Here is a 144179-nt window from a genome sequence, read left to right as displayed (position 1 = left end):
AAAACTCGCCTCCCTGCGGACCTGGCATCCTTTCACTCCCTCCTCTCTACATTCTCCTCTTCTGTCTCTGCTGCTAAAGCCAATTTCTACCACTCTAAATTCCAAGCATCTGCCTCTAACCCTAGGAAGCTCTTTGCCACCTTCTCCTCCCTCCTGAATCCTCCTCCCCCTCCTCCCCCCTCCTCCCTCTCTGCTGATGACTTCGTCAACCATTTTGAAAAGAAGGTCGACGACATCCGATCCTCGTTTGCTAAGTCAAACGACACCGCTGGTTCTGCTCACACTGCCCTACCCTGTGCTTTGACCTCTTTCTCCCCTCTCTCTCCAGATGAAATCTCGCGTCTTGTGACGGCCGGCCGCCCAACAACCTGCCCGCTTGACCCTATCCCCTCCTCTCTTCTCCAGACCATTTCCGGAGACCTTCTCCCTTACCTCACCTCGCTCATCAACTCATCCTTGACCGCTGGCTACGTCCCTTCCGTCTTCAAGAGAGCGAGAGTTGCACCCCTTCTGAAAAAACCTACACTCGATCCCTCCGATGTCAACAACTACAGACCAGTATCCCTTCTTTCTTTTCTCTCCAAAACTCTTGAACGTGCCGTCCTTGGCCAGCTCTCCTGCTATCTCTCTCAGAATGACCTTCTTGATCCAAATCAGTCAGGTTTCAAGACTAGTCATTCAACTGAGACTGCTCTTCTCTGTGTCACGGAGGCGCTCCGCACTGCTAAAGCTAACTCTCTCTCCTCTGCTCTCATCCTTCTAGACCTATCGGCTGCCTTTGATACTGTGAACCATCAGATCCTCCTCTCCACCCTCTCCGAGCTGGGCATCTCCGGCGCGGCCCACGCTTGGATTGCGTCCTACCTGACAGGTCGCTCCTACCAGGTGGCGTGGCGAGAATCTGTCTCCGCACCACGTGCTCTCACCACTGGTGTCCCCCAGGGCTCTGTTCTAGGCCCTCTCCTATTCTCGCTATACACCAAGTCACTTGGCTCTGTCATATCCTCACATGGTCTCTCCTATCATTGCTATGCAGACGACACACAATTAATCTTCTCCTTTCCCCCCTCTGATAACCAGGTGGTGAATCGCATCTCTGCATGTCTGGCAGACATATCAGTGTGGATGACGGATCACCACCTCAAGCTGAACCTCGGCAAGACGGAGCTGCTCTTCCTCCCGGGGAAGGACTGCCCGTTCCATGATCTCGCCATCACGGTTGACAACTCCATTGTGTCCTCCTCCCAGAGTGCTAAGAACCTTGGCGTGATCCTGGACAACACCCTGTCGTTCTCAACTAACATCAAGGCGGTGACCCGTTCCTGTAGGTTCATGCTCTACAACATTCGCAGAGTACGACCCTGCCTCACGCAGGAAGCGGCGCAGGTCCTAATCCAGGCACTTGTCATCTCCCGTCTGGATTACTGCAACTCGCTGTTGGCTGGGCTCCCTGCCTGTGCCATTAAACCCCTACAACTCATCCAGAACGCCGCAGCCCGTCTGGTGTTCAACTTTCCCAAGTTCTCTCACGTCACCCCGCTCCTCCGCTCTCTCCACTGGCTTCCAGTTGAAGCTCGCATCCGCTACAAGACCATGGTGCTTGCCTACGGAGCTGTGAGGGGAACGGCACCTCCGTACCTTCAGGCTCTGATCAGGCCCTACACCCAAACAAGGGCACTGCGTTCATCCACCTCTGGCCTGCTCGCCTCCCTACCTCTGAGGAAGTACAGTTCCCGCTCAGCCCAGTCAAAACTGTTCGCTGCTCTGGCACCCCAATGGTGGAACAAACTCCCTCACGACGCCAGGTCAGCGGAGTCAATCACCACCTTCCGGAGACACCTGAAACCCCACCTCTTTAAGGAATACCTAGGATAGGATAAAGTAATCCTTCTAACCCCCCCCCCTTAAAAGAGTTAGATGCACTATTGTAAAGTGGTTGTTCCACTGGATATCATAAGGTGAATGCACCAATTTGTAAGTCGCTCTGGATAAGAGCGTCTGCTAAATGACTTAAATGTAAATGTAAATGTAACTCTGAACCTGCGGAATGGGGCATGTTTGTTTACTATTTGGCAGTTTCCACATCAGGAATGAGCTCAATGTTGCTCCAGTCAAAATAAAACAAATCATGAAAGAAAGCTTGCTCATTAAAACTTTCTCTTACGAATAAAGCGTGGGTTTGTTTTAGGAACCTTAGTATTTCTAACAGCAACAACTGTACAATGGTCACTTAAATCATAACAAAAAACACCAAATGCATAATATTCATGTGGAACATTTGTCAATATCAAATCAATCAGGGTAGATTTCTCTGGACATTTGAGATTTGGGCAGGTGGGTGAGTTAATCAACTGGGTAAGATTCATAGAATTACAAAACATTTTAAAATGATCAGACACTGGCTTTAACCAACACCAGTTGATTAACTCATAGTTAGTTTTGCATACTAAGTCTTGCATAGTTTGTTTTGGTATGTTGCATTGAAAATGGCTAGTATTGCGTTGATTCAATCACAATTCCCATAGTAAAGGGAAACGTTGATAGTGTTAACTAAGGGGGAAAACTGAGTATTCACAGAATATTGAGTGAAGTTCAACCTCGTGTTTCTCTACGCGGGCTGACATTTCTTCTGTGCGGCAGTTCTGGGGGAGCTGCGTGCCCAAGCACAGCTCTCTGGTAACAGCTGTGGTGGACATTCCTGCAGTCAGCATGCCAATTGCACTCTCCCTCAAAACATGAGACATCTGTGGCATTGTGTTGTGTGACAAAACTGCACATTTTAGAGTGGCCTTTTATTGTCCCCAGCACAAGGTGCACCTGTGGGATGAACATGCTGTTCAATCAGCTTCTTGATTTGACACACCTGTCAGGTGGATGGATTTTCTTGGCAAAGGAGAATTGCTCACTAACAGGGATGTAAACATTTTATTTTAGCTCATGAAACATGGGACCAACACTGTAAATGTTGCATTTATATTTTTATAAGTGTAGTAAGAAAGTAGTAACTACATTTTTTATTTTTTTATGAATAAATAAGAATGTAGTAACTATCCCAACTTTGAACATTCACATACACCTCCAGGAAGAATATCACACCTTAAAAAAACAAAAAACAATTGAGCACTTTTTTTTCAAGTTTTCATACATTCATAGAATTTTTGGGAAGGACGTAGAGTAAGGCATTTGTGAAAATTCCATAGCAATATAGAATGAGAACGTGGCCGTGCGTTTGGACAAATAATAGACACTGCAGTAAATAAAACCTAATAAAAACATCTGTCTTGTCCAGGACCAGACTCTACACAGACATATATCCATTCAGAGCTACAGTAGGCCTATATGCAAATAAGCCATTTGCCACACAGGGCCTGCCATTATTCACTTTGAACTGGACTGTGTGTTTACATACAGTAGCAATAGAGCGACTTTAGATCATTAGAAAGCATTCACCAAAAGCCACAATATACAATTGAATGAATTTCTGCAAATATGTAAATACCACTGGAGTCCTCTTAGATTTCGGAACTTTACAGTCCTATTGATCAAACAACCAAGGTAGGCTATATCAGGTAGGCTATATCTCTGTTTCCGATGCATATCAACAACAACAAGATCAACAACTAAAGTTAACACAAGTGAGATGAGCTAAAATCTAACGAGAGAACAGTAGATAAACCCTCTCAAACCTTTTCAGCTTACAGTTGACCATAAAAATTGCACTGATAAACGATGGAAACTTGCCTGCCTGCCCACCTGCCTGCCCACCCATCTTGCCAGCTAACAAAATGACACCTGCATCTCTAGCTGTAGCCACAAAAAAATAAGGTGGGAAAAAAATTTTCCACTCACCCATTCTTCCAATGACATGACATCCTCCCAGCAGCATCCTGCCTGTAAACACACAGCTAACGTTATGCTACGTGTTTTTAGCTTGCTAAACATATAGTTACATAAATAGATAAGCTAGCCAGTTAGCCCCATTATGACTGACTTGTGATCATTGCCCTTGCTAGTTTGATTGTGTAGACATTCCCAGCCTTCGTTAAATTTTGTCCGTTTTTGTTCAAAATATTGAGCAATTGAAACTGAAACAGTGCATCCTGAATGGCTGGAGAAAGCAAACAATGTACCAGGTCAGCTGTGACTTACGACCTGATAGCAATATGTGTTGGACTACTAACAAATGTATTGGTGAATTATATTAATCATGCATTGAACTGCATCCATCTATTCTGTCAACAATACCTTACTCTACGCCATGGAATTTTGAGTCAAATATAACCTATTTTTAAAGTTGGTTTTGTAGCATGACAATTTTATATTTTAGACTGATATTATAATTGTCTGTTTGTTGAATATATCTGCAAAGTAATTAATGCTGTCAGTTTCACTTTAACATGCCAATACAACAGAACAGATGAACAGGAATGTACTCTAACTGTAGGCCATGCCCCTGTGTTACCGATACAAGTATTCTGTGTGTATCCTGTGTGTATTTTTGTTCTCCTTCTCCCCTACTCACAGGTGACAATCATCATTCCCCAATCAGTCGCTAATCGGAAGACACCTGCTCCTTTTCTCCTACCCAATCACAGTCCCTTTCCCTTGGTTTAAAAACCCTGTCAGTTGTGTTCTCTACAGCTCAATCTCTGTAAATGCCATATGTCTGTAGATCCATTGTGTGGTTTTGCATCTACATGTCACTTTGTGAGTATTGTTTTTGGTTATGGTGTTTGAGTGTTTGTTTGATGGTGGGAAAAAGGGGGTAACCAGACAGTTCGCCCATGGGCATACACTACCCGTAGGTAAACTTTGTTAAAAACACTAGTTAGAACTGGGCGGACCACCCACTGTATTTTTGGTTAGTTAGCTGTTGGTGAAGTACGCTAGTCTAACTTAGGGGTATTTTTGAATAATTATTATTTCTTTCCTTGCGTCCAGCTCAGCCCTTTTCCTGCCCCCCTTTACTGTGTGTTTAGAAATAAACCCTGAGTGTTTGACGGTAATTAAGTTGTCTGTGTTATTTCATTCTCACCGTTACTTTGTCACTGTTATAATTTGTGTGAGTTGTGTTACGGGTCCCATTACCATCCCCCCCTAGATTGTCGGGCCAAAGGGATTCGTAACACCCTGCTAAGCCATGCCTCGAGTCCAGGGTTCCGCCCTTTGCTACATTGAAACATTAAATGTTACTCCAGGAAACCCACAGCTAACCAAAGGTACAAATATGAACCATTGACTAGCAATGGTTCCAATGGTTCCTTGAGGAATTCTTCACTATTAATCAGGGTAACTTCACTCCGGGAACAGTACAGGACATTGGACTTGATTTGACTTTGTTCATATGGTGGGATTCAAATTACGGGTTTGTCTGTGGGGGTAAACACTCTCCATCTGTCCTGTCAGGAAGGGGAGCTTCTCTGTGCTGCTCCAGAACAGGCAGAGGATGTATGTATCCCTTGGCTGGTCTCTGTGTGTGTGCGTGTGTAAGAGTGAATGTATGTGCTTGCGTGGGTTTGTGTGTGAAAAGAACATTCAAGAGGGAGCTGCACTATATGAAAAAGATCTGCACCGTGCCGCAGAGGACAAGCGGCAGCTACGCAAGAAGAGACAACACCAGGAAGGCCCAACCACCAACCACACCCACCCCTGTCCACACAGCACCAAACTATGTGGCTCCCACCTCCGGCCTCTACAGCCATCTGAAGACCCACAACTAGAAGACCGAATGGGGGACAATCATATTCGACTCGGGTGATCGCTGATGGTGTGTGTGATGGTAATATGATTTCTCTCTACCCTGAGGAAGAACAACTCCTACATGTGGTGATTATTGCTGGGTTATGCCAATTACATAGCAGTGTTGGGAAACACTGATCACTCACATACTGCACATACAGTACATATAGTCCAATACAGCTACTTTATTCATTATACAGCACAGAAGTGGCTATATGCTGACTACCATAGCCTATTACCACCTAGGTTTAGCACCCTAAGCACATATAATACAGTGCACTGGGGCAATGCTGCATATAAAAGGTGCAGAGTCTTTCCACTCCGTCATTGGGTGTGCAGTGTTGTTGTCCTTAGAGAACCTATAGTATGGTATTTGATATAAATCTATATTGGATTATTATTTTATTTGTTTAATCACAGTATACCAATGTTCATTATTTATGGATTTGGGTTTGAATCCCCTCTTCAAACTGAAAGGAGATGAGTCTTCTTGCTGTAAGGTACAAATGTCTCTATGAATGATTAAAACGGCATTCTATTCTGCATTGAAAACTGAACACTGACAAGGGCATCTTTCTTGTTAAAGCCTTTTGTTTCACTGCAGACCAAACACTGACTCTAATGATATGACTGTGTTTGCACCTTGCCTCAGCGACAAGGCAGAGATCAGCGGAAAATCCCTGGCAGTGAGAGCAGACAGACAGACCGACTGACCTACCGACTGACGGAGATGACTCACCTGCTGAGTGCCTCATTAAGATCAGACACAGACGAGGCAGATGAGACAAACCAGAGTGGCTCCTCTGATATAATAGAAACACTAGCTGCTCTCTCTCAGCCTGTACTGTGGCTGGCTGCTGATAAGCTCCATCACAGATCACAGTGTGACGTATACACAGCCATTTCATCATACAAACAGGCAGAATGTCAAAAGACTAAGCTTCCCTTTATAAATGTCCCTCCTTGCAGAGGATCAGAAGTGCTGATATTACCAACTGTATGTTGTAAAAAATTTTGTCAACAAACACACTATTGAAGATGATGGTGTGTGTGTGCGTTCAATAATGCGTAGAATGTAGCAGATTGCATACCAACTCCTTGAACCAAACGACAGACAGTGCCACAGTATGCTACCTATTAAAAATGTAACTTGTTCAAAGAGAGATATTGAATCTGACAGGCCTCTCCTCAGCTGGCACTCCCTCAACACACTCCCACTTGAAAAGACAGCATAACAAGAACCCAATAACAACATCCAGTCCAAACCCCTGTTCTTAGATCACTGCTGAGATTTCTCAGACTTGGGCAGGAATAAGCCTGAATCCAATTGGCACCTAGTAATGTTGTTGTGCCACAACGCTTACACCAATTTCAATACAATTCAATCCAGGACAGTTCAGGTTTAAAATGAATTTAGTTTTTATCAATCCTCTTATATCCACTGCAATATAGTTGGTTACAGTGGTGTTTAACCACTGGCATTCCTTACAGTTCACCTGAAACTAGCATTAGTCATTGTTCATGATGTCTTCTGAATGTTCCATATTTTGTGAATGTAAATGCTTTCTGTTTCCTGTTTGAATTCTCTGTGTTTGTGTGCAGCCATGTGCAATATGTATCAACTCCAAAATGGTTCAGACAGGGTTTATGTGAATGCGGTTTTATTTTGTACCGTGTGTCTCCTGAGCTTCACTCTGTAATAGTGGAGAGTGAGAGGGAAAATAACATTGACTGATTTCATGGCTATCATTTGTCATTATGTTGCATATTAGACATAACTGAGAAATGAGTTTCCCATGATTGTTAGTTCTTGTCCTACATGTGGGTTGAAGATGTTGATTTGTTTGCTCGGTCCACATTAACATGCCTCTCTTGACTATTTGGTGAATATAGATTTGAGTTATGCAACGATACCGTAAAGCACATTTTTATCATGCATTCAATCTGAATGAAGTTGGTGGTGTCCTGTAAGATAATAGTACGGATAGAATGTAGTCTAGGAGGAGAGAGGGTTGCAACTGAATGGTTAGAGAGTATAAGGGAGGGGGGGGGGGGGGGGTGAGAAGTAGATCTGTCCTCTAAGGAGGAGGAAGGGGAAGGTGGTGCAGGAGGAGGGTGAGGTGGATGGGATGAAAAGGAGGTGACAGTTTTGGAATAATCCAGCTGGTCTCTTATTTGATTGAAACTCTTTATTGTGATGAAGTGTGTCTATTGAGAGAGAAAACAAAAAAGCAATCACCTAAGTGTGCTTCAGGGTAGTACTCTGCTGTCAATAAGAACATATGGATTATGTGTTTTTGACACGCTAAGGTGTGGTAGAGAGAAAGAGTCCAACAGAATTAACCATCACTGTTTTTAAGGTCATTCGACAAGATGCATTTTGTTAAGACTTTAGAGACACATTATGGAGACACGACGCATCTTAACAACATAGTGTGTCTCGCTCAGACAATGAACTCAAAATGGGATTAACAATGCGCTGAACTTGAGTCTTCATAAATGTTCTAACTTTCATACCCAAGGTGGCCCACTATGCTGTACGCAGAAGAGAAACAGACACATATCAACCTCACTGACATCATCTCTCCTTATATACTGCACATCCATCGTCATCTTTATGGACTATTACATGTGCAAATCAGAAATCCTCTGAACTTTAAGGTACATTTCTAGCAATAGTGGCTGCGGTAGCCACCATTGTATATAATCTGTATGCATGAGTTATTTCAGTATTTGAAGTGTGGATGACAACAGAAAATAAATTACCAGTGCTAATTGAAAAGATTGTTATGCAAAAGAAAGAAAACAACAAAGTCAAACAGCATCCAAATGTGTAACATTTCATAATCTCTGCTCTCCTAGTGGCCAGGCATGTGTTGGTCGACTCACATAGCACACATGTTAGGGAAAACTCTAATGGGTTCTTCAGGATGGGTGAAACGCTCATTAGTTTGACATAGAATGAGTCATGACAATGCTGTCTTCCATCTAGGCAAGTTGTGGGGCGGGGAGAGTTTGATGGTTAAAAAAAAGCACACAGATGCAATGTCTACTCTTCTTCTAGGCCATTATATTTCCCACAACACTGGGGGATGGGGCACTGTGTCCTTTACTAATGTCCATAAATAATTTGACCATCTTGTCCCCCATGCTGGGAACAGTGACACATCACCTAGTCCTCCTAGGTGTATGTTTTCCTCAACAGCAACGTTGACTGATGCTTCCTCCTGATAACTTTCAATATGACATTCCAAGTCTGAATAATCCACAGAACGGAGTTAACCAATTTGTTCCCACATTTTTCCCAGACATCCAACAATGCAAATCTTATGCCATTAGTAACCCTAACATGTAATCCATATTTCTTAAAAAATTAAGTAAAAGTGTGTCAAAAAATATGTTTTAATCTAAGTCACAATAAAATGAAGAGACATTTACCCCTACTCCCCAGCCCCTAAACCCAATTACCCACCCACCCTACCCGTTACCCCCATGCCTAACCCTAAATAGGCCGTCATCACTATCAATTGCACAATTAAACATCAGACATACAGGGATTCAGTCCACAGGAGGAAACGTTCAGCAGGAGGGAAAACTGTGGAAGTGCTCATCAGGATGGGGAAAGCATGTTTCTGACCACACAGCGTTCTGGGGTCATAGACTAACTGAAACTGAAGTCCGGGGAATCAAAGCCACTGATAGGCTGAAGGAGATGTGGGGATAAGTATTTGGCATTCCCTTGACCAATATAACACTAACAAAAGTGGGTGTCCTCTGAATTGGAGACTAAACTGCCTTACTAGAACTAACCAGAAGGGATGGCTAGAATCAGCTGACTGAAGCTGGCCATTTTAACAAATCAACAACAAAGGGCAGCAAGGGCAGACAGTCACTGAGAGGAATGACGTGAATACGTGTGACAAACGGGCGACTGGTCCAACAGAAGGCCTGTCTTGTGGTGCACCTGGCCACCCCGTCACAAAGGTGCTTGAGGTCACCAGACAAGGGCGAGTGACACTATGGGGTCCAGTGCTGGTTGTGAAGCAGTTCTGGAAGAGGGGAGCCAACAAGATGTGGTGGTGGCTCCGGTGGAGGCTGCCCCCTCCGCCTAGGAACAGGCAACAGGAGTACCTCAACAGTGACAGCTTGTAAGCCCCAGGAGAGGAGCAGGAGTCATATTGACCCCTGGTACGGTGTCAGCTGAGGACACCAGTACCTGGAGACCACAGAGCCACAGCGGCAGAGCTCGACAAGGGTCTCAGGACTGGAGACTGCAGGGCTGCAGCAGAGCTCGACGAAGACCCTGGGACTGGATATTTAGGTGGCTAGAGCCACGAAGCAGCAACAGGCGGTGGCCGTAGGGACAGAGGAACCAGGTTAGGGCCCTGGTTCAGGAGGTCGGGCTGCAACAGCAGCGCTCAATGATGGTCTCAGCACGGTAGACGGCGGAGATTCGGCCGCAGGTCTCGACGGAGCGCTCAGGACTAGAGACCACAGGTCTGCAGCAGCAGAGCTCAATGAGTGTCTCCGGACTGCAGATGGCGAGGGCGCCCCATCAGCGACAGGAAAGGCCCCAGGGACAGGAGTTGGGGTCGGCTGGATCTCCACAGCAGCGACGGGTGGAGATCTCAGGTAAGTAGACAGCCGGACCACCACGTCAGCAAAAGGAGAGGGCTCTGTGACAGGAGCTGAGATTAGCTGGATCCCCACAGCAACAACAGACAAAGATCTCAGAACAGGAAACAACTGCACACCTGAAAGAGAGAGAGAAAAAGACCCAAAGGCGGGAGAGAGCTGGTGAAACTGACTGAGTGCCCAGAGCTGTTGACTTGGTACATGACAGAGCTAGTGAGATGGGGCCTGACTGGGCTACAGACTGTGAGCTAGGGGATGTTAGATCTATCAGGACAGAAAGCTCTGGGCCTACTGGGATAAGAAATGTGGACCCAACTTAGCAGGAAACTGTGAAGCCACTAGGTGATCATGGATCTCATGGATAAGATACTCTGTACCTACTTGGGCTATAGACTGAGGTGTCTCCTACAACAGAACACTGAACACCTCGGTCAGGAGGGTCCCCCACGGGGATGTCAGAAGAGTCACCCAAGGCTGGAGCAAGTGGGAAACAGTTTGGAGGGGCTAGCAAGAACCCCAGGGCTGAGACCGGCAGGTTCCACCAGGCAGAGACTGACAGGGCCTGAACAGCAGACACAGACCGAGCTACTGCAGCAGAGACTGGAGGGAGCTCCCAGGGATGAGCATGGAGACTTCTTTGGACAGCAGTAGGCTGGAAGTTGAAGGTAGGATTTGTGGTAGGGCTGGACTTGGCGCCTTCAGCAGCTACAGACAGGGGCCCGCATTATGTACCAACTGACATTCAGAGGTGTCAGCTAGAGTAGGAGTAGGGTTCTCCCTCAAGGTAAACTCTGGCATCTCCTCCGTCCCTGGAGAAGGCTGTAGGTTTTCCTGCTCGCGAACAGGCAGGGAGGTAAGGATTCATATTGGGTCCAGAACAGGGGTCGGCAGAACCTCTGTCACTGGAGACGGCAATGGCACAAATGTGGGAACCAGTTGAGATTCTGTGACAGGAGCTGGTTGAAGCACATCTGTGGGAGTGGCGAGCTGAAGCTCCATGGCAGGAGCCAGTATAATAGGCCCCACTACTAACTTGAGCTCCACTGTCGGAACAGACTGGATCTGCACGGCTGGGGTCGGCTGGAGCACAGTGGTAGGGTGCTTCGCCAGGATGAGCTTTGGTGTGTCCTCTAGCGCAGGAGAAAAATGTAGCACCGCTGTGAGGGACTCCACAGCAGGGGTCGGATCCGAGACCGGGGATAATGGTGAAGCTGATGTGGAACGGCGCTGCGTCTCAAGCATCTTCTGACGTCTGGGTAGAGAAACGAAGGACCATGAATGTAATAAGAAACCTTAGGTGCTGGCTTAAGGCCGGTAGAAACAACTACAGAATGTTGTGGTTTAGATGCACACACAATTAAATATCAGACATACAGGGATTCAGACCACAGGAAGAAAAGGAGGGAAAAATGTTGAAATTCTCATCAGGACGGGGAAGCATGTTTCTGACCACACAGCGTGCTGGGATCATAGACTAACTGAAACTGAAGTCCCGGGAATCAAAGCCACTGATAGGCTGAAGGAGATGTGGGGATAAGTATTTGGCATGACCTTGACAGATAAGACACTAACAAAAGTGGGGGTTCTCTGAATGGGAGACTAAGCTGTCCGACTAGAACTAACCAGAAGGGATGGCCAGATTTTAAGGGCTCCCGAGTGGCGCAGCGTTCTAAGGCACTGCATCTCAGTGCTAGAGGCGTCACTACAGACCCTGGTTCAATTCCCGGCTTTATCACAACTGGCCGTGATTGGGAGTCCCATAGGAGGGTGCACAATTAGCCCAGCACCGTTACGGTTTGGTCGGGGTAGGCCGTCATTGTAAATAAGAATTTGTTCTTAACTGACTTTCCTTGTTAAATAAATAGATATATTCAGTGGCCAAAACTTTTGAGAATGACACAAATATTAATTTCCACAAAGTTTGCTGCTTCAGTGTCTTTAGATATTTTTGTTAGATGTTACTATGTAATACTGAAGTATAATTACAAGCATTTCATAAGTGTCAAAGGCTTTTATTGACAATTACATGAAGTTGATGCAAAAAGTCAATATTTGCAGAGTTGACCCTTCTTTTTCAAGACCTCTGCAATCCGCCTTGGCATGCTGTCAATTAACTTCTGGGCCACATCCTGACTGATGGCAGCCCATTCTTGCATAATCGATGCTTGGAGTCTGTCAGCATTTGTGGGTTTTTGTTTGTCCACCCGCCTCTTGAGGATTGACCACAAGTTCTCAATGGGATTAAGGTCTGGGGAGTTTCCTGGCCATGGACCCAAAATATCGATGTTTTGTTCCCCGAGCCACTTAGTTATCACTTTTGCCTTATGGCAAGGTGCTCCATCATGCTGGAAAAGGCATTGTTCGTCACCAAACTGTTCCTGGATGGTTGGGAGAAGTTGCTCTCGGAGGATGTGTTGGTACCATTCTTTATTCACGGCTGTGTTCTTAGGCAAAATTGTGAGTGAGCCCACTCCCTTGGCTGAGAAGCAACCCCACACATTAATGGTCTCAGGATGCTTTACTGTTGGCATGACACAGGACTGATGGTAGCGCTCACGATGCCCCAAACAATCGGAAAGGGGATTCATCAGAGAAAATGACTTTACCCCAGTCCTCAGCAGTCCAATCCCTGTACCTTTTGCAGAATATCAGTCTGTCCCTGATGTTTTTCCTGAAGAGAAGTGGCTTCTTGACACCAGGCCATCCTCCAAAAGTCTTCGCGTCACTGTGCGTGCAGATGCACTCACACCTGCCTGCTGCCATTCCTGAGCAAGCTCTGTACTGGTGGTGCCCCGATCCCGCAGCTGAATCAACTTTAGGAGACGGTCCTGGCGCTTGCTGGACTTTCTTGGGTGCCCTGAAGCCTTCTTCACAACAATTGAACTGCTCTCCTTGAAGTTCTTGATGATCTGATAAATGGTTGATTTAGGTGCAATCTAACTGGCAGCAATATCCTTGCCTGTGAAGCCCTTTTTGTACAAAGCAATGAGGACGGCACGTGTTTCCTTGCAGGTAACCATGGTTGACAAAGGAAGAACAATGATTCCAAGCGCCACCCTCCTTTTGAAACTTCCAGTCTGTTATTCGAACTCAATCAGCATGACAGAGTGATCTTCAGCCTTGTCCTCGTCAACACTCACACCTGTGTTAACGAGAGAATCACTGACATGATGTCAGCTGGTCCTTTTGTGGCAGGACTGAAATGCAGTGGAAATGTTTTTTGGGGATTCAGTTCATTTGCATGGCAAAGAGGGACTTTGCAATTAATTGAAATGCATCTGATCACTCTTCATAACATTCTGGAGTAAATGCAAATTGACATCATACAAACTGAGGCAGCAGACTTTGTGAAAATTAATATTTGGGTCATTCTCAAAACTTTTGGCCACGACTGTAGAATCAGCTGACTGGAGCTGGTGGTTTAAACAGTGAGTGAATTAAAGCAGATGGTGTTAACAAACTATTAGCCTTTCTTGTATGCCTATTTGGTTTCAGTCAAAGCATATATACTGCCTAGTGGTACAAAATGTTGAGTTTTGGCCGCATGAGTAAAATAATGTAACTATTCAGTTTCCAGTAAGAAATGACTGAGGATGTGTTTTTGTTATAGAATATTATAGGCCTACTATGCTACAGTGTATGCTATTATATTTGGTTCTGTTATCTAAAATACGAATTAATCATATGATCTTGTGAGACATTGATTCGGCTATGATTTAACTTTTCTAAATGAGCACCATTGTGAGAAGTGATAATCTTCTATTTGTAATAATAATAATAATAATAATAATAAGTGATTAGTAGGACTATAAGGTGTAGGCAACAGAACTTGATGAAGGTTATTTTAAGCGATTTGAGCGCTCTTCGAATCATGGTGTTGAAAGGACAGCACCGTAACCAAGCAGCCACATATTATTCTGGGTTCCACTGCACAAGAGGGGTTCCGTGGAGATTTATGAACATCAAGGCAGACTTTGGATCCTAGATCACATTGGTGTGATGATAAGGTTCATGCAGTGGATCAGTTTGTCTGCATAAGCAATAGAAGTGGTACGTTTCTGTATTAAGCTAAGCACTTGAACAGTAGAGCGAGTTCAAGTGCATTGTACATGAGCCCCAATTCCATGACAAACTGTTTTGAAGACATTTTTTGCAACCCCTGGTACGTCTGTCTTGGGGTGTTCTTGTTTAATCGGATTTCGCATGCTCAAAGTGGTTATGCTGTCAAGTTGTGTGAAGGATCGGGAGACAGGCGCAGGAATGAATGCCTAATAGGGTTTTTTACTTTGTCCCCGTGTCATGTAAAGGCACGGGGACAAAGACCAAACAAACACGTATACAAAACACATGGTTGAACCCAAACAAAAGAGCGTACCTCGAATAAATACACAGGGCCAAAACACAGCACAGGCACAATGGACATTGGAACAATAATCGACAGGACCAGCAGCAGGACGACACCGGCCTCGAAGACGATCACAGGAACGCAGTGCGAGTCGATCTGGACCCGTTGCAGCTGCCAAAGTTGTGTCGTTGTCGGACGGGCCAGTTGTGACTGCGTCGGACAGGCCAGCGGCAGCTGCTGAAGTTGCGGCGCCGTCGGACGGACCAGTTGTGGCGGCGTCAGATGGGCAAGTTACAGATGCTGAAGTTGCGGCGCCGCCGGACGGACCAGTTGTGGCGGCGTCAGATGGGCCAGTTACAGATGCTGAAGTTGCGGCGCCGCCGGACGGACCAGTTGTGGCGGCGTCAGATGGGCCAGTTACAGATGCTGAAGTTGCGGCGCCGCCGGACGGACCAGTTGTGGCGGTGTCAGATGGGCCAGTTACAGATGCTGAAGTTGCGGCGCCGCCGGACGGACCAGTTGTGGCGGCGTCAGATGGGCCAGTTACAGATGCTGAAGTTGCGGCGCCGCCGGACGGACCAGTTGCAGCATCATCGGACGGGCCATTCCCGCTGTCTCCCTTGGGCAGTTGATTATTCTGTAACGTTGTGTGAAGGATCGGGAGACAGGCGCGTAATTACAGCGTGCCATGTAAAGGCACCGGGACGAAGACGAAACAAAGACATATACAAAACACAGGGTTGAACGCAAACAAAAGAGCGAGGAGTACCTTGAATAAATACACGGGGCGAGACCCGTAATACATACACAGGACGAGACTCGTAATACATACACGGGACGAGACCCGAAAACACAAGACCCGAAAACACAAGCGCACAATAATACACCACGGGACGAGATCCGTAATAATATATGCACATCCAAACGGCACGAAAGCTAAAACAACACAGCAAAGGTACTCACAGGCACAACGGACATTGGAACAATAATCAACAGCCCAATGGTGAAACAAAGGGCACATTTATACAAATACAATAAGTTCGGAATTGGAACCAGGTGTGCGTAATGACAGTTCAGTGTCTAGAGGCCGGTGACGTAGACCTCTGAATGAGCAACAGTACAGAAGGGATCCGTGACACTTTCCTTCAACCTACGGGCCTCTGCACACACGCCTACAGTATGCAACAACAACAAAAAATATGCAAAAAAATGTATATTGTACGCAAAAAAAAAAGTGCTATACTATTTTATACTAATACTAAGAACATTAGTATATATTTTTTCTCAAAAAGGTGAGGGTCAAAATAATTGACCCCCTAAAGATTCTTAGAAATAAAGTAGTCAAAGTTTAGTATTAAGTCCCATGTTCCTAGCACGCAATGACTACATCAAGCTTGTGACTCCACATTTGCAGATTATTTTGTGCCCATAGAAATTAACTGTAAATAATGTATTGTGCCATTTTGGAGTCACTTTTATTGTAAAGAAGAATATAATATGTTTCTAAACACTTCTACATGAATGTGATGCTACCATGATAACGGATAATCCTAAATGAATCATGAATAATGATGAAAGTTACAGTGGGTCAAAGATCATGTCCCTAAGACATACTAACCTTTCACCATTACCAATAACAGGGGAGGTTAGCATGTCTTGGGGGTATGATCTTTGACCCTCTAACTTCTCACTCAACATTATTCACGATTCATTCAGGATTATCCGTAATCATGGTAGCATCCACATTAACCTCTGAAGGATCTGACCTTTTTTCCCCCCAATTTCCACCTAAAAATTTCCCCCCGATCTAACTGCCTGTAGCTCAGGACCTGAAGCAAGGATATTAATATTCTTGATACCATTTGAAAGGAAACACTTTGAAGTTTGTGGAAATGTGAAATTAATGTAGGAGAATATAACACATTAGATCTGGTAAAAGATAATACAAACAAAAAAACTTGATTTCTTTTTTTTGTTCAATCATCTTTGAGACAGCAGGGGTTCAAACTGTAGAACTCAGTTCCTACATTTGAATATAAAATTGGATTTTATCAAACAAAACTATACTATGTTTTATCTTTGGGACCCTCAGGATGACAAATCAGAGGAAAATTACTGAATGTAAGTACATTATTTACCTTCAGAGGGGAATGTATCAAACCAGTTACCGTGATAAAAGTGTTTTGTTGTTGTGCACTCTCCTCATACAATAGTATGGTATTTTTTCACTGTAATAGCAGCTGTAAATTGGACACGGCAGCTTTCTGCCCATATAAGACATGTTCATGTCTTGGAAAGTTGGCTGTTACTTACAACTTATTACTTGTTAAACAACTGTATTAGTATAAAATTATATAATTTCAGCATACAATAAAGCTCAGTATTTTAATTCTTTATTTTAAAGTCATTATTGCTCATTTTTTCAAGGGTGTCAATATATTCGGACCCCACTGTATGTTAGCCTTTGTTTTGAATCGATGGGCACCACAGAGACAGGCAATCGACAGACATAAAAAAAGCCTTTTCAGTATCATTTAACACACTTGAATTCTCATGGGACATGCACGGCATTCGTGGAAACACTATTACCCAAGACCGAAATTGTATGTTAAAAACAAACAATGCAAAGAAATGAAAGAATAACAGGCCCTCTAATGTAGACCCTTCAATCAGGGCAATGTGCCAAAGGAAATTTAGCCGGATGATATGTTGTCTCTGGCTCCAGATATTTAATCAGACAAACCAACCAGTTAAATTCAGCAGCGGAAGGTTGATTGCCTTTGACATTTTCGATTCCCTTGAAACTCAGTGGTTTTCCACCTTCCTATTTTTCCTGCCTGAGACTGATGATAAAAGCAAGTCATATGTCATTTTAATCATCTGCATTGAAAATGAATGTATATTGTCAAGGCCCCCGGCCAATTAAGATATTAGTCCTGGCCCCCTTGTATCCTTTGTGAGCAACATGTTTGATCCAGTCTATGTGCTGAGGGCAGGAACATCTATCTATCCCTCTGAGGATGAATCATCACGTAGGCATAGCATGTTTGACCCCCCCTCTTCTCTAGTGTGTGTTTAGGAAGGTGTCCTTGTCTCCATATGTCCTTGTATGCAGCCTAGGACACCAAACTGCTGTCCTAATGATTGACAAAGAAAGAAAGAGAAAGAGCACCCATCCTTCCACCTCGATCACACCTAAAGGGTCATTGTGCAAAATGTTACGCAGCATCATCTGGATATGTGTGCAACAAAAGTTAAACATTCACCTTCTGCTATCATTTCTGTCAAGCTGTCTCTGCATACAATTTTAAGCATATAAATCCAACATATGCACCACACAGAACACACTGCAACTGCCTCTGCAACAATGCTGCAAGGCAAATGGAAATGAATGTCCAGGACCAGTCAAAAGTTTAGACACACCTACGTATTCCAGGGTTTTTCTTTATTTTTTACTATTTTCTACATTGTAGAATAATAGTGAAGACATCAAAACTATGAAATAACACATATGGAATCATGTAGTAACCAAACAAGTGTTAAACAAACCAAAATATATTTTAGATTCTTCAAACTAGCCACCCTTTGCCTTAATGACAGCTTTGCACCCTCTTGGCATTCTCTCAACCAGCTTCATGAGGTAGTCCCCTGGAATGCATTTCAATTAACAGGTGTGCCTTGTTAAAAGTGAATTTGTGGAATTGTTTCCTTTCTTAATGCGTTTGAGCTAATCAGTTGTGTTGTGACAAGTTAGGGGAGTGGTATACATTAGATTTTGTATTTATTTAACCTTTATTTAACTAGGCAAGTCTGTTAAGAACACATTCTTAATTACAATGACGGCCTACCGGGGAAGAGTGGGTTAACTGCATCGTTCAGGGGCAAAACCACAGATTTTTACCTTGTCAGCTCGGGGATTAGATCCAACAACCTTTCGGTTACCGGCCCAACGCTCTAACCACTAGACTACCTGCCGCCCTATTTGGTAAAAGACCAAGTCCATGTTATGGCAAGAATAGCTCAAATAAGCAAATATAAACGACAGTCCACCATTACTTTCAGACACGAAGGTTAGTCAATCCAGAAAATTTCAAGAACTTTGAAAGTGTTATCGCAAAAACCATCAAGCGCTATGGTGAAACTGGCTCTCCTGAGGACCGTCACAGGAAAGGAAGACCCAGAGGTAACTACCTCTGCTGCAGAGGATAAGTTCATTAGAGTTACCAGCATCAGAAATTGCAGCCCAAATAAATTCTTCTCAACATCAACTCTTGAGTCTCCTCTGGAGACTGTGTGAATCAGGCCTTCATGGTCGAATTGCTGCAAAAAAACACTACTAAATACACAAATAACAGGAAGAGACTTGCTTCGGCCAAGAAACACAAGCAATGGACATTAGACGAGTGGAAATCTGTCCTTTAGTCTGATGAGTCCAAATGTGAGATTTTTGTTTCCAACTACCGTGTCTTTGTGAGACGCAGAGTAGGTGAATGGATGATCTCCGCATGTGTGGTTCCCACCGTGAATTATGGAGGAGGAGGTGTGATGGTGTGGGGGTGCTTTGCTGGTGACACTGTTGGTGATTTATTTCGAATTCAAGGCACACTTAACCAGCATGGCTACCACAGCATTCTGCAGCGATACGCCATCCCATCTGGTTTGTGCTTAGTGGGACTATCATTTGTTTTTCAACAGGACAATGACCCAACACACCTCCAGGCTGTGTAAGGGCTATTTGACCAAGAAGAAGATTGATGGAGATGCATCAGATGACCTGGCCTCCACAATCCCCCGACCTCAACCAAATTGAGATGGTTTGGGATGAGTTGGACCACAGAGTGAAGGAAAAGTAGCCAACAAGTGCTCAGCATATGTGCGATCTCCTTCAAAACTGTTGGAAAAGCATTCTAGGTGAAGCTGGTTGAGAGAATGCCAAGATTGTAAAAAGTTGTCATCAAGGCCAAGGGTGGCTACTTTGAAGAATCTAAAATCTAAAATCTATTTATTGATTTGTTTAACACTTTTTTGATGTCTTCACTATTATTCTACAATGTAGAAAATTATAAAAAATAAAGAAAAACCCTTGAATAAGTAGGTGTGTCCCAAACTTTTGACTGGTACTGTACTTCTGGTGTACCAAAATGCAATGACGCTGTGGGTGTGATTGAAGCGTTCCTTTAAGACAGAGTGGTGCTTCCAAACTGACAGCAATAATGGAGATTTGGAGACAATCTGGGGAAACGTCATTAAGAGGCTGGCCAGCTTTTAGCTTCATCTCTGTTTATAGAGTTTGGCCAAAGGCTAGGAGGACTGCATCATGCAAACGGCCTGGCTAAATCTAATCACTGTACTGCCTTTGTATATTCAGAATTATAAATAAACTGGAAATAACACAGCAATTAGTCATGGTGAAACATAAACAGACACATCTACAGTTGTTGTTATTCATTTGACATTCATTTAGGGACAGTTCACATATAATATAATTTTGGGACTGTTTTGTATAGTTATTCATATCCTTTTTCCATGAGCCAGAGAGACAGTGCTGGGTGGTTGTGGTAAAATGGATCTGTGACTGTGGCCTATAGAGAATCAAGTGTCCTCGGAAAATGATAGTCCTCGGAAAATGACATTTCTGTTCTGTTATCTTGAAATTCAATGCTCCATCACTATGCTAATGCACTTTAATAGAACAGCACATCTCTCATCTATAGATGGAAAATAGAATTCACATTTTTCATACAGTAGTTTGAGGTGTCATCTGCTGTACAAATAACTGAGGACAAAAGGATGACAGCCAGAGATGTTTTTCAGTTGTTTACTATGGAGGGCCTTGTAGCAGTTTAAAGAGATGATTAATGTTCCAGTTAGACTGTACGGAAGTGTGAACCTTTACAGTTAATTTGTCTCCATATGTTTTCAATAATATACGCTACGCTCTAGCAAAGAATCCTTTTCCATTAGTACATGTCAAATATCATTTCTGTCAACAATCTCCTTTGAATATTACTGTTGATCGTGTTTGTAAAAAAATGTCACCTGGCAAGACATCTGGAACATGGAAGCTGCTTTTCCTTTCTCCATTATATTCATATAATAGGATCTAATACAAACACTCAGTAACTGCCCTCAAGTTGTATTAACAGCAGGTAAGCTATTTATCTATGTTAAATACGTCCAGTTCAATTGCCATTTGCTTTAACAATACATTACTCACAGCCTCCTTATCAGTCAAATACAAAGCATATAATAAGACCAGAATTGTTGACATAACCTCATCATTGTTGATTGCTGATCTGCTGTAAACAGTTAGAGTCATGAACTAGATATCGCGTGAGGACAAATGTAGTACTGTCTGTACTTTTCTGCACACAGGTTGCAAGGAAAGAGAGGAGTTTGGTAAGGACGGCAGAATGCTTTTAAGCTGTGAAAACACATTTGGCCGGCACAGTATGACTTGTTTTGGAGTGAAAGTCGACTTTCATCAGCTGTCTCATCAGAATGTGTTGCTGGGATGTGAAGCTGACAACAAGTGTGATAGCTATCATCAGCACTATCAGAGTACCTCCAGTACCTCTAGTACATCTAGTTTGACTGTCATCCAATGACTGTTCTACTGACAAATGAGAGGAGTGTAATATCAACATAAACTGTTATTCCTTTCCACACTGAACAGTAGGGTTGCTTGGTGGGACATTGCATTGAAGTGAAGTGAAGGTTTATTGGGGAAAATGTGTGCTCACAGTCTAGACCTGCATTGCCTCTCCAAATTGCCTGTGTCTTAGAGAGCTCAATGATTTAGTAGTAGCCATCTGGGGGAATGACAAAATGTAGTTATTATTTCACGATGAAGGCATTTCACTCAGGCAGCACCCTGGCAGTGGGAAAGGGTACTGTAAAACATTCTCATCCATTACAAATCTTCTGGAAAGTGAAAAAAGTGATACTGTACACTCACCACGGCCACCGTACTGAATCTAATTTCAATGGCAGGGTTGCTGGTAAAGCTACTTTGACCATGTCCATTTGTACTTCATCCAAGATTGCTTGTCTCTTTATCAATTTAAATAGGCCTGTTGGATAGTAGCAGTGCTGTCAAGGTGGAGCCTTGAGTAAGTGTGTTAGTATGGAATACCCATTTTCCATCCTCATATTTCTTGACTGGAATCATGGTTAGGATTAAGGGGGATGAATTGTTTGGGTCTGATTGTGTTAATCAGTGACATGTGTATGTGAGGTCTACACTCTTGGGTTTTGGTTACAAAATCATTGCACCTCAGAGACATACTGTATATGGTACAATTTACTGAATTCAAATCTGTTTCCAGATTATTTTGTTTATTTGTGTTTACTGTATGTTTATCTTAGTTCCCCTCTAGAAGCAAAAATATTTTGATATAGTGACATTTTTTTATATTTTTGGTGTTAAATTTAATTAAATGAATAATATAAATTAATTTGTTGTAAAACTAGATTAACCCAATTCAGTTTGCTGCCATGCAAAAGTTCAGTGAAAAGGTTCAACCACAAAGCTAATGAGGACGAGCAAATAAACAAGTACACAAATGGAATGATTAATACTTTTAAACTGTGAAAACACACTCCATAATTCCCGTTTTATCAGCTCTCAACCAACCATGCTATTTTGTTTGTTTTTTTGCGTTGTTCGTAACTTGTTTTGTACATAATGTTGGTGTCTCTTATGACCGAAAAGAGCTTCTGGACATCAGAACTGCAATTGCTCACCTCAAACTGGACGAAGAGTTCTTCTTCAATGAGTCGGATGGGAGGGAAATACTACCACAGACACCCAACCAGGCCCATATTCCCGTGATTCGTGGAGAAGGAAACTGAGATTTAGTGGAAAAAGATCAGGGTGCCTTGCGAGGATCAGGTGACGAGTGGAAAATCTGCTCTTGCCTTACGTCCTGCTAGCTAATGTTCAATCGCTGGAAAATAAATGGGACGAGCTGTAAGCACGTATAGCCTACCAAAAGGACATTAAAAACTGTAATATCTTATGTTTCACCGAGTCGTGGCTGAACGACGACATTAAGAACATATAGGTGGTGGGTTATACACTCCATCGGCAGGACAGAACAGCAGTATCTGGTAAGACACAGGGCGGGGGCCTATGCATATATGTGAACAACAGGTGCACAATATCTAAGGAAGTCTCGAGGTTTTGCTCGCCTGAGGTAGAGTATTTAATGATAAGCTGTAGACCACACTATCTACCTAGAGAGTTTTCATATGTATTTTTTGTAGCTTTCTACATACCACCACAGAACGATGCTGGCAATAAAACCCGCACTCAATGAGCTGTATACTGCCATAAGCAAACAGGAAAACACTCATCCAGAGGAGGCGTTCCTAGTGAACGGGCACTTTAATGTAGGGAAACTTAAATCGGTTAAACCTAATTTCTATGTCAAATGTGGAACCAGAGGAAAAATAAATCTAGACCACCTTTACTCCACACACAGAGACGCGTACAAAGCTCTCCATTTGGCAAATCTGACCATAATTAAATCCTCCTGATTCCCGCTTACAAGAAAAATTAAAGCAGGAAGCACCAGTCTCGGTCTATAAGCAGATGTTAAACTACAGGACTCCTTTGCTAGCACAGACTGGAATATGTTCAGAGATTCTTCCGATGGCATTGAGGAGTACACCACATCAGTCACTGGCTTTATCAATAAGTACATTGAGGACGTCGTCCCCATAGTGGCTGTACGTACATACCCCAACTAGAAGCCATGGATTACAGGCAACATTCGCACTGAGCTAAAAGATAGAGCTGCCGCTTTCAAGGAGCGGGACACTAACCCGGGAGCTTATAAGAAATCCCACTATGCCATCCGACAAACCATCAAACAGGCAAAGCATCAATACAGGACTAAGATCTAATCGTATTACACTGGCTCCGATGCTTGTCGGATGTGGCAGGGCTTGCTAAATATTACAGACTACAAAGGGAAGCACAGCCAAGAGCTGCCGAGTGACACGAGTCTACCAGACGAGCTAAATAACTTCTATGCAAGTAACACTGAAACATGCATGAGAGCACCAGCTGTTCCAGATGACTGTGTGATCACGCTATCCGCAGCCGATGTGAGTAAGACTTACAAACAGGTTAACATTCACAAGAATTTCCAACCTCTCCCTGTCTGAGTATGTAATACCAACATGTTTCAAGCAGACCACCATAGTCCCTGTGCCCAAGACCACTAAGCTAGCCTGCCTAAATGATTACCGACTTCTAGCACTCACATCTGTAGCCATGAAATGCTTTGAAAGGCTGGTAATGGCTCACATCAACACCATTATCCCAAAAACCCTAGACCCACTCCCACTTTTCATACCGCACCAACAGATCCACAGATGATGCAATCTCTATTGCACTCCACACTGCACTCTCACACCTGGACAAAAGGAACACCTATGTGAGAATGCTATTCATTGACTACAGCTCAGCGTTCAACACTACAGTGCCCTCAAAGCTCATCACTAAGCTAAGGACCCTGGGACTAAACACCTCCCTCTGCAACTGGATCCTGGACTTCCTGACGGGCCGCCCCCAGGTGGTATGGGTAGGTAACAACATATCCTCCACGCTGATCCTCAACATGGGGGCCCCTCAGGGTGCGTGCTCAGCCCCCTCCTGTACTCCCTGTTCACTCATGACTGCATGGCCAGGCACGACTCCAACATCATCATTATGTTTTCTGATGACACAACAGTGGTAGGCTTGATCACCGGCAACGACGAGACAGCCTATAGAGAGGTCAGAGACCTGACCGTGTGGTGCAAGGACAACAACCTCTCCCTCAACGTGATCAAGACAAAGGAGATGATTGTGGATTACAGGAAAAGGAGGACCGAGCACGTCCCCATTCTCATCGACGGGGCTGTAGTGGAGCAGGTTGAGAGCTTCAAGTTCCTTGGCGCCCACACCACAAACTAACATGGTCCAAGCACACAAAGACAGTCATGAAGAGAGCACGACAAAACCTATTCCCCCTTAAAAGACTGAAAAGATTTGGCATGGGTCCTCAGATCCTCAAAAGGTTTAACAGCTGCACCATCGAGAGCATTCTGACGGGTTGCAACACTGCCTGGTTTGGCCATCTGCTCGGTCTCCGACCGCAAGGCACTACAGAGGGTAGTGCGTACGGCCCAGTACATCACCGGGACCAAGCTTCCTGCCATCCAGGATCTCTATACCAGGCTGTCAGAGGAAGGCCCTAAAAATTGTCAAAGACTCCAGCCACCCTAGTCATAGACTGTTCACTCTGCTACCGCACGGCAAGCGGTCCCAGAGTGCCAAGTCTAGGTCCAAGAGGCTCCTAAATAGCTTCTACCCCCAAGCCATAAGACTCCTGAACATCTAATCAAATGGCTCCCCAGACTATTTGCATTTTTTGGGGGTATTTTCTTAAAACTGCATTGTTGGTTAAGGTCTTGTAAGTAAGCATTTCACTGTAAGGTTGTATTCGGCGCATGTGAATGAATTGTGAACTTCATCGTGGTTTATGGGCATTCTTAAATGCCTTGGCAGCTTCCACATGCTGTATAGTGGAGATACTGTGAGGGACTTTACAGAATTAATGCAATTATGCTTTGGGCATAAGACATGGATTGAACTCAATGAACTGGCAATCACATGCAGAGAGAGCATGGAGGTACCGCCCTTCTCAAAGATAAAGAGTTACCTAAATGTTACGTTTCTCACCAGCAAACAGTCAACAACAAAAACATCCCAGGGATATACCCAGCCGTACGATGCACACTGTCACCCAAAATGAATCCAAAGCTATTGCCAGTTATTATTCTAGTGCAGCTGCTTTGGAATCTAAAGAATGAACGGATGACGTGCTGATGAATGACTGAATGAATTAATGACGAACTAGGACTGAGGCAGGTTATCTACTCCACTATTCTGTTTAAGTGTATTAAACTGTGAATCTAATTACGCACAGAGTTTTTGGATTGAGTATGAATGGCATTGGCTCTCGTTTCTCTATGTGACAGCTTGTGTTTGTTCTGGGTAAACACACATCTGATGTCTGAAGACCATACATGCAAATGTGTTATTATCATCATACCATGGCCTGTAATTACAAATGGGATCCTGCAACATGCTAGCTCCTAATAAATCAGGCCATTCTCTCCAGCACAAAGCTATTCATGTGCCAAAATTAAAGCTAGTAGACTAACACACAATAAACCATGGGGAGGCTACATGTCAGGAGCATTAGAAAGGACATAGAATAGAATTACGAATTAGAATACTAGAATGGACATGAACCTTTTTATGATGGGATAAACCATTTAGGTCATGGAGTTGGTCAACCAGGGTTTGCCAGTGCTGTGATCATTTATTTACACAATATCTTCATTTGAAGAATTGATCTGCACTGTATGTTTGTTAGCTAGCTAGCCAGACAGTTTTAGAGGAATGATTCCCATAAAAAAAATGTATTAATTAAGTGATAATGCCCGAGAAGCCAGTGTTTGGAGGATATATTGACATGCATGTTGTTACCGTGCCAATATATCCTTCAAACCACGGTTTCGAAAGCATTACCACTTTTATACAACAGGTTACCAACATCTTCAAATAATGATTGACATATTTTCGTTAAAAAAGTTATTTTGAGGAATTTACTCATACTATTTCATCCTTCCACAAGATATAGTCCCGATAAAAATCTAAGGTTCCTACCCAAGCTGGCTGGTCATTCGTTCTATTGGTTCGGTTGACCCAGTCATTCAGTCTTTTTGTTCTGCTTCTATGGACGCAACCCAGTCGTTCGTTCTATATGTTCCATTGCCATACATCCTGGCAACGTTCTTATCCCTTGCTTGCTAGCTAGACAACTACGGCTAATTTACAGTCACATCAAACAGTACAGCCAGAATAACAGCAAAGTAGCTGCATTTGCATTTGTTTAAGCTGTTTGCTTGTGACATTTATTTGGATACATCCATAACAATGAGCTAATGATACGCTATTTCACCTGGCGTAGAAAATGTGCTCTCTCGTCAGGACACTTGTTCAGAGGAGCTAGCCAACAACACAGCCACATCCATTCAAACTGAAGCTGAAAAGACAGCAAACTAGTTGCACTTTGTTTCACTTGGCCTGTTTTCTATTGATAGTTCTTTGTATATATCCATAAAAATTCATTATTTCGACTGACTGAAAAAAGCTGCCTGCCTGTCTGTCTCATCCAGATACGATCATTACTATGGGACATCTAGAGATCGAATTTGAATATTGAAAAAATGCAAGGTTTATACAATCACCGCTGTTTCAATATTCAAATTAGTCTAAAAGAAATGTGAGATAATGTCTAGATGCTTTTTATAGTGGAGATCAAATTTACAAAGTGACTGGCTGGGCTGATGAGACAGTGGATTATGCAGACAGATGGAACAGAGTAAATAGGCATTTTAACATCATAGATTTAGCCGGTGGTCATTTGTGGAATATACACTGGCTGGAATGTGGTTTTAACCAATCAGCATTCAGGATTAGACCCACCCATTGTATAACTGCCAATATGCCAACATTCCATTCAAACAATGCAGTGAATCCACAGCCATACACTGGCTGAAATCATTTGATGATAGGATTTAGACAAGTTGTAAATGCAACAAGTACTGATATTGTATAACATAATAGCATATTTTAGAGGCTATTTATACAAAAAATGTGTATAAAACCTGTATAAATTGTATTTAAAATTATGACAATATTTTAGGCTGACAATAATTATATTACACAATTTCTGATATATCGCTTTACTTTTATTTTCCTGCATAAGTAAAATCAGGGGCTGAATCCCAAATCACCCACTTTCCCTTCCCCTCGCAAGCTGTGGGAGTGAAAATTATTGAGGGTGTAGGGGCTAATTAGACCTTCAGACAGCCACTTCGATCGAGCCAGCAAGGCTGCAGGCTTCAGAGCGAAGTGATATTCAGACATGCACTACTATATGAGTTTGTGCAATTTCAGAGACGTGAGTAATTACAGTGGCAAGAAAACGTATGTGAACCCTTTGGAATTACCTGGAGTTCTGCATAAATTGGTAATAAAATGTAATCTGATCTTCATCTAAGTCACAACAATAGACAAACACAGTCAATACCCAATAATAACAAAGCAAAAACTGTTTTTTTGGAATTTTTTGCAAATGTATATAAAAAAATAAATAATTAAATACCACACATAAGTATTCAGACCCTTTACTCAGTACTTTGTTGAAGCTCCTTTGGCAGCGATTACAGTTTTGAGTCTTCTTGGGTATGATGCTACAAGCTTGTCACACATGTATTTGCGGAGTTTCTCCCATTCTTCTCTGCAGATCCTCTCAAGCTCTGTCAGGTTATTTTCAGGTCTCTCCAGAGATGTTTGATCGGGTTCAAGTCCGGGCTCTATCTGGGCCACTCAAGGACATTCAGAGACCTGTCCCAAAGCCACTCATGCGTTGTCTTGGCTGTGTGCTTAGGGTCGTTGTCCTGTTGGAAGGTGAACCTTCACCCCAATCTGAGGTCCTGAGCGCTCTGGAGCAGGTTTACATCAAGGATCTCTCTGTACTTTGCTCTGTTCATCTTTCCCTCGATTCTGACTAGTCTCCCAGTCCCTGCTGCTGAAAAATATCCCCACAGAATGATGCTGCCACCACCATGCTTCACCGTAGGGATGGTGCCAGGTTTCCTCCAGACGTGACGCTTGGCATTCAGGCCAAAGAGTTCAATCTTGGTTTCATCAGACCAGAGAATCTTGTTTCTCATGGTCTGAGAGTCCTTTATGTGCCTCTTGGCAAACCAATATGGCTGCCATTTTTATTCTGAAACTTTTAAGGCTTGTATGAATTAGCCCCTTTAGTAATTTAATAGGATCTCTATGGGACAGAGGAGGCTTACCTTCCATTCTGGTAATGTACAATTTCTGAAGCAAACCATACGAACATAAACCTTCTGTATATCAAGTATTTGGATGACAAGCACTTTACAGATAAGTAACCATGCACGAAGTCAAGACAAGTACAGACAGGAGCAGTGGTCAAACCAATAGCAAATTTTCTCTGTCTAATGACTGTGGTATAAAATAACGGGCCAAAGGTTTGTGAGCTACTCTGCCCAACCGGTACATATATGTGTGCGCATTGGTCACGAAGAGCAAACCGAGACAGGAACTGACATGATCCTACAGGAAGAGTGCATTTGGTATGAAAATACATCTGCGCGGAATTATACAATGAAACATAGCTAGTAGCCCCAGTTTCTTTCTAAATTCGTTCTTTTAACCACTGTTTATAGAGAACTATCATCATGGCCAATTTTACTGAAGCGGATTTACCACCAAATCTGACTTGCCTCAAAGTAAGTGCTAGTTCAAAACTCCCACATTGACAAGCTAACGTCGACGTCAGCGAACTACAGTCTAGCTACTTACAATAACTATTTTCGCAAAATAGCCCAAACTCCATGATAACAAGCTACCGTTAGTTAGTACAGAATATTTGTCAGACAGCAAGTTAGCTAACTAACTTGCTTTTATTGTTTTGCCTTTTTAAACATGATGCATAATAGCCAGCTAGCTAACCCAGTAGTGTGAACAACAATGTAAATGTGATGCACACCATGTATCATACTAGTCTACAGTACCTGCCACTATTCTTTCTGTATGCAGAATGTTGATACCCTTCTCCGATGTCCCATTTGTTTTGAGTTCCTGAGTATCGCAGTGATGACAAAATGCTCTCACAACTGTAAGTTAACCGGATATTGTCGCCAGACAAACTATCCAGCATTAGTTTTCAAGACCATGTTATAGCTATAGCCTGGTGTGTAGAAGATGGCACCACTTGTCTCTTAACAATAGTGTATAATCACACCTGATTATGTACATTTCTATTTACAGTCTGCTCTTTGTGCATAAGAAAATGTATGTCCTACAAGTTGCAATGTCCAGTGTGTAATTCAGTAAGTATGATCCCTGGTGGTACTGAATGCATTGCATCGTTGTGACAATGAAGCTGTCTTTTTAATTGAATCTGTTTACGCTTTCCATATGTCAAAATCAGGCAGGCATGTATTTTTCTCTATTTTAGCCTACAACAGAACAGGACCTAAGAAACAACCGGATACTGGATGACCTGGTCACAAACTTTCAAACTGCAAGGTACCTATATTGTGTATGAAATAATTACATGATATGCTGGTAGATGAATGTAAACATACTGTATCTAGCCTATTTCTCGTTCTTAGAATATATAGAGGCATCTCCTCAGACAACTAGACCCCCTACAGCACAACTGTGCCTACCTATATGATAGATGAACTACCAATTCATGATAGAGAAACTGCAAAAATTTATATTTTGAAAAAGCCACCAAGCTCAGTGTTTGATGGCTGAGGGTATGCCTGATACCATAAGCCCAGCTGGCAGGTTCCTTTCTTTGTAGAAAAATGATAAGCAAAGGTTTGAAAGTGCATGTTATTTGCAAATACATGTGTATTACTTATATAGACTGAGTGCACAAAACATTAGAAACTTTCCATGACAAACATACCAGGTGAAGCCAGGTGGAAGCTATGATCCTTATTGATGTAACCTGTTAAATCCACTTAATCAATGTAGATGAAGGGGAGGAGACAGGTTAAAGGATTTTTAAGCTTTGAGATAATTGAGACATCAAATGTATTTATATAGCCCTTCTTACATCAGCTGATATCTCAAAGTGCTGTACAGAAACCCAGCCTAAAACCAAACAGCAAGCAATGCAGGTGTAGAAGCACGGTGGCTAGGAAAAACTCCCTAGAAAGGCCAAAATCTAGGAAGAAACCTAGAGAGGAACCAGGCTATGAGGGGTGGCCAGTCCTCTTCTGGCTGTGCCGGGTGGAGATTATAACAGAACATGGCCAAGATGTTCAAATGTTCATAAATGACCAGCATGGTCAAATAATAATAATCACAGTAGTTGTCGAGGGTGCAGCAAGTCAGCACCTCAGGAGTAAATGTCAGTTGGCTTTTCATAGCCGATCATTAAGAGTATCTCTACCGCTCCTGCTGTCTCTAGAGAGTTGAAAACAGCAGGTCTGGGACAGGTAGCACGTCCGGTGAACAGGACGTGTATTGAGACATGTAATGTGTATGTGTGCCATTCAGATGGTGAATGGGCAAGACAAAAGATTTAAGTGCCTTTGAAGAGGAGGTTTGGTAGGAGGTGCCAGGTGCATCGGTTTGTCTGTCAAGAACTGCAACGCTGCTGGGTTTTTTGCGCTCAACAGTTTCCTGTGTGTGTCAGCGATGTTCCACCAACCAAAGGACATCCAGCCAACTTGACACAACTATGGGAAGCATTGGAGACAACATGGGCCAGCATCCCTGTAGAATGCTTTCGACACCTTGTAGAGTCCATGCCCTGACAAATTGAGGCTGTTCTGAGGGCAAAAGGGGGCGCAACTCAATATTACGAAGGTGTTCCTAATGATTTATACAGTCAGTATACAAAACCATTCAAAAGTGCTGTTTTGAGCAGGGTTTCCCAAACTCGGTCCTGGGGCCCCCGTGGGTGCACGTTTTGGTTTTTGCCCTAGCACTACACAGCTGATTCATATAAAGCTTAATGATGAGCTTGTTATTTTATTCAGCTATGTAGTACTAGGGCTTAAACCAAAAAGTGCACCCAGTGGGGCCCCAGGACCGACTTTGGGGAAACACTGGTTTTGAGGACTGCCTTTTAATACACTTTTTGTGCCGATGTTTGGGGATGCCATTTTAAATGTTGTCATTTCAGAATGATAATCCTGAGGATAAAATTAAAGGAATGATAACAATGTCCTTTTCCCTTCATAGTAGCAGGACACACTGGTAGAGCAAGTCAATTCAATGTTGTGTATACTTTGGCCTTGGGAATGGCAGTAATGGAGTAATGAAAACGACAGAAGAGATATTTACTACAGGACACCAAAAACATATCCTCAACCACAAACACATAAAAAAGCCAAGGTTGTTTTGAGCTTACATCGTAAAAATACCAGGAAACAAAAATGAATGTGAAAGATTAGGAATGCATGCCAGGGGATGCTACTGTTATTGACTAGATTATAATTTGCCCTCTGGTGAACAACATTTAAACCATTTTTATTTAACATCTTACTACTTACCTGCTACTAATACACCTCCAAATTGTGGATTTCCCTTTATAATCAAATGGGGATTTCTATTTAATGTACCTGATCTATATTCCTTTTTGCATTGCATTATTTCTTATTTACTACAATGCAATGCTGTTGTCAACAAGACTATGACCATGGCATGATATTGAGTGAATAACATAAAATATATTTGCACTTCTGTAGTAATTCCACAAATGGATGTTCCCAGTAAGTAAGTCCACTGTTTTATGAGTGAGCATAAAAAAAATATATTTGCCCAGGCAGGATTTAAGGCTGCAGGCAGCAGACTTGATCTCGCGGTGCTGCTGTTATCAATGTTTAAACCATGCTGCTCACTCACGTCAATCATCTGAATGGCGTCATCCCTCAGAAAGCTCTAATTTACAACTGAGGAATTTCAGATGGCCATCGGGGTTTGAAGAGAGTGACTTATGTGGCTGCCCTCTCCTCTGTCCTTTAATTTCCTGTTTGTCTAGCAGGGAGCATGTGGGACTGGACCGTCAGAAAGCAGGATGTTTACAGAGTACACATTTGTTCATTTCCCTGCTGTCTGAGATGCAATCAAATAGCATAGTCCTTGCTTTGTACTGTATGTCTTGACTCTCATCTACTTTTTGTCCTTTCTGAACTGTGTTCATTTTGCTGAGTAGCCTACCTAACTGAATATGTAGTTATTTAATAAGTTGTTACTAGGCTAGATACTTGATAGGAGGCCATAAGTATCTGACCCTAAAAGCAAACTATGAGCTATTCTGATACTTTGGGCTTAAGATGCTATTTGTCGTAGGTAACATTTTCTGTGCAGGAAGCTGCCTGGCAACTTTAGAATCAATATCCTGGGACAGTTGAAATGCAATTAGACTCTCAGCTTTAAGGAGGCTGTATTGACTCTATCCGGTCCTCTGGTGACTTCAGGTCTGCTCATTCATGATCAATGAGCTCCCAAAACCCTGGCCTCTCTCCCCGGCCTGCCGCTTACCCCCGCTCACCTTTGGGGGGCTTCTGGCCTGGCCTGCTATTTATTATCAGCTCTTTAATCTAACGCCCGCTGTTATGACCATTTCTCTACCACTTTGTGTTTGGACAGTTGCATAGCATTGTGTCAACAAAATGACAACAAGAAACCAAGCAGCATCGAATACTTTCCTTTGGCCTTTAGAGTAATGTATTTCCCTCCCTATATGGATGTTGTTTTTAATGTAAATGGACGCTGTGTGTGGCTGGTGACAGCCTGTTTAGGGAGCAGATCTCCTGGATTCTTAGTAACTATCAGGATGCCCTTTCCTCTGGGAAACTGGTTATTCCTGGCTCAAACCATGGGTCTCCTCTCTTCGTTGTTATTCACAATGGAACTGCGCTCTGTGCCTCTGAATAGTAAATCAGGCAGGCAATCAGATTAAACTGTCATGTAGGCTTAGATTATCTCCAAGTCATCCTTTCCTCCGTGACCTGGGCTCAACACATGCCAAATCACACCTTGTGTGGGGGAAGCAGTACATCGACACTCTTCCCTAAAGGCCATGGAGGTACATAGATGTCTGTGCAACTGTGTGTGCTCGTGGTGCGCATCACTGCTGCCCACTGTGCCAATAACACATATAACTCATTGGTTCTCTCATCTAATTACAGATATAGTTAACTCCAATCTGTTCCATTTCCTGTCTTAATTTAGAATCTATGAATAGTCATCAAGCACAAAGAGAATAGATTATCTAATGTTTTATTAACTACACTATTCTCTACTTTGGCAGATTAACCTCAGCATCTTTCAACCTCTGAAAATTGTAGCTAATGATTTTCTAAAGTATTACAATGTTCCTACTGGGTGATGTATGGAATAGTGGAGGAAAGGTTTATGATGTAACTCCGATTAGAAGGCAATAGGCAGTCAGACAATGGCCTGTCCCTCTGAGGTGCGCTGTTTATTATGACAAAGCCCAGACTCTTCCAGGGTTTTGTTCAGCAGATGCAGGATGAGTGTAACTCAGTGGATCTGAGTGAGGCAGCCCAGGGGAGATTCAGTTTGGTCATATGCAGTATTTACAAAGTTTGACTCCTGACTCCGTGCCAATGCTGGAATGAGAGAAGCCATGAAAGAATGACAAAGGCACCCATTTAGTCTCTATGCTTATTACTTGTGTTGCGGCTTGCTGTTTTATCAACTCCCATAACCCAAGTATTGGCTTTTTGATGATCTCCATAAAGATTGCTTGCAGTGAGATTTGTGTAGAGGCATTTCTACTATTGAATAAGGGTGGGACTTCTTCCAATTCTGACTTTGATCTGCTACCTACCAAGTCATGGTGGGCTTAGTATTAGTGAAACTTACATGGTAATCAATACTTTTAAACAAAAACACTACTGCTTTGGTTTAAAGGGGTAAATTAACAATCTAATATCGTTAGAAAAAACAATGTTTGTGTGTGTGTATTTATACTTAGCCTTATTGTCAGCCTCTATTAAACCTATGCATTAGCCTAGGCTAAATGTTGGAATTTTTCCCATGAAACCGAAGAAACGTCAGTGTTATTGGTGGATCGCGTGACATGTCCAGTCGGGATCTTAATTGACTGTTAGAATAGTAGTATACACAATGTGCAATTTCGAAATTTGGTTGTGCATCAGCAGTTTTTCTCTTGTGTCAGTCATTGCCAGTCACTTACTTAGCCATGTCAACTAATACTTTTTAGATTGCTAAGTTAGTCTAGCCAGTTATCTAAACTTGTAGTAATCATGGCTGAATACATTTTAAGCTAATTTCATGCAGGGTACGTGCCCAGGAGCCCTGATCTTCAGAGCCTCCATTGATTTTGTTAGTCACTCTCACTCCGGTATCATTATTAACATGGCATAAGTCATTGCAAAATGTGTAGAATTGCAGGAAATTAGCTTAAAATGTTTTTATTAATTAGAATTGCATAGAGGGTAAACACTGAGAGTGGAGCCTTCGGTTTCCCAAAGCACAAGATGCCCTCCTGATACCCTGGCTGCTTTACGTGATAGTGTTACTGCCACTAGATGTGTTTTTCAGATGGCATGAGAGCATTTGAAGGAGTGAGCATATACACTATACTGTATATACATGTCAAATATTACTGCCCACCACACTGCCACCTCTTCATTAAGTGCATTTAATTTAGACTGGATGTGCATAATATTACCTGTGGCTTTATATTTACTAATAGTGGCAGGGGGTAAGGTACTGGGAGCAGCTGAGCACCTGTCCTAGTGGGAGTTTTATGGCCTTTCCTACACCGTATGGTGTGTGCTGTGAAGGTGCTGGCTGCCTTGCGTGTGCTGTAACCTGCTCTAATGCTCAGAGCGAAGACAAATAAAAGGGTTTCAATATGGAAAGCAGAGCGTTGCACACCTCATTGATTCCACTTTATTGCCCAGTAATGGCTCTGCAGCTACCAGCTCTATTTGTTTGCTTTCCACATTTCCAAGATTGTGGCCAACTGGCCGACTCGTTCTCGCTCCGCAAGAAAGTGCGAGATAATTGGACATGTGCAGTTTCCGTCAAGGGGCTCACATTACTGTCAGCAGCATTTATTGGCAGATAACCCTCTCCTCTTTCCAGTGGGCCCCAAACCTTTCCTTCTCTAGAGAGTCTGCATGCGCCTCAATAGGTACAACTGTTTTTGTTTAGTAATTTAGTGAGCCTTTGTTTCACTGTCACTGTGTGTGTGTGTCATTTTTGGTTGGTGTGCATATCTGTGTGGAATAGTCAATGCATTTTATCAGACTACTTAGACCTGGAGGATTTGTGAGCTCTGTCCTCTTGTTCCTCTGTTGTGACCAACTCATTGTATTTCTTCAGTCTCACACTAAAGTTCTGATGTTCTTTTCTCCCGCCTGCTTATCCCAGGCAGCAGTTGTCAAAAGCTAATTTCGACTCACCTCCATTATCCCCGAAGACCCCAGCCTCTGCTGTCAAGTGTAAAACACACAGACAGACCATGGGCCCCAAGAAGGATGGCTCCATCCTCAGTCACTTTTTCCAGAAGGGGCCAATCACTTCCACAACATCTCTCACTACAGAGGCCCTGCTAGCACGTCATACACAAACTGTGAAAGTAGACCCTGGTCATCAGGTCTCTGTGAACAAGGAACCCATGGAGGAGGAGATACCGGTGCTGGTGTCTGTGAAGATTGAGAAGATGGACATCTCCATGACAGGGCTGTCGTCTCTGGCTGACTCACCGTCCACATCACAGGACATGAAGCCTGTAGTTAAAGGTGAGGCCTGTCTGCAGGAAGGAGTCTCCAGGAAGTCTTGTGTGTGTGTGGTGTGGAGACACTAATGATATTTTCCACTAGAACATTTAGAATTTGAGGAAGACTTGGCTGCCAAAACACAGTATTTCTAATGCATATCGGCCTATGCTTAAAATGGGAAAGCAATGTTAGTTGTACTTTTTTTTCATTGTACTAGTTGCATAGAATATTCATGTCCATATAAAATGATGGATGATTTCAATGCTACATGGAACAGTGGCCATTTCACAATGACCACGTTTACATGATGATGCTAATGAAAAGTATTCCGAATAATAGCTCATATCCCGGTTAAGGTCTTATTCAGGATAAACTGTTTACATGCATTAGGGCCCTATAAAATATGCGATGCGGAGTACACGGACAGAATCACGGAATCCAGACATTAAAACGAATTCAATAATATATATTTTTTTATTGAATTTAGTAGGGAATCAACTAAAAGTATTGAACATTTATTAATTTGTACAAGTTTATCATGAGACCTGAACAGAATTCATCAGTGATTTGTATTTCCTGCATCTTTTTGAAGAGGCAATGAGAAATCCCCGTCTGTATGTGCGGTGCGCTTACACTTTGTGTAGTCGTTAGTGATGATGCTAATGAAAAGTCTTCTGGTAGATGGAAAGGTTTTCCCAAAAATCTTCTAGATTAATTAACTACTGTACAAAGTAGCCTATGCTTACCTGGCAGAATGATATCATGATTATTTGCATCAAACCAGTGGGTATTTAACTCTACCATCACATTTAACTCTACCATCACATGTGCGCTACAAAAACACAGTTAAACAATAGCCTCTTGCTAGATAAGTGCAACTACACCTAAAATATATATTTTTTTTTACCAGACTTCAAGTGGTCGCCAGTTTAACCATTGTTGTGAACTTGAAACATCCAATTTAGTGGTTTTTCTATTTTTAAAAAGTGTGATTTTTGAGAGCGAAAAACAGGAAAACAGATACCTGGAAAACTAAACAGAGAGAACTAAATTTAGGAAAAAAGAAAATGTAATCAAGTAAAAAAAGAAAACAACATATTTTATAGGGCCCTACATGCACCTTTGATATCCCACTCCTGAGTATCCCTGTATCTCAGGGGAAGCTCCCCAGAGGAGGAAGGGGAGGACCATCCTTTTTAGTGAATTTCATAAAATGTCTAATAATAAAACATTCAAGTTATCCCTTTTAGATAAAACTATACTAAATATATTCACTTCACCAAATAATTAAAACAGTAGCCTCAACAGTACTCTGTAGGTTAACACAGTGGAAAGCTAGTTTGAAGAAGCGAGAGAGAGCTAGCTATATTTCATTGTATTTTTTTACCACGTTCACTTAGTTTGCAAATGCAGCTAGCTAGTTTAGCTTGCTCAAACACCTGGCTCAAACCAAGAGGGATGCTATGTTAGCTAACTTGCTAAGTGAAAGTGGAAAAATACAACTCAGGTAGGTTTTGGTTTTATTAATTTATTGCCACCGGGGCCTGCCGGTGTAACTGCTAATCTGCTTGTACACTGTACTGCATGATTGTAGCGGGTTTACTAATGCTTTAGTTCTAGTAGCTATGTTAGGTATGACATCTGCTAATATGGTGACAACAATGTAGGCTGTGTGTGTAGCGATTATGATGTGAAGGTTTGGCTTGGAAAGGTTTTTTCACCTGGTCACAGATAGCTGATGTATTCGTTGTGCACTGAAGTCCACAAGCAAATGGAAGAGGTGAGAGTAGGAGAGCAAGTAGGTGCGAAAAGGAATTATGGAACGGAACGGAGATGAACATACCTGCATTTGTTCATTATAAATTCTTGTTTGCAACTGTTGTACTAATGATTACACCCTAGATCAGCTAGATGCAGGCAATTGTGCAATGCGGTATTGAATGTGTCACTGTCTGTCACCTTGATTACGCAAATGTCTCTTGATCTACGCTGTTAACTTTCATTCATAGGCTTGGTTGTAGCAACCTCATGATGGGTATAGGGAAAATTAGAGTATCATGTAGCCTAAACCTATCGATGTTACATTAAGCTGGGTAAATGGAATATGAATGACAGTCATCCAATATGCTGTAATAGGCCATGCTTATAATTTTTTATTTATTTTTTAAATGCCATCCTTCATCTTAAACGGCACCAAACGCCACTGCTGAACCATGAAAATACAGAATATTCTTATTTTTCTGCATATCGTTTCCGATATTAGGTAGGCTATTTGTTAATCAATTTGTCTATAACTATACTGAACAAAAATATAAACGCAACATGTAATGTGTTGGTCCCATGTTTCATGAGCTGAAATAAAAGATCCCTGACATTTTCCATATGCACAAAAAGCTTATTTCTCAAAAATGTTGTGCGAAAATGTGTTAACATCCCTGTTAGTGAGCAATTCTCCTTTGCCAAGATAATCTGTCTACCTGACAGGTGTGGGATATCAAGAAACCAATTAAACAGCATGATCATTACACAGGTACACCTTGTGCTGGGGTCAATAAAAGGCCACTCTAAAATGTGCAGTTTTGTCACACAACACAATGCCACAGAGGTCTCAAGTTTTGAAGGAGAGTGCAATTGGCATGCTGACTGCAGGAATGTCCACCAGAGCTGTTGCCAGATAATTGAATGTTAATTTCTCTACCATAAGCCGCCTCCAACGTTGTTTTAGAGAATTTAGCAGTACGTCCAACCGGCCTCACAACCGCAGACCCCGTGTAACCACGCCAGCCCAGGACATCCACATCCGGCTTCTTCACCTGCGGGATTGTCTGAGACCAGCCATCCGGACAGCTGATGAAACTGTGGGTTTGCACGACCAAATAAGTTTTGCACAAGCTGTCAGAAACTGTCTCAGGGAAGCTCATCTGCGTGCTCGTTGTCCTCACCAGGGTCTTGACATGACTGCAGTTTGGCGTTGTGGCCAAATTTTAACCTTCGATGGCCACTGGCACGCTGGTTTAAGTGTGCTCTTCACGGATTAATCCCGGTTTCAACTGTACCCGGCAGATGGCAGACGTGTGGGCGAGCGGTTTTCTGATGTCAACATTGTGAACAGAGTGCCCCGTGGTGGTGGAGTTATGGTATGGGCAGGCATAATCTATGGACAACAAACACAATTACATTTATCGATGGCAATTTGACGAGATCCTGGGGCCCATTGTCGTGCCATTCATTTGCCGCCATCACCTCATGTTTCAGCATGATAATTCACGGCCCCATGTCGCAAGGATCTGTAAACCATTCTTGGAAGCTAAACATTTCCAGTTCTTCCATGGCCTGCATACTCACCAGAAATGAGCATGTTTAGGATGCTCTGGATTGACGTGTACGACAGCATGTTCCAGTTCCTGCCAATATCCAGGGACTTTGCACAGCCATTGAAGAAGAGTGGGACAATATTCCACAATCAACAGCCTGATCAACTCTATGCGAAGAAGATGTTGTGCTGCATGACGTAAATGGTGTTCACACCAGACACTGACTGGTTTTCTGATCCACGCCCCTACCTTTTTTTTAAGGTATCTGTAACCAACCGATGCATATCTGTATTCCCATTCATGTGAAGTCAATAGATTAGGGCCTATTGAATCTATATAAATTGACTGATTTCCTTATAAGAACTGTAACTCAGTAAAATCTTTGAAATTGTTGCATGTTGCATTTATATTTTTGTTCAGTATAGATACATGACTTGCTCACCAGAATGTTATAGATCGATTTAATGAATGCATCAACAATCTAGACATTGATAGAGTTATCTCTTTTCTTTCTCCTTCACTCGTGGAGTGAAGACGTTTTTCAATTTCCGTGCAACATTTTCAAATGACATCACTGTTGACCGGTTTCAGGCAAATGAAAGCTGCGAAACAATCCAACATGTTTCTGACAGTATTTCAGTTCGTCTTGGATGACAAACATTTGGTCTGTCATTTTACTGCAAGAAACATTTAATTCTGCAGGAGTTAATATTATAAGGTTACATGTGCGGCCTACAGTCAGTGTCCAGACTTCAGATACTATTCTAACTATTAATGTTCCCATCTGAACTTCAAAGGTGATACTATGTGAAACTGAGCTTACGCAGACCGAGAAAAACAAACAGTTAACTGGATAAGATGTTTACATGCCACAGTGTCCCGTCTAAGATTAGCATATACCAGGCATCTTATTCAGGTTTCTCAAAACAGGGAATCGAGCTTATTTGGGTTATTGTAAACGGGATATGATGTTTATATGAGTCAACTTAAAAATAGAATACTTGAGCATCCCAAATAATAACTGGATATTTTGTAGTGCATGTGAACATGGTCAATGTCTCTTCTTTTCTATGTGTGTATTTGTCTCTAAATCCTATGTCTGTGTGTGTTTTGCAGTGGAGTGTCCTGTGTGTTCTGTGGGCATCTCTGAACAGCTCATCAACAAGCACCTGGACACCTGTCTGACCCGAGGGGAGAAGAAGGAGAGCCTTAGGAGGTACTAGTGGACACACATCTCACAGGGGTTCAAGAGGTGGATAACTTTTTGGAAGTTTAAACTTATTTTCGACTTCCCTGAAACAACAACACTAATGAAGTCAGAGAATAAGCTGAAACGTTAAAAAAAAAGTGAACTATCCCTTTAAAGAATTCTCATAACATTTTGTATTATTTATTTATTTTATTTAACCTTTATTTAACTAGGCAAGTCAGTTAAGAACAAATTCTTATTTACAATGACGGCCTACCCCGGCCAAACTCTCCCCTAACCCGGACTGTGCTGGGCCAATTGTGTGCCGCCTTATGGGACTCCCGATCACAGCCGGTTGTGATACAGCCCGGGATCGAACCCGGGTGTGTAGTGACGCCTCTAGCACTGTGATGCAATGCCTTAGACTGCTGCGCCACTCAAGATTAACCCTGATGTAAAGCTAGCTCTAGGTGGGGTATATTACTTCTATTTGGATGTGTCTCTGTCTGTGTTGTATATCATGTTTAGATTTATGTTTGGGGAGACAATATCCCTTCCTCTAAGGAAATTGATGTCTACAACCTGAAAATATTCCTTTCTGATTAAATCTAATGCAAGGTTCCACGGTATGATTAATGTAGGCTTGTGACATCTGGGGCTCCGTCAGAAACAGGCGAAGTGTGCGTGACAGCATGGAACCCTTGATGTGTGGCGGACCTTGATGTCAGAGTGATGGATTACAGAAGTTCCTATACTCTTCAACACATTTGACCTGCCACACAGCTCTGCATAGGAGCTGGAGAGTTTTCAATGCTACTGTACAATAAATACAGGCATCACGGCTTGGTGATGAAAAGATGCCATGTGGGCAGAACCTTATCCGGCTCTGAAATAGTCATTGACTTTCAATCTGAAAAGCAGCTTATTTGAAAGTCTAGTCTACATTATGATTACGTATGTGGTAGGAGAGGGGACCGAACAGAGTGAACCGAAAAATAATTACTTGGAAAGCCCAGCTAAAACCCCAATTGATTTATTGGCCTTACAGGGAGGTCAGCGCTAGGAAAGGGCTTTATACTGTACACTGCTGCCAAGTTGCCCGGCTCTAATTATATGCATCTGATCTGACAAGTGGTAGCTGAGGGACTCCCGGCTTCTAATATAATTTTTTTACAGAGCCCCTCTCCCTCCCTGTATATCAGGCCTTAAGTTAACTATAACATTCATGTTGTCTTCCTCTGTGGTGCCCTCCCTATGATGGACTCTTATTGGGCCAGCCAGAGGTCTTGAGAGCTGCAATAACAACACTTCACACTGTAGTTCATCATGGAATAATAGTAACACTGAATATCTGTCTCACTACAGAGCTCATAACTGTGTAGGCTTAATATATAATGACCATGTTATAGTAGGTTATAAACTGATCTTCCTTATGGCTTCATGTTCCACAGCTCCCTAGGTGCTAAGAGGAGGCCGATGGGGAAGCTGGTGTACACGCTGCTGTCCATGCAGGAGCTGAAGAGGAGGCTGAAGGAGTGCCACCTCTCTGTCCAGGGTAACAAAGATCAGCTGGTCAGGAGGCACCAGGACTTTGTACATTTCTACAACGCCCAGTGTGACGCCCTGGAACCGAAATCAGGTGAGAGTGCCATTTTCACTGTGGTAGAATAATGAAGATGGCAGGGAGTCAACCATGGATGATGGTAAAATTGTGACAGTAAATGCCAGAGCAGTTTTCTGACCACCATAAATTGACTTTCCATCATTCAAAGCCATCATTGTATAACTGCTAGAAAGCTTTAGACGTTTCTGGCCATTGTCGATTCATGAAGCTGTCATTCATGATTGACATTCATTACAAAAAATATACACAACAGCTGTTGTTTGACGGTTTAAAAAAATCATAGAGCCTTAGACTGACTGAATTAATGAAATGTTATTTTCGTGTCAAATCGCCAGTTGACAACCCATCCCTTACGGGAGTAATTGACACATATAAACATTACAATGATTCACAGTGAAAATTATTTTGGTTTCTGTGCAGTGCGCACCGCATAAAGAAGGAAAAGTAAATCAATACATAATAGTAGATAAGGTTATCCAAGCAGTAATAATAACCCTAATGCATTAAATACATAAATAAGTGTGCGGACGTTTCTATCTCAGGTTGACACAGAGAGATTCTGCTTTTATTACAAGCAGGCTTGACTACTGTAATGCTCTCCTGTCTGGCCTACCCAAGAAAGCCATTGGTCAACTGCAAAACATTCAGAATACTGCAGCACAGGAACTGACCAAGACCAGACAGAGAGCACACAATTCACCATATTTTAAAAGTCTCTGCACTGGGTGCCAGTGAGTTTTAGAATACATTTTAAGATTGTTATATTGGTTTTTAAATCAATCCACAATTGTGCACCCCAATACAAATCAGACATGCTTTTGAGTTATGTACCCAATAGGTCCCTCACATACTCTGCCACTGGCCTTTTAACTATCCCAAAGCCTTGGACCAAGAGGCATGGAGAGGTAGCCTTTACCTACTCTGTCTCTGGAATAGCCTGCCAGAAAACCTATGGGGGGGGGTCAAAACTGTGAACATATTTAAAGAGATCTTAAAACACGCCTTTTTATCTTTTCTTTTCCTTAGGTTGCCTTTTTAGTCTTGTTTTTTTATCCTCTTATGTTTGTAGTAAAGATTTCTGTTTTTTATTTGTTTTTTTCCTGTGAAACAGATTGCGCTATATAAATAACGATTGATTTTGATTTGAAAAATACATTCAGATAAATAAATACAGACAAATTAATTGGAAGGTGTTTAAACCTGGTTTGAGACCGGCCTACACAAAATCTAAATACATACAGTGCATTCGGAAAGTTTTCAGACCCCTTGACTTTTTCCACATTTTGTCACGCTACAGCCTTATTATAAAATTGGTTAAATCGTTTTCTCCCTCATCAATCTACACACAATACCCCATAATGACATAGCAAAAATAAGTTTCAGACCCTTTACTCAGTATTTTGTTGAAGCACCATTTGGCAGCGATTACAGCCTCAAGTCTTCTTGGGTATGACGCTACAAGCTTAGCATACCTGTGTTTGGGGAGTTTGTCCTTCTTCTCTGCAGATCCTCTCAAGCTCTGTCAGGTTAGATGGGGAACGTCGCTGCACAGCTACTTTCAGGTCTCTCCAGAGATGTTCGATCAGGTTCAAGTCCGGGCTCTTGCTGGGTCTCTCAAGAACATTCAGAGACTTGTCCCGAAGCCACTCCTGCGTTGTCTTGGCTGTGTGCTTAGGGTTGTTGTCCTGATGGAAGGTGAACCTTCGCCTCAGTCTGAGGTCCTGAGCACTTTGGAGCAGGTTTTCATCAAGGATCTCTCTGTACTTTGCTCCGTTCATCTTTCCCTCAATCCTGACTAGTCTCCCAGTACCTGCCACTGAAAACATTCCCACAGCAGGATGCTGCCACCACGTCAAGGGGTCTGAATACTTTCCGAATGCACTGTATATGTAAATACATGTGTGTGTATATCTGGATAATCATGATATTATTCGAATAGTGAAATAATTTCAAATGCCCATCCCTACAGTCCAGTACGGTAGAGTTCAGTATAGTTAATTATATTGTACTCTATTCTAGTGTGCTCTACTGTATTGTAGGCTTGGGCGGTATACCGTATACCAGGGTATTTGGAAATAGCCACGGGATGATTAATCAATTCCGTCAATACCATTTAAATCTATTTATTTGACGTTTTTAAATAAATTAATATATTTGTAGCTACATTGTAAGTAAATACCTGCAGTCAACTTGTGCAATACGTTAGGAGATAACCACATCATTTTTCAATATGAAGCTTACCTGTAGTTCCGAGTCACGTGGTGTTTGTTAACAAGCACACAATGACGAGAGACCAGAGCCTTGTGAGTCACTCACTGCAGCATGTGCCACGGGAGCGTGCTAGTTGAAGTATGGAATTCATAACTAAGTGTTTGCCAGCTAGATATCTTATAACTATTACGTTAACTGTCTAAAATGTGCTAAATGCTCTGCAGTAGTGCATTTGGTTTGTTAATTTAGTAGCTAGTTAGCTATCTAGCTAAGTGGGTAGCTTCTTCCAAAATCAAGCTTCGTTTGGTAGCCTAACACCAGAGGATCCCCTCCTGGAGCAAGAGCCATGCTGTCTAATATTTGTTTTGTGCGTGCAGCAAACTCTGAGTAGAGTTTTTTTCTTTTTTTTACTTTTTTTTTTTACTTGTAAAACTTTATGAGCTGGGATGTATGTCCTGCAAATAGTTTAGGTCAGAGACAGTTGAAAATGTTCGCAATGCACTCATTAGCATTCTCCATAGGATTTTACATGTACTTGTTAGCATTGCTAACCTTCGGATTACAGAGGCTAAGGGGGGTTTGAACGTGTTAGGTGCCAGTATTACCAAACATCCCTGTATGGTACATGAACAGTATGACAATCTGGATACCGCCCAAGCCTACTGTACTAACGTCAACAAAACAAAGGAGATGATCGTGGACTTCAGGAAGAAGCAGAGGGAGCACCCCCCTATCCACATCGACGGGACAGCAGTGAAGGTGGAAAGTTTTAAGTTCCTTGGCGTACACGTCACTGACAAACTGAAATGGTCCACCCACACAGACAGTACGGTGAAGAAGGTGCAGCAATGCCTCTTCAACCTCAGGAGGCTGAAGAAATTTGGCTTGTCACCTAAAACCCTCACAAACCTTTACAGATGCACATCTGAGAGCATTCTGTCGGGCTGTATCACCGCCTGGTACGGCAACTGCAATGCACCACAACCGCAGGACTCTCCAGAGGGTCTTGCGGTCTGCACAACGCATCACCGGGGGCAAACTACCTGCCCTCCAGGACACCTATAGCACCCTATGTCACAGGAAGGCCAAAAAGATCATCAAGAACAACAATCACCCGGGCCACTGCCTGTTCACCCCGCTATCATCCAGAAGGCGAGGTTAGTATAGGTGCATCAAAGCTGGGACCAAGAGACAGAAGCTGTTTTTCAATCTCAAGACCATCAGACTGTTAAAATCGATCACTAGCGCAGAGAGGCTGCTGCCTATATACACAGACTTGAAATCGTTGGCCACTTTAATAAATGGCACTCTAGTCACTTTTTAATGTAACTTTAATAATGTCACTTTTATAATGTTTACATATTTTGCATTACTCATCTCATATTTCTATACTGTATTTTATACTATTCTACTGTATCTTAGTCTGTCGCTCTGACATTGCTCATCAATATATTTATATATTCTTAATTCCATTCCTTTACTTAGATTTGTGTGTATTGGGTATATGTTGTGAAATTGTTAGATATTACTTGTTAGATATTGCTGCACTGTCGGAACTAGAAGCACAAGCATTTCTCTACACCCGCAATAGCATCTGATAAACACGTACAGTTGAAGTCGGAAGTTTACATACACCTTATGTAACGGATGTGAAATGGCTAGCTAGTTAGCAATGGTCCGCGCTAATAGCGTTTCAATCGGTTACGTCACTCGCTTTGAGACCCCGAAGTAGTGGTTCCCCTTGCTCTGCAAGGGCCGCGGCTTTTGTGGAGCGATGGGTAACGACGCTTCGTGGGTGACTGTTGTTGATGTGTGCAGAGGGTCCCTGGTTCGCGCCCGTGTCGGGGCGAGGGGACGGTCTAAAGTTATACTGTTACACTTGGCCAAATACATTTAAACTCTGTTTTTCACAATTCCTGACCCATTTGTGAACAAGCTTTAACTTCCTGACTGATGTCTTGAGATGTTGCTTCAATATATCCATATCATTTTCCTTCCTCATGTAGCCATCTATTTTGAAGTGCACCAGTCCCTCCTGCAGCAAAGCACTCCCACAAACATGATGCTGCCACCCCCGGGCTTCACGGTTGGGATGGTGTTCTTCGGCTTACAAACCTCCCTCTTTTTCCTCCAAACATAACAATGGTCATTATGGCCAAACAGTTCTGTTTTTGTTTCATCAGACCAGATGACATTTCTCCAAAAAGTATGATATTGTCCTCATGTGGAGTTGCAAACCATAGTCTGGCTTTTTTATGGCTGTTTTGGAGCAGTGACTTCTTCCTTGCTGAGCGACCTTTCAGGTTATGTCGATATAGGACTCGTTTTACTGTGGATATAGATACTTTTGTACCTGTTTCCTCCAGCATCTTCACAAGGTTCTTTGCTGCTGTTGTGGGATTGATTTGCACTTTTCGCACCAAAGTACAATCCATTCTAGGAGACAGAATGTGTCTCATTCCTGAGAGGTATGACGGCTGCGTGGTCCCATGGTGTTTATTCTTGCATACTATTGTTTGTACAGATGAACGTAGTACCTTCAGGCGTTTGGAAATTGCTCCCAAGGACGAACCAGACTTGTGGAGGTCTACAATTTTTTTCTGAGATATTTGGCTGATTTCTTTTTGAAGGTAGGCCTTGAAATACATCCACAGGTACACCTCCAATTGACTCAAATGATGTCAATTAGCCAGAAGCTTCTAAAGCCATGACATAACTTTCTGGAATTTTCCAAGCTGTTTAAAGGCATAGTCAACTTAGTGTATGTAAACTTCTGACCCACTGGAATTGTGATTAAGTGATATAATCTGTCTGTAAACAATTGTTGGAGAAATTACTTGTGTCATGCACAAAGTAGATGTCCTAACCGACTTGCCAAAACTATAGTTTGTCAACAAGAAATTTGTGGAGTGGTTGAAAAACAAGTTTTAATGACTCCAACATAAGTGTATGTATACTTCCGACTTCAACTGTATGTGACCAATAACATTTTGTTTGATTAAAACTCTACTGTACTGTATTGTACTGACTAGGGATTTACACCGGTAACCGGGATCCCGGGACATAAAATGACAAGACCCAGAAAATTACAAAAATATTCCCCAATTTTGCACTAGTGTAATTCCACAAAATACACATGCACAGCAGCTGATTGTAAAACATTAAATAGCCCATTATTCAAACAGATTGTCACATGGAAATCTTTAGCCTAGTGTATTTACGTCACACAAAGTCGGTATAAATTCAAAGCACGTAATTGATACTGCCGGACTGCACACAAGACCCAAATGCAGTTTAGACTTCTCATCAGAACTGGAAGTGCGATCCCGTTCAGACCCAACTCCGGTGAGCTGAAGCCCGAGGCCTTGCCTGGTTTGACATCACAGAAATGAAATGAGGCGAACCTGAAAACAAGCCAGATTTCTAGAAAACAGTACGCTATATTGATTTAAAGTGGCGGAGGTGGGCGTAAGCGGAGTGAGGAGACTAGGAAACAGCCATTGGGCCTAGACAGCTCACCTTAGTTATGATCCACTGAATTATGAAATTATTTAAATAATGTAGACTAATGCAATTTAAGGAATGTATCAAATTCTTGCTTATAATGAAACTCCCAAAGTCATATCCAACTGTTATGCTAATTTAAAGCAATAGTTGTGTGTGTGCTTACCTAGATTATAATTTCAGCACTGTTTTGACTGTGACAGCGAGACAAGAGTGGGGGAATTATCTAGGTAAATCAATCAATATCAGATTTTTGTTTTTACTGAATCTCTGTTTGGATATGTGGTAACAATTAGGCTTGGGAATTGTTAGCTCAGTGCTAATTATTTTTATTCTAGTTTGCTCATATATTAGCTGATTACAGTGATTGATTTTGCTAGCATGTTATACAAGTCTGCTTGTATAAGGTCGAGAGCCGTGCGTCCTCCGAAACACAACCCAGCCGAGCCGCACTGCTTCTTGACACAATGCCCACTTAAGGCAGCTGCACCAATGTGTCGGAGGAAACACCTTACACCTGGCGACTGTGTCAGGGTGCACTGCACCCGGCCAGCCACAAGAGTCACTAGAGTGCGATGGGTCAAGAATATCCCTGCCGGCCAAACCCTCCCCTATCCTGGATGACGCTGGGCCAATTGTGTGCCGCCCTATGGGTCTCCCGGTAATCAGACAGCTATTTCTCTCTCTTCTCACACTCCCTCTCTGTTCTCTGCCCCTTTGTGCAGGCCGCTTCCTCTTTTATCCCCAAGCACTCCCTGCCTTAATGACCCACAGGCTCGCCTCGTTGGGACAGGAAGTCCATATAAGGTTCAGGGGTGGAGCCAGTGGGCTGCCAGGTATCTCCCTTCAATCACCACTCCCCTCACCTCTCCCTGCCGTCTGCCACTATGGTAATTTTTTTAAACAGAGTTGGTCTCCGTTAAGATACCTTCATATTTAAAACATTTCCTCTCTACATCTGACCGTTATTCATGAACTGATCTGCTATCTGTATAATCATCAACTCGATTTTGACAAATAGGAGATATTCTGTCATTAGTTGGAGGTTATCTAGCAAGCTTACAACTTTGGTAATTTGACTTTTGTTTGACTGCCGTTACAAGGTTTATCAATCGACAATGCTATAGCCTATTGAGGGTGTCGTCTGTGTGTCCTGAACGCGGGCTCTTTCGAGAGAGCCTATGCCTACTGCTGAAATGTGCTGAATTAATTGAGGATAACTCTCAGAATTTATGAACGAACTGTTTCGCAATTAACAACAGTCATTGGCGAGCAAAGTTACTCTATCATTACTTAACATCAGTTTCACTTGCTGTGAAATCTTTACATAGTGGTGCAGCCAAGCCGGCAAGTAGCCTAGTTGTTAGAGCGTTGGACTAGTAACCGAAAGGTTGCAAGATCGAATCCCAGAGCTGACAAGGTAAAAACTTGTCGTTCTGCCCCTGAACAAGGCAGTTAACCCACTGTTCCTCGGCCGTCATTGAAAATAAGAATTTGTTCTTAACTGACTTGCCTAGTTAAATAAAGAAAAAAAATGTGACAGTCTTATTTTGGGAGAACCCTGGCACAGTGACCAAATTAAATCAATTGTGACATGCGCTGAATACAACAGGTGTAGTAGACCTTACAGTGAAATGCTTACTTACAGGCTCTAACCAATAGTGCAAAAAAGGTATTAGGTGAACAATAGGTAGGTAAAGAAATAAAACAACAGTAAAAAGACAGGCTATATACAGTAGCGAGGCTACATACAGACACCGGTTAGTCAGGCTGATTGAGGTAGTATGTAGATATGGTTAAAGTGACTATGCATATATGATGAACAGAGAGTAGCCGTAGCGTAAAAGAGGGGTTGGCGGGTGGTGGGTGGGACACTGCAGATAGCCCGGTTAGCCAATGTGCGGGAGCACTGGTTGGTCGGCCCAATTTGAGGTAGTATGTACATGAATGTATAGTTAAAGTGACTATGCATATATGATAAACGGAGAGTAGCAGCAGCGTAAAAAGAGGGGTTGGGGGGGGGGCACACAATGCAAATAGTCCAGGTAGCCATTTCATTACCTGTTCAGGAGTCTTATGGCTTGTGGGTAAAAACTGTTGAGAAGCCTTTTTGTCCTAGGCTTGACACTCCGGTACCGCTTGCCATGCAGTAGTAGAGAGAACAGTCTATGACTGGGGTGGCTGGGGTCTTTGACAATTTTTAGGGCCTTCCTCTGACACTGCCTGGTGTAAAGGTCCTGGATGGCAGGCAGTTTAGCCCCAGTGATGTACTGGGCCGTACGCACTACCCTCTGTAGTGCCTTGCGGTTAGAGGCCGAGCAATTGCCATACCAGGCAGTGATGCAACCAGTCAGGATGCTCTCAATGTTGGAGCTGTAGAACCTTTTGAGGATCTCAGGACCCATGCCAAATCTTTTTAGTTTCCTGAGGGGAAATAGGCTTTGTCGTGCCCTCTTCACGACTGTCTTGGTGTGTTTGGACCATTCTAGTTTGTTGTTGATGTGGATACCAAGGAACTTGAAGCTCTCAACCTGCTCCACTACAGCTCCGTCAATGAGAATGGAGGCGTGCTCGTTCCTCCTTTTCCTGTAGTCCACAATAATTTCCTTAGTCTTGGTTACGTTGAGGGATAGTTTGTTATTCCGGCACCACCCGGCAAGGTCTCTGACTTCCTCCCTATAGGCTGTCTCGTCGTTGTCGGTGATCAGGCCTACCACTCTTGTGTCGTCTGCAAACTTAATGATGGTGTTGGAGTCATGCCTGGCCATGCAGTCGTGGGTGAACAGGGAGTACAGGAGGGGACTGAGCACGCACCCCTGGGGAGCTCCAGTGTTGAGGATCAGCTTGGCAGATGTGTTGCTACCTACCCTCACCACCTGGTTGTGGCCCGTCAGGAAGTCCAGGATCCAGTTGCAGAGGGAGGTGTTTAGTCCCAGGATCCTTAGCTTAGTAATGAGCTTTGAGGGTACTATGACGTTGAACGCTGAGCTGTAGTCAAGGAATAGCATTCTCACTTAGGTGTTCCTTTTGTCCAGGTGGGAAAGGGCAGTGTGGAGTGCAATAGAGATTGCATCATCTGTGGATCTGTTCGGGCGGTATGCAAATTGGAGTGGGTCTAGGGTTTCTGGGATAATGGTGTTGATGTGAGCCATTACCAACCTTTCAAAGCACTTCATGGCTACGGACGTGAGTGCTACAGGTCTGTAGTCATTTAGCCAGGTTGCCTTTGTGTTCTTGAGCACAGGGACTATGGTGGTCTGCTCGAAACATGTTGGTATTACAGACTTAATCAGGGACATGTTGAAAATGTCAATGAAGACACCTGCCAGTTGGTCAGCATATGCCCGGGGCACATGTCCTGGTAATCCGTCTGGCCCAGCAGCCTTGTGTATGTTGACCTGTTTAAAGGTCTTTCTCAAGTTGGCAACGGAGAGCGTGATCACACAGTCGTCCGGAACAGCTGATGCTCTCATGCATGCCTCAGTGTTGCTTGCCTCAAAGCGAGCATAGAAGTGATTTAGCTCGTCTGGTAGGCTCGTGTCACTGGGCAGCTCGCGGCTGGGCTTCCCTTTGTAGTCTGTAATAGTTTGCAAGCCCTGCCACATAAGACGAGCGTCGGAGCCGGTGTAGTATGATTCAATCTTAGCCCTGTATTGACGCTTTTCCTGTTTGATGGTTCGTCGCAGGGAATAGCAGGATTTCTTGTAAGCTTCCGGGTTAGAGTCCCGCACCTTGAAAGCGGCAGCTCTACCCTTTAGCTCAGTGCGAATGTTGCCTGTAATCCATGGCTTCTGGTTGGGATATGTATGTACAGTCACTGTGGGGACGACGTCCTCGATGCACTTACTGATAAAGCCAGTGACTGATATGGTGTACTCCTCAATGCCATCGGATCCCGGAACATGTTCCAGTCTGTGATAGCAAAACAGTCCTGTAGTTTAGCATCTGCTTCATCTGACCACTTTTTTATAGACCGAGTCATTGGTGTTTCCTGCTTTAATTTTTGCTTGTAAGCCGGAATCAGGAGGATAGAGTTGTGGTCGGATTTGCCAAATGGAGGGCGAGGGAGAGCTTTGTACGCGTCTCTGTGTGTGGAGTAAAGGTGATCTAGAATGTTTTTCCTTCTGGTTGCACATTTAACATGTTGATGGAAATTTGGTAGAACTGATTTAAGTTTCTCTGCATTAAAGTCTCCGGCCACTAGGAGCGCCGCCTCTGGGTGAGTGGTTTCCTGTTTGCTTATTTCCTTATACAGCTGACTAAGTGCGGTCTTAGTGCCAGCATCTGTCTGTGGTGGTAAATAAACAGCCACGAAAAGTATAGCTGAGAAATTTCTAGGCAAGTAGTGTGGCCTGCAATTTATCACAGTATTCTCTTCTTCAGGCGAGCAAAATCTAGACTTCTTGGTTTTAAATGGGCACTTCAGATTTTTGAGGTATTTCCCGGGAATTGTTCCTTATATTGAAACTTCTTAGATTTCGGCAAAATATGAATCCCTAGTACTGACCTATACTCTACTTTTCTTTATTGTACTGTACATTACAGTACAATACAATACCGTATAGCAGTACAGTAAAGAAAAGTAGAGTTTAGGTCAGTACTGTTCTCGGTCCTGGGACCCCCCTGGATGCACGTTTTGGTTTTTGCCGTAGCACTACACAGCTGATTAAAATAATCCAAGCTTAATGATGAGTTGGTTATTTGAATCAGCTGTGTAGTATTTGTATTTATTATGGATACCCATTAGCTTCTGCCAAGACCGAGTTTGGGAAACCCTGCAGTAGATTACACTAGACTAGAGTACAGTGTAATTTACTGTATTGTACTGAACTGTACTGAACTCTATTCTTCTGTACTGTACTCTACTGTACTGTACTCTACTGTACTGCACTGTGCTGGACTGCACTGCGCTCTACTGTGCTATACTGTGATGTCAACTTGTAAGACATAGACATCTGTGATTGTTGCACGTCATGAAGAAATACATTCAAACATTTGGTTTTATTAATTTATGAATTTGAAATGTCATGGTATATCCTTGTATGTAACAATGTCACATGGATATTTGAATTTCATTTAGAAATAATTCAAGAATATTATAACCATGGCCATCCCTAGAACACACCCCATCTCTGATGAGATGCAGTGTTTCAATCAAACACCAAGGCCTGTTCTGAGCCTAGCACATGATTTGAGAATCTACTGTTATCAACACTTAAATCATTTCAGCTCTAGCGAGTATTTTTTTCTTGCCTTTGCTTTTGTCATGCTTCTATGATATCTTTAGGGTGTATATTACTTGTACATGCTATAAGAATGTCAGTAAGTGACCTTGATACATGATCATGCTAGATGTATAATGGTGTGTCCTCCTACCTCTTAGCTCTTTTCAGTTAGTAGTTGGGCATAAGATGTCGGAGGATAAAGGCTGTAAACGACACACTACTTTATCTTTTTAAACTCGGTGGACAGAGTTTAGCTCTGAGCTATGCCTACTTCTTTCCTTGTTTGTGTGCAAATCACAAACAAAAATTTGAACCACTTGATCGTTTCCTGTTTTTTGTTTTGTTTCTCTGGCTGTGCTTTATTTCCTCAGCAGTGGTCTCAGGGGCGGAGACCTTAATGTGTTGAAAACAACAGTTCACACAACAAGCCATGCTTGTGATCCGGAGGGTCATAAAGGTCTCTTTTCATTTTCTGTCAACAGCCACAGACATTGCCAATGAAGTGGAGGCCAACGAGAAGGCCAGGAACCAACTTCAGGGGAAAACCAAACGTGTACGTACCAATACCTGATCAAAGCATCTCTGACTTGTGCCACAGCACCCCCGGATACTTTTTGTTGTTCCCAACATGACAACATGTTCAATAAAGGCGTTGTCCCTTGTAAATAACATTGTCTAGTGTGTTCTTGAAACGCAAAAGATCACTCTACAGTACATGTTTTTTTTGTTTGTCCAACTATGTTGCAGGCCATGGACTTCTCAAAGAATCAAAGTGTGGGGAAGATCGACGAGATGCATTCAACTTACAGTAAGTCATCTCTGTGGTGCACTTCCACCATTGATCTGTTGTCAGTGGGAGTTCAGAATTGTTTTCTGAAAGCCTTTTCTCTATTGACTTCAGCACTGCGTTGTGTATTATTGTCTACAATGGATGTGTGCGATATTGACTCAGTTGACAGTGGATCCCTGTTTTGTTCTTCAGTGAATCTGAATGATTACTCCTGGTGAGGGATTGGCATGGAAATAGTTTAGTTTAGCAGCATCACTGGACTCTGAGTGTATTCTCACTCTTGTGTTTGCATTTGCACTGGTGCAAAGTCTTAGATTCTGAAACACTGCAGTGTGCGTTAATAGTTCAGAGTGCTTAGTCATTCCAGTCCATTCCACCAAAGTGGTGCACTCACTTTAGTCCTTGTAGCAGTTTAGCAGAAAAAGCTGAGAGCTGTGAAGTGAATCAGGCCACAACCCAAGAGAGGAGGAGTGGCTCTCACATTCAGATTGGATCAAAACAGTGGGAGTGCAACAGGGGTGCATCGTTGATCCTGCTTCATTATGTGGAGAGGCCCTCGTATGGCTAAGGACTAACTCTGGCGGAGAGAATTGCCAGGAAGACCATAAGGTCCCCTGATAACTGTGTTACTGTATATCTGAGAAGGCCTCTATCTGGAGGGGCTGTTTGAAAGTGCACCTGAGGGAGTGGATATGTGCTGGAGATGTGCTGAAGTGATTAAGCATCAGGGACTGTCACTGCAGCAGACATTACACCATGAAGAGGAGGGAAACGTTTAGGTTTGCTGGGGTGTTTCAGTTTCTCTTTGGGGAATAACTCTAAGGTGTAATAGACTTTACCCAGCAGGAGGAAACTGAGCCAGATTGTGTTTGCTTTACCGGACAGAGGGAGAGAAAGAGTTTGTTAGTTAAAGTGCTGTGATAGCAAGAGGAGGATGAAAGGTGGGAGGAACTAGAAATAGCTTGGTGGAGCTAACTTTGAGAAAGAGGGATATTGAAATATTGATGTGACGCACCGAGGGGTTTTCTATAAATAGCTGGTGTGCTGTGATAACTGTGATCAGTCAGGCCAGGGCCGGCCCGCCCAAGTAGTATCGCGATACCACAGGGAAAACATTTGGAGTGTCCTAGAGTCCTGTTCGTCCCGTCCCCCGACTCTTGTTCACGTTTTCTTAATGTACGTGCTACACAAAACATTTTCTACTCAATACAACACCTTGAGATGTTTCTACAACTTGATTGGAGTCCACCTGTGGTAAATTCAATTGATTGGACATGATTTGGAAAGGCACACACCTGTCTATATATGGTCCCACGGTTGACAGTGCATGTCAGAGCAAAAACCAAGCCGTGAGGTTGAAGGAATTGTCCGTAGAGCACCGAGACAGGATTGTGTCGAGGCACAGATCTGGGGAAGGGTACCAAAAAATGTTTGCAGCATTGAAGGTCCCCAAGAACACAGTAACCTCCATCATTCTTAAATGGAAGAAGTTTGGAACCACCAAGACTCTTCCTAGAGCTGGCCACCCGACCAAACTGAGCAATTGAGGGAGAAGGGCCTTGGTCAGGGAGGTGACCAAGAACCCAATGGTCACTCTGAGAGAGCTCCAGAGTTCATCTGTGGAGATGGGAGAACCTTCCAGAAGGACAACCATCTCTGCAGCACTCCACCAATCATCCCTTTATGGTTGAGTGGCCAGACGGAAGCCACTTCTCAGTAAAAGGTACATGGCAGCCCGCTTGCTGTTTGCCAAAAGGCACTTAAAGTACTCAGACCACGAGAAAACAACAATATTCTCTGGTCTGATGAAACCAAGATTGAACTCTTTGGCCTGAATACCAAGCGTCATGTCTGAAGGAAACCTGGCACCATCCCTACGGTGAAGCATGGTGGTGGCAGCATCATAATGTGGGTATATTTTTCAGCTGCAGGGACTGGGAGACTAGTCAGGATCAATGGAAAGATGAACAGAGCAAAGTACAGAGAGATCCTTGATGAAAACCTGCTGCAGAGCGCTCAGGACCTCAGACTGGGGCGAAGGTTCACCTTCCAACAGGACAACGACCCTAAGCACACAGCCAAGACAACGCAGGAGTGGCTTCGGGACAAGTCTCCTTGAGTGCCCCAGCCAGAGCCCAGACTTAAACCCGATCAAACGTCTCTGGAGAGACCTGAAAATAGCTGTGCAGTGATGCTCCTCATCCAACCTGACAGAGCCTGAGAGGATCTGCAGAGAAGAATGGGATAAACTCTCCAAATGCAGGTGTGCCAAGCTTGTGGCGTCATACCCAAGAAGACTCAAGGGTGTAATCGCTGCCAAATGTGCTTCAACAAAGTACTGAGTAAAGGGTCTGAATACTTTGCTTTGTCATTGTGGGGTATTGTGTGTAGATTGATGAGGGAAAAAATATTTAATGCATTTTAGAATTAGGCTGTAACACAAAAAAAAAGAGGAACATTTCAAGGGGTCTGAATGCTTTCCGAATGCACTGCATATTCATAATGATCTGAATGTCATTGTGGCAGGAAGGGAAAAACACTGCATGAAACCTTTACTCTTCAGTAAACAGAACCACCCAGACTGTCCCTCCCTCACACAATCTCTGTTTCCCTCTCTCTCATAAACACACACACCATTCTCTCTCCCACAAAAACATACACACGCTGCTCCCAACATTAAAAACGTTAGGCACCAAACAGAATTTAAGGAGCACCAGAAAGAGGGATTTTTGATATAGTTTAGGCATCCATTCAGCCTATATGAATCCTACAGTACCTTTTGAAGCCCATGCAATGAGTAGTGAAGCAGACACATTTCCTTTCTTCTTGTGCCAATTAAATTTGCCTAGACCTACTGTCAAGTTAGCAGGTTATTAGCTAGGTAACATGACAGAACAATGTTGTTTATCAAACCAATACTTAGTGACCCATAATTCGTTTAAAATGGCCTGTGACATGGTTTGCGCTATTGTATAAAATGCGCGCAAAAAATGTAGCTCCAGTAATATGGGTCATATTTTTTTTTACTGTTTGAGCTAGAGACAAGACGTTTTCTTTGCTGTGAAGCTGCAAGCATACCTGTTGCGCAGCGGTACTCTATTTGTCCTCCCTGGCACTTGGAGGCTGCGTGACAGCGAACTTGCAAAGCCTACTCCGACTGGCCTGTGCTATTGGTTATATCAGCTCTGCATGCTGCTCCAGTGTATCAAATGTACAAATGTAACAACAGAAGACTCATCAGGGAATACATCCCCGTGTGCTGTCATGGACCAATGTCATGGACCAATTATAAAAACTGATTGAGGAATAGATGTGCAGGAAGAGCAGATGGAGAGAAGCAGGTGAGTTATGGCTGGAAAGGGAGGCAGCTGCCTGCTGGCTGATTACAGCTCTTACACGTGATATATGCACATTAAAAGTGAAGTGGACATTATTGGACCGACACTTACAAGAGACTAGTTTGCTTAAAAATATTCAACAGAATTTATAAACAAAACTGTATTAACATTTTATAAGAGGCACCAGCGGGATCTTTAGTTTGGTTGAGCCTAAATATATTTTGTAGTATCATATGAAACGGTACTACGGTATTCTAAAATGTTGGTATCATAAGTGTCATGACGTTTTAGTACCGTGATATTACCTTGGTACCGGTATACCGTGCAACACTAACACACAGTGACAGACAGACAGATATAGACACACGCATACACAGGAACACAGAGTGCTGGCCACATGCAGTAGGTTGTAGCAGTCTCGCTATCGCTTCCAAACGTGAGAAAAATTGCTACTTAATAAATGTACCTTCCACCCTCAGTGTGTTATTGTTGTATTATTGAATAGCAGGACCATCGAACAATGCCCAACCAAACAGATCTCTGTCAATGGAGATGAGTGTTATTATTTCCCCTCAAAAGTAAGCTGCAGCTTGCTCCTGTGCCCCTGGCAGGGTATGGTAGTAATCTGTCAGCCCTGGGCCTTCCCAGTGGCACACTGAAATTATTCTGGCTCCACACTGCTTAACATATACACTATACAGTGTATAACACCATATGTAACTCATACACTATGTTTCTCATTCATCAAACATCTGAGATACATAATAAGCCACTTATTTGTACTGAGGCAATCAAATCTAAATAAAATTGTATTTGTCACATGCATTGTAAACAACCGGTGTAGACTAACAGTGAAATGCTTACTTGTTAGCTCTTTCCAATAATGCAGAGAGAAAGAAAATAGAGAAATAATAGAAAAGTAAAACACGCTATAATAAATACACAACGATAACTTTGACTCGGTACACTGTGTGTATAGCAATGTCCCAGGGGTAAGAAGTAATTGAGGTAGATATGTACATATAACTAGGAATAAATGGACAGATAATAAACAGTAGCAGCAGTACATTTTATCAGTCAAAAAAGTTGGTGCAAAAAGTGTCAATGCAGATAGTCCGAGTAGCTATTTGGTTAACTATTTAAATAACTATTTAGCAGTCTTATGGCTTGGGGGTAGAGGCTGTTCAGGGTCCTGTTGGTTCTAGCCTTGGTGCATCGGTACCGCTTGCCATGCGGTAGCAGAGATAAGTCTATGAATTGGGTGGCTGGAGTATTTGACCATTTTTAGGGCCTTGCTCTGACACCGCCTGGTATAGAGGTCCTGGATGGCAGGGAACTCGACCCCAGTGATGTACTGGGCAATACGCACTACCCTCTAGTGCCTTGCGGTCGTAGGCCAAGCAGTTGCCATACCAAGCGGTGTTGCAGCCAGTCAAAATGCTCTCAATGGTGAAGCTGTAGAACTTTTTCAGCCCCTTCATGACTATGTTGGTGTGTGTGGACCATGATAGATCCTTAGTGAAGTGGACACCGAAGAACTTGAAGCTCTTGACCCACTCCACTACAGTCTCATCAATATAAATGTGGCTGTGCTCGGTCCTCCGTTTCCTGTAGTCCTCAATCAGCTCATGTCAGTGAAATGTCTTTCTTGAAAACTCAAAACCCAACAATGCATAAATCAAAACAAGAAAAAGGGGTGTTAATACTGTGAAAAGTCAAGGTGTGTGAATACTTTATGAAGGCACTCTGTGTGTGTATGTATATATATTTTCTTGAATTGTCAAAACTCAAGCATAGAATGGTAACTTTTTCTAATTTGGCACACAAACTAGAGGCCATCATTAACTTGTTCAAGAGGAATGGCAGTTATTGGCCTACTGTATATGTGGCACTGTTATAAGCAGTCTCACTTAAACCCACATATCCATTGCCCTGTTTGACATAGACACTTGAAATGTTGTATATCGGTGTCTTTTCTCATGCTAGACAAATTTGCCTCAAGGACACAAGGTCCTCCAGACTAGATTTTCCTCCATCTTGGAAATTTTGGAAAACATTTGAAATACCAAATTCGGTATGTAGGCCCATGCTTTTAGAAAAGCTAAGGGATTGGTTAAGAGATGGCTGAGTTATTGATTAATTAGGAAATCAGTTGGTTTTTAGAAAGAATGGCTGCTGCATTCTAATATGGCTGCACCGTGCCTATAGATGCACGTATGCTAATGCTAAATATACTTTTTTTTAAATTCATTAACCATAAGTCAGGTTGACTGGATTTGGTATATAGACTCAATGAATTAGTCTCTAATGAATTTGAGAATGATTCGTTTCTAGGCTTGGCCAATATACCGTATATACAGTGCATTTGGAAAGTATTCAGACCCCTTTACTTTTTCCACATTTCGTTATGTTACAGCATTATTCTAAAATTCATTAAACAAAATGAGTTCCTCATGAATCTACACACAATGCCCCATAATGACAAAGCGAAAACAAGTTTTTGAAATATTTGCAAATGTATAAAAAATTTAAAAACAGAATACATAACGATTCAGACCCTTTGCTATGAGACTCAAAATTGAGTTTAATGGCATCCTGTTTCCATTGATTATCCTTGATGTTTCTACAACTTGATTGGAGTCCACCTGTGTTAAATTCAATTGATTGGACATGATTTGGAAATTCACACACTTGTTTTCATAAGGTCCCACAGTTGACAGTCCATGTCAGATCAAAAACTAAGCCATGAGGTTTAAGGAATTGTCCGTAGAGCTCCGAGACAGGATGGTGTCGAGGCACAGATCTGGGGAAGGTTACGAAAGATTGTCTGTGGCATTAAAGGTCCCTAAGAACACACTGGCCTCCATTCTTAAATGGAAGAAGTTTGGAACCAACAAGACTCTTTCTAGAGCTGGCCCCCTGGCCACCTGGGGGGGGGGGGGGGGGCTTGGTCAGAGAGTTGACCAAGAACCTGATGGTTCGATGGCCAAACGTCATGTCTGGAGCAAACCTATTACCATCCCTACGTTGAATGGTGGTGGTGGTGGCAGCATCATGCTGTGGGAATATTTTTCAGGGACTGGGAGACTAGTCAGGATCGAGGTAAAGATGAACGGAGCAAAGTACAGAGAGATCCTTGATAAAAAAAACTCCAGAGCCACTCCAGAGCTCTCGGCCTCAGACTGGGGTGAAGGTTCACCTAATAACAGGACAACGACCCTAAGCACACAGCCAAGACAACGCTGGAGTGGCTTCAGGACAAGTCTGAATGTCTTTGAGTGGCCCAGCCAGAGCCCGATCAAACTTTTCTGGAGAGACCTGAAAATAGCTGTGCAGTGATGCTCCTCATCCAACCTGACAGAGCTTGAGAGGATCTGCAGAGAAGAATGGGAGAAAGTCCCCAAATACAGATGTGCCAAGCTTATAGCATTATACCCAAGAAGACTTGAGGCTGTAATCGCTTCCAAAGGTGCTTCAACAAAGTACTGAGAAAAGGGTCTGAATACTTATGTAAGGCATAATTTCAGTTTTTATTTGTAATAAATTTGCAAAAGTTTCAATAATCCTGTTTTTGCTTTGTCAATATGGGGTTTTGTGTATAGATTGAGTGCGAAAAAGCTGTAATGCAATTTTCTTTTGATAAATTCAAGCGGTCTGAATACTTTCCGAATGCATTGTACCATATACCGGGTATTTGGAAATAGCCACGGGATGGTTTTTCAATACCATCAATACCGTTTAAACTTTTTCTTCTGAATTTTTCTATACATTTTAATATTTGTAGCCTCTTAAATAAATACCTGCAGTCGACTTGTACAATATGTTAGAAGATAAAGCAGATTACGTTCTTCATTTCACCTGTCACATTATTTTAAAATGTATATTTCTTAATGCGAATTCTGCGTTAACGAGACCCCTAAGTTAAACTTGCTAGTTATTTAGCTCAGTAAGTGGCTGAATTAATAAGGCAACGGGGAATCATATTGTGTTGGCTTTCTGCCATGTTTGAGAAGTCAATGCCCTTTGGATGAGTTATCTGTACAACTGCCATCTTTTGATTTCCTTGCGTTTTTTTTCTCCTCTCCAGTCTTGGCCTGTCTGCTCCTCCCCCATCTACTACAAGCAGAACAAGCAGGCCCGTTGCCCTGGCGACTCCAGATTCCACACAGACACCGACATCTATAGTGCAACCAACTGGTCTGGTGCAGCTATCTAAGGTTGCCGTGACGATATTCACACAGCTTCTAAGGACATATACATAAGTTTCACATACCACATTTCATGGCCCATGTGCATCGGTTCAGTTCTTATAGCCCTGGTGTGATATGGTGCCATCTAGTGGTATAGAATGGCTGACTTTGAATGCAGCAACTAATAGAGTTGGGCGGTATCCAGATTTTCATATCGTCATACCGTCCTTCTCTCATCCCAGGATTTACAGTATTACCAGCTTAGTACACAAGGGAGCGCCAAAACACCTGCAAAAAGCCAGATGGTATCTACTAGCATGTTCCATCTTTTATTGAACTGTTGCTAGAACGTTTTCGTTTAGAGACCAAAATGTTTAATACGGTATTAGGAAAAAAAACACTTGCCTTTTTCTGTCACCTCTGACAACCATCTTGTCTTTCTGTCATTCTGATTTCCAAAAGCCGCAATTTCACCTCAAACTGATTAAACCCCAATTTATTTCGGTCTTATTGCCATTAAGTAACACATAGCCCTCTCGTATGCCTCCATGAATTTACAGTTTTGCACACCCATTATTTTTCTTTTCTCTTAGCGTCCCACATATCCCAGAGAAGTTAACGTCCCACTTGGCCAAAAGCCAGTAAAAATGCAGAGCGCCAAATTCAAATAAATTACTATAAAAATCAAACTTTCATGAAATCACACATGAAAGATACCAAATTAAAGCTACACTTGTTGTGAATCCAGCCAACATGTCAGAATTGAAATAGGCTTTACGACGAAAGCACACCAAACGATTATGTTAGGTCAGAGCCAAGTCACAGAAAAACACAGCCATTTTTCCAGCCAAAGAGAGGAATAACAAAAAGCAGAAATAGAGATAAAATGAATCACTAACCTTTGATGATCTTCATCAGATGACACTCATAGGACTTCATGTTACACAATACATGTATGTTTTGTTCGGTAAAGTTCATATTTATATCCAAAAATCTGAGTTTAGGCGGACGCTACTGTCTCACTTGGCCAAAAGCCAGAGAAAATGCAGAGCGCCAAATTCAAATAAATTACTATAAAATCAAACTTTCATGAAATCACACATGAAAGATACCAAATTAAAGCTACACTTGTTGTGAATCCAGCCAACATGTCAGAATTCAAATAGGCTTTTCGGCGAAAGCAAACGATGCTATTATCTGAGGATAGCAACAGAGTAAACAAAGAGAGAGAAGCATATTTCAACCCTGCAAGCGCGACACAAAACGCAGAAATAAAAATATAATTCAGGCCTTACCTTTGACGAGCTTCTGTTGTTGGCACTCCAATATGTCCCATAAACATCACAAATGGTCCTTTTGTTCGATTAATTCCGTCGATATATATCCAAAATGTCCATTTATTTGGTGCGTTTGATCCAGAAAAACACCGGTTCCAACTTCTGCAACGTGACTACAAAATATCTCAAAAGTTACCTGTAAACTTTGCCAAAATATTTCAAACTACTTTTGTAATAGAACTTTAGGTATTTTTTTACGTAAATAATCGATAAAATTGAAGACGGGATGATCTGTGTTCAATACAGGATTAAAACAAACTGTAGCTAGCTTTCTGGTCACGCGCCTCTAACAAACAGTACACTTCGAAGTGACCCTCGTTCAAGATGGCCGTACTTCTTCATTACACAAAGGAAAAAACCTCAACCAATTTCTAAAGACTGTTGACATCCAGTGGAAGCGGTAGGAACTGCAAGAAGGTCAATTAGAAATCTGGATTCCCAATGAAAACTCATTGAAAAGAGTGACCTCAAAAAAGAAAATATCTGAATGGTTTGTCCTCAGGGTTTCGCCTGCTAAATAAGTTCTGTTATACTCACAGACACGATTCAAACAGTTTTAGAAACTTCAGAGTTTTTTCTATCCAAATCTACTAATAATATGCATATCTTATCTTCTGGGGATGAGTAGCTGGCAGTTGAATTTGGGTATGCTTTTCATCCAAACGTGAAAATGCTGCCCCCTATCCTAGAGAAGTTAAAGACTATTTGCCCCTCCGCCATTAAGTAATATTTTGGAAGTTTCACCATTAAAGACATTTGTTTGATGTTGTCCATGAAAGCTGCTCTCCTGAGCTGGATCAAAGCCTGAGACAATAAGGTCAGATAAAGGTGATGATGATGATCTCTTCTTTCTTCTCTGCTATCTTTTTCTCTCTTTCTCTTTGTGCAGCTGAACGGTTGTTGTGAAATTTTATCAGTCGCGGGTGGTGACATTTGCGCAAGTTGCCCATAGAGCTGTCGTTGTGGTTGACGAACGGTTTGCCTATAAGGAGGTGACGCCATGATTGGAGCCACATCAAACATGGCATTTCCTGGAGACGATCCTTGTGCTTCTGAGGAAGATGTACTCCGCTTTAAGTCAGTTATTGGAACAATGTCACACAGATAATATTTGGAACAGATACCAGGTCTTGAGCTCATTTAGATGTAAATTACTGGTTTGATAATGATCTATATTTCTCCATGCAACTGTTTTTTCTTCATTACAGCTCAGACTCAAACTACAGCCAAGAAAGTGTTTTGGGCTGCATATGAAACTAATTTCTTTAGCTACAATACTTTGATAGCAGGTATTGCACGAATTAGCATTCATTCTTTACATAGATTGCCCCTGTCTACGAAACAAACAAGTGGTGGAAATGAATTAAATTAAACTATAATTTGCTTAATGTAATATGCAGAATGAATGTTAAATAGCTTGTCGTTATATCAAACCCAACAAATAGCCATGAGCAGGGTCTTGTATTCACATGTAAATGAGCCATGTGGTCTGGCCACGACCAGATTAGTCATGAGCAAATGAGTAATCAACCCATGGATTGTGAGCATTCACCTTGGCTCTCTGAATACTGCTCTAACTGATTGGTGTAGTTCACGGAAGTTCTATTTTTATTCCTCCCAAAATATTCAAATATTCAATGTCATCAGAACATGTCCAATAAAATGTATGTTCTTTGACCTTTATATAGTGTACTCACTCAAGACTCTTCAAGGTGGAAACCTGTCAAAGCCAAGTCACAAAGTCTGATTCAGTCACTGATCTTGTAGGCCTAATCTGAGTAAAAATAAAAATTAGTATGTCTTTTTTTTTAAATATTTATGCCTCGGAATCCAAAACGCAATGATAGCCCTATTTTGTTCTTGCTTTGTAAAGTCTGCGGATAAGCAAGCAAACCGGTGAAATGTATCAGTGTTCTGCAGCTGAATATCTCAAGTTGGTGAATCTGGCACCTTGGGTTTACTTTACAGTACATGTGCAAACAGAACAGTACTGCTGAGTTGCGGTTCGGGGAAAGGTGGCGTGAAATAGAGGGCTAATGTGGACCATGCAGCTGTAGAGCACCAGCATCCCCACAAACACACACACCTCAACTCAATTTACTGTAAACATTGGACCTGCTGGACTGTTAGGTGCCGCAAGGCTGGCCTAAGCGGCTGCAGCCAGGGTCCAGTGCTTTCAGAAAATGAGGATTTACAGTATCTACTATGTAGAATGAGAACTCATTTCTGGTCTTAGGGATTTATTTGATTGTAGATACTGGTTTTCTGTACAAGATATGATAGTGATCAGAATGAGATTCTTCTGAGTAGATTCCAGAGGATCTATCCAGATGATCTGCTGTAGTCACATAGTCAGATCATCAGAGGTGAGTGGAGGTTAGTTGTGCTCAGGCTGAGAGAACACAATGTCCTGCAGAACACGGCTATAACAGGCATGTCAGAGGAAAGGAATCTCATAATGAAATCACTTACCTACAGGCGGTTGTAATTGAATTCTGGCCCGGGTGCGTGTGTTCTGTGTGTAATCTGGACTACTTTGTGCCTAAGTTGTATTGACAGGACACATGATATGAGGAGTTTAATTTGCACAATAATAAAATAGGGCTGTACAGTGTACCTTATTTTACTACGTACCGGTATTTGACGCACAGACCGGTTTGGGTTTTACTTTGCCTTCTATAATGGTATTTCAATGTTTGGTTTGTTAAATGTGATTCGCATCTCCAGTGCGTGTAATGTCCGTTTTATACTTTTACTCCGTTTGCTACATATAGTCTTTCTCCCTCTCCTCCTGCTGCATGCCACTTCCCACACCATGCACCGACCCCTGTCACTCAAGGAAAGACCAGTTGCTCAACTTTCATGCAGTTCACTCTGCGGTCTGGTCTGCATGGTCAGATAGATGCAGAAAGATGTTGGTGACAGCGATGCTGCTTTCTACAAGCGTTCAATAACTACATTATTAGTTTATGTATCTTACTGTCTGCAAACTACTGTCTTAGGTCCAAAAGGCTTCTTAACAGCTTCTACCCCCAAGCCATAACACTCCTCAACAGCTAATCAAAGGGCTACCCAGACTATTTGCATTGCCCCTCCCCTCTTTATGCTGCTGCTACTCTCTGTTTATTATCTATGCATAGTCACTTTAACTCTACCTACATGTACATATTACCTCAATTATCTCGACTAACCGGTGCCCCCGCACATTGACTCTGTACCGGTACCCCCTGTATATAGCCTTGCTATTGTTATTTTACTCCTGCTGTTTAATTATTTGTTACTTCTTATGAAATATTTTTACTTATCTAATTTTCACTTTACACTTATTTTTCTTAACTGTAAGTAAAGGCTTGCAAGTAAGCATTTCACTGTAAGGTCTACACCTGTTGTATTCGACGCATTTGACAAATAAAATTTGATTTGATTTGCTAGTTTGTCTAATGCTAATCACTAGAATTGAGTGGGCAACGTCGATCAATGTTATCAAAACCATAGAAACTCTCTGTAGCAAAACTCCCCAATAAAAGTAGCTGGAGGCGTCTGAAAACTCTGAAAAATGCGTAACCAAGTCGCTAAATTGGCAACACTGGGAGTAGACGAAACATGAATATGTTAGCTAGCTAGCTTTTTTCGTTTGATGTTGGATTGAACAGTATAAACAATCAGAATGGAGAAAGCCCCATTGAAATCACTTATTTGTGTTGCCACCTTAGGGTCATGAACTACTCATAAAGCATATTTAGAACTTTTATTATTCAGAAACAAAAAATACTGCCAAAAAACAAATAAAATGATATTTTCGCCATATTACCCAACCCTAGAATGAAACATCTTTTCAGTCAAATCTGTAACCAGGTATAAGGTCTGAGTATAAATATTTTTAGGATAGCATGTGCTTTTTGTTTCTCTCAGATCCATTGTTTTGCAATAAAATCCCTGAAATTGCGATTTCATATGGTTTGTTTTACATTCTCTGGAGTTTGTGCTCAGTTCTATTATTGTAATATTTAATGTTTTTTTTGTCTGAATTGAACCCATCTGTTTTTGCACTCAACTTGAATACCTTCTGCTGACTTGATCCAATAGCTTTTGTCTGCCTTAATCGTGTGGTTTTCATTTGTGGTTTCACTCATGTTTTAATGAGTTTGTTTTTCCAGGAGAAACTTGTGGTTTAATTTGATTTGTTATCATTTAACTCTTTCTGTGTAGGCTGATTAGCTCTCGGAGAGGCCTTTTTATGGAGCTCACCCTCGTCTGTCTATCATATTAGTAAAACCCTTGTCTTTTTTCTTCTGCTATTTAAAACAAAAACATCCCCACAAACCTCCCATGACACACTGTCCTTTACCATCACTGCAACTGAATATAGGACTGTTCTCAACAATGTACTCAGAGAGGGGTCCTGTATTCTAACACACCAGACCTTACATTAACATTGGTTATCTTCCAGAGCGCCTGCCTCTAGTTATGATATAATAAGCAGGAGGGAGTTTGTATGATAGGTGCCTTGATGTATCTGGGTCTTAAACCACGCTTGTTTCTCCGTGTTTGGATGTGGGTTTTTGTATAAAAGGGAGTCGAACTGCAGTTCTCCCTCTATGCAACATTCAGAAACAGGATCTGTCTGCTTACGTGTGTTACTGTGTATGTGCATGTCTGATCTCTGCATGCCTTGCCTGGCTTCTTACCTCTCCTCATCTGTATTGCAGGGAAGCAGCATAACAGTGAGTTCTCCCGCCTTATAGCCCAGGTCCGTGGTCGCCTGGAAAAGACCAGGAAGAGGGAGATGAAACGGAAAGTGAGGGATGAGGGAGTAGAGGAGGACCGGAGAGCGGGCTCCAGCTCTGCAGGTACCAACGTAACCCTCATTAACATGTTGAGGGGATTAAACGAGGGTTAGCACCGTCGCCACGGAATGTCTTACAGCCCCCAGCCTCCCCAGCAGAGCTCACAGTCCATAAGCAATTTGCAAAAGGAGAGAGACGCAGGGACGGTTTCTGTATGAAGAACCTTCTCTCTATTCCTGTTCAGGGGGATTTGCTATCACAACCTTCACATCGTCACTCAGCCCCAGACCTCTGATGGCTCCTCTTCAGGTGGTCACGGTTGATCAGGGCCAGGGTTCAGCTATACACCCAGCAGCATGGCCACAAGGATGTTTTCTCCCCAAAAATGTTTTTTTTTTCTCCATTGCATCTTATGTGAATTTCCAAGATGGCGTAGCAGTTGCACGTGTGTTTGTCTTTGTCTTATCTCATGTAAATAGTCGTTTTTCCCCCCCATATATACTTTAATCTCACTTTCTATCTACAAACTTAATATACTTTCCTGCGACCCGCCTCACCCAATGTGGCACAGATCTGCTATTTTTATTCCTTATAACGGGAACCTCCATCAGGAGCTAGCCAGCTAACTAGCTACTAGCTATCATTCTTTGTTAGCCACGGCTAGCGGTCTTCACCTTTTAGCTCGGACACCAGCCAGCTTTAGCTCGGACAATACCTGCCAGTCTGCTCTGGACCATAGCTAGCTGCAATCAAATGGCTACTGTTAGCTAACGCCTCTGTCCTGAAGCAAGCACCAGTTAACCTTGGGCTAGCCTTCAGCTAGGCCCATATAACAGCTAACTTATTGGGCTACAATACCTCTTTTGCCAATTGGCCTGGACCCTTTATTGTCGACACGGAGCCCCGCCGATCCCTCACGACTGGTCTGCCGACGTAATCGTCCAATGTAGTTTCAACAGGCGTTTCCATTGCGATGTTGCCGAAGACCCATCCGCTAGCCCCGGCCCGCTAGCTTTCTGAACACCGTTGTCTCCCGCTCGCCTAGTGTAGTAGCGACTACCGAACGGCTTTCTGACTCACCTATTGCTGCTCATTGGACAAATATGATCACTCAGCAACACAGCTGATGCCTGCTGGACTATTCACTAACGCGGTACCTCTTTTTGTTTGTCTGTCGGCCCCAGCCTCGAACTCAGGTCCTGTGCGTACCTAACTGACCCTCTCTGCCCATTCATCGCCATTTACCCATTGCTGTCTTAGCTCTCCCGATCAACACCCGTGATTGCTTTATGCCGCTCTCTAATGTCAATATGCCTTGTCTACTGCTGTCTCGGTTAGTACTTTTTGTTTTATTTCACTGTAGAGCTCCCAGTCCCGCTCAACATGCCTTAGATAGCTCTTTTGTCCCACCCTCCACACATGCGGAGACCTCACCTGGCTCAACTGGTGCCCCCAGAGATGCAATCTCTCTCATCATCACTCAATGCCGAGGTTTAGCTCCACTGTACACACACCCTACCATACCTTCGTCTGTACATTATGCCCATCTATTCTACCACACCCATAAATCTGCTACTTGTATTCTCTGTTCCCAGCGCACTAGACGACCAGTTCTTATAGTCTTTAGCCATACCCTTATCCAACTCCTCCTCTGTTCCTCTGGTGATGTAGAGGTTAACCCAGGCCCTGTAGCCCCCAGTACCACACCTATTCCCCAGGTGCTCTCATTTGTTGACTTCTGTAACCGTAAAAGCCTTGGTTTCATGCATGTTAACTTCTCTTCGCTACGGATCCCTTTTACGGGATCATTTTCCTAAACAACCGCTGAATTGCAGGGCGCAAAATATTACAAAAAATATTTATAATCATGCAATCACAAGTGAAATATACCAAAACACAGCTTAGCTTGTTGTTAATCCACCTATCGTGTCAGATTTTGAAAATATGCTTTGCAACGAAAGCAATCTAAGCTTTTGTGAGTGTATCAATCAATGCTAGAACAGTTAGCCTTATATTAGCTTGGTCACGAAAGTCAGAAAAGCAATAAAATTAATCGCTTACCTTTGATAATCTTCGGATGTTTGCACTCACGAGACTCCCAGTTACACAACAAATGTTCTTTTTGTTCGATAAATATTACTTTTATAACAAAAAAAATCTGGGTTAGATTTTCTCAGGGTTTTGCCTGTAGAATCAGTTTTGTTATACTCACAGACAATATTTTGACAGTTTTGGAAACTTTGGAGTGTTTCTATCCTAATCTGTAAATTATATGCATTATATGCAATCAAATCACATACAGTGGGGCAAAAAAGTATTTAGTCAGCCACCAGTTGTGCAAGTTTTCCCACTTAAAAATATGAGAGAGGCCTGTAATTTTCATCATAGGTACACTTCAACTATGACAGACAAAATGAGAAAAAAAATCCAGAAAATCACATTGTAGGATTTTTAATGAATTTATTTGCAAATTATGGTGGAAAATAAGTATTTGGTCAATAACAAAAGTTTATCTCAATACTTTGTTATATACCCTTTGTTGGCAATGACAGAGGTCAAACGTTTTCTGTAAGTCTTCACAAGGTTTTCACACACTGTTGCTGGTATTTTGGCCCATAGTTGTCTGTCATAGTTGAAGTGTACCTATGATGAAAATTACAGGCCTCTCTCATCTTTTTAAGTGGGAGAACTTGCACAATTGGTGGCTGACTAAATACTTTTTTGCCCCACTGTATGTGATTTGATTGCCCCCCCATTTGTCTTCTGAGTTCGTTCTGTTAGGTAACCTAAACTGGGATATGCTTAACACCCCGGCCGTCCTACAATCTAAGCTAGATGCCCTCAATCTCACACAAATTATCAAGGAACCTACCAGGTACAACTCTAAATCCGTAAACACGGGCACCCTCATAGATATCATCCTGACCAACTTGCCCTCCTAATATACCTCTGCTGTCTTCGACCAGGATCTGAGCGATCACTGCCTCATTGCCTGCATCCGTAATGGGTCCATGGTCAAACGACCACCCCTCATCACTGTCAAACGCTCCCTAAAACACTTCAGCGAGCAGGCCTTTCTAATCGACCTGGCCCGGGTATCCTGGAAGGATGTTGACCTCATCCCGTCATTAGAGGATGCCTGTTTGCTCTTCAAACGTGCTTTCCTCTCCATCTTAAATAAGCGCCCCATTCAAAAAATGTAGAACTGAGAACAGATTTAGTCCTTGGTTCACTCCAGACTTGACTGCCCTTGACCAGCACAAAACATCTTGTGGTGTACTGCATTAGCATCGAATAGCCCCCGCGATATGCAACTTTTCCGGGAAGTTAGGAACCAATATACACAGTCAGTTAGGAAAGCAAAGGCTAGCTGTTTCAAACAGAAATTTGCATCCTGTAGCACAAATTCCAAAAGGTTTTGGGACACTCTAAAGTCCATGGAGAATAAGAACACCTCCTCCCAGCTGCACACTACACTGAGGCTAGGAAACACTTTCACCACCGATAAATCTACGGAAATCTAGAATTTCATTAAGCATTTTTCTACGGCTGTCCATGCTTTCCACCTGGCTACCCCTACCCCAGCCAACAGCTCTGCACCCCCCGCAGCAACTTGCCCAAGCCCCCCCCCCCCCCCCCCCGCTTCTCCTTCACCCAAATCCAGATAGCTTATGTTCTGAAAGAACTGCAAAATCTGGACCCTACAAATCAGCTGGGCTAGACAATCTGGACCCTCTCTTTCTAAAATTATCCGCTGCAATTGTTGCAACCCCTATTACTAGCCTGTTCAAACTCTCTTTTGTTTTGTCTGAGATCCCTAAAGATTGGAAAGCTGCCGCGGTCATCCCCATCTTCAAAGGGGTAGACACTAGACCCAAACTGTTACAGACCCATATCTATACTGCCCTGCCTTTCTAAAATCTTCGAAAGCCAAGTTAACAAACAGATCACTGACCATTTCAAATCCCACTGTACCTTCTCCGCAATCTGGTTTCCGAGCTTGTCATGGGTGCACCTCAGCCACGCTCAAGGTCCTAAACGATATCATAACCGCCATCGATAAAAGACAGTACTGTGCAGCCGTCTTCATCGACCTGGCCAAGGCTTTCGACTCTGTCAATCACCACATTCTTATCGGCAGACTCAATAGCCTTGGTTTCTCAAATGACTGCCTCGCCTGGTTCACCGACTACTTCTCTGATAGAGTTCAGTGTGTCAAATCGGAGGGCTTGTTGTCCGGACCTCTGGCAGTCTCTATGGGGTGCCACAGGGTCCAATTCTTGGGCTGATTCTTTTATCTGTATATATCAATGATGTTTCTCTTGCTGCTGGTGATTCTTTGATCCACCTCTACGCAGACGACACCATTCTGTATACTTCTGGCCCTTCTTTGGACACTGTGTTAACAAACCTCCCAACGAGCTTCAATGCCATACAACACTCCTTCCGTGGCCTCCAACTGCTCTTAAATGCTAGTAAAACTAAATGCATGCTCTTCAACCGATCGCTGCCCGCACCCGCCCTGCAAATACCTAGGTGTCTGGTTAGACTGTAAACTCTCCTTCCAGACTCACATTAAGCATCTCCAATCCAAAATTAAATCTAGAATTCGCTTCCTATTTCGTAACAAAGCCTCCTTCACTCATGCTACTAAACATACCCTTGTAAAACTGACTATCCTACCGATCCTTGACTTCGGCGATGTCATTTACAAAATAGCCTCCAACACTCTACTCAGCAAATTGGATGTAGTCTATCACAGTGCCATTCGTTTTATCACCAAAGCCCCATTTACTACCCACCATCGCGACATGTATGCTCTCGTTGGCTGGCCCTCGCTTCATATTCGTTGCCAAACCCACTGTCTCCAGGTCATCTATAAATCTTTGCTAGGTAAAGCCCCGCCTAATCTCAGCTCACTGGTCACCATAGCAACACCCACCCGTAGCACACGTTCCAGCAGGTATATTTCACTGGTCATCCCCAAAGCCAACACCTCTTTGGCCGCCTTTCCTTCCAGTTCTCTGCTGCCAATGACTGGAACGAATTGCAAAAATCCCTGAAGCTGGAGACTTGTATCGCCCTCACTAACTTTAAGCATCAGCTGTCAGAGCAGCTTACCGATCACTGCACATGTACACAGCCCATCTGTAAATAGCCCACCCAACTACCTCATCCCCATATTGTTTTTATTTTTGCTGTTTAGCACCACAGTATCCCTACTTTATCATCATCATCTTCACATCTATCATTCCAGTTTTAATGCTAAATTGAAATTATTTTGCCACTGTCTATTTATTGCCTTACCTCCCTAATCTTACTACATTTGCACACACTGTATATAGATTTTTCTATTGTGTTATTGACTGTACGTTTGTTTATCCCATGTGTAACTCTGTTGTTGTTTTTGTCGAACTGCTTTGCTTTATCTTGGCCAGGTCGCAGTTGTAAATGAGAACTTGTTCTCAACTGGCCTACCTGGTTAAATAAAGGCGAAATAAAAAAAATGTGGAGACAGCTTATTTGAACCCTTTCATATTGGCTCTGATATGTGTTCTGTTATAGTGTTGTTTCAATGTGGGCATTAAGGTGTCTGCATGCTTCCCAGCCAAAAGTTAGATGCATGAACTCTATAGTGAAAGTCAATATACACATTATTACCTATGCATGTGTGGTTTGTCTTTGGCACGTCAGCCAAAAAAGATACACATGTATTGCATAAAACGTGGAAGCATACTGCCATAACTTGTCGCATAAGTTATTATGTATATATTTTTTGGCTAACATGCAACACACCCACGAGCTCTTTTGGGATTCAGTGTGTTGAATGTCTTGGAAAAGGTCACACTTGTAGTCTACTGAAAGCAATGGCTGCCAACAAAATGACGGAGCCTATTTATTTTCGATAAATGGAAAGATCTAGTATCAAAGTGAGTGAAGCTAGAGCAGTTCGGTGATCAGTGTGTGAACATTAAGTTGGGGAAGCTTAACAGTATGCTAATTATTGGGGATATTGCAGCGCAATTGACCAATCGAGGTATGCTATAGCTTCCAGCCCGTGCTGTATTGGCTGTTAGTACCTAGCACTACCTAGCATTCTGTTTGCTTTCATCTTGAAAAAAAACAACCACATGGTGTTTTAACTGTCGACAAATCAAGCGTTTCATTGCTTTACATGGAATTTCTCCGTCACAGAACGAAACGTCAGTATGTGCAGAGGTAATCATATTTATAATGCATAGAATAACATTAACTGCTGGTCATATATTTTGCCCACCGCCTAGAAGACACAGTGGTTTGTTTGTGGTTAAAGGCATTTTGAACATTACATTGGGGAAATATCTAAGATATAAGATAGAAATTGACATGGATGACTTTAGCATCTATCATGCAGCCTGCTCACACATCATGTGTACAACATTAAAACAGGACAGATCCAGATTAAAAGACATGGTTGTCAAGGACAGTTTCTCAACATAGATTCTTGACAGCTCATTTTCACCAATGATTGATTTTCTACCAGTTCTTTATGACATGATCATGAGTACTGTCCATGTTCTTTTCCCTCCTTTCTGTAGATAAAGCAGCAGAACAGGAACAGAGGGATCCCAGTCCCAGTGACTCAGAGGCCTTCTGCATATTGATGACATCACCAGTGCAGGAGCCCTCTGAGGAGCAGCAGCAGCCTTCTGTTGTAGAGGTCATTTCCAGGTCACCCAGCTGTCTCAGTGACGTGTCCATCAGCAGGTGAGCGAGCCCAGGAGACGGCAGAATTGATTAGGGTGAAGTTGCCCCTAGACACTGATCTTGGGTCCGTTGTGCATTTTACCCACTAATGGTTAAGGTTAGGATTGGGGAAGGGTATTCTTGATCTGATTCGAGATCTGTACCTTGGGGGAGCTTCACCCCAAGCCAGCTGAATAGCTGATTCTCCACTCCTCAACAAGCAGACATTTGACTTGTCTTCTCGGGGTTTCAATGCTTCACAGCTCTCAAAACAGGAGAGCTGTTGTGTGTGTGTGTGTGTGTGTGTGTGTGTGTGTGTGTGTGTGTGTGTGTGTGTGTGTGTGTGTGTGTGTGTGTGTGTGTGTGTGTGTGTGTGTGTGTGTGTGTGTGTGTGTGTGTGTGTAGTATTACTGAGGAACTCTGTGTGAAACTAAAGTGGGACTCTCAGCGGGAGTATTGAGTTGGTTCTGACTCACAGCTCGTTGCGGGCCTCTGGAAAGAGTTCTATCAGCATTCATACCCCTACAGCCTGCCTGCACTTCAGAATAGTTTAAATTGCCTTTTCTTTAGAAAGACACCGCAAGGTTGGCTAGTTGAAGACCAAAGTTACGTGTTGAACATAACACTCTAAATCAGTCACAGATACCTAACAGTACCTAGCTCTTATCAAAACAGGGTTGGGACAAGTTACTAATGTCAACTGATCAAAGAAAAAAAAACTCAATGGAAGATTTCTATTTTTACAGAGATTGATATATTAAATATTTTGATATACAGTATTGGAACAATATACATTATTGTTTTGAAAATATATTTTTTCAAGGAAGCTGGTCGTGAGCCAGGAAGCTGTTAATAGAACATGTGCTGCTTTTGTCTGGAATATCGACCTGGACCCCAAAGGATGCAGATTCGTAGAGCCATCAGCTACAGAATGTAATTAATAGTGTGCTCCCTTGTTCAGAGTGTCAGACCTGTGTATGCTGTGTGCCAGAGGGCCTTATCAAATAAGCACTATGAGATGTCCAGACTCCCACCACAATTTAGAGCTCTATACAGCAATTTTTTATTTTTTTGGCAGAGGCTGATGTTCCATTGATCTGCTCCTATTCATATGAGGCCCTAGAGCTTCACGCAAATATGCTTTTCTGTCGCCCCACATTCTGCCTGTATGGAGCTGGAAGTGTGTCTGTGTGAAATCTGGCAGGTGTGATGATTAATTATAACCCTGTGTGTGTGTGTGTGTGTGTGTGTGTGTGTGTGTGTGTGTGTGTGTGTGTGTGTGTGTGTGTGTGTGTGTGTGTGTGTGTGTGTGTGTGTGTGTGTGTGTGTGTGTGTGTGTGTGTGTGTGTGTGTGTGTGTGTGTGTGTGTGTGTGTGTGTGTGTGTGTGTGTGCGCACATCACCTGCCTCTGATAAAGCCACCGCCTGGCTCGGCTTCCAGCTGGGGACTCGGACACCTGACAATGCTCTGAACCACACCACTTAAATTGCCTCTTAGCCAGCGCTATCATCAGAGCAGCACTTGGTCAGACCTCTCTCCCACTCCCCCCAGTAATGAGCCAGTTAGTCAGTCAGACGGAGAGCTGCTCCACGCTCCAGCAGCCTGCTCTAATAGCTAACAGCCAGGCATTAGCCCCACCAGTTGCTACGGCCCACCTATCTACCTAATTCTTTATGCAGATAGATATTTCATTAGTCTTCCCCTGGAGGGGCACCAAGAGGAGTGCTCTCACCTTCCAGAGGCAATTTACTCTCTGTTTGTCCGCATTAAGGCATGTAAATGTCTTGTAAAAGTGTTTTATTAGGACTTCCATGGAGATATTAACAAATATTGGCTTCCTCTTTCAGAAAAGGCTCGCTAAAAATCGATTGCATATATCCTTCTCATCCTTTATCCATCCCATCCAGGGTTTACATGGTCTTTCTGGTGAGAGTCAGCCATTACTGAATAATCCTCACAGCTGCTGGAGCAGATTCATTTTTTGGTCATCAAATAGAAATCGAATTTATTCCTGTTTCCATCCATATGATTATAATGCTACCGTTTTTCAGTCCTGCTTCCGGAGGTCACCTTGTGATCCTGTGTGAGTGTGAGCCCCAGACTGAGCAGAGGGAGATGAGGCCTCCAGGTTTGTGCCATCTCTTCTGTCTGTACACTCATTACTCACCTGTCAGCGCCTATTAGAGCTCTCTTTATGTGGTAGGCTGTCATGTTACTGTTAGGAGATAACACAAAAATGCATCAGCTTTTTTACCCAATGGTGTAATAATTAGGCTATTCTGTTTGCTCCCTGTTCCACAGTCGAGAACTTCAAAGGGACTATACAGCCCTCAAAGACCATCTTTGGGAGAGGAGCTCTTCACACAGTGATCATTTTTTAAAATCTTTGTCCAGGCAAAGTGATGAAAAGCTCTTTAATTAATTCAACTTGCATAGAGGGGTGTTGTTGAAGAATCCTGAGAAGTTTTGCTGCACTCTCCACAGGTATTTAGAGCATCTCTGAAGAGAACATTTAATGCTGTCTTCTAATCTTACGTAAGTGAAAGGCCAGCCGTATGGAGGTACATACTATAAGCAGGTCCTTGTTTGGTTTTGATTTCATGTTTAGGAGAGAAACATTACTTCCAGCGTTCTGCTCATTATGGGATAAATCAGGGCTGCTCAACGCAGGTGTTCAGGATAGATTGACCCAATGTGTTTGCCTTTTTGTGGTTCTCCGGTTGTTCTTTCTGGTGAATCTCTTTCCTTCTGCACACTATGGCAGTTTCTTCAGCCTCCATTTGCGTTATTGATTTTATTTTGACATGTATTGATTTACTTTCAAGAGAAGAGAATAATATAAAGGAAAATGTTGCAAAAATAATACTGAAATAGTGAGTAGGCTACATACATTATATTTGTATTGTGATAAGGCTACATGAAGAACTTACAAACTTCACTTTCAAAAAGGCCGACTTAGGGCTGAAATCATTTTAACTTAAATAGCCATCTTAAGCTTAGACAAAGTACTACAAAGTACTAGTAAATACGTTTTTTTCCCTGTTGAATACATTTGCTAACATTTCTAAAAACCTGTTTTCGCTTTGTCATTATGGGGTATTGTGTGTAGATAGATTATTTTATCCATTTTAGAATAAGGCTGTAACGTAACAACATGTACAAAAAAGTCAAGGGGTCTGAATGCTTTCCGGAAGCACTGTAGATGAAGCCAAGGAGTGCAGCATGGGCAACACAATGTACGACAAGGATGTACTTTTCTGATCAATTTCTCTTCAGTATAAAGATGAAACTGAACAAGTGAGTAAAAGTTATGCAACGTCAAATTAGCTAGTCGTCTTTGAATTAGGCTATTAAAAGGTGTTAACACCTCCCATCCCTGTATATCGACTCATTAATTTAATGGACTCAGGGGCTGTGTAGTTTTTACAAAGCGAGAGTTAATCCCCTGATAGTGTTTTATTAGCAGTCAGAAGTTTGCTAGAGGTTCCTCTCTGTTTATTTTGTTCATTTTCCCCTGGCCAGGAAGTATTCACGCTGGGCTTTTCATTATTAATATTAATAGCCTTCCAATGAAAAGAACCAGCTTCAAAGAGGCCTGGTTTAATCCATGTAGATGGGTTCCTTGTCCTGGGTTGTCCTTACCTGGCTCCCAGGCCCTCCGTGGCCCCAAGACACTGATCTCAGGGGATTCAAGCCAAATCGGGTCATATTTGATTATGCCTGGCACCACACACACTTACCATTCCTCTGTTCCACAGCCAAGGTTGACCCATCCTTTCAGCTACTATTTTTGGATAAAGGACTCAGGTAACCTCACATCATCCCGGCTTTTGTATTTCATCCAGGCCAAAATTAGCTGCTTGATATGATGACCATGGGATATGCCAAGTAAGGGATTTATTTAAAAACCCCATGCAATGCGATGGCACAGTTAGGGCTGGCACAATTACCGTATAACCGTGTAACCAACAGTTAACCAACAGTTATGAATGAATTACTGTCATGAAAATAAAATAACCCGCATAAAAAAAAATGCAATGGCTGCCTGGTAGTGTGACGCAATAATTTAAATTAATGGGTTACACTTCCTGCGTTTACTTCCTGCAATGCTTCTCGCAATTTATCACCAGCAGAGAGAAAAGGCTAAGCGGGAGGGTGGTTTACTCCGAATTTTGGTTTGTAGGTCAACGAGTATGGTTACATGCACACAATAATACAATTGTTGTGAATAGTCAGATAAATATAGTGGCTTGTGAAAGTATTCACCCGCCCTTGGCATTTTTCCTATTTTGTTGCCTTACAACCTGGAATTAAAATTGATTTTTGGGGGGTTTGTATCATTTGATTTACACAACATGCCTACCACTTTGAAGATGCACATTTTTTATACAAAAAACTGAACTTGAGCGTAACTATTCACCCCCCCCCAAAGTCAATACTTTGTAGAGCCACCTTTTGCAGCAATTACAGCTGCAAGTCTCTTGGGGTATGTCTCTGTAAGCTTGGCACATCTAGCCACTGGGATTTTTGCCCATTCCTCAAGGCAAAACTGCTCTAGCTCCTTCAAGTTGGATGGGTTTCGCTGGTGTACAGCAATCTTTAAGTCATACCACAGATTCTCAATTGGATTGAGGTCTGAGCTTTGACTAGGCCATTCCAAGACATTTAAATGTTTCCCCTTAAACCACTCGAGTGTCGCTTTAGCAGTATGCTTAGGGTCATTGTCCTGCTGGAAGGTGAACCTCTGTCCCAGTCTCAACTCTGTGGAAAACTGATACAAGTCTCCCTCAAGAATTTCCCTGTATTTAGCGCCATCCATCATTCTTTCAGTTCTGACCAGTTTCTCAGTCCCTGCCGATGAAAAACATTCCTGCAGCATGATGCTGCCAACACCATGCTTCACTTTGGGGATGGTGTTCTCAGGGTGATGGGAAGTATTGGGTTTGCACCAGACATAGCGTTTTCCTTGATGGCCAAAAAACAAAAATTGTCTCATCTGACCAGACTACCTTCTTCCATATATTTGGGGAGTCTCCCACATGCCTTTTGGCGAACACCAAACGTGTTTGGTTATTTTTTTCTTTAAGCAATGGCTTTTTTCTGCCCACTCTTCTGTAAAGCCCAGCTCCTTGGAGTGTACTGCTGAAAGTGGTCCTATGGACAGATATTCCAATCTCCGCTGTGGAGCTTTGCAGCTCCTTCAGGGATATCTTTGTTCTCTTTGTTGCCTCTCTGATTAATGCCCTCCTTGCCTGGTCCGTGAGTTTTGGTGGGCGGCCCTCTCTAGGCAGGTTTGTTGTGGTGCCATATTCTTTCCATTTTTTAATAATGGATTTAATGGTACTCCGTGGGATGTTCAACGTTTCTGATATTTTTCTATAACCCAACCCTGATCTGTACTCCTCCACAACTTTGACCCTGACCTGTTTTAAGAGCTCTTTGGTCTTCATGGTGCCGCTTGCTTTGTGGTGTTGCAGACTCTGGGGCCTTTCAGAACAGGTGGGGTGGCAGGTAGCCTAGTGGTTAGAGCGTTGGACTAGTAACCACAATATCGAATCCCCGAGCTGACGAGATAAAACTGTCGTTCTGCCTCTGAACATGGCAGTTAACCCACTGTTCCTAGGCCGTCATTGAAAATAAGAATTTGTTCTTAACTGACTTGCCTAGTTAAATAAAGGTAAAAGAAAAAAAAGTGTATATACAGTTGAAGTTGGAAGTTTACATACACCTTAGCCAAATACATTTAAACTCAGTTTTTCACAATTCCTGACATTTAATCATAGTAAAATGCCCTGTCTTAGGTCAGTTAGGATCACCACTTTTTTTAAGAATATGAAATGTCAGAATAATAGGGATTTATTCAGCTTTTATTTCTTTCATCACATTCCCAGTGGTCAGAAGTTTACATACACTCAATTAGTATTTGGTAGCATTGCATTTAAATTGTTTAACTTGGGTCAAACGTTTCGGGTAGCCTTCCGCGAGCTTCATCAATTTGGACTATTTTGTGTATGTCCATTACATGAAATCCAAATAAAAATATATTTAAATTACATTCTGTAATGCAACAAAATAGAAAAAACACCAATTGGGATGAATACGTTTGCAAGGCACTGTATAATAGTTTGATTTTCAACGTTTACATACATTGCAAGAAGAACGATTTCCCTAATAATAATTTTGACATATACTGCATTTATCGAATGTGTCTATCACCAATCGAAATAAACGTTCTACCACAGCGACCATGTTATTTTTTGTGAACCCTATTTGATTTGGAGTTGGGACATTTAAACTATTTCAAAATAAAATTTGAACTCTCTTCACTCGTGCAAAAGAACAATGCTAGCACATGTGCAGATCAAATACACCACTGTAACTCTGATTAAGGTGTTTGTTTACATGTCCTAATAATTTGAATTATTGCTCAGATTTAATCGGCATATACTTACCTGATTATGACCTTAAGATAAGCAGAGTAAGGTGTTTACATGACTGATGCCATACTTGGCTTTCTTCCATAATCAGTTTAATATTGAATTATTTGTGTGCATGTAAACGTACTTAATGAGATTGTCGAATTTGGTCAGCAAAATGTTGTATTGCTAATTTGCTGTGTAATCTTTGCCATCCACCTATTTTGCCATCTTTGCCAGCATTGACTTGAATGGGGAACACCATTCTATTTATTATATTTCATTGACAGCACATGCAGTCAGGAGCTCTACACTGTGCTTTGCATGTTTTCTATTCAGCTACCTATTGTGCCAAATTTGATTCGCTCATATATATATTCTGATCATAGTAGTCCGTCATTTGGCGTGTGTCCTTGAAAGATCTCAAACTCTTTTGCATGTGTACCATAAAAAAATAATATCACACCTCTATCACTCACCCCTTCCACGCACAGACTGTCATTTCATTCCATTTCATGCTTGATATAATTTTGATATGTTTGCTGTTGGATCAGTGTTTATTAGGAAAATGTGGCGCCAGACTATTGACCGGCAGCATTTTGATTTAAACGACATTTGAGAATTTTATCGGATGCATATGCATTGGGTGCATAACCTGTTTATGGCATCCAACTACGGTGCTCAGAATGACAGAAATATAATTTAGCTTATGGTTATTCATCGTAACAGAACATGCAGCTAGAGGATGCAACAGTGTGCCTCCTTACCGAATTCCGATGCGCACTTTGAATATGTTAGAATAACTGCCACATTTACTTTTCCTCAGCCAACAAGACGAGTAACAAACAGCAAAATCACTAGCCTATGTCAATCTAATATGCCCCATAGTAGAAAAGTTGTCCTATTCTATTGGTCAACCTGTCATTCTGTGCGAGAAAGAAATAGCCTATTCCAAACATGCCTAGGCTACATCCCCCAAAAATCTTTAAAAAAGCAATGAGGCTGATGCAGCGGATCAGAACGTTTAGCTTAAAAAGTTGATAAACTATTATTTTTTCAGATTAGCAATGCGTACAAGGCAGGAGGCTACACTAGAGTGTTCATTCCGTAATGCAAATAGCAGGGTAACACCATGGTCAAAAGCGCACCGCACATGAGAGCGGTTTCATGTGACAAATGTAAATATCAGTTAGAAATTTAGAAAGAGGGGAGATCTAAAGTTGCAACAGGTAGCATGGGTTGCTAATATGATTAGGAGTGTGCCTTTGACTACTGAAGGATGAAAGAAACTTGATTTGAAAACCAATAGAACATGAGAGAAATGGGCTAATCGTCTTTATAAAATAATTGCCTCCACGTTTTTATGGTCATATTTTACTTTGAAGACATACCTCTATGAATTCAAACAATTAAGTATATGTTTTCAAAATGCATACAGCTTCCAGCTCATTGCAAAGTGGTGTGTAATGTGCTCAAGTCTGCCTACCGTTTCCTGAATAGCAATTTTTTATTGTGGCCATAAACAGTTTTTAACACGCAGTTGCATTTAGAATTGTTACACAATGACTGGGCTTATTATAGCACGTTTCACTCCAGCAGGAACGAATGAGCTGTTTGAAGAGCTGTAGCAGCAGCTGTCGCACTTTCTGACAGATTTTCCGCTCATAGGCTCTGTATCTGATTGCTGTACTAAATTATGCAAATTAACCTATAGACCGATAAGCATGACCGGTCAAATGTATTTACACCAGTCGGTGTAATGAGAAATAAGTGCACTCAGGCTATCCGGAAGGCCAAAGTTAGTTACTTTAAGGAGCAGTTCTCTCTGTGGGTCTAACCCCAAGAAGTTCTGGAAAACGGTTAAAGACCTGGAGAATAAACAAACCCTCCTCCTCACAGCTGCCCATGTTCCTTAATGTTAATGATGTGGTTGTTCCTGACAAGAAGCACATGGCTGAGCTCTTTAATCACAACTTCATTGAGTCAGGATTCCTATTTGACTCAGCCATGCCTCTTGTCCGTCCATTTCCTCATCTCCCACCCCTTCTAAAGCGACTATCCCCGATGCTTCTCCCTCTTTTTCCTCTGCCTCGCTACAAAGTTTCTCCCTACAGGCAGTCACTGAGTCTGAGGTGCTAAAGGAGCACCTGAAACTTGACCCCCAAAAAACATTTGGGTCAGATGGTTTAGACCCTTTTTTCTTTAAGGTTGCTGCCCCTATCATTGCCGGGCCTATCTCCAACCTATTTAACCTGTCTCTCCTTTCTGGGGAGGTTCCCATTGCTTGGAAGGCAGCCACTGTTCCTCCTTAATTTAAAGGGGGAGATCAAGCAGATCCTAACTGTTATAGGCCTATTTCTATTTTGCCCTGTTTATCAAAAGTGTTGAAAAAAGCTTTTTTGATGTCTATATTATTCTCTCGAGTATGCAATCTGTTTTCCGCTCAGGTTATGGATGTGTCACCACAACCTTAAAGGTCCTCAATGATGTGACCATTGCCTTTGATTCTAAGCAATGTTGTGCTGCTATTTTTATTGACTTGGCCATAGCTCTTGATACGGTAGACCATTCCATTCTTGTGGGAGTATTGCTGTCTCTGAGTGTCTTTGGCCTGGTTTGCGAACTACGTCTCTCAAAGAGTGCCGTGTATAAAGTCAGAAAATCTGCTGTCTCAGCCAATGCCTGTCACCAAGGGAGTACCCCAAGGCTCAACCCTAGGCCCCATGCTCTTCTCAATTTACATCAACAACATAGCTCAGGCAGTAGGAAGCACTGTCATCAATTTATATGCAGATGTTAGTCTTATACTCAGCTGACCCCTCCCCGGATTTTGTGTTAAATGCTCTACAACAAAGCTTTATTAGTGTCCAACAAGCTTTCTCTACCCTTAACCTTGTTCGGAACACCTCCAAAACAAAGGTATTGTGGTTTGGTAAGAAGAATGCACCTCTCCCCACAAGTGTGATTACTACCTCTGAGGGTTTAGAGCTTGAGAAAGTCACCTCATACAAGTACCTGAAAGTATGGCTAGATGGTACACTGTCCTTCTGTCAGCACATATCAAAGCTGCAGGCTAAAGTTACATCCAGACTTTGTTTCCTCTATCGTAATCGCTCCTCTTTCACCCCAGCTGCCAAACTAACCCTGATACAGATGACCATCCTACCCATGCTAGATTACGGAGACATAATTTATAGATCGGCAGGTAAGGGTGCTCTCGAGTGGCTAGATGTTCTTTAGCATTCGGCCATCAGATTTGCCACCAATGCTCCTTATAGGACACATCACTGCACTCTATAATCCTCTGTAAACTGGTCATCTCTGTATACCCATTGATGCTTATTTATAAAATCCTCTTAGGCCTCACTCCCCCCTATCTGAGATATCTACTGCAGCCCTCATCCTCCACATACAATACCCGTTCTGCCAGTCACTATCTGTTAAAAGTCCCCAAAGCGCACACATCCCAGTGTCACTCCTCTTTTCAGTTCACTGCAGTTAGCGACTGGAACGAGCTGCAGCAAACACTCAAACTGGACAGTTTTATCTTAATCTCTTAATTCAAAGACTCAATCATGGACACTCTTACTGACAGTTGTGGCTGCTTTGCATGATGTATTGTTATCTCTTCTTGCCCTTTGTGCTGTTGTCTGTGCCCAATATTGTTTGTACCATGTTTTGTGCTGCTACCATGCTGTGTTGCTACCATGTTGTTGTCATGTTGTGTTGCTGCCTTGCTATGTTGTCGTCTTAGGTCTCTCTTTATGTAGTATTGTGTTGTCTCTCTTGTTGTGATGTGTGTTTTGTCCTATATTTATTAGGGATGCAACGGTACACAGTATGTTATCGAACCGTTCGGTACGCCCCCTACGGTTCAATATGCACACTTGAACCGCGGAATTACGGTATGCCTGTTATTTTCTTATAATTTCCAAAACGTGCTTATTGCGCTGCAGACTACACGCACATTATACATTCAGATCCACAGAACCAAACGTGCATTTTGTGGCCGTTAGGGGGCTCCTGAGGGCTGACAAACTTTTCTCCACAGCAATATCTCAAAATGTAGTGACTGCAAACCCCTCCCCCTTAAACAACTAATGGATGATTTGCAATGACATCTCAGTAGAAAACCTCCCTAAAGAGGCCCCATGAAGAGAGGGGAAACTAAAAACAAATATTCTCTCAGCTCCAACATGACAGTGGCGAGCACTAGCGAGACAGAGAGATGCAAATTTGAAGAGGCACTGAGGTGTGTTTTTTTTCTTAAATATAAAGATATCGAAACCGTACCGTTACCGTCGCCCACAAACCGTGATACATACCGAATCGTGGGCCCACTGTACCGTTGCATCCTTAATATTTATATTTTTAATCCCAGCCCCCGTCCCCGCATGCGGCCTTTTTCCTTTTGGTAGGCAGTCATTGTAAATAAGAATTTGTTCTTAACTGACTTGCCTAGTTAAATAAAGGAAAAATACAATATTTCCATCAATGAATAGGCTAAAAAGCCTTATTTTTCATTTGTTTTCTTTTTTTGTCTTCCGGACAATTGAGCGGCGGCAGTTTTATTTATCGGCTTTTCATTTTTTTTGCCGGCTATTACTGGCTAACGGAAACCCTGTGCTGGATATCACTTTTCTCCCGGCACGGTCCCCACACGCCGTCGCATAGAACTAATTTGCTGTTTGTTTCCGAGGCCACAGGCATTTTCAATCTGGTTATTTGGGTGTCAGTGGTGATTAATGGCCCAGAGATATTATTTCACGGGGGTTTCAGTAAGATTCCACGGCACTGAGAGAGCCTAAACAGTAGGCTCAGACCTGCAGTTAGAAATCTAATCTGTAGTTGGTCTCTGTTTGTTTCAAGTGGAGAGTGTTCAGTATGTAGCAGTCACCACTAGGGTTGCACATTTTGGGGAATATTCAGAGGTGGAAACTTTCCATTGGAATTAACAGGAATATATGGGAATTAATGGAAATATATGCAAATTAATATTAATACCATTTAAATGTAGATGTTTTTTGCATTGGATATATTTGCCATATCATATGGAGACAGAAACATAAACCTTTTACCTTATCATAAGTAGACATAATTTGCAAATGTTTAAATCCTTCCAATAAAAATAAAAAAACAATTTAGTTGCGAATTGTACTTAAATTAAATGAGTTGACTCTTCACATGGGATGATTTCACTGAACAACAAAAGAAAGGGAATTTGATGTTGAATGATCCATCGCATCTCCCAGAAACGTCTTCAACATAAAATGATAGTCTAGAAATGAAAGTTTTGGTTGTCTTCCTCTCAGGCTTCCATGTCTTCTCCCTGGACCTTCTCAATGTCCACCTCTTGAACATCAGACTCTGAGGCCTCATCTTCACTGTCACTTTCCAACCTTGTTGAGGATGGCTCGTTGTCAGGCTCAAAAAGCCTCAAATTTGCCCGGATGGCCACCAATTTTTCAACCCTTGTATTGGTCAGCCTGTTGCGTGCTTTGGTGTGTGTGTTCCCAAAGAATGTCAGTTGCACTCTGAGGTGGCTGATGTTGGTGGGATTTGGAGGATGATGGAGGCAACAGAGGAAAGAGCCTCAGATCCACAAAGTCCCTTCCACCAGGTGGCTGATGAGATCTGTTGGCACGACTGCCATATTACATCTCCATGCCAAAGCCCTTGCTTGGAAGTGTACTTCGCCACACTGCCAAGAACCTTGCCCTCATCCAGGCCAAGGTGGCGAGACATGATAGTGATGACACCATAGGCCTTGTTGATCTCTGCACCAGACAGGATGCTCTTGCCAGCATACTTTGGGTCCAACATGTGCGCTGCGGCGTGTATGGGCTTCAGGCAGAAGTCGTCACGCTTTTTGATGTATTTCAGAACTGCAGTTTCCTCTGCTTGGAGCAACAGTGAAGTGGGATGGGCAGTACGGATTTCTTCTATTACATCTGCAAGCAGAGTCTGAACATCAGACAGGATGGCATTGTCTCCCTCAGTCCGTGCAATGGCTACTGCTATAGGTTTCAGGAGTTTCATGCTGCTTACTACTCTCTCCCAAAATACATAATCCAGGAGGATCCTCTTGATGAGGCTGTCCATATCGGCAGACTGTGATATGGCCATTTCTTGGAGAGACTCCTTCCCCTCCAGGAGACTGTCAAACATGATGACAACACCATCCCAACAGGTGGTGCTCTTATTCTTCTCTTTGCTTGGTGAGGTAGATTGCTGTTATAAGTTGATGACCCTTCACATACCTAACCATTTCCTTGGCTCTCTTGTAGAGTGTATCCATTGTTTTCAGTGCCATGATGTCCTTGAGGAGCAGATTCAATGCATGAGCAGCACATCCAATTGGTGTGATGTGAGGGTAGGACTCCTCCACTTTAGACCAATCAGCCTTCATGTTCGCAGCATTGTCTGTCAGCAGTCCAAATACCTTCTGTGGTCCAAGGTCATTGATAACTGCCTTCAGCTCATCTGCAATGTAGAGATCGATGTGTCTGTTGTCCGTTGTGCTCTTGTAGAATACTGATTGAGGGGTGGAGATGATGTAGTTTATTATTCCTTGCCCACGAACATTCTACCACCCATCAGAGATGATTGCAATACAGTCTGCTTTCTCTATAATTTCCTTGATTTTCACTTGAACTCTGTTGAACTCTGCATCCAGGATATGAGTAGATAAATCATGTCTGGTTGGAGGGATGTGTGCTAGGTGAAGAACATTCAGAAATCTCTTCCAATACACATTTCCTGTGAGCATCAGAGGTGAACCAGTTGCATACACAGCTCGAGCAAGACATTCATCAGCGTTTCTCTGACTACGTTCCTCCGTTGAGTTAAAAAACTCTGATTCCAGGAGGACCATGAGCGGTTGCTATCAATAAGGTGTCTGATTCATCATTTTCACCTCGAATAGAAGTAGAGGGTTTTTTGTCAGAGGTTGCTTGTTATGAGCGCTGAGGGAACTTTATGCACTTGGCCAGATGAATCTGCATCTTTGTTGCATTCTTCACATATGATTTGGCACAGTATTTGCAAATGTACACAGCTTTTCCTTCTACATTAGCTGCAGTGAAATGTCTCCACACATCATATAGTGCCCGTGGCATTTTCCTGTAAAGATTATTTAAAAATTTGTTTAAAATACCCCAAATACAATTCCATGTGCAGATAAATAGTTAAGCAGTTAGATTAAACAACTCCTTTGTAAGATCAACAGGTGAATTAACTTCTTTGGGCTGCAAGCCCGACGTCGGTACACTTATGACAACAGCCAGGCCAAGTGCAGGGCGCCAAATTCAAAATATATTTTTTAGAAATATTTAACTTTCACACATTAACAAGTCCAATACAGCAAATGAAAGATACACATCTTGTGAATCCAGCCAACATGTCCGATTTTTTAAATGTTTTACAGCGAAAACACCACGTATATTTATGTTAGCTCACCTCCAAATACAAAATACAAAAAACATTTTTCACAGCACAGGTAGCATGCACAAAACCAACCAAACTAACCAAGAACCAACCAAACTAACCAAGAAACAACTTCATCAGATGACAGTCTTATAACATGTTATACAATAAATCTATGTTTTGTTCGAAAAATGTGCATATTTGAGGTATAAATCAGTTTTACATTGCAGCTACCATCACAGCTACCGTCACAAATAGCACCGAAGCAGCCAGAGTAATTACAGACACCAACGTGAAATACCTAAATACTCATCATAAAACATTTCTGAAAAATACATGGTGTACAGCAAATTAAAGACAAACATCTTGTGAATCCAGCCAATATTTCAGATTTTTTAAGTGTTTTACAGCGAAAACACAATATAGCGTTATATTAGCTTACTACAATAGCCAACCACACAACAGCATTGATTCAAGGCAAACGGTAGCGATAGCGACAAAACCAGCAAAATATATTAATTATTTCACTAACCTTCATAAACTTCATCAGATGACAGTCCTCTAACATCATATTACACAATACATATATGGTTTGTTCGAAAATGTGCATATTTAGAGCTGATATCCGTGGTTATACATTGTGCTAACGTAGCATCTGTTTCCCAGAATGTCCGGGTATATTTCTGACACTCACCTATTCTGACCAAATAACTATTCATAGACTTTACTAAAAAATACATGTTGTATAGGAAATGATAGATACACTAGTTCTTAATGCAATCGCCGTGTTAGAATTCTAAAAATAACTTCATTACGACATGCAGCTTACGTTATGGCGAGAGAGCGCCCAAAATCTGGGCGCAAACTAATAGTACACATGTTCGACAGATATACACTGCTCAAAAAAATAAAGGGAACACTTAAACAACACAATGTAACTCCAAGTCAATCACACTTCTGTGAAATCAAACTGTCCACTTAGGAAGCAACACTGATTGACAATACATTTCACATGCTGTTGTGCAAATGGAATAGACAAAAGGTGGAAATTATAGGCAATTAGCAAGACACCCCCAAAAAAGGAGTGATTCTGCAGGTGGTGACCACAGACCACTTCTCGTTCCTATGCTTCCTGGCTGATGTTTTGGTCACTTTTGAATGCTGGCGGTGCTCTCACTCTAGTGGTAGCATGAGACGGAGTCTACAACCCACACAAGTGGCTCAGGTAGTGCAGTTCATCCAGGATAGCACATCAATGCGAGCTGTGGCAAAAAGGTTTGCTGTGTCTGTCAGCGTAGTGTCCAGAGCATGGAGGCGCTACCAGGAGACAGGCCAGCACATCAGCAGACGTGGAGGAGGCCGTAGGAGGGCAACAACCCAGCAGCAGGACCGCTACCTCCGCCTTTGTGCAAGGAGGTGCACTGCCAGAGCCCTGCAAAATGACCTCCAGCAGGCCACAAATGTGCATGTGTCAGCATATGGTCTCACAAGGGGTCTGAGGATCTCATCTCGGTACCTAATGGCAGTCAGGCTACCTCTGGCGAGCACATGGAGGGCTGTGCGGCCCCACAAAGAAATGCCACCCCACACCATGACTGACCCATCGCCAAACCGGTCATGCTGGAGGATGTTGCAGGCAGCAGAACGTTCTCCACGGCGTCTCCAGACTCTGTCACGTCTGTCACATGTGCTCATGTGCTCAGTGTGAACCTGCTTTCATCTGTGAAGAGCACAGGGCACCAGTGGCGAATTTGCCAATCTTGGTGTTCTCTGGCAAATGCCAAACGTCCTGCACGGTGTTGGGCTGTAAGCACAACCCCCACCTGTGGACGTCGGGCCCTCATACCACCCTCATGGAGTCTGTTTCTGACCGTTTGAGCAGACACATGCACATTTGTGGCCTGCTGGAGGTCATTTTGCAGGGCGCTGGCAGTGCACCTCCTTGCACAAAGGCGGAGGTAGCGGTCCTGCTGCTGGGTTGTTGCCCTCCTACGGCCTCCTCCACGTCTCCTGATGTACTGGCCTGTCTCCTGGTAGCGCTTCCATGCTATGGACACTACGCTGACAGACACAGCAAACCTTTTTGCCACAGCTCGCATTGATGTGCCATCCTGGATGAACTGCACTACCTGAGCCACTTGTGTGGGTTGTAGACTCCGTCTCATGCTACCACTAGAGTGAGAGCACCGCCAGCATTCAAAAGTGACCAAAACATCAGCCAGGAAGCATAGGAACTGAGAAGTGGTCTGTGGTCAACACCTGCAGAATCACTCCTTTTTTGGGGGTGTCTTGCTAATTGCCTATAATTTCCACCTTTTGTCTATTCCATTTGCACAACAGCATGTGAAATTTATTGTCAATCAGTGTTGCTTCCTAAGTGGACAGTTTGATTTCACAGAAGTGTGATTGACTTGGAGTTACATTGTGTTGTTTAAGTGTTCCCTTAATTTTTTTGAGCAGTGTATGAAATAACATCATAAATGGGTCCTACTTTTGATGATCTTCCATCAGAATGTTGTACAAGGGGTCCTTTGTCGGGAACAATCGTTGTTTGGTTTTAGAATGGCATTTTTCCCTCTTGAATTAGCAAGCACACTAGCCAAGTGGCGCGAAGCTCTCCTTCCTGAACAAACGTAGAGAACGCAACACGCCTAACCTCCCGAAAAAATTTCAATAATATGATAAAACTATATTGAAAAAACATACTTTACGATGATATTGTCACATTTCTCAAATAAAATCAAAGCCGGAGATAGTAGCCGTCTATAATGACAGCTTTTCAGAAGGCAATACCCGGTTCCTTCTCGCGCCTTCCAGAAAACAGGAAATTGGTGTCACGTCATGCCAAGAGCTCTTATTCGACCTCAGATCAAGATATACACTCCATTTCTTCTCTCACTGCCTGTTGACATCTAGTGGAAGGCGTATGAAGTGCATGTATACTAATACATATCAAGCAAATGAATAGGGATGCCCTCAAACAGAGCATCGATTTCAGATTTTCCACTTCCTGTCAGGAAGTTTGCTGCAAAATGAGTTCTGTTTTACTCACAGATATAATTCAAACGGTTTTAGAAACTAGAGAGTGTTTTCTATCCAATAGTAATAATAATATGCATATTGTACGAGCAAGAATAGAGTACGAGGCCGTTTGAAATGGGCACCTTTTATCCATCTACTCAATACTGCCCCTGCAGCCATAAAAGGTTAACACTCCTCAGTTAGTAGGCTCAAGCAAGCTAAAACCCACAAGGTAGCAAAAACTAACTAGCAGAAATTGTTAACAAGTTAACAAGTCAAAAATGATTTAAACACACTTTTCTGTAGGCTACTATTTACTAGTTAACAAAAAATCATGTATGTCATATAAAATATATTCACCCCACCCAATATTGTAATCAAAACTTACCAGAAAGCATGTAGTCCTTGGCTCAGACAGTGTTGTAGTGTGGGCTCAATAGCATCTCATTAATGTGCAAGATCTTGAGAATCAGCTGTACATCAGCTGTGATGGAAGAATGCACTGCACATGTGGTGGAAGAATGCACTGTGCATGCAGAGGGTTGCAATTCCATTGAATTGGGGATAGTTTAACCAAAATATGCCACAAGACCTAGAATTGCCCCGTGTATCCAACAAAAAAGGTTCACTGTTATAAGCTAGCTTTTTTGATGAATTTAAGCAAAATTCCCCAAATTCAAGGGCTTAACTTCCATGGAACATTTCCTGGAAAATTCCGGAAATTTACCGGAAAGTTTTCGACCCTTTCGACAGAGACACAGTGCCATGTTTTAGAATATAAAACATCTTAAAACTACATACATTTAGATGTACTCTGGAACAAATTGCATTACTTTGTTGGTTTGTTCTATCCTTGATGACTAGTTTAACTTTTCATTTGATTGTCCCACACACAATTGCAGGAGACACAGACATGCTCCCACATACTGTACCTTCCGGTCTGTCTCAAAGTGGAGAAGGTAACTATAAGTGGCAATCGTTGAGATGTCTGTGGAGAGTAATGAGTAAAGCAGACCACCGAAACAGACAGCTTTTTGGATTTGGCAGAAACTTGCTAGCGTGATTATTCTCCCTTTAATCTTGCTTGTGCAGACAAAATAATCATCCTCTTGTCTGAGCTGAGGCCCGCTGCAGCCAGTCTGCGGTGCTGAGGTTAAGTCTCCTGCATCCTGTTATGTCTGATCAGCACGTACGTACATATGTATTACTGCTAGATCATACATATGTATGTATGTATGTAGGTCCTGCCATGTAGTTCTGGGCTGATCCCTCACCTTCCTCATGATCATTGATGCCCCACGAGGTGAGATCTTGCATGGAGCCCCAGACCGAGGGTGATTGACCGTCATCTTGAACTTCTTCCATTTTCTAATAATTGCGCCAACAGTTGTTGCCTTCTCACCAAGCTGCTTGCCTATTGTCCTGTAGCCCATCCCAGCCTTGTGCAGGTCTACAATTGTATCCCTGATGTCCTTACACAGCTCTCTGGTCTTGGCCATTGTGGAGAGGTTGGAGTCTGTTTGATTGAGTGTGTGGACAGGTGTCTTTTATACAGGTAACAAGTTCAAACAGGTGCAGTTAATACAGGTAATGAGTGGAGAACAGGAGGGCTTCTTAAAGAAAAACTAACAGGTCTGTGTGAGCCGGAATTCTTACTGGTTGGTAGGTGATCAAATACTTATGTCATGCAATAAAATGCTAATTAATTACTTAAAAATCATACAATGTGATTTTCAGGATTTTTGTTTTAGATTCCGTCTCTCACAGTTGAAGTGTACCTATGATAAAAATTACAGACCTCTACATGCTTTGTAAGTAGGAAAACCTGCAAAATCGGCAGTGTATCAAATACTTGTTCTCCCCACTGTATGTATGTACAGTGGGGAGAACAAGTATTTGATACACTGCCGATTTTGCAGATTTTCCTACTTAAAAAGCATGTAGAGGTCTGTAATTTTTATCATAGGTACACTTCAACTGTGAGAGACGGAATCTAAAACAAAAATCCAGAAAATCACATTGTATGATTTTTAAGTAATTCATTTGCATTTTATTGCATGACATAAGTATTTGATACATCAGAAAAGCAGAACTTAATATTTGGTACAGAATCCTTTGTTTGCAATTACAGAGATCATACGTTTCCTGTAGTTCTTGACCAGGTTTGCACACACTGCAGCAGGGATTTTGGCCCACTCCTCCATACAGACCTTCTCCAGATCCTTCAGGTTTCGGGGCTGTCGCTGGGCAATACGGACTTTCAGCTCCCTCCAAAGATTTTCTATTGGGTTCAGGTCTGGAGACTGGCTAGGCCACTCCAGGACCTTGAGATACTTCTTACGGAGCCACTCCTTAGTTGCCCTGGCTGTGTGTTTCGGGTCGTTGTCATGCTGGAAGACCCAGCCACGACCCATCATCAATGCTCTTACTGAGGGAAGGAGGTTGTTGGCTAAGATCTCGCAATACATGGCCCCATCCATCCTCCCCTCAATACGGTGCAGTCGTCCTGTCCCCTTTGCAGAAAAGCATCCCCAAAGAATGATGTTTCCACCTCCATGCTTCACGGTTGGGATGGTGTTCTTGGGGTTGTACTCATCCTTCTTCTTCCTCCAAACACGGCGAGTGGAGTTTAGACCAAAAAGCTCTATTTTTGAATCATCAGACCACATGACCTTCTCCCATTCCTCCTCTGGATCATCCAGATGGTCATTGGCAAACTTCAGACGGGCCTGGACATGCGCCTGCTTGAGCAGGGGGACCTTGTGTGCGCTGCAGGATTTTAATCCATGATGGCGTAGTGTGTTACTAATGGTTTTCTTTGAGACTGTGGTCCCAGCTCTCTTCAGGTCATTGACCAGGTCCTGCCGTGTAGTTCTGGGCTGATCCCTCACCTTCCTCATGATCATTGATGCCCCACGAGGTGAGATCTTGCATGGAGCCCCAGACCGAGGGTGATTGACCATCATCTTGAACTTCTTCTATTTTCTTATATTTTCTAATAATTGCGCCAACAGTTGTTGCCTTCTCACCAAGCTGCTTGCCTATTGTCCTGTAGCCCATCCCAGCCTTGTGCAGGTCTACAATTTTATCCCTGATGTCCTTACACAGCTCTCTGGTCTTGGCCATTGTGGAGAGGTTGGAGTCTGTTTGATTGAGTGTGTGGACAGGTGTCTTTTATACAGGTAACGAGTTCAGACAGGTGCAGTTAATACAGGTAATGAGTGGAGAACAGGAGGGCTTCTTAAAGAAAAACTAACAGGTCTGTGAGAGCTGGAATTCTTACTGGTTGGTAGGTGATCAAATACTTATGTCATGCAATAAAATGCAAATGAATTACTTAAAAATCATACAATGTGATTTTCTGGATTTTTGTTTTAGATTCCGTCTCTCACAGTTGAAGTGTACCTATGATAAAAATTACAGACCTCTACATGCTTTGTAAGTAGGAAAACCTGCAAAATCGGCAGTGTATCAAATACTTGTTCTCCCCACTGTATGTATGTATGTATGTACAGTGGGGAGAACAAGTATTTGATACACTGCCAATTTTGCAGGTTTTCCTACTTACAAAGCATGTAGAGGTCTGTAATTTTTATCATAGGTACACTTCAACTGTGAGAGACGGAATCTAAAACAAAAATCCAGAAAATCACATTGTATGATTTTTTCTTTTTTTTTTTTTTAAATTTGATCCCCTTTTCTCCCCAATTTTCGTGGTATCCAATCGCTAGTAATTACTATCTTGTCTCATCGCTACAACTCCCGTACGGGCTCGGGAGAGACGAAGGTCGAAAGTCATGCGTCCTCCGAAGCACAACCCAACCAAGCCGCACTGCTTCTTAACACAGCGCGCCTCCAACCCGGAAGCCAGCCGCACCAATGTGTCGGAGGAAACACCGTGCACCCGCCCCCCTCAGTTAGCGCGCACTGCGCCCGGCCCGCCACAGGAGTCGCTGGAGCGCGATGAGACAAGGATATCCCTACCGGCCAAATCCTCCCTAACCCGGACGACGCTAAGCCAATTGTGCGTCGCCCCACGGACCTCCCGGTCGCGGCCGGCTGCGACAGAGCCTGGGCGCGAACCCAGACTCTGGTGGCGCAGCATAGCACTGCGATGCAGTGCTCTAGACCACTGCGCCACCCGGGAGGCCACATTGTATGATTTTTAAGTAATTAATTTGCATTAACCTTTTTCCTCTAAACATAACGATGGTCATTATGGCCGAACAGTTCTGTTTTTGTTTCATCAGTCCAGAGGACATTTCTCCAAAAAGTACTATCTTTGTCCCCATGTGCAGTTGCAAACCGTAGTCTGACTTTTATATGGCAGTTTGGAGCAGTGGCTTCTTCCTTGCTGAGTGGCCTTTCAGGTTATGTCGATATAGGACTCGTTTTACTGCGGATATAGATACTTTTGTATCTGTTACCTCCAGCTTCTTCACAAGGTCCTTTGCTGTTGTTATGGGATTCATTTGCACACCAAAGTACGTTCATCTCTAGGAGATAGAACCCGTCTCCTTCCTGAGCGGTATGATGGCTGCGTGGTCCCATGGTGTTTATACTTGCATACTATTGTTTGTACAGATGATCCTGGTAGCTTCAGGTGTTTAGAAATATCTCCCAAGGATGAACCAAACTTGTGGAGGTCTACATTTTTCTTTCTGAGGTCTAGGCTGATTTCTTTTGATTTTCCCATGATGTCCAGCAAAGAGGCACTGATTTTGAAGGTAGGCCTTGAAATACATCCACAGGTACACTAAATCATCCCCCGTTTGGCGAAGTTGGCTGTCGTTGTTAGGAAGAAATGGTCTTCACAGTTTGCAATGAGCTAGGCAGCCCAAACTGCTGCATATACCCTGACTCTGTTGCAAGAGAAGTGACACCATTTTCCTAGTTCAAAGAAATTCATGTTAGCAGGCAATATTAACTAAATAGCAGGTTTAAATATATACTTGTGTATTGATTTTAAGAAAGGCATTGATGTTTATGGTTAGGTACACGGAGCAACGACAGTCCTTTTTCGCGAATGCCACCGCATCGATTATATGCAACGCAGGACACGCTAGATAAACTAGTAATATCATCAACCATGTGTAGTTAACTAGTGATTATGATTGATTGATTGTTTTTTATAAGTTTAATGCTAGCTAGCAACTTACCATGGCTTCTTACTGCATTCGCGTAACAGGCAGGCTCCTTGTGGAGTGCAATGTAATCAGGTGGTTGGACTAGTTAACTGTAATGTTGCAAGATTGAATCCCTGAGCTGACAAGGTGAAAATCTGTCGTTCTGCCCCTGAACAAGGCAGTTAATCCACCGTTCCTAGGCCGGCATTTAAAATAAGAATGTGTTCTTAACTGACTTGCCTAGTTAAATAAAGGCGTACATTTTTTTTTTTTTAAACGGCCAAATCGGTGTCCAAAAACACAGATTTCCGATTGTTATGAAAACTTGAAATCGGCCCTAATTAATCGGCCATTCCGATTAATCGGTCGACCACTAGTATGTATGTACCAGTCAAAAGTTTGGACACACCTACTCATTCCAGGGTTTTTATGAATTTTTACTATTTTCTACATTGTAGAATAATAATGAAGACATCAAAACTATGAAATAACACATATGAAATCATGTAGTAACTTAAAAAGTGTTAAGCTAATCAAAATATTTTTTGTATTTGAGATTCTTCAAAGAAGCCACCCTTTGCCTTCATGACATCTTTGCACACTCTTGGCATCCTCTCAACCAGCTTCATGAGGTAGTCACTTGCAATGCATTTCAATGAACAGGTGTGGCTTGTTAAAAGAACATTTGTGGAATTTCTTTCCTTCTGAATGTGTTTAAGCCAATCAGTTATGTTGTGACAAGGAAGCGTTGGTACACAGAAGATAACCCTATTTGGTAAAAGACCAAGTCCATATTAACAGCTCAAATTTGCAGAGAAACAACAGTCCATTACTTTAAGACATGAAGGTCAGTCAATCCTGAACATTTCAAGTACTTTGAACGTTTCTTCAAGTGCAGTTGCAAAAACCATCAAGCGCTATGATGAAACTGGCTCTCATGAGGACCGCCAAAGGAAAGCAGGACCCATAGTTACATCTGCTGCAGAGGATCAGTTCATTAGAGTTACCAGCCTCAGAAATCAGCAATTACCTGCACCTCACATTGCAGCCCAAATAAATGCTTTACAAAGTAACAGACACATCTCAACATCAACTGTTCAGAGGAGACTGCGTGAATGAGGCCTTCATGGTCGAATTGCTGAAGAAGAAAAAAAACACATCTAAAGGATACCAATAATAAGAAGAGACTAGCTTGGGCCAAGAAACACAAGCAATGGAAATGAGACCAGTGGAAATCTGTACTTTGGTCTGATGAGTCCAAATTTGAGATTTTTGGTTCCAACCGCTGTGTCTTTGTGAGACGCAGAGTAGGTGAGCGTGTGATCTCCGTATGTGTGGTTCCCACCGTGAAGCATGGAGGAGGAGGTATAATGGTGTGGGGTTGCTTCGCCGGTGACACCGTCTGTGATTTATTTAGAATTTAAGGCAGCAGCATGGCTACATCAGCATTCTGCAGCTATACACCATCCCATCTGGTTTGTGCTTTTGTTTTCCAACAGGACAATGACCCAGCACACATCCAGACTGTGTAAGGGCTATTTGACAAAGAAGGAGAGTGATAGGGTGCTGCATCAGATGACCTGGCCTCCACAATCACGACCTCAACCCAATTGAGATGGTTTGGAATGAGTTGGACCGCAGAGCGATGGAATAGCATCCCACAAGTGTTCTGCATATGTGGGAACTTATTCAAGACTGTTGGAAAAGTATTCCAGATTAAGCTGGTTGAGAGAATGAGAGAATGCCAAGAGTGTGCAAAGCTGTCATCAAGGCAAAGGGTGGCTCCTTTGAAAAATCAAAAATATATTTGTTTAACACTTTTTTGGTTACTACATGATTCTATATGTGTTGTTTCATAGTGTTGATGTCTTTACTATTATTCTACAATGTAGAAAATAGTAAAAATAAAGAAAAACCCTTGATTGAGTAGGTGTGTGAATTTGGACTGGTACTGTATATATATATTTATATAGATTCATTTTTGTCAAATTGGTCCCGTATTAGTGTTTTCCATCCCTGGGCTAGGCCATAGTCCAAACGACTCAGCTGGATAGTATCACAGGGGGACAGTATTCTCTCTCTCGCTCTCTCTGTCTTTGTCTCTGTGTCTGTCTCCCCTCTTTCTCTCTCTTCCCCTCTGTCCAAAAGGCAAAGAAACCACCCAGGGAGAAAATTACTCTGTGAAGTGCTTTCCTTTTCCTGATCTTTGATACCACTTTGATAATCACAATTGTGTTTTTTTGTCATTGATCCCCTCCACCCCCCCCGCCCATAAGCAGAGCCCGAGAGTGGTTCTTAGAAAGACTGCAAAGTGCTAACTCTCCTGAAATGCATTTTTTGGGTTGACCTTTTCTTTTGTTTGTGTGTTGTGTGCCCCATGCTTTTTTCTGAATCCCATATCATCCCCCAGAGTCACCATGGCCTTCAGAAGCACAACTAATTTTGTGACTTGTTACAGAGGTCTTCCCTGTGGCATGACTCCTGAGTGGCTGGCTGTGCCTCGTTAGGATGCAGCTTCCAGGTTGCGAATTTCCTCCGCTTTCTCCACAGAGCTGCTGCTCATTGCTCCCGTAGGCTTTTCATTAGAGAGACAAAGCTCAGCAATCATCTTACAGGTTGACCCAACCTTGAGCCTTGATCCCCCAGCCCAGCCCACTGGTTCACAGAGCTCAGCCTCTGCCCCAGCACCTCTTCAGCCCAATCCAGTCCTAAGTCCTTATTGCACAGACCAGCCGGCTACAATGGAGAGATGCAGACCCAGTGCTGAATGCTGGTTTGTCCTCATACTCTAGGACCCTGCAGACCAGGAACAGGAACGTGCTGTCCGGGGCCCTCTTTTGGCTGAACCTACAGTATATTAATTGATTTAAATTCAGGCATATACACATTGATATCTGTATGTATCGATAAGTATATTTCACTGGTCACCCCCAAAGCCAATTCCTCCTTTGGCCACCTTTCCTTCCAGTTCTCTGCTGCCAATGACTGGAACGAATTGCAAAAATCAATGAAGCTGGCGACTCATATCTCCCTCTCTAACTTTAAGCACCAGCTGTCAGAGCAGCTCACAGATCACTGCGCCTGTACATAGCCCATCTTTAAATAGCCCATCCAACTACCTCATCCCCATACTGTTATTTTTATCCTTTGCACCCCATTATCTCTACTTGCACATTCATCTTCTGCACATCTATCACACCAGTGTTTAATTTCTAAATTGTAATTATTTTGCCACTATGGCCTATTTATTGCCTTATCTTACCTCATTTGCACACACTGTATATAGACTTTTCTATTGTGTTATTGACTGTATGTTTGTTTATTCCATGTGTAACTGTGTTGTTGTTTGTGACGCACTGCTTTACTTTATCTTGGCCAGGTCGCAGTTGTAAATGAGAACTTGTTCTCAACTGGCCTACCTGGTTAAATAAAGGTGGAGAAAAAAAAGGCTCAGTCCAAATAAGTTATTTCAGGTGTTGCTTTTCGAAAACTCTTCTCTCAGTGTGATGTATTGCATTGCTATATATAATTTGTCAGAAACCTGCATCCTGTTTGTTGCACATGTTCTTCCCACCATTTAGCTGGGTGACAGCAGCAGCATGCAAATGTGCTTTCGAAGTAGGAGATTTGGATGTGAGATATATGCTCTGTCAACAGAAGTTATGAGGCGAGGGAGGGCTGCTGATGAGATGTGTGATACATGCTGAGCTAAGAGTTGATAGCCTGAATACAGGATGGACATCATTGACAGACTCAGGAGTGTTATGGCCCTATTTATAGCCTGATGGTGTTGGTGTCAATGACTGGTGCCAATTCTGCAGCCAGGCTTAACTCTCTATCTCTTTCTCTCTCTTCTCTGTTCCACTTAAGTGCTGCTCCGTTGTGATGACTGGTTGACGCTCTGAACATTATTAATGGCAAGTTTCTCCTCTCTCTGTTTTCTCAGTTCCGTCTCCGATGTCTTCGCTGACAGATGCTATGAGTAAGTTATTCTGCTCTTCAAACAAATGTAATAACAAAACCTTCACACACAACACTGATGTTTGGAAACATGCAGCCTGATCATCATGTCAGCTCCTGCCATCTGTTGGAGATGGGCAGTCTTCAGCTCAATTCTGCTAGCTGGGTTTTTGTCATTTGGAGTTAGCTGATGCGAGGAAATTGCCAATAGTAGTAATTGTAGGCCTCACTGATGGGAAGATTGGATCTGAAATTGCTGACGCAACTGCTAGGACAGCTGCCTTGCTTGACTTGACACGGATTAATGTTTTTTCAACTAACAATCTGCTAATGTTAGGTTTGGTTTTCACCAGGCATAATGGGACCCATGTCGTCCAAAAAGTTATACTTTTGACTCATCTGTCCATAGAACATTATTACAAGAGTCTTGATGATCATCCAGGTGCTTCCAGGTGCTTTTTGGGGAAATTGAGTCAACTTTTTGGACAACATGGGTTCCATTATGCCTGGAGAACACCAAACAATGCATTCCACAGTAAGAACCTTATACCAAGGGTGGTAGGGTGATGGTTTGGGGATGCTTTGCTGCCTCAGGACCTGGACGACTTGCCTTAATAGAAGGAACTGTGAATTATGCTCTGTATCAGATAATTCTACAGGAGAATGTCAGGATATCTGTCTGTGAGCTGAAACTGAAGCGCAGCTGAGTCATGCAGCAAGACACTGATCCAAAACACACAATGTTTGCGTGTGTTTACATGAAAAAGATTAAAAAGCAACTAATTAGAAGTTTTGGAATTGCCTAGTCAAATTCAAGACCTAATCCCATTTGAGATGTTCTGGCAGGACTTGAAACACACAGTTCATGCTTGAAAACCCACAAATGTTGCTTAGTTAAAGTAGTTCCGCATGCAAGAGTGGGCCAAAGGTCCTCCACAGCGATGTGAGAGACTGATCAATAACTACAGAAAGCATTTGGTTGCCGTCATTGCGGCTAAAGATGGCACAACCAGTTATTGAGTGTAATGGGGCAATTGCTTTTTCAAAAATAATTGTTATTTGTAAACTCAGATTCCTTATCTAATAATGGGTTTTGGTTGAAGATCTGATAACATTCAGTATCACAAAATGCAAAAATTTAGAAAATCAGAAAGGGAGCAAATACTTTTTCACAGCACTGTATCATAAACCTACTCCCAAGGTTTTGGTCCCTCAAGTCGTGAGGCCCCCTACAGCCTATGACTGTTTGAAGTGTAGTCAGGCAAGGTGCAGCTCCGGTTCACTCTCCACCTCAGAGTAATGATCAGTCCTGTTGCACAGCTGGTTCCCATGTCATGGCTGGTGTTTATATTCGTTATGTATCTTATTCATCACATGCGCACATCGTACAGATACAGAGCCTTTGAGCAGAACATCTGTCAGACAGCGCTTTAATATACCCAATCATTGCATACAATTCTAAATGATAATTCGTTTATTAAAAATAGTTTTTGGGCCACGATTAAAAAACTATCTTTATTTCTCAACTGGTAATTGAGGCGTGCTTCCCATTCCCCATTAAAATGCATCGGAAGGCAGGCTTCATCAGTGTGTCACACACCACTTTGCAATGAGCTGGAGGCAGTATGCATTTAACTACTTAATTGAACATTTTACTGAGGCATGTTTTCCTTGCTTCAAAGTAGCCTAAGCAAAATTGGACCATATCTGTGGAGGCAATTGTTTTTACAAAGACTTCCAAATGCCATTGAAACCAGTACCCTATTTTTCTCATGTTCTATTGGTTTTCAACTTCCTTTCGTTGTCCGTTAGCCAAATGTACATAATGTACATTGGCACGTAGCCTACTGCCTTGTGCGCATTGCTGCGATAATAACGTTAATAAATAATATCTTATCAACATTTTAAGCTAAACTTTCTGATCTGTTGCATCAGATTCATTGCTGTAAAAATATGTTTTATTTAGGCCTACTGGTTGTATGAATTTGGGATATATCTCCACACACTGTGCCAGAGTCTGTTTGGGTTATTTCTTTCTCAACAAACTGACCAATAGAATAGGTCAACTTTTCTACTATGGGGGATAGTAGATTGAATTAAATTGGCAAAATTATATAGCCTAATTAGCCTACTCCTTTCTATGCAGAAATACATTTTTTTAAATGCTCAACTTAATTGAGCGAACAACAGTAGTCCTATAACCTATCTTATTGGCACCAACCGAGAGCATCAGTGTGCACTGCATATTCACTCTTTATTATTGTTTGGTCATTGCCACCTCCAGTTTAAATGGACGTCATATTCTATTTGTGTCTCCCCTTCTCGTAGTCCTATTACAGTGTACAGTATATGGACAATGCCGTTTTTATTGATTTGTTTGTCAGCGTCAGCAGAGTAGGCTACCCTGTAATTTTTCGGATTCAAAAAGATTCTGCTGTCTCCAGTCATATACTGTAAAGTGAAACTCACGCAGCGTCTATGTATAGGCTAGTGATTATGCTGTTCGTTAATCATCTTGTTGGCTGAGGGAAAGTAAATGTGGACAGTTATTCTACCATCGACTTGCATGTTCTCTTAAAATTAATGACCATAATCTAAATGGGATTTCTGTCATTCTGAGCACCGTGTGTGGACGCCCTAATCAGGTTACGCACCCAATGTGTTTGGATCCGATAAATTTAAGTGCTGCTGGTCAGATGTCCGGCGCCATATTTTCATAACGGAAACCCTAACACTTTGTCACATCACATGAGATTTGACAGGAGCTCTGTCGTGACGATGCCTGCCAAGGATCCTCCCATTCGTAATGCACGTTTGTTGCCACAAAACCAATTGGCTATTTATTTTGCAGATGTTACATAGTGGAGTTTCCGTGAGCTGCGGTCACATCTCCCTCTAAACCCCATGATGCCCATTCTTTCCACGATCAGGAGTACTGAAGTGTGTCTCCTGACATTTTACTTTCTGCACAGACCTGTTTGTCTCCCAAATGTGACACTGCTTTTAAATTAATACCCTCGAGTGGGAGGAAAGTTATTTAAGAAAACAGCACCTAACTGACAATGGAGCATCTATTGAATGACTTTTCCGAGTTGGTGCCCGTGCTAATGTGGTGATTTCCCATGAATGGACTTGGGAAAATTAGAAATTTATGTTGAGTCCCAGATATATAGCCCTTGTCTTCAAAACAGCTATGGAACCTGGTCCATGTCACGTGAATGCTTGTTGTCCAATCAGTGTGCAGAAGCGCTCTAGTAATTTTTGGACAGCCCTCTCATTGCCAGGTGTTCATGGTGCTGTTGTTTGTCAACGCTCAAGTCGAGGATGGCAAGTACAAGTCTGAGAGTTGACTCTGAAGGGAACAACTCTCATATGGAGAACCAATTATAGCATGTTAATAATTGATTGGATTTACATAGCGCTTTTCTGCTAGCTGAGGTACTCAAAGCGCTTTACATAGAAGGGCAGGATTTTCTAAACTCTGTCCTTGTCCCCAGCTGAATCAGCTGTGTAGTGTTAGGGCAAAAACCAAAACATGCACCCCTTGGGAAACTTACCTCATCCGATGTGTAGCACCCACCAGGGACTGACCAGGACCAAACCTGCTTAGCTTCAGAGGCAAGCCAGCAGTGGGATGTAGGGTGGTATGCTGCTGGCATGTAAAGCCTGTGCCTTACTTGGTGTGTGCATTGTGCATGCTAGTTAGGATGTCATCATTTGAAGCTTTTTTGTTTGTGTGCTTCCCCTTGCCTCTTTAATGTAGGAGAACAAGGGGTCGTTTGCATACAGTCACCTTGATGAGAGCCAATTGGAATATCAAACATGGTAGGACAATAAATTGGACTCCTCTCTTGTTGTGTCTCTGTCATTGTGTTTGGGGATAATCAAGGTCACACTCTTCATCTCTGTCTTGATGACCTTTCAGTGATGTCTATAGCTGCCACCGTACGCTCCTGATGTCATTCCTCCTCTGCTGGGCTGAATACACAGCCTCACATCTCTGCTTTATACAGCCATTCACAACTCCCCCTGAGAGCTGGAGCTTGGAACGACTGGTGAACTCATGAGCAGGAAGCCATGACTTAGTTCTTAATTGTAAAGTAATGATTGCAAGACAGGGAGAGTTTCCCTCTGAAAGCATGTAAAAGTCTTATCTGTAACCTTTGGTTTTGTCAGAAATGTCTGGCCCAGATGGTATCGGTTATACAGTAAGTCAAGGCGTTTTGCCAAGTACTGTATATGTGTGGGGGATGGCTCTTAACAAACCAATAGTATACTGCTCTAAGTTACCTCCCCATACCCATCCCTCTCTACCCCCACAAATGCGGATCCATGAACCAAATGTTGTTTTCCCTCCCTCTCTCTGTCCGTCCAGTAGTCATATCCTTCCACCCCCACCTTGCACCCAGGTTTATATCCCTCCACCCCCACCTCACGCCCAGGTTAGTACCCCCACCGCCCAATGGACCTTCTTGTGGACTATAATATTGTGAACATGGCCTTTATTTATTTACTTTTCCATGTCCACTAATTACGTTCCTGAAAGACCTGATTTATGTACATGAATAGGCCCTAGAATAGGCCCCCGGTGAGTCCTAAGGAATTCCAAGAACAAGTTTGGTTGGTGGCCAAAGTAATGGTTGCAGAGGGGCAGACAACAGCCTTCCCTTCTTCTCCTCTGACTGGCATAAGGTAGGCAGGCCTAGACCTGGTCTTGATTAGATACCTACAGTATGTACCTAAGGTAAATGTGTTCACTGCTGAATATCCAGATAGAGATGGAAATAACCGAGTCTGTCAAATAGGTCTTAATGAAATCTTTACCCAAACAACACGACTTATTGAAAGATTTTTCTGACACCTGGTGAAAATTACCCTCACAGAGTCACTTAAAAAGTTACTGTGCATTTCACAGGAACTTCATGGAAGTTAGTTGTCTAGAAGTTGCTGTGAATTTTGGGTTACCTAATTGGCAACCAGCTGTCACTAAGTTATTGTAAAATTCACAGTAACTTAATAGCCAGTAACTGGCAACTAACTGCCATTAACTTACTGGCAGCTTAACTCGCACAAATGTTATTGTAAAATGCACGGTAACTTACTTGCAACTAGCTGCCAGAAGGTTTTCTAATTACAAGAAAGCTTATAACATTAGTTGACAACTCCTAACCATCCTTTGTGGTGAGCACACTTGGGCTTCACTGTGCCTCAACCTCTTGGTTGGCATCAAACTGACCTTCCTGACACACCATCAGGTCAGTGAGCATGACAGAGATGAGCCATAGTAAGTTACTGTGAATTTTACAATAACTACTTGCAGCAAGCTGACCAGTGACCAACTGCGATTAACTTGCAGCAGACTTCCCAGTGACCAACTGCCATTAACGTGCAGCAAACTTCCCAGTGACCAACTGCCATTAACTTACTGGAAAATGCACAGTAACCTCTTTTTAAAGTGTAGCTCTTGATTGTCACACGCTATGACAAATATTGTAGAACTGGGTGCTCAACCTTAATAATCAACATAGCGATAAAACCACTTAAACTGGTACAACAGCGACTCGAATCCAATTTTTTTGCATATTCGATTCTAATCGGTTCTTTTTCCCTGCAATATAAACAGCCAAAAAGCACATGGAATCTGGGATTTCAAGCCACAGTTCAAACCACCTTTGGGAATGTGCTAGAAAGCTAAATGGCTAACTAGCTAGCTAGTTGACTACTGTGGCTAGCCAAAAAGGACTTGTTTTGAAAGTTGGATCATCTTGTCCTTTGAGGATTTAACCCTTGTGTGGTGTTTTTGTTATTCATCCAATGTTCACGGGTCTGATGGACCAACAACATTATTGGGTTTTTAAAACAATACAGCCATAACAATTTACGTAAAAAATACTTAATTCTTAGATGTTGACCTATATTAATTACAAGCAATATAGACAGCATACATGGTTAATAGTTGCCATTTACCTCTGCTGAATCACATTTATCAATAAAAGTGCTATTTCTTTGGTGAACAGAAATATATTATAATCAAGACATGGATGGAATAAATCATGTTTATCTTGAACAAATATAAAAGAAACAAGGTATTCATCACTATTGATGTTTATTGCTTTGAACTGAACAAATTGGAAGGACAAATTTTACATACAGAATTTTATGGAAATGATAAATGAGCCCCATTGAACACAAATTAAGGCAGGTCTACACACCACATGAGGGACAGAGTTTTACTGTGTGTGTTCCAAATGTATTTCTTGCACTTGATGAATGTGTTCTGTCTTCCTGTCCTTCTTGGGTCCACACACATCACAGCGCTTCTTTTTTCTCTCTCTTAGGGGGTGGATCATCTTTAATATTGCATCAACGTAATTGTCTGCATCATTTCCAATCCCCCATATATTTTGGGGGTAAATATACACTAACATTCAAAAGTTTGGGGTCACTTAGAAATGTCTTTTTTTTTTTAAGAAAAGCACATTTTTGTCCATTAAAATAATATCAAATTGATCAGAAATGCAGTGTAGACATTGTTAATGTTGTAAATTACTATTATAGAAGGAAATGACCTGATCTTCAATGAAATATCTACATAGGCGTACAGAGGCCCATTATCAGCAACCATCACTCCTGTTTTCCAATGGCACGTTGTGTCAGCTAATCCAAGTTTATAATATTAAAAGGCTAAGTGATCATTAGAAAACCCTTTTGCAATTATGTTAGCACAGCTGAAAACTGTTGTCCTGATTAAAAAAGCAATATAACTGGCCTTCTTTAGACTAGTTGAGTATCTGGAGCATCAGCATTTGTGGGTTCGATTACAGGCTTAAAATGGCCAGAAACAAAGACCTTTCTTCTGAAACTCGTCAGTCTATTCTTGTTCTGAGAAATGAAGGCTATTCCATGCGAGAAATTGCCAAGAAACTGAAACTCTCGTACAACACTGTGCACTACTCCCTTCACAGAACAGCGCAAACTGGCTCTAACCAGAATAGAAAGAGGAGTGGGAGGCCCCGTTGCGCAACTGAGCAAAAGGGCAAGTACATTAGTGTGTCTAGTTTGAGAAACAGACGCCTCACAAGTCCTCAACTGGCAGCTTCATCAAATAGTACCTGCAAAACACCAGTTTCAACATCAACGGGGAAGAGGCGACACTTGGATGCTGGCCTTCTAGGCAGAGTTGCAAAGAAAAAGCCAGATCTCAGACTGGCCAATAAAACGAGAAGATTAAGATGGGCAAATGAACACAGACACTGGACAGAGGAACTCTGCCTAGAAGGCCAGCATCCCAGTGTCGCCTCTTCACTGTTGACGTTGAGACTGGTGTTTATCATAATTTGGTTTTAATCCAGAGAGGTTAGAAAAAGTATCTAGATCCTCTATGAGGCTGTGGAGGGATTCTAATTGTGGATTTAAAAGAAAACATGAATCAGTTTACAATGACACCTTTTGTTTTTAAGGCATGGATTTTTAATCCTTTAATATTATTGTTGGATCTAATTGTAACAGCTAACATTTCGATGCCAATAATAAATAGTTATAGTGCCTATATTGGTACACCTTGTTTTACTCCTCTTGACAGTTTAAAACTTTCTGAAATGTAGCCATTATTTACTATTTTACACCTAGGGTTACTATACATAACTTTAACCCATTTTATAAGAGATTCTCCAAAATTGAAATATTCCAGGCATTTATATATAAACTCCAGTCATACTTTATCAAAAGCCTTTTCAAAGTCCGCTATGAAAACCAGGCCTGGTTTCCCAGATATTTCATAGTGTTCTATTGTTTCCAGTATTTGTCTTATATTATCTCCAATGTATCGTCCATGTAAAAAACCTGTCTGATTAGGATGAATAATATCTGACAAAACCTTTTTAATTCTATGCGCTAAGCATTAAGCTAGAATTTTTGCATCACAGAGCTTCTTGTTTCTACTGGCTGCAATCTAGAATGATGAAAACATTTAGTTCTGGAGATTTTACTAACATCTCACTCACATATATACACTGCTCAAAAAAATAAAGGGAACACTAAAATAACACATCCTAGATTTGAATGAATGAAATATTCTTATTAAATACTTTTTTTCTTTACATAGTTGAATGTGCTGACAACAAAATCACACAAAAATGATCAATGGATATCAAATTTATCAACCCATGGAGGTCTGGATTTGGAGTCACACTCAAAATTAAAGTGGAAAACCACACTACAGGCTGATCCAACTTTGATGTAATGTCCTTAAAACAAGTCAAAATGAGTCTCAGTAGTGTGTGTGGCCTCCACGTGCCTGTATGACCTCCCTACAATGCCTGGGCATGCTCCTGATGAGGTGGCGGATGGTCTCCTGAGTCATCTCCTCCCAGACCTGGACTAAAGCATCCGCCAACTCCTGGACAGTCTGTGGTGCAACGTGGCGTTGGTGGATGGAGCGAGACATAATGTCCCAGATGTGCTCAATTGGATTCAGGTCTGGGGAACGGGCGGGCCAGTCCATAGCATCAATGCCTTCCTCTTGCAGGAACTGCTGACACACTCCAGCCACATGAGGTCTAGCATTGTCTTGCATTAGGAGGAACCCAGGGCCAACCGCACCAGCATATGGTCTCACAAGGGGTCTGAGGATCTCATCTCGGTACCTAATGGCAGTCAGGCTACCTCTAACGAGCACATGGAGGGCTGTGCGGCCCCCCAAAGAAATGCCACCCCACACCATGACTGACCCACCGCCAAACCGGTCATGCTGGAGGATGTTGCAGGCAGCAGAACGTTCTCCACGGCGTCTCCAGACTCTGTCACGTCTGTCACGTGCTCAGTGTGAACCTGCTTTCATCTGTGAAGAGCACAGGGCGCCAGTGGCGATTTTGCCAATCTTGGTGTTCTCTGGCAAATGCCAAACGTCCTGCACGGTGTTGGGCTGTAAGCACAACCCCCACCTGTGGACGTCGGGCCCTCATACCACCCTCATGGAGTCTGTTTCTGACCGTTTGAGCAGACACATGCACATGTGGCCTGCTGGAGGTAATTTTGCAGGGCTCTGGCAGTGCTCCTCCTGCTCAAAGGCGGCGGTAGCGGTTCTGCTGCTGGGTTGTTGCCCTCCTACGGCCTCCTCCACGTCTCCTGATGTACTGGCCTGTCTCCTGGTAGCGCCTCCATGCTCTGGACACTACGCTGACAGACACAGCAAACCTTCTTGCCACAGCTCGCATTGATGTGCCATCCTGGATGAGCTGCACTACCTGAGCCACTTGTGTGGGTTGTAGACTCCGTCTCATGCTACCACTAGAGTGAGAGCACCGCCAGCATTCAAAAGTGACCAAAACATCAGCCAGGAAGCATAGGAACTGAGAAGTGGTCTGTGGTCACACCTGCAGAACCACTCCTTTATTGGGGGTGTCTTGCTAATTGCCTATAATTTCCACCTGTTGTCTATTCCATTTGCACAACAGCATGTGACATTTATTGTCAATCAGTGTTGCTTCCTAAGTGGACAGTTTGATTTCACAGAAGTGTGATTGATTTGGAGTTACATTGTGTTGTTTAAGTGTTCCCTTTATTTTTTTGAGCAGTGTAGTTACAGCAGGCCAAGGTAGGAGACTCAGACACACAGATGCAACAACATCACTCACACTTACTTCCGGTATGGGAGTTGTTGATTCTGTGGGTTGAGTGGATGGGGCACCAGCATCCTCCTCTTGGATCCTCCTCACGATGACTGCAGAAGCTGGGGTCCTTGGGATATGTTGCCTCCCCTGGATTTGAGGTCTTAATAATGCCTTGCCCAGCGCCTCGAGAAAGCGCCGTCTCCTCTGGAGCTTCTCTCTGTTCCAATTTGTGTTCAATGCCATCCAGATGACAAACGAGATGTCGAAGAATATCACAAGTGGCCAGCATAGGTTTCTTATTTTGCCACCATCTTGTCTAAATTGTCCATCTCTGCTTTTGTGGCATTGTAATCCATTATGATTTCTGTTTTTTGATGTTCCTGGACACAGATTCTCCCATCCCTATGCAGCGTACTCATAAGTACCACATTTTTGCCTTTCTTTGGCACGTAGGACACTAGGGACGTGTCGGCCATGAACACAAACCTAGAGGAATTGATAGGCCGGTTACGTGTATTCAACAGCTGAGGTAGGAGCTCTGGCTTGTTTTTTTTGTACTGTTCCTACCATCGTCAACTTCCTCTTGAGGAGCTCCTGTCCCAGCTTGTGCAAAGTAAAAAAGTTATCGCATGTGATGTTGTGGCCACTGGGTCCCTGTGTCACATTCAGGACAACCGCATCCCTTGGTTCTTCTCAGGGACTCCTCCTTCAGGCTTCCCTGTATACACTTGCATGTTCCACACCTATGATGAAGCAGCATCACAGGCAGCCCAGATCTATATTCCATATTTTGCGGGTTTAGACGGTATGTACTGCCTGAAGGGGCAGCGGCCCCTAAATGGCATAAGCTGCTCATCAACAGTAACTTTGGGCCCAGGGTTGTAAAACAGGGGAAGGCGGTCCACCCACTTGTCCCACACTGACCTGATTGCAGCTAGCTTGTCTCTCTGCCGCCGAGCTGGTCTGGTGTCTCGGTTATCGAAGCAGATAATCCTGGAAATAATATGGAAGGTTTCCAGAGACATTGTGCACGGAAAAGTTCTCTGCCAGTTTCTGCATCCCACAGCGATTCTGTGGATCCCCTATTTGGATCTGAAAACACCAGCAAGGGTAAAAACCCAAAGTATGCAAAAAAAAAAGCATGCCTTCCCTCCAAATTAGTGCAGTCCAGAATAAATTACTGGATGGTGTCTGGGATGAACAGTTAAAACGAATACTTTATGTCCTGCCCATGAGTAACCGCCATTCGTGTTTTTCTCTGGTTTCATCCTTACCACATTGGCGGCCATGCAGGGTGGTTCATTCCTTCGTCAAGAAGACCATTCAATTTCACAATTTTTTGACATACATATTTCTCCTCCTGCAGGCTGCTGATGAGCTGGTTGCTGACTGGCTGGTCATGGGGCTGGCTGCTGACGGGCTGGTCCTGGGGCTGGCTGAAGGTCAATCTCATCCTCTTCTTCCAAGTCACTGTCACACTCCGAATTGACAGACATGATCCTCATACACAGAAAATGCGTAATCTTCCAAAGTGGAAGAGACTCCTTCCACACTAGCTTCTCTCTCTGTAAAAACATATTTCTAAGGCCCTCTGAGCAGAGATTATTTTTGCCATACTGATTGATTGTGGTAAGGAGCCACACATGCAAAGCTATTTATTTGTTGTGTCCCTCCCCCAATTTGTACCTGGCTGGGGTACAGTGTGGAAAAATACAGCATTTTTTTTTTTTTTTTTACAATGTATCAAAATAATGTATTGTTGTGTCTTTGGCTATGCCGGATTAAGTGATATGACATGCTATTCTATAAAATCATTTCTCTGTAATTAATATTACCTGATTGAGCTAATCATGTAAATGTAATTAACTAGAAAGTCGGGGCACCAGGAAATAATATTTATAGAGCTGTTATCTTCCGAATAAACTCTTAAAGACCTAGTAATATCTTACCTCAATAGCAGTCAATATTAATCGTCACCTTATTTCAGTCTCATCTGAAAGCTGTAAATTCTTGGTTATCTTCACGAACCCTGGCTAACAAGTTGAATCCGCAATACAAAATTGGGTTTAATTATTTATTTACTAAATACCTAACTAATCACACAGAATTACATATACACAGAATGAATCATACCTTGATTACAAATTATTTCATAAAGGAAAAAGTCCCCAGCGGACAGAACAGATATGACAGCTGGTAACACAAAGAAAAGTGGGTTGGGTTTGAGTGAAAGAGCGGAAAAACTGAAGAACAAAGGGAGAAGCGATGTCTCTATCGGTCCGTAGGCAGCTACTCTATCGTAAATAAAGAATATTATGCATTCTAAATTACCGCCCATTTGGAAAAGGAAAATGCAATAAATATTTACTCTGAGCTGCGCTTCGATAGGTTGGTCGTAGATGCTGGTCGTGTTGGCCAACAGAGATCTTCCTGTCCTCGGTAGAATGTCTCTGGTGGTAAATTGGATACGTTGTAGTAACGTCGTTGTGTGGTAGACGGGTTACTCTGTCTGTTCTTTCCTAGCCCACGTTTGCAGCTGCTGTTGCTAACTCAACGGCTAGGAGGTATCACTTCTGTAGTGAATAAGAGTTCAAAGTTCATACCATTCGCAACCAAAGCTCACGCTGAGGTTGGCTTCGTTCTGTAGTTATTATCTGAACCCTTCTGACATCAGATCGTCATTCTAATGTACCCGGAACAGAAGGTTACATTTTTGTCAAGGGCTTATATAGTGGTCTACAACCCATGTCTCTTCACAGGGGTGGGCCACTGATTGAGCAGAGCCCTAACCTTATGATAACCCAAATCTCTCATTTGGAAGCTAACATTACATTTCATCTGGTACCAAATAATTTTATATTTAAACATTTGAATTACACAACAATCCCATGTGAATCTGATAATTATAATGTGTAGACTTTCCCAGATACAGTTTAGGTCGTCCTGTCATCAGTCATAATGTCTCAGATGACAACCGAACTGACATCATATTCATTAAGTACCAACGCATGTTTTCAACTGGTTCTATTACTGAAATATGGTTCCTTTCCCGCCACTTGTTTGATGGTCCCAGACTCTCTGTTTAACAAAAGCTATTCAAGAGTCCCTCTGTAGAGTCAAGAGAGATGGAAGGGAGAAAGGTATTTATGGGGGGGTCATAAACCTTACCCACAGGCCAACGTCATGACAGTATTGTTAAAACATTGTGCAGGTTCCCGCAAGACATTGTTTAGTTTCACACACTACAAAGGGTAAAGAGTGCCAGAAAAGCGGGAGACAGGCATGGAGACAGGGAGACAGACAGACAGGTTATTGGTGCTATGTTGAAACAGCAGGCCCAGGGAGGAGTGAAGGCACACAGCAAACCTTTTTGTTAAAATTTTACTTGTTTTCACCCACACACACACTTTTCCACACTTATTACCTTCGGGTCCAGGGTAATAAAAAGAATGATGGAGGCTACTTTGTTCTTGGCGTCCTTCAATGCTGCAGATATTTTTTGGTACCCTTCACTGTCAACTGTGTGACCTTATATAGACAGGTGTGTGCCTTTCCAAATCATGTTCAATCAATTGAATTTACCATAGGTGGACTCCGATCAAGTTGTAGAAACATCTCAGGAATGATCAGTGGATAATGAGTGCACCTGAGCTCAATTTTTATTCTAATAACAAAGGGTCTGAATACTTCTGTAAATAAGGTATTTCAGATTTTTGGGAACATTTCTAGAAACCTGTTTTCGCTTTGTCAATATGGGTTATTGTGTGTAGATTGATGAGGAAAAATGTATTTAATACATTTCAGAATAAGTCTGTAACGTAACAAAATGTGGAAAAGGGGAAGGGGTCTAAATACTTCCCGAATGCACTGTAGATTTGAGTGTGTGCATCTGTGTAGACAGTTTTTCCACCAAACAAAAGTGTGCGGTCGCTGTGACCTAAATGGCATAGCGGATTCAATTTCAGCAGGGATTTTTATGGATTGTGAGTTAAGTATCCTTGGCAGACGTCAACTAAAATGTCTATGTGGTATATGAGGGCTTCCACGGTGCTGCATCCAACTCTGTACACATGTAGAGCTATGCCACCCCTTTATATTTATCTGAGCCACTCTGGCTGCATTTACAGGCAGACAAATTGTGACATTTTTTAAACTAATTGGAAATAGAGCCAATGTGAAAGTTACTGATGTGATTGTTCAAAAGACCAATTAGTGGAAAAAAGATCAGAATTGGGTTGCAACTGATTTTGCTCTATGACGCTCATAAGCTACACAAGTTGTTAGAAGGTAACGGGTTCTTCTACATAGAAAATCATAGGAAATCCCAGGACATTGTGTCTATAGTACTGTAATAGGTCACGTAGTTGCTGTCACAAACTCCACGCAGTTATCACTGGATATTCATTTCCCAGTGAGCAAACAATGTATTTACTTAAACCAGTCATATAAATTCATTTTGATCAGCTTTTTGCATTGACAGACCTTTTATTGACATTTGTCAATAAAACTCAAGAATGCAACAATTTACACTAACGGTCAAACGTTTTAGAACACATACTCATTCAAGGGTTTTTCTTTATTTTTACTATTTTCTACATTGTAGAATAATAGTGAAAACATAAACTATGAAATAACACATGGAATCATGCACGAACCAAGTGTAAACAAATCCAAATATATCTTATATTTCAGATACTTTAAATAGCCACCCTTTGCCTTGATGACAGCTTTGCACACTCTTGGCATTCTCTCAACCAGCTTTACCTGGAATGCCTTTCCAACAGTCTTGAAGGAGTTCCCACATGCTGAGCACTTGTTGGCTGCTTATCCTTCACTCTGTGGTCCGACTCATCCCAAACCATCTCAATTTGGTTGAGGTCATGGGATTGTGGAGGCCAGGTCATCTGATGCAGCACTCAATCACTTTCCTTCTTGGTAAAATAGCCCTTACACATCCTGGAGGTGCGTTGAGTCATTGTACTTTTGAAAAACAAATGATAGTCCCACTAAGCCCAAACCAGATGGGATAGTGTATGGCTGCAGAATGCTGTTGTGGCCATGCTGATTAAGTGTGCCTTCTAAATAAATCACAGTGTCACCAGCAAACACCCCCACACCATAACACCACCTCCATGCTTTACGGTGGGAAATACACATGCGGAGAACATCCGTTCACCCACACCACGTCTCACAAAGACACAGCGGTTGGAACCGAAAATCTCAAATTTGGACTCCAGACCAAAGGACATATTTCCACTGGTCGAATGTCCATTGCTCGTGTTTCTTGGCCCAAGCAAGTCTCTTCTTATTGGTGTCCTTTAGTAGTGGAATGTTGACCATGAAGGCCTGATTCACGCAGTCTCTTCTGAACAATTGATATTGAGTTGTGTCTGTTACTTGAACTCTGTGAAGTATTTATTTGGGCTGCAATCTGAAGTGCAGTTAACTCTAATGAACGTATCCTCTTCAGCAGAGGTAACTCTGGGTCTTCCTTTCCTGTGGCGGTCCTCATGAGAGCCAGTTTCATCATTGCGCTTGATGGCTTTTGCGACTGTACTTGAAGAAACTTGCAAAGTTCTTGAAATTTTCCGCATTGACTGACCTTCAAGTCTTAAAGTAATGATGGACTGTCGTTTTTCTTTGCTTATTAGAGCTGTTCATGCCATAATATGGACTTGGTCTTTTACCAAATAGGACTATCTTCTGTATACCTCCCTACCTTGTCACAACAGAACTGATTGGCTCAAGCGCATTAAGAAGGAAAGAAATTCCACACATTTACTTTGAAGAAGGCACACCTGTTAATTGAAATGCATTCCAGGTGACTACCTTATGAAGATGGTTGAGAGAATGCCAAGAGTGTGCAAAGCTGTCATCAAGGCAAAGGGTGGCTATTTAAAGAATCTGAAATATAAGGACCAGATTTTTTGAACACTTTTTTTTAGTTCGTACATGATTCCATATGTGTTATTTCATAGTTTTGATGTCTTCACTTTTATTCTACAATGTAAAACTAAAGAAAAACCCTAAAACTTTTGACCGGTAGTGTATGTCAAATTGTTTTGTGTTGTAGTTGTAGCCCTGGTTGATTAAACATTTAATTGGGAGGCAAAATATAAGGGCTGGACATACAGATAATATGAAAAGCCGAATTTTGTTGTGATCTCAGGAATGATGGAGTTAATTAATGAGGCACATTTGCAAACAACTTCATTAAGTGTGTGTGTGTGTGTGTGTGTGTGTGTGTGTGTGTGTGTGTGTGTGTGTGTGTGTGTGTGTGTGTGTGTGTGTGTGTGTGTGTGTGTGTGTGTGTGTGTGTGTGTGTGTGTGTGTGTGTGTGTGTGTGTGTGTGTGTGTAAAACTTTGTGTAATTGGTGTATGATGAGGAGGTGGCTTGTAAAATGTAATAAACTAGGCATAGTTCAAGTTGACCTATTGGATTTTTCCCTGGCAAGTGTCCTCTCTCCAATCATCATAACAAAGTTGCTGTGAGAGAGAGGGGAGCACATAATAACTTCTGTGGCTGCAGTCTGTTAAAGTTGGTCCTATCTATAGCCAGTGCCATTGCAATAGAAGGGCACATTCATTCTGCTATCCAGCGAGGAAGCCAAACACAGCTCTGGGTGATAATTGTCTGTGTGACTTGTTGGCCATGCGCTAACCAAGGTAGAGTGAACCGCAGGTCACAGAGCATTCTTCTATTCTGCTCCACTCATTTCCCCATGTCTCAGGGCTATTCTGATGTTTCTTCATTTCTTTCTTTTTATTTGCAGGGATTTGTGTGTATTGTTTTGTATTAGATATTACTGCACTGTTTGAGCTGGAAACATCTGCAAAATATGTGTATGTGACCAATGCAATTTGATTTAATTTGACTTATCCAGTCTATTCAGGTTATTCCATATGGACAGAGATGGTGGGAAATTATTTGGGCAGATTAACAACCCGAAAACCTGTTTACCCCTTGGTGTTAATTAATTGTGGGGAAAAAGAAATCATGGAGAAGAACATATAACTATTCCTCAGGATTCTGTGCGTCGCACTGGCGATAAGCAGCAGAGGGAACAGAGAGGGAGAGAGGTGGGAAAGTTCAGGAGAAAGCAATCTCTGGGATTTTATCATTTCAGAGAGGAAATCAGCAGACTGTGGAAGGTCAGGTGGGGCATTTCATTCAGAGCTAGAGCACAGATAAGTCTTTCAAAATGGAGATTAAGGCAGCCCCCTGATACAGAGGGGTTGGGTTAAATGTGGAAGACAGATTTCAGTTTACATTTAAGTCATTTAGCAGACGCTCTTATCCAGAGCGACTTACAAATTGGTGCATTCACCTTATGACATCCAGTGGAACAGCCACTTTACAACAGTGCATCTAAATCTTTTAAGGGGGGGGGGGGGGGGATTACTTTATCCTATCCTAGGTATTCCTTAAAGAGGTGGGGTTTCAGGTGTCTCCGGAAGGTGGTGATTGACTCCGCTGTCCTGGCGCCGTGAGGGAGTTTGTTCCACCATTGGGGGGCCAGAGCAGCGAACAGTTTTGACTGGGCTGAGCGGGAACTGTACTTCCTCAGTGGTAGGGAGGCGAGCAGGCCAGAGGTGGATGAACGCAGTGCCCTTGTTTGGGTGTAGGGCCTGATCAGAGCCTGGAGGTACTGAGGTGCCGTTCCCCTCACAGCTCCGTAGGCAAGCACCATGGTCTTGTAGCGGATGCGAGCTTCAACTGGAAGCCAGTGGAGAGAGCGGAGGAGCGGGGTGACGTGAGAGAACTTGGGAAGGTTGAACACCAGACGGGCTGCGGCGTTCTGGATGAGTTGTAGGGGTTTAATGGCACAGGCAGGGAGCCCAGCCAACAGCGAGTTGCAGTAATCCAGACGGGAGATGACAAGTGCCTGGATTAGGACCTGCGCCGCTTCCTGTGTGAGGCAGGGTCGTACTCTGCGGATGTTGTAGAGCATGAACCTACAGGAACGGGCCACCGCCTTGATGTCAGTTGAAGGCATTCAGTTGTACAACTGACTAGGTATCCCCCTTTCGCCAAAAGCTTTTTGTTTTAGACTACTATTACCTTTTTGATGCCATGGAGAAAGTTGTTTCCTTGTGTCAACATTTCCAAAATAACACTTCAGTCACCCCACTGGGGATCACTGGCCTAGATACTAGGAGAATGACCTGAAGGGCCACCATAGCTCTTCTTGAGACTATGCCCTTTGACCTGCAGCACCCTGCCAGGCCAATGCTCTACATGTTGTGATGTCTTACATGTACCCCACAGTGCAGCGCGGTCTGTGACCTGCTGCCCCCTGCAGAGACCTGACCTCCACATGTTGACCTTCTGTCTGTGTTAGTGGGTATGTGGCCGCAGAGGAATGTGAGCGGAGAACAGAGCAGGGAGAAATCCTTTATGTTATAAGCCTTATGCTGTGACAGTGGACAGTAGATTAGGACCTGTACTGCATCCAGACCACCATGCCTCACACTTCAACATATCTGTACCATTTCCCTGGAAACACACTGTTGTCAAGGAGTGTTCTAATCTAGCTATATCAATAGTGGTGATACCACTTAGGGATGGGAGACATAACCTAAATGTCCTACTATTATCCCCCCCCCCCCCCCCCCATGCATGCAGAGATGGCTATGCTGTAACTATCTGTGGTAAAGCAGCCCTGGGTGTGATTTGGTCAGGGCTGTATAGGGAACAGCCACATGAGACAGGACTCATCAGCACAAATAAAGACACGTTTTGCTGCCCATTTGTCTGTGAGAGAATTGTTCCATAGAAGTCATGAATTTGTTATTTTTTTTCTAATAATGTGATTTGGTCTTTCTGCTCCATTAATCTGGGGCTTGATACATGACCAAAAGCTCCAGACTCACTTATGAGAATTTCTCTCTCCAGAGTTTCAGAGAACGCCTCGCCGAGTGGGAAGTGGGCTTTCTGCTCCAGGGAGGAAGACTCTGCTCTGCCCTTTGTCATGGGAAAACGAGCACGGAAAACCTGAGGAGGAATGCTGGGAAGAGGACAGGAAAGATCTGAGCTGAACTCTGTTAAACGCCTTTACCTTTCTTACTTTAAGCACATTTTCAGGATATGGCAAGTTATGCAATATATTTTATACATATGTGTCACTTTAAGTATTGATATCTTTATAAGATTTTTTTTTTTTTCATGGACTAGTCGCTAATTGTTCTTTACATGTACTGTCAAGTGTACATATTAACATTGTAATAAATATTTCACATTTTACAGTACTTTTTAGTTTTTGTGTCCCAAATGTATATTGACCAACTGGTCATCAAATTCTTGACAAATTTTTAATTCCCATATGTCAGTTTAGCATATTAAACACATAGAAATTATATAATTGGATCTCTATGATTCCTTATGATTCAACATGTCTATTATTCCACAATCCAAGACCAACCTGCCAATCATCCCATAGTTCTCCCCACACTTAGCAGTCACCGCTTTAGAATTAAGTAGATAATGGCATCTACAGCTGAAACAGATAAACTTAATGCAGAAGAATTCACATATAGTAAAAACCAAATAGAGGAGGCTTTGCATGCTAAGACCCTGTGAGGGATGCTGTGCTCTCATTGTGTGCTTCAATATAAAGCCATAGGCTGAGCGGGATGGCAGGCGGTCTGCTTATCAGTCTGCTTATCGTGGACATATTTTGATGGGCGTAAACCCTCTCGCGTCGCCTCTTCCACGGTCTCTATACAGTACATATGATCTTGGCACCTAGAACCAAATCTTGTGTGCGCACAGGCCAGCTAATATTAAGTCTGTCATGAGAGACTACTATACATGCACTCAGTGTTAAGTCTTTGGGTTAAGGGGCTTAGAAGTTCTATATGGAGTGATTTCATTGCCAACAGATTGTATTTAAATTTTATAATTTATAATTTGTATTAGGATATTGAATTCGAATTTAATAGTTTTGAACGTGTAATGCACAAATTGAATCATTGAACTTGTATTTCATGATTTGAAATTGAATTAATATTGTGTTCAGTTTTTAAATAACATTTCAATTTAATTGAATATTCAAATTCTATATTTGTATATTAAATTTCAATAGGGTAGATATTGGATTATATTGTCTGTGTATCAAATTTACAAACCATAATTTCACGTTAATCAAAGTTCAATATATTGAACTTCTCAGATGCATTCAGATTCCGTTTTCAATTCTCTAAATTCAGATTAAAAACCAGAGACAACATCCTGGTACTTTGCCAGCCAGGAAAGGTAGAGGTGAACAGATTGAAGCTAACGCTCTCTGTGGTAAAACGGAAGCTTCTGGTGGTTTCTGAGGCCAATGTTGAATGTATTTTCTTCCTATGAATTTGGATCTAGTGTTTGAACCGCTTTGGCTGTAAGCTATTATGTACCCATTTCTGAAAGCTGAGACTCTGGATTATGGATGTACCCATTCCTGAAAGCTGAGACTCTGGAGCATGGATGTACCCATTCCTGAAAGCTGAGACTCTGGAGCATGGATGTACCCATTCCTGAAAGCTGAGACTCTGGAGCATGGATGTGCCCATTCCTGAAAGCTGAGACTCTGGATTATGGATGTACCCATTCCTGAAAGCTGAGACTCTGGAGCATGGATGTGCTTTCTTTTCCCCTCTGATGGTCACATAAACAATTTGGCTCCCATAAGAATATACAGTGCCTTCAGAAAGTATTCACACTCCTTGACTTTTTCCAAATGTTGTGTTACAGCCTGAATTTAAAATTGATGAAATGGTAGTTTTGTGTCACTGATCTACACACAATACATCGTGTCAAAGTGGAATTTTGTTTGTAAAACATTTTCCAAATTAATAAAAAATTAAAAGCTGAAATGTCAAGAGTCAAATACTATTCAACCCCTATGTTATGGCAAGACCAAATAAGTTCAGGAGTAAAGATTAGCTTAACAAATCACATAAATTGCATGGACTCATTATGTGTTCAATAATAGTAGTTAACATGATTTTTGAATGACTACCCCATCTCTGTACCACACACATACAATTATCTGCAAGGTCCCTCAGTCAAGCAGTGAATTTCACACAAAGATTCAACCACAAAGACCAGGGAGGTTTTCCAATGCCTATCAAAGAAGGGCACCTATTGGTAGATGCGTAAAAATATACAAAAGCAGACATTGAACATCCCTTTGAGCATGGTGAAGTTATACAATACACCAAGTCACTACAAAGATACAATCATCCTTCCTAACTCAGTTGCCGGAGAGGAAGGAAACCTCTCAGGGATTTCACCATGAGGCCAATGGTGATTTTAAAGCACGTACAGAGTTTAATAGCTGTGATAGGAGAAAACTGAAGATGGATCAACAACATTGTAGTTACTCCACAATAATAACTTAATTGACAGAGTGAAAAAAAGAAAGCCTGTACAGAATAAAAATATTCAAAAACATGTTTGCAGCAAGGCACTAAAGTGATACTGCAAACCATTTTGCGAAGCAATTCACTTTTTTGCCTGAATAAAAAGTGTTATGTTTGGTGCAAATCCAATACAACACATTACTGAGTACCACTCTCCATATTTTCAAGCATAGTGGTGACTGAATCATGTAATGGATATGGTTGTAATTGTTAAGAACTGGGGAGTTTTTCAGGAAAAAAAAAAACAGAATGGAGCTCAGCACAGGCAAAATCCTAAAGGAAAAGCTGGTTCAGTCTGCTTTCCAGCAGACACTGGAAGATTAATTCACCTTTCAGCAAGATAATAACCTAAAACACAAGGCCAAACCTACACTGGAGTCCCTTACCAAGAAGACAGTGAATATTCCTGAGTGGCCGAGTTACAGTTCTGACTTAAATCTGCTTGAAAATCTATGGCAGGACTTGAAAATGGTTGCCTAGCAATGATCGACTTCATACTTGACAGAGCTTGAAGAATTTTGAAAAGAATACTGGGCAAACATTGTACAATCCAGGTGTGAAAAGCTCTTAGAGAATTACCCAGAAGACTCACAGCTGTAATCGCTGCCAAAGGTGATTCTAATATGTATTGACTCAGGGATGTGAATTCTTACTGTGATGGAAAAGTTTATGTTGGTGCTTTTCTATTTACCAATTTCTATGTTCTCTGCTTGTGCTTTTTTTAAACCAATTTCTGTGTTCATGCAAGTGACTGATTGAACAAATCCTCACTATCAGTATCTGCAATTTGGCATTACACCCAGAACCTTGTTTAGAGAAAGGGATATCTCAGTTTCAAGGTCTCAGCTTAGAGAGAAGAAGCCTCTTGCGGTATTGGTCTGTCACATGCATGAACCAGTATTGGTCGTCACATGAATGAAGCAAACATTAATTATTAATTATGAATAAGCTAAATACAAATATAACTTGTCAGTATATAAGGGAACTAACGGGACTGCCCCGTTAGAGCTTCTGACAGATGTTCACTATGGTGCATTAAGCTTGTTGAAACCTCTCCAGCACAGTGACAATAAACAATGATTCATTTAAGATTGACTTTGAGTGTCCCTGTGTAAGAATTTGCACAACATTATGTAAATGATGATAGTTTTGTAAAAACAGATAACAAAACCTACTAATTATAAATGTATAAATGAATTGATCAGTAATCATGAAAAAATATATATTTAAATGTGAGTTTGTGAGAGTTAGGCTATATGGAGAAGATTACTGAGTAGTTTGCTTCATCAGGCTGACCCCCAGTCTTCGCTTGAAGTTATTGAGGGATGATGATGTTTTGGCAATGTGAAGATAAAAATTCTAGAGTATGGTACCTCTGTATCTGATAGAGAATGTATTATGTGAGGTGCGGCAGTGGGAACGTTATCGCAGTATCTTGTTTTATATAGATGGATTTCAGAGTTAACCTGGAAGAATCCATTGAAGGTTTTAGGTAAACTGTCAGGTAGGTATGAGTATTTGTAGATGAAAGTGCATAATTGGCATACATTAATGTCGTAAATAGACAAGATATTGAGTGTCTTAAACAAAGGTGCAAATGGAGCCAGGAGGTGGCTAGTCTTGCAAACTTATTTTGTATGATGAGTAATTTGTGTAGGTATGAGGTATATCTGTACTGGCCCAGACAATATGACAGTAAATTAGATATTGGTAAATTATGCTATAGTATCTTTCTAATACCAACAGATTTTATCACTTTGCTGCATACAAATTGAATATGATCTTTTCAGGATAACTTTTGAATCAATTAAAATTCTGAGGAATCTAGTGGATGTGACTTTTCATTCCCAACCATTGAGATTCTGGCTCTTTTTCTTTCAATATTTTTTATTGTGAAAGTTAGATTTTTTCACAATCAAAGATAATTTGTTTATCTGGAACCATTCAGAAAATGTGGTCATGCCTGAGTTGGCTTCATTAATTAGTGAATAAAAATTATTGTGTTATAAAATCAAATTGGTATCATCAGCAAAGAGAATGGGAAGTACGGTAGAAGACACAAGGTCATTGATATAGATTAGGAATAACAAAGGTACAATTATTGAACCCAGTGGAATGCCACAGGATATCTTGGCCCTGGTAGATGCACAGCTGTTTGCATGAACAAATTGTTCTCTATCATAAACAGAACTATAAAGCCATTTATATGTATAATCATGAAAACCGTAATAATGCAATTTAGAAAGTAATATTTCATGATCAACCATGTCAAACGCTATGGTTAAATCTGAAAACATGCCAAGAGCATATTCATTGTTGTTCAGAGATTTTAAAGATTTTATCCACAAGTTGTAAAAGAGCCATATCTGTGGAGTAGTTTTTACAAAAAACATTTTGGTGCTCACATAGAATACAGAGAATTTAAATGTTTCAACATTACACTATTTTTTCTAGGATTTTTGAAAAACATGGTAGGAAAGATGTTGGGCAATAATTTGTAAAATATCTTGGATCCCCAGATTTATAGAGCGGGTTAACTTTGGCGATTTTCAAATCTTTAGGAACAATACCAGTTTGCATAGTTTTCGTGAAGATATACATTAGAGGCTCAGTAATCGAGGAAGACACTGATTTCACCAAAGAAACACCAATCTCATCATGACCTGCTGCTGATATCTTTAAGTTACCAATTACCTCCATCACCTGCATTATATCAGGAGGATCAAACTGAAGCAGAGAAGGGAAATGTCCCTTAATGTAATCCAAGGGATTTCCCTTTCTCTATTTTCTTTGACAGAGAGGAACCCATATTCACAATAAAGTTTTAAATTCACATTAAATAACATCAGGATCACTATAGGTCTTATTTCTAACAATAAATTGAGATGGGATAGTTGTAGATGCCTTTTTCTTATTCAACAGTTGATTGATGATTTTCCAAGATTACTTTATATTATTGAAGGATTCTTAGATTTTGTGAAATGTAAAATATATTTTTGGGGATATCCGAAGTAGGTGAGTAAATTTGTTCTTATACTTTTTGTAATTTGCAGAATTCAGGGGAGAGGGATTTGTGAGACATTTTTATATAACTTTATTTTAAACTGAGGAGTTTGTGAGACCGGTTGTTAACCAAGGTTTACATAACCTTCTGCTGCTGTCTTACATGGTTTACTAAGGGAAGGCAGTGGTGAAAGCTGTGAGAAAAGTCTGGTAAGCAGGCTCCACAATGGCTTGATTCTAAACATTTTCCAATGAAATGTCATCAATCAACATTTTAAAGCGCTCACAATTACTTGTGTTAAATATTCTACATTTAATGCTACTAATCATTCCCATCCATTCATTTCCAGCTGCCAAAGAGAAGTGGAATTTTGGAAAGTGGTCAGAAATGTCAGTATAAAGTATACCTGTATTAGCCACAATATTAAAAAATATATATATATATTATCAATAAGGGTGGCAGATGAACTGATCAGTCTTGTGGGCTTATAGATGAGGGGATACAGATAGCTGGAGTATAAAATATTCAAAAAGTCAGATGTCATTGAGTGGTTCTCACTTTTAAATAAGTTTATGTTGTAATAACCCAATAGATTCTTCACATTTTCATTATTAATCAAATCCAAGGTTGATGCAAGTATATCAATGAAACTAACAATGACAGAATTGGATGGCAGATACAGTAGATGCATCCAATTACCACTTTTTTACCACCAAAACATTTACAGGAGGGAATTTCTATGAAAAGAGATTAAACATCAATATTATCATATGTAAGTGTGAGGTCCTCTCTTTGTCACACACTGATCTGTTTACCTGTCCTTGTGCTTGTCTCCACCCCCTCCAGGTGTCGCTTATTATCCCCTGTGTATTTATCCCTGTGTTTCCTGTCTCTCTGTGCCAGTTCCTCTTGTTTGTCAAGTCAACCAGCATTTTTGTGTCTCAGCTCCTGCTTTTCCCAGTCTCTCTTTTCTCGCCCTCCTGGTTTTGACCCTTGCCTGTCCTGACTCTGAGCCTGCCTGCCTGACCACTCTGCCTGCGCCTGACCTCGAGCCTGCCTATCGTCTGGTACCGTTTGGAGTCTGACCTGGTTACTGAACCCCTGCCTGTCCTGACCTCGAGCCTGCCTGCCTGCCTGACCACTCTGCCTGTCCCTGACCTCGAGCCTGCCTGCCTGACCACTCTGCCTGTCCCTGACCTCGAGCCTGCCTGCCTGACCACTCTGCCTGCCCCTGACCTCGAGCCTGCCTATCGCCTGGTACTGTTTGAACTCTGATAAACAGAGAGAAAGTGGAGAACTTGCGCTCTGTATGGATCCTGGCTGCACTTTACTAAACGAGCGGGATATTACCAACCATCAAGTTAGTGCTGTGGATACAAGATGTATGCGGTCAGTAAGCCAAAACACAGGTCAAAGATGCTTGAGTGAGACAGTGATAGGAGCATTCGCTTACCCATGGAACGAGCAGCGTGAACAGCTCTCAAATCTATTTTGTTTAATTCAATATGTATTCAAGGTCTGAAAGAAAAAAAAGCAAAGAGAAAGAACTGTAAGGCCAATGTTGTGTGTAGAGATGAGTAAGCAGAAGCACTTTGGAGAAGCACTTTGGAGACCTGAACATAATTGAAAACAGAGCTTAGCTTGAGCCAGGCAGGACCGTGGGATGGTGGTGCCCCAGTCACTGTAGGGGCCCACTGACTGACTGGACACTGAGCACGGACTGGGAAGGAGCACCTCACTGTGGCACAGAGACACAGACACCGGCCTAATACCAAAGTGACGTGTTGATCCCTGCACACTGATCCTTCACTTTCTCCCTGTTTCCCTCCCCGCTGGAAAGCTGGTCATTCCTAGGTTTGGCTGGAAGAAGAGCAGGGATGTCTTCTGTGCCTGAAACCACAGGACAGAGATGAGTGGCTCCTGATCCCCTCCTGGTTTTGGGAAGCAGTGAAGCAGGGAGTGTTATTGTCGCTGCCAGACAGAGCAGAGATCCCCTGAGACAACACTTTTCCACTCCCCTGGCTTTCAATAAAAAACACATCATTTTTCTGAAAGAATGAGGAAAGAAAGGATGTGTTTTAATTAAAAGGGTTAGTCATTCATGAGTGCCTGTGTGGCCAATGTTTTGTGTGTGATTTTCCCCTCTCGCACAAAGCAAAATAAATGTCAACTATAAGTAAGAGTCTACAGCACTACTCCCCGCACAGGTAGATGCTTCCACTTTTCAGAATAAGAAGTGGCAAGTCTTTGTGCACAACCAGTACTTTGTAAACATAGACATTGTAGTAACATTGGTATGACAGGTTATATTGAATCCCTGCCTTAGTGCCCCAGTCTGTCTTAGCGCTGGGCTGCTCTTCTTCTCACACAGCACACCACCCACAGTTTAGCCTGAAACTGTCCATCATGGGGAAATTAAGATGGAAAAAGTATTGTTCACGTGGTTCAGCTCGGCCCAGCTCTGCTCAGTGTCTCCCGATAAAACATAGCACCAACCGCCAAATGACTTCGGCCCCTTTGTTCTAAAGCAATGCCTCCAGGTATTAACTGCCAAAACATTCAGTGAATGCTTTGGCATACGTTCACTATAATAATAAAGATTACGGTGTATTGCTTTTCCTCCTTTTTCAGTTGTGTTTTTTTTTTAAGGAATATTGCAAATGCTGCAATAAGCAGAGTGACACATGAAACAGGCAGTGAAATACCAAACTGAAACTCAGTAATAACTTCATTTTGAGGTGAGGGGCCAAGTTTGACAGCCTGTCTTAACTTCAGATGCACTCTGACTGACTGGTGAATATGTGTGCGGTGCGCTGTGGTACGGACTACGGAGTGATGAAAAGTTCTCATGTTTGATTGCTACAGCATTGCTATGCAGTATTCACCTCCCACGGAGGCATGTTAGCATGTTAGCAGCCTGTGCGATGTGCTATCAGAGCCCAGGTCATTAATCTAGTCAGGCACAGGGTAAATATGCAAGGTTAATCAACACTGCCGGATTCCACTTTAACATTGCACATACAGGCATGAACACGGAGCCTTTGAATATATATAAGTATTGCAGCATTGTGCATCGCCAGATAAAGATTAGAAGGCCAGGTGAATTCATGCAGTGCTGGATGACTGCAGCAGCATAATAGTGCTTGTAGCAATATGCAAATGAAGCCCTGCAGTAAACGATTTGTTGGGAGTACAGAGCTGGTGTCTATGCCTAGGGCTCTGCGCATTTGTTTTGTTGCTGTTGAATTGGACTATGCGTGTCCCTGTACTTAGTTTTAATTATAAGTGTGGTTGTGCTGTTTGGTTGTCATGTTTAGTCTGAGGAATTTCAAAGGAACGGTCAGAGTCATTATGGGTGGCAAGTCAGTGCTGCATCAATAGAGATGCACTCCTAGTTAGTGTTGCGACAGTCATGGAATTTTGGATGATTGTAATTGGCCAGCCAAATGACAGTGGTCACCGTAATAAATGTTCAAATAGCAAATATTATTTTTGTTTAGTTGTTTTTGTACCTCATTTTCTCCGATCTGCATGTGCTGCCATAGAAATAGAATGGGCATCCTTATTCATGTCAATTTTTTATTTTATTTAACCAGGCAAGTCAGTTAAGAACAAATTCTTATTTACAATGACGGCCTACACCGGCCAAACCCGGACGATGCTGGACCAATTGTGCGCCACCCTATGGGACTTGCAATCACGGCTGTTTGTGATTCAGCCTGGAATCGAACCAGGGCGTCTGTAGTGACGCTTCTAGCACTGAAATGCAGTGCCTTAGACCGCTGTGCCACTCGGGAGCCCCTAATGATGGCATAATGGGTGGACTAGCAGCCATTGCGAGTGTACCTATAGGAGCAAAGCAGGGAGTAAAATATGTGCTAAAATATCCATCTACAGGACCAAAGGCTGGACCAAAAGATGCAGTAATGGCAGCAACCTTCATTCAGTACACAGAAGGACTCCTCCGAAATGGAAAACATGCAGACAATGAGGTGGTAGACTAATTAACAAACTAATGTCTATTGTGTGCACTCGCAATGAGAGCAACACAAAACATGCCCAGCGGAGTGGATGATAAAGGACACTGGCCATTTCTGCAGGCTGACCCTTAGGCAATTGACGTCACCCACTCCAAGCCATTACAGTCCGTACAGAGCGCAGTGGACCAACCAAAATGCAATGAAACTATTTCCACCAACGCCTACACATGTTTTGCACTATACAATCTTCAAACCTTAACAAACAAATCTCCTCTTTTTTTAACTCAGACAATGACTTTGACATGATATGCCTTACTGAAACATGGCACAAAGAGGGGGACTTTTACCACCTAAATGAGGCAGCTCCGCGTAGATATAAGTACATTGAAAAGGCACGTAGCCACGGCCTCGGTGGAGGCCTTGCTGTTTTATACAGTGACTGCTTTATTTTAAACCCACTGACTGATGCTGATTTTCTGTATTTTAAGTGCCTTGCTTTGAAATGTAAACAACCAAATCCTCACACTGTTATCCTTGTTTACCAACCCCCTAAATAAGCACTTATTTTATTCCTGAGTTTTCAGAACTATTAACCTCTGTATGCCCCATCCTCTCCAACATTGTAATTTTGGGAGACTTTAACATTCATGTTGACTCACCCACGTACTCTATGGATGCTGACTTACTTAACTTGCTGGACTGACTAAACCTTGTGCAACATGAAAATGTTCCCATCCACAAACGTGGACACACATTGGACCTCATTATCACTGTCCCTCCCTCTGACTTGGATGTCATCGAGCTAGGCATCTCTGTCCACAAGGCTGTGACACTGTCTTTGACCTCTCCAACTCCCAAAGAGGACCATTAAATTCCGCAACCTAAGGAAACTCAACCCATCCCTCTTTCTGGAACACATCCAGCCCACCTTTGAGTCTGACTGCAGTGAGTTGGCCCTCGATGACATGGTCAATCTGTATAAGTGCACTCTGTACATCCTTGCTCCAAAAAACCCGAAAAGTAACTTTCCAACGTTCTTCACCCTGGTTTTTACAGATGAACTGTGCAGAATGAAGACTCATGGCTGTAAACTTGAGAGGCGTTAGAGGGTGGATGGCCTCACTGTCCAGTTACTCGTACAAAGACCACCAATCAAGCTACTCTGCTGCCCTAAAAGCAACACAATCTGCCTTCTACTCCACCACAATTGACAACACAAAGATAACCCCAGAACCCTGTTTTCAACTATCAACCGCCTTCTCAACCCTGCAAACTCATGCCCTCCTGCAACCTCATCTGAGCAGTGCAATCGCTTCTCAGATTAAAAAAATTAAGGCCACCACTTGCTCCTTTGACCCTATCCCTACATCTCTACTCAAAACCTGTTCATCTAGCCTGCTTCAGTTTGTCACCACTCTCATCAACAAGTCCCTGCTGACCGGGGAGGTGCCATCACTCTTCAAAACAGCTGCAGTCAAATCAAATCAAATGTTATTAGTCACATGCGCCGAATACAACAGGTATTCACCTTACAGTGAAATGCTTATTTACGAGCCCCCAACCAACAATGCAATTTCAAGAAATACAGACAAGAATAAGAGATAAAATTAACAAGTAATTTAGAAGCAGCAGTAAAACAACAATAGCGAAACTATATACAGGGGGGTAATGTGCGGGGGCACAATATCATTGCATAGTGCAGAAAATACACGAGAGTTCAGGGGCTTTGATTTAACAAAGTTGACCATTTTCACTGTAGTGTCCAAAACGTCTTTCAAGCTGTCAGGCATTCCCTTGGCAGCAAGAGCCTCTCGGTGGATGCTGCAGTGTACCCAAGTGGCATCGGGAGCAACTGCTTGCACGCGCGTTACCACTCCAATATGTCTACCTGTAACGTCTTTTGCTCCATCAGTACAGATACCAACATGAGCAGCAGCTACGTTTGGCTACATACGGACCGTTAATGGAATTCCCACGAGAGAGTAACGGTTAATGTGATTGGATGCTAATTATTTGACTAGGCTAACTGTATTTGACATTGTGTTGTTATTTCGCTGAACACTAGATGGATTCATTTTATTTTTGGCAGTGAAACGAGGCTTCTCAGGTGAGAAAAAAACCTCACCCAAATGTATAGCCTCGTTGCAAAATATAAATGGACTGTTTGAAAATGTGAAGAATTTTTTAAAAGCATGTATATATATATTTTTTTATGTGAATCACATTTTTTGGGGCGTACCCCTGACGGCATTGCGCGTACCCCAGTTTGGAATACCTGGTCTATATGAATCATACCTTAAAGCAAACAACATTATAACATTGTTAACTATTTCACTAAATTACTTTAATCACACATTGTTACCCCTTTACTATATTACTCTAATCACTCTTTAATAGCATCTCCCTTATACATGTCCCTATGCTTTCAAACTTGAACATTTAATATATTTAACCTTTAATCATTATTTTAATAAATTCCAGTCCCAATTCATTTATTTGACTTTTTTAATTTTTTTCTTTAGTCAATGTTAATGCTCTCTCAATGTTTATTCTTCTTTGTGCTCCATGTGTGTGAAAGTGAAACTTCTTCATAAATGTGTTAGTGGGTGTATGCAAATTAGTCTATAAAATGTCACAGAGAACTGGGCCTCAGCCTACTACTCTTGACACCATCTCCAACCTCCCCTTCCTATCAAAAGTGCTGCAGAAAGTGGTTGCAAATCAGCTCCAATCCCATGTGTCTTCCAATCAGCTGTACAAAGTTTTCCTGTCTGGCTTCTGGCCCTTGCACTGCACTGAAACAGCTCTGTTGAAAGTTACCAATGACCTAATGATGGATGCAGATTCTGGATTCCCTAGCCTCCTCCTCCTCTTAGATCACAGTGCTGCTCTTGACACCACAACATCCTCCTGGTGTGTCTCAGAAAGAACACTGCTGTCTCTTGAACTGCTCTGAACTGGTTCTCCTCCTACCTCTCCAATAGGAAGCAATAAATCACAATTGGAGAGTCTACAGTCACATGCGGGGTCCCACAGGGGGTCCCACAGGGGTCAGTGCTGGGCCCTATTCTGTTCCTAATCTACAGTGCATTTGGAAAGTATTCAGACCCCTTGACTTTTTTCACATTTTGTTATGTTACAGCCTTATTCTAAAATAAAACAGGAGCTCCGGTGGATCCTGTTTCCATTGATCATCCTTGAGATGTTTTTACAACTTGATTGGAGTCCACCTGTGGCAAATTCAATTGATTGGACATGATTTGGAAAGGCACACACACCTGTCTATATAAAGTCCCACAATTTACAGTGCATGTTAGAGCAAAAACCAAGCCATGAGGTTGAAGGAATTGTCTGTGGAGCTCAGAAACAGGATTGTGTTGAGGCATAGATCTGGGGAAGGGTACCAAAAAATGTCTGCAGCATTGAAGGTTCCCAAGAGCACAGCGGCCTCCATCATTCTTAAATGGAAGACGTTTGGAACCACCAAGACTCTTCCTAGAGCTAGCCGCCCGGCCAATCTGAGCAATCAGCGGGAGAAGGAACTTGGTCAGGGAGTTGACCAAGAACCCGATGGTCACTCTGACAGAGTTCCTCTGTGGAGATGGGAGAACCTTCCAGAAACCTTCCAGAAAGACAACCGTCTCTGCAGCACTCTACTAATCAGGCCTTTATGGTAGAGTGGCCAGACGGAGGCACTCCTCAGTAAAAGTCCAATGACAGCCCACTTGGAGTTTGCCAAAAGGCTCCTAAAGGACTATTAGACCATGAGAAACAAGATTCTCTGGTCTGATGAAACCAAGATTGAACTCTTTGGCCTGTATGCCAAGTGTCACATCTGGAGGAAACCTGGCACCATTTCTACGGTGAAGCATGGTGGTGGCAGGATCATGCTGTGGGGATGTGGTCTCGCTCATCAGAGGGGTTTTGTAACTGGCAGAAATGCTTTAGAATTGACTCACAGACACCATTGATGTCATCCAAAAAGTCAATTTCATTGTGAATGGTTTCTGTTCCCTTTGAGTGCAGTCTAGTGCCAGGGATGTTTGGAGTGCCTCTCCAATCAGTCACTGGACAGCCTGTAATGGACTTTGATTCCCAATAGCCACAAAGCAGGAAGCGTTCCCTCATTTCCCCTGAGCAGATCAAAGCTCTGCTCGATTCCACTGTTGCCATGTTCACCGGGTGAAGTGATAATGATAGAGAAGAAAGACTTCTTTCCCCTCATTAGAGAAACTTCATTTTGGCTGCTTGGCAGAGCGAGGGAGCAAGAAACTGGATTATTAAAGTAGTTGATGATTGGAGTTGGTGATTAAACTTTTAACCCCTGTATTCTCAATCCCAGATCTATCTTATTGTTAGCACAACAACTGCGTAATAACACATCAACATAGATTAATAAGCAGATTCCCAAAGATAAGGGTCCCCCAAAGACTTTCTTTGCTGACAGAAGCTTTATAAAAGGCTATGTGACAGATGGTAGAAAGGTGATTCAGGAAGACATTATGAAGCCAGACATTTTCCCTAAACTCAGATGGATAACATGAGCAGTAAAAAGACTGAACCTCCCTGCTCCAGAACTTAAACTCAGCCCCCCTGTCAGCCCTCCTTCTCCTACCACGGCTAGTTAGCGGGCGGCAGGTAGCCTGGCAGGTAGGAGCGTTGGGCCATTAACCGAAAGGATGTTGGATCTAATCCCCAAGCCAACAAGGTAAAAATCTGTCGTTCTGCCCTTGAGCAAGGCAGTTAACCCACTGTTCCCCAGCCGCCAATGACGTGAATGTCAATTAAGGCAGCCCCCCGCACCTCTTTAACTCAGAGGGATTGGGTTAAATGCGGAAGAAACATTTCACTGCATTCAGTTGACTGCATTCAGTTGTACAACTGACTAGGTATCCCCATTTATTACCTACCGAGAGTTTCCATCTATATTCTTTGTAGCTAGAGGACCGAGTACGCCCCCATTCTCATCGACGGGGCTGTAGTGGAGCAGGTTGAGAGTTTCAAGTTCCTTGGTATCCACATCACCAACAAACTAAGATGGTCCAAGCACACCATGACAGTCTTGAAGCGGGCACGACAAAACCAATCCCCCTTAGGAGACTGAAAAGATTTGGCATGGGTCCTGAGATCCTCAAAAGGTTCTACAGCTGCACCATCGAGAGCATCCTGACTGGTTGCATCACTGCCTGGTATGGCAACTGCTTGGCCTCCGACTGCAAGGCACTACAGAGGGTAGTGCGAACGGCCCAGTACATCACTGGGGCCAAGCTACCTGCCATCCAGGACCTCTATACCAGGCGGTGTCAGAGGAAGGCCCTAAAAATTGTCAAAGACTCCTGCCACCCTAGTCAAAGACTGTTCTCTCTGCTACCACACGGCAAGCGGTACCCGGAGCGCCAAGTCTAGGTCCAAGAAGCTTCTAAACAGCTTCTACCCCCAAGCCATAAGACTCCTGAACATCTAATCAAATGGCTACCCAGACTATTCACATTGCCCCCCCTCCCCTCTCCACACCACTGCCACTCTCTGTTGTCATCTATGCATAGTCACTTTAATTAACTCTACCTACATGTACATACTACACCAACTAACTAACTTGTTACTTTTATCTCTTATTCTTATCCGTATTTTTTGAAACTGCACTGTCGGTTCGGTGCTTGAAAGTAAGCATTTCACTGTAAGGTCTACACCTGCTGTATTCGGCGCATGTGACTAATACAATTTGATTTGATAAAGCATTAGAATGGCCATATAATTAGCTTATAGCCTCTAAATGTCTGTACAAGTCCGCAGTGCAAGTGAGTCATTCGAGACTTACTTAGGCGGAAAAGGTGATGTGATTACATTTTGATCGCTGTTTTACAGCGTCGTATTTTTTTATATGTATTTTTTTAATTTCACCTTTATTTAACCATTGTAGGCCAGTTGAGAACAAGTTCTCATTTACAACTGCGACCTGGCCAAGATAAAACAAAGCAGTGCGACAAAAACAACTACACAGAGTTACACCTGGGATAAACAAACATACAGTCAATAACACAATAGAAAAATCTATATACAGTGTGTGCAAATGTAGTAAGATTAGGTAGGTAAGGCAATAAATAGGTCATAGTGGCGAAATAATTACAATTTAGCATTAACACTGGAGTGATAGATGTGCAGATGATGATGTGAAAATAGAGACACTGGGGTGCAAAAGAGCAAAACTAAATAACAATATGGGGATGAGGTAGTTGGGTGGGCTATTTACAGATGGGCTGTGTACAGGTGCAGTGATCGGTAAGCTGCTCTGACAGCTGATGCTTAAAGTTAGTGAGGGAGATATGTCTCCAGCTTCAGGGATTTTTGCAATTCGCTCCAGTCATTGGCAGCAGAGAACTGGAAGGAAAGGCCGCCAAAACAGGAGATGGTTTTGGGGATGACCAGTGAAATATACCTGCTGGAGCGTGTGCTACGGGTGGGTGTTGCTATGGTGACCAGTGAGCTGAGATAAGGCGGGGCTTTACCTAGCAAAGACTTATATGATAACCTGGAGCCAGTGGGTTTGGCGATGAATATGAAGCGAGGGCCAGCCAATGAGAGCATACAGGTCGCACTGGTGGGTAGTATATGGGGCTTTGGTGACAAAACGTATGGCACCGTGATAGACTACATCTAATTTGCTGAGTAGAGTGTTGGAGGTTTTTGGTAAATGACATCTCCGAATTCAAGGATTGGTAGGATAGTCAGTTTTACAAGGGTATGTTTAGCAGCATGAGTGAAGGAGGCTTTGTTGCGAAACAGGAAGCCGATTCCAGATTTAATTTTGGATTGGAGATGCTTAATGTGAGTCTGGAAGGAGAGTTTACAGTCTAACCAGACACGTAGGTATTTGTAGTTGTCCACATATTCTAAGTCAGGTAGTGATGCTAGTCAGGCGGGCAGGTGCGAGCAGCGATTGTTTGAAAAGCATGCATTTAGTTTTACTAGCATTTAAGAGCAGTTGGAGGCCACGGAAGGAGTATTGTATGGCATTGAAGCTCGTCTGGTCGTCTGCGTAGAGGTGGATCAGAGAATCACCAGCAGCAAGATCGACATCATTGATATATACAGAGAAAATAGTCGCCCCGAGAATTGAACCCTGTGGCACCCCCATAGAGACTGCCAGAGGTCTGACTGAGAAGTAGTTGGTGAACCAGGCGAATCAGTCATTTGAGAAACCAAGGCTGTTGAGTCTGCCGATAAGAATGTGGTGATTGAAAGCCTTGGCCAGGTCGATGAAGATGGCTGCACAGTACTGTCTTTTATTGATGGCGGTTATGATATCGTTTATGACCTTGAGGTCATAAAAGGTACGGCTGGATTTGAAATGGTCTGTGATCTGTTTGTTAACTTGGCTTTCGAAGACTTTAGAAAGGCAGGGCAGGATGGATATAGGTCTATAACAGTTTGGGTCTAGAGTGTCTCCCCCTTTGAAGAGGGGGATGACCGCGGCAGCTTTCCAATTTTTAGGGATCTCAGACATTACGAAAGAGAGATTGAACAGGCTAGTAATAGGGGTTGCAACAATTTCGGCGGATAGTTTTAGAAAGAGAGGGTCCAGATTGTCTAGCCCAGTTGATTTGTAGGGGTCCAGACTTGTAGGGGGCTATTCGATGCTAATGCAGTACGCCACAGGATGTTTTTCTGCTGGTCAAGGACAGTCAAGTCTAGAGTGAACCAAGGACTATATCTGTTCTTAGTTCTACATTTTTTGAATGGGGCATGCTTATTTAAGATGGTGAGGAAATCATTTTTAAAGAATAACCAGGCATCCTCTACTGACGGGATGAGGTCAATATCCTTCCAGGATACTCGGGCCAGGTCGATTAGAAAGGCCTGCTCTCTGAAGTGTTTTAGGGAGTGTTTGACAGTGATGAGGGGTGGTCGTTTGACCGCGGACCTATTACGGACGCAGACAATGAGGCAGGGATGGCTGAGATCCTGGTTGAAGACAGCAGAGGTGTATTTAGAGGGCAGGTTGGTCAGGATTATATCTATGAGGATGCCCGTGTTTATGGATTTGGGGTTGTACCTGGTAGGTTCCTTGATAATTTGTGTGAAATTGAGGGCATCTAGCTTAGATTGTAGGACGGCCGGGGTGTTAAGCATATCCCAGTTTAGGTCACCTAACAGTATGAACTCTGAAGATAAACGTGGGGCAATCAATTCGCATATGCAGTCCAGGGCACAACTGAGGGCTGAGGAGGTCTGTAACAAGCGGCAACAGTGAGAGACGTATTTCTGGAAAGGTGGATTTTTAAAAGTAGAAGCTTGAACTCTTTGGGCACAGACCTGGATAGTATGACAGAACTCTGCCGACTATCCCTGCAGTAGGTTGCGACCCAGTGTTACGGCTCTCGTTTGTGGTAGGAAGAGTGGACCAAGACGCAGTGGAAAGTGTTCATGATTTTTTATTCAAAAAACACTCAAACAAAATAACGAAAGTCAAAAAACGAAAGCGAACAGTTCTGTCAGGCAAAAAAACACTAAACAGAAAACAAGATCCCACAAAACCCAAAAGGAAAATGACAACTTATATATGGTCCCCAATCAGTACAGACAGCTGCCTCTGATTAGGAACCATACTCAGCCAAAAACACAAAGAAATAGAAAACGTAGATTTTCCCACCCGAGTCACACCCTGACCTAACCAAACATAGAGAATAATAAGGATCTCTAAGGTCAGGGCGTGACAGTACCCCCCCCCCAAAGGTGCGGACTCCGGCCGCAAACCTGAACCTATAGGGGAGGGTCCGGGTGGGCATCTACTCTCGGTGGAGGCTCCGGTGCGGGACGCCGACCCCGCTCCACTTGAGGCTCCCCCCACTTCGGTGACGCCTCTGGTGCAGGGATCGTCGCCGGGACCTCCGGACCGTAGATCGTCGCCAGAGGCTCTGGACTGGGAACCATCGCTGAAGGCTCCGGACTGCCAACCTAAGTGCATAATGAAATACAGTGCAGCTCATCTTTTCTTCTCCGGTTGGAGAGGAAATTCAATTAGGAAGTGGAGAGAGAGCGAGTGTCTGAGAAGCGTTTTGATAAACAGAGAAAGCCATCATGGGGTGATGATTCCGAGCCTCCCCACTGCTCTCCCTAGCTCACACATCTGAACGTACTGTACTTTTTCCTCCATTTGTATATAATTATCGTTCTATTTGGAGGAAGCAGGGAAGCGCACCCACCGTCCTTTCCATCCTAGACCCGTCTGTCTATTTTCATTCCTGCAATCATCACACTTCAAATGAATTAATGTTCTGTTTTTGTTAGACAATGGCAACAAAGAAAGCCAGATGACGAATATAAAACCTTAAATGGACATGTAAATTATCAAGTGGGTGACACTCACCAGTCATTGCTGTTTTAAGTAAATCATATCTAATGTAAGCTTTGTGCCTAGCAAAAGTAAACTGTGCCCTTCTATACTGCATTTTGATTAGGAGAGGGGGGCCTTTATAGGTATTGACTGCTATACATTCAGACCATGCTATCTGCTTACTCAATGCAATTGGTTGGGGGATCTGCTCTTCGATTGCATTCATTCGTGAGGTTCAACTAACCATTAGAACTGGCCACTTAAGAAGTATTGATTGAGCCTACTTTCCTAGAAATGCAAGAACATACAGTGCATTCGGAAAGTATTCAGACCCCTTGACATTTTCCACATTTTGTTACGTTACAGCCGTATTCTAAAATGCATTCTACACACAATACCCCATAATGACCAAATAAAAACAGGTTTTTAGAATATTACATTTACATATATATTCAGACCCTTTACTCAGTACTTTGTTGAAGCACCTTTGGTAGCGATTACAGCCTCAAGTCTTCTTAGGTATGACGCTACAAGCTTGGCACACCTGTATTCGGGGAGTTTCTCCCATTCTTCAGATCCTCTCACACTCTGTCAGGTTGGATGGGGAGCATCGCTGCACAGCTATCTTCAAGTCTCTCCAGAGATGTTCGATTGAGTTCAAGTCCGGGTTCTGGCTGGGCCACTCAAGGACATTCAGAGACTTGTCCCAAAGCCACTCCTGCGTTGTCTAGGCTGTGTGCTTAGGGTTGTTGTCCTGTTGGAAGGTGAACCTTCGACCCAGTCTGAGGTCCTAAGCACTCTGTCATGTGCCTTTTACTGAGGAGTGGCTTCTGTCTGGCCACTCTACCATGAAGGCCTGATTGGTGGAGTGCTACAGAGATGGTTGTCTTTCTGGAAGGTTCTCCCATCTCCACAGAGGAACTCTGGAGCTCTGTCAGAGTGACCATTGTGTGACCACTTCTCCCCCAATTGCTCAGATTGGCCGGACGGCCAGCTCTATGAAGAGTCTTGGTGATTGTAAACTTCTTCCATTTAAGAATGATGAAGGCCACTGTGTTCTTTGCGACCTTCAATGCTGCAGAAATGTTTTGCTACCCTTCCCCAGATCTCTGCCTCGACACAATCCTGTCTAAGGAGCTCTACAGATAATTCCTTTGACCTCATGGCTTGGTTTTTGTGCTGACATGCACTGTCAACTGTGGGACCTTATATAGACAGGTGTGTGCCTTTCCAACTCATGTCAAATCAATTGAATTTGCCACAGGTGGACTCCAATCAAGTTGTAGAAACATCTCAAGGATGATCAATGGAAACAGGATGCCCCTGAGCTCCATTTAGAGTGTCATAGCAAAGGGTCTGAATACTTATGTAAATAAGGTATTTCTGTTGTTTATTTGAAATAAATTTGCAAACATTTCTAAAAACATGTTGTTACTTTTTTATTATGGGCTATTGTGTGTAGATTGATTATATTTATTTTTACTTTTGTATCTATGTTAGAATAAGGCTGTAACATAACAAAATGTGGAAAATGTCAAGGGGTCTGTATACTTTCGGAATGCACTGTACATCTACTGCTTGCTGATATTTATTTATTTATTTTTATTTCGTCTTTATTTAACCAGGTAGGCCAGTTGAGAACAAGTTCTCATTTACAACTGCGACCTGGCCAAGATAAAGCAAACTTTTTTTTTTATTAAGCTTTCAGCATCATAGGAAACAGATTTTTCCCACGCTCTTCCCACTTTTCATGAATTTGTTTCATTAACTAGTTCCTCTATCAATGTATTCACTCTCATATTTTATATCTGTAGAATGTAGCAGAAATCCTTAATGAATATAGAATGTTGAATTCATATCATTAAATGTTCAAGGCCAAGACAACCAACAGACTCATCTGAGCCCGTCAAAGATGACATACAGGTAGTGTTTATGTTTTGTGGCGGTCAGCATAGAGACTAGTACTTACAGAACCATAGAAGACAGTGGGGACTCTCCTCTCCAACATGTTGTTTTTTGTTGCACTAATCATATATCTCTGGGAGTGAGGCAGGTAGGCAGACCACAGAGGAGGAGAGCCAGTGGAGGGGGAACTAATTAAATGGCATGTGAATTTCAACCCATGGACCCATATAGACACTGGCCCATGTTACATTTAAACACTCGCAGTGTTGATTTAACACTGGATAATTTGCTGTGTAAGTAAGCTGGACCTTCAGTGGATAGCAATTATGTAATCAGATCATGTCAGTGACTTTATTTTATATCAGGTAATTTGATGCCAACACAATGTTATTTCATTTATTAAAATGAAATACTACTTAAACAACTAACTGCCAAAATAAAGGAAAACACTTGAGTAAGTGAGGGATACAAAGTATATTGAAAGCAGGTGTTTCCACACAGGTGTGGTTCCTGGGTTAATTAAGCATTAACATCCCAGCATCCTTAGGGTCATGTATAAAATGCCCAGTTGCCCATTATTTTGTCTACCATGGCTAGAAGAAATCTCAGTGACTTAGAAAGAAGGGTCTCAAAGGAGCATAGGGGGATTAAAGTGTGTGTGTGTGTGTGTGTGTGTGTGTGTGTGTGTGTGTGTGTGTGTGTGTGTGTGTGTGTGTGTGTGTGTGTGTGTGTGTGTGTGTGTGTGTGTGTGTGTGTGTGTGTGTGTGTGTGTGTGTGTGTGTGTGTGTGTGTGTGTGTGTGTGTGTGTGTGTGTGTCACCAGATCTCAACCCAATTGAACTCTTATGGGAGATTCTGGAGCAGTGCCAGTGCTTTCCATAAAAAAAAAAAACTAAATGATGGTATTTCATAGACTAAGATACAGTACAATAGAATACAGTATGGTGTCGCATCCCTCCAATAGAGTTCCAGACACTTGTAGAATCCATGTACACTGAAGCTGTTCTGGCGGCTCTAGGAGAACCAACGCTTTATGTTGATGTTTCCTTTATTTTGGTTACTTGTACATTACACCAATAAAAGTGCAATGTACCTTTCAAAGAGAAGAAAAACAAAGTAAAGCGAAGACTGAAAATATCGTAAATTGAAACACAGCAGGATTTACAGTATGTGAAATGTATTTTGCTATTTTATTCATATTTTTTCGATAGCACTTGAGTGTGCGTTCCATTGTAGATATTGTCACCCTGATGGCACATCTGTGTTTGCCATGCTAATTTGGGGGGCGGGGGGGAATGTAGAATGTAGCAGCCTGTTACCACCAGCAGGACAAATCTGCAAATATGTGCTCCAGTGCACTGTGTTTTGTGTTGGCATGTCTGGAGCTTGCTCAGTGGATGATTGATTTCCACCCTGGCTCTTTGATTATCCACGGTGGCATCATGAAGCCCTGGCAGCACGTACCTCTGCTTCCTTGAGGAAGGAAAGGTGGATTTAGAAAACTCCAAGCATTACGAAAACACAGTTGTTTGGACGAGCTGAAATACTCAAGTTTATCTTTAGCCTTCTTGTTGGCGAAATGGAAGTTATTCATTGCAGTATTTTCATTACGAGGAGCTAATTAAACAGAGGCAGAATTGGGGTCATCTGTAGACTTAAACTATAAAGTAATAGTGCTTTTTTTTATAGTCTGAATATAGGAATTTAAACCGAGTGCTATTTATAGACTAGTAATGGAAAAAGCTGGATGATTTTATGATTTTTATGACCCAAGAAAGTGAGACTATGCTAAAATACGTTGACTGGCAGCATCATTGGACTACTATTGTGTTACTGCCACAGTGTGATTTGATAATCATACGGAAGCCACCTCTCCCTATTTGTGTTTACAATGTCAAACGGTTTGTGTAAATATGCGCAAGGAGAATCCTGCCGGCTGAATAGAGAGTCAGCACTGACAGTCCTGCACTCGACTTCACCGGTCTACTATCCACCGATCCTGGCTTTACGCACACCTGGCAACCTTCATTACGCACACCTGGCAACCTTCATTACGCACACCTGCATCTCATCATCATCAGTCATACCTGGACTTCATTATAGATTCTCTTTTTTTTTCTACCATGTTATTGACTTGTTTATTGTTTACTCCATGTGTAACTCTGTGTTGTCTGTTCACACTGCTATGCTTTATCTTGGCCAGGTCGCAGTTGCAAATGAGAACTTGTTCTCAACTAGCCTACCTGGTTAAATAAAGGTGAAATAAAATAAAATAAAAAACTCCCTTGATTACCTACCCTTTATATTACATTATTGTGTTATCAGTCATCAGGTAGTATTATTTTTCCATGTCAGATGCTTCTCTTGTTTTGTATCATTCCATGTTCATTGTTATTAAACTCACTAACTGCACCTGCTTCCTGACTCCCTGTGTCTATGTTACAGAATACTACCTCTGCAAATAGAAGCAGCAGTTAATCAAGACATCTCCCATATGGTCAGTGAACAGGGACACCCACTTCGTCAACACCACAACCAGCTGGCTCATTTGGGAAGGCTATGGATGAGGTCCTCCCCGTTCTTCAACGAGTCGGCATTACTCAAGGGGCGTCATCTACAAACAGTGGAGGATTCTCTACCACAAATCGACCCAGTAAGCCAGTACCCCAGCCCATCCAGCAATCCGTCCTTGTCAGCAATGCCCGATTGTCCCTCCCAGACAAATATGACGGGACTCCATCGAAATGCCGTGGCTTCCTATTCCAGTGCTCCCTCTATTTCACTCATCAGATGGGAGGCCCCACCACCGAGAGGTCCAAGGTTGCCATGGTTATTTCTCTGCTGACTGGATGGGCATAGGAGTAGGCCACAGCCATCTGGGAGAGAGGAGAGGAAGAGCTGGGTTCCTATAAAGGATTCATGGCTCTGTTCAGGGGAATCTTCGACCATCCATGGGAGGGTAGAGAGAGGGGTGAGCGTCTACTCCAACTACGGCAGAATGGTCAGACCGCGGTGGAGTAAGCGATCACCTTTCGGACAGTGGCAGCAACCAGCGGCTGGAATGAGCCAGCACTCCCCACCGAATTCAGAAGAGGATTGCGCGAAGAGGTCCAGATGGAGTTGGCGTGACGAGATTACAACTTATCCTTGGACGCCCTCATCTCGATGGCCATCCGTCTGGATAACCTGATTCAGGAGATTCAGTACCCCCATTGCCTCTCTCCCTCCTCTGTTGATCGTTCTGAGTCAGAGCCTGAACCCATGGAGGTGGTGGCCACACGCCTTTCTGCGGCTGAGCGACGCTGTCGTAGAAAGCTGGGGCTCGGTCCTTATTGTGGGCACCAGCTTCAAAGGTGTCTGGTACGTTCTAACCGGGGGTCCAGAGGAGCAGAGGGACAGTCACGTAATCCTCCATCTCCTGGGTTTGGCGTGAGTATTCCATCATCATTACTTTCTGCCAAACCTTTCTTAGTATCAATTTCACTGGCTGGCTGTCTTTCATGTTTTCAGCTCTAGTGGACTCCGGTGGCGCAGATAATTTTATTGACCAGGCCCTCATCTCCTCCCTTAACATCACTTCATACCCTCTCTCCTCTCCTTATCAGGTTCAAGCGCTCAGTAGTCAACAACTAGGATCCGGGACAATCACACACATCACAGCACCACTCACACTCACCGTGGAATCCATATATCAAGAAAGTCTTCCCTTCCTCATCATTAGTGCATCCGTACACAAGATCATCCTCTGCCTCCCATGGCTTCAACGTCATAACCCCACCATCTCATGGCCGAGGTTGAAAATCACTGACTGGGCAGCCGAATGACGGAAGACCTGCTTACCCTTTCCCTGTGGTTCAACGTCGGTTGAGAGTCCTGTGGTGGCCTTCAACCCAACATCCCGGAGATACACCAAGATCTTCGGGAGATTTTTTCCAAGACCCGCGCCACCTGTCTCCCTCCTCATCGCCCCTGGGACTGTTTGCTGGCTCTGCGCCAAACGCGGCCGCAACTACCCTCTGTCGATGGCCGAAACCAAGGCTATGGAGGAGTACATCCAGGAGGCTCTCAAGGAGGGTTTCATTCGCACGTCCACCTCCCCTGCGATGGCAGGCTTCTTCTTCGTGGCCAAGAAGGATGGAGGATTGCGTCTGTGCATCAATTACAGAAATCTGAATTCCATCACCCCGAAGTACCGCCAAATAAAATTAAATACATGTGTTTAGCAGATGTTATTGCGGGTGTAGCGAAAGGCTTGTGTTTCTAGCTCCAACAGTGCAGTAATATCTAACAAGTAATATCTAACAATTTCCCAACAAAACACACAATACACACAAATCCAAAGTAAAGGAATGGAATGGAATGGAAAATATAAATATTTGTATGAGCAATGTCAGAGCGGCATAGACTAAGATACAGTAGAATAAAATACAGTATATACATATGTCATGATGATCAGCTTGGCAATGGTTGACATATAACCAGGCCCTCTGTCACCCACAGAAGGGGGGGGATACTTTTTGACACATCACACCCGGTCGTAAATTTTATGCAGCAGAGGACTCTCTGGCTCTTTAGTATTGGTGATTGGAATGTGCTTTGTCTCCAGAAGATTTTTGCCGTCCAA

The 144179-nt window shown here is 42.5% G+C and overlaps 1 protein-coding gene across 8 annotated transcripts; it reads left to right on the top strand.

The window, feature by feature from the left end:
* The first annotated feature begins 28815 nt into the window (after positions 1–28815).
* On the top strand, positions 28816–119171 carry LOC139542827 (E3 ubiquitin-protein ligase RAD18-like). 8 transcript variants are annotated; one of them, XM_071348709.1, is made up of 14 exons: positions 28826–28957; positions 29051–29113; positions 29424–29502; positions 29655–29716; positions 29845–29915; positions 35784–36154; positions 40564–40663; positions 42088–42275; positions 53683–53753; positions 53948–54008; positions 67565–67705; positions 74221–74389; positions 100303–100338; positions 111294–114519. In XM_071348709.1, exons 2-14 carry the CDS (start codon positions 29063–29065, stop codon positions 111481–111483), a joined length of 1590 nt encoding a protein of 529 aa, XP_071204810.1. In that variant the 5' UTR covers positions 28826–28957; positions 29051–29062; the 3' UTR covers positions 111484–114519. The 8 variants fall into 8 exon arrangements, with proteins under 8 accessions (XP_071204847.1, XP_071204810.1, XP_071204839.1 ...); XM_071348738.1 differs by lacking the exon at positions 111294–114519 and adding an exon at positions 118824–119171 and having other exon boundaries at positions 28828–28957; XM_071348702.1 differs by having other exon boundaries at positions 28867–29113; positions 111294–114518.
* Positions 119172–144179: the final 25008 nt, after the last annotated feature.

This window comes from Salvelinus alpinus, chromosome 2 (assembly GCF_045679555.1).
Source record: "Salvelinus alpinus chromosome 2, SLU_Salpinus.1, whole genome shotgun sequence".
Taxonomy (NCBI): Eukaryota; Metazoa; Chordata; class Actinopteri; order Salmoniformes; family Salmonidae; genus Salvelinus; species Salvelinus alpinus.
The sequence above is the reverse complement of the archived record's forward strand: the minus strand, read 5'-3'. Positions and strand labels throughout refer to the sequence as shown.

Excerpts from the sequence above, each read along its gene's own strand:
- LOC139542827 (XM_071348709.1), top strand. The coding sequence starts at position 29,063 with ATGGCCAATTTTACTGAAGCGGATTTACCACCAAATCTGACTTGCCTC. Across the intron at positions 36,155-40,563 it reads CATGAAGCCTGTAGTTAAAG|TGGAGTGTCCTGTGTGTTCT; the intron begins GTGAGGCCTGTC and ends TGTGTTTTGCAG. Across the intron at positions 67,706-74,220 it reads AGCGGGCTCCAGCTCTGCAG|ATAAAGCAGCAGAACAGGAA; the intron begins GTACCAACGTAA and ends TCCTTTCTGTAG.